Source organism: Malus domestica, chromosome 15 (assembly GCF_042453785.1).
Source record: "Malus domestica chromosome 15, GDT2T_hap1".
NCBI lineage: Eukaryota > Viridiplantae > Streptophyta > Magnoliopsida > Rosales > Rosaceae > Malus > Malus domestica.
In genome coordinates this window covers 48,616,515-48,746,720 of record NC_091675.1, presented here as the reverse complement: position 1 = coordinate 48,746,720, position 130,206 = coordinate 48,616,515, and the positions used below count along the sequence as shown (strand labels likewise).

Here is a 130,206-nt window from a genome sequence, read left to right as displayed (position 1 = left end):
TTTGGAAACTGCGACTTAAAGCCTAGATTTGGGCTTCTCTTTTTTTACCTTGGCCAGCAACCCAGCCTCTACAGAGGTTGCCCACATTCAACCCACACTTAATTTTGGGCTTGCTTTTATTTACTAGTATGCAGTCAACATTAAATCACAAATGGGCCTAGAAGAAAAAAATTGTTTTACTTCTATTGCTGACCCTTGATCGGGCTTGGTCTATTGAATTAACTTATTGACTTGTAGTCCACTTTTTATAAATTATGACCCAAAATTTTAGGGTAAATTATACTTTACCACCTCAGGTTTGAGGTCTATTGCAACCTCATACAACATCTTCAAAACATTTCATTTTCATACCTCAAGTAATATTTTATTTCAATATAATACATCTGTTACATTTTTCATCCATTGATCCATTAAAAGCTGACGTATCTGCCACATTTTTGCCACATGGCTGCCAAATTTATGCCATGTGGCAAAAAAATATTTTTTATTTAATTAAAAAAAAACCTGAAATCCTAGAACCCTACCCCAACTCCCTGCAACCCCCCCACCTCTTTTTTTTTGCATCACCACCAGCCACCCATACAACTAGCCATCCTTTCTTTTTGCATCACCATCATCAAAGTTGAAATTTACACAACCAATTTGAATCCAAATATGATTCCCAAATCTTGACACACAACATGGCATGGATTGACACATTCAACAGCAGCAGTTGACCATCCTTGCCACCCAGCCCCTGCAATAGCAAGTCCAGGTCCGAATGCCCTTCGTTCACCATCACATGTTGATGAGGACAATTTCTTCCCATGAGTTTTATCTTTCAAGATTTTCTCCATCTGGGTCTTCCGGTCATGTTATGGCGGAGGCGATTACACTTAAGACTAAAGGCACGAGCACAGAGAGCTCTTGATCTCGAACCTTCCTCAAGAGCCAGTCGAAAAAGGAAGCTAATTTAGACGCAAACTCAGCTTCTAGTCCAGGAAATTTTTAGGGTTTTTTTTTTTCGGATTGAGAGCAAAAACTGAGGAAATATGTTAGGAGATTTGGGGAAGATGAAGATTCAAAAGAAATTTAGAAAATTTGGGAATGGGGTTTAGGGATTGGGAGGGGGAGGATTGACATGGAGGTTGTATGGTAGACCTGTAAACGAGTTGGGTTTACTGGGTTTGGGTCGGGTTCAACTCGACCCGTTAATTTAACGGGTCACCCGAACCCAACCTGTTAAGCTAATAGGTCATCCGTTTCACCCGTTAACATTTGTTTTATTTAACATTTCATCTAAATTTCGTTATCCTGTACTGCAATAGTGCAGTACTGCAGTATTGTGCACACCGTCGAGTTGAAACTTCCAATGCACTTTAATAAATGGTGGTTGTTTCTATGTCCAAAGTTACCAACTTACCTAAGTCATTGTCAGTGTCAATGTTTGGTCTCCGATCATAGGAAATTTTGGTACACACCCATTCAAATCATCTACTTTTGAATTAAAGTACACTACGTAATCTAGATGATAAGTACGTTAGCATATTTATAATCGTAAAAAGTTAAACATTTTGACTCTCCACAATTACAAATGGGATAACCAAATAAAATGTTTTAAGAGCAAGTTTGGAAAGTAAGAACGATTTTATCAACTAACTATACTCTTGTACGATAAATCTAGAACATGCTTTATAAAACAAAACCATCAAATTTCGAACTAATCCGGCGGCCGAGAACGACGCCGTGAAATGGATGCCCACGTCCACAAAACACACAGCTAGACATGCAGCATAAGACATGACTGTTATGCTTCAACATGCAACAGTTTAGTAATGTCAAGTCTATGGATTGTCTTATTGAGACTTAAACCCATGTGGCATCTTTGTAACTTGTCATTAATTAGTAATTTTTCAAAATTTGAATTACCTTTTCGTACATCATGTGAATGATATAAACTGATGACACATAATAATGGTTGAAGTCATTCTTGACCTTGGCTATTGTTGACTTCAAGTAGAGTTTGCTGGGGTTGTAAGTATGATTCCCATCATTGAACTTTGGTCTTCCATTCACTTAGTCAGCCATTTATTTTCTCTATTTGAACTTCTATGAGTTCATTGTTGATCCTTCAGTTTCAGCCTTTTGCATAACAGAAGTGGAGCACAACCTTTGCCTTTGAATGGTCCGTCAAAACATCATTTCTCAGTGACTCATCCATGCTTGGCAGCTTTAATGTAAATAGCCTACAGCATGCCAACTATTATGCGACATTGATGACTTGAAACTTGGCTCCAACAATAGTTGAAGATGACTATTTGAGTGCAATGCAAGGTAAGAAATTAAGCAAAGTTCCAGGCACTAAGTTCCAAATCGGAAGTTTGATTTCAAGTTCTGACCGATTGCATTATTTCTCCTTGTCTTGCAAGCAAGCAAGGGCAAAGGAAAAGACAAGGAAAAAACATGATATGAGATACTTTTGCTCTCGACCTTGATGATAGGAGATCTTTTGCTCTTGAAGAAAAACAATAGAAGGATTTGATGTTGATGTAAAACTTCTCGTTCAAAAATATTTTCTTCCTGAGAAAATGAGTTTGGCATTTTGAGGGACTTGTTTGAAGATGTACTTTCAAAGAGGGGGAAAGCTGAGTATTTTGAGAGGCTTTGTTGAAGATGCATTCTTGGCAAGGAAGAAGAGTTAGACATTTTTGGAGCTCTGCTTTATCATGAAGGAAGGAGGTCGACATATAGAGGGATTTCCCAATAACAAGTAGTGGTGTTGTTGGGACCATCTCCTTCACGCTTGTCGACAATAGTAGTGTAATTGGAACAGTAAAATTCACGCGTTCCAACTTTGCCAGAGATATTTTGATAGAGTTGTTCTTAATATCTAGAAAGCTGAGATTTCGTCTGAGAAGTGCCAATGAACTTTATTCAGGAAAATCCAGCTTTTGAAATTTGGAGAGCGGTGTCTCTTTATTTTTGAACAAATGGATGTGTTGCTCCTCCTTTTATAGAGGTAGGAAAGTTTCCCACTTTATCTGATCTCTTTTTCATTCATCATTTCTAAAAATGGCTTGCCCATCTGACCCTTGTTTTTGTTTAAATGTTGTGGAAGATGTAGACGTGCCTCTTTAGGATAATATATGGCGCTCATCCTTCTTATCCTATAATGGTCCTCTTACGGTTGGAGACTTTGTGATGAAGAATGATATTACTACTACAGTAGCTAAGAACCTTCTCACACCTAAAAACAAAAGAATATTTTGAAAAAGGTCTGATGAATTGGTTGTTCAAGACTTTTTGGCTTTCAGTATTCAGTGTGCGTTCTGTATCCAACATGGGTCAACGTCTACTTGCTCGACTTGCCAAGTTGAATCACTAATGGTTGAGGTGGCAAGCCTTTGACAAGAAATTAGAGGGCTCAAGCACGAGAATAGAGAGTTACACATTTACAAATAATTACTCGATGAGGATGAAGAGAAAGCTTGACCAGCTGCAAGAATTCGAAAGTCGAATTCAAAGTGACCTTTAGATGTTTGTGGCTTTATTTCGAATCCATTGCCTCCACCATCTAGAGTTCTACTGAGTACCAAGGTTTCAAATGATCAACCTCTGGTGCCTTTTCCTTATAGAGTTTCGCCAAGTACTGAGGCTTCACATGATCAATCTCTAGTGTATCCCCCTTCTAGGGTTTTGCCAAGTACTGAGGCTTCACATAAGCAACCTTTGTGAAAGCTTTTTTTTTTTATTGTTGTAGTTGTAATTCATGTGTATGCACGCGTATGTATAGAAAAACTTCATCTCTTCGGGTTTTAGACATTTATGAAACTTATGGTTCAGTTTGTTAGATATAGGAAACTATGGAAACTTTTGGTTCCATTAATATGAATCAATGAAGAAACGATGGAAACTTCTGGTTCCATGAATATGATTCAATGAGCTTTTAAACAAAGACTTTTTTCTAATATCATATGCTTCACATGAATTCTCGGGCATTATAAATTCATGAAACCGCTTGTATAAAATGTTGATGGTAACGAAATGGAGCTTTGATAAGTTCACCATTTTCTTATTCCTAAAAGGAAAAAATTCAGGCATGACGGAACTTGCAATAATTAACTCATACCATATAAACACATGTCCCAACAAAAGTGTTAGAACTTCAAGTTCTTAACTTTATTTATATTTTGAACTTCAAGTCAAAACATTACGCATATGTACTTGAAATTTATTCTCGAGATCGAAATCAGTAGACCTTTCAAATTCATATTTTTTGAAATTCATGCCCGTACTTAATGGATTAAGGAACTTATGCTCCACATTTACATGAATCAAGGAACTTCTAGCCCTCATTTAATAGTATGTGGATTGAGGTGCTTATGGCCATCACTTTAATTTAGTTGAGGATCAAGGAACTTCAGAGCCGATCTTATTATGTGATGGAACTTCAGGTCTAATCATTTAATATGATGAAACTTCAGGTCCAATCATTTTATATGATTAGGATCAAGAAACTTTAGGTTCTAATTTGATCAAGGAACTTTGAGTCCTGCATATACTCATCATAACAAAAGGTAGTACAATAAGTAAATTAAAGTATAGGGTGGTAATTCCAGCCACGACAAATAAATTGCTTTAAATAAGTAATTATTGTGACAAGGGCTTTAAGTTAGAACCATTCATATAAATATCAAAACTTAAAGATAATAATTGTTATTATAAGAAGGACGACAGTGCCATGCCATTCACTTATATAGTAATGAATGAGGGCGATTATTCCACACCAATCACATTAATAACAAGATTAATAATGATAAGGAAAAAGTATATATTAACTTACTATACTTCCATTTCTTCCTCTCATGTCAACACTTTAGTATGTCCAATTTTTCTTTTCTTTTTCCTCATATTCATGGCACCATGATTTCCACCTTTTGAATTTTGAATAAATGAGAGCTGGTGAGATTTTTGTACAAGCCTTAAGCCACTAACTTTTGTGCAGACTTGCTCCACCTAACTTTGAATCAATTATTTTCTTTTCACATGCCATTCATTGCCAATAATAATAGTTATATAATCAGATGTATGTTTACTTTAAGAAAATTAGTCATACATGAGTATGAAGATAAAGTAAAATGATCTTCTTATCAGTGAGATTCTAGCCGACAGAGGTGAGAGATAGGTAGTGCTTCACTAGGTTTATGACGTTGTGCTGTCCACTGACATGAGAGCTTTTCGTGTTAATAACGTGTTGTAAAATTGAGGATATGTGTGCAGTGGAACATGAAGTAAATAAGACACAATATTTACGAGGTTCGGCAAGTGTGTCTACGTGCTCGAGGCAACAATAGTACTTTCTTTCATTATCTGAAATAATAGGAGTACAATAATAACTCTCACTATTTTCTCTCTCTGGCCCAGCTCACTGGTAATTTCTTTCAATCTCTCTTCTTTCCTCTTCTTTTCTCTCTTTCTTTGATGTTGAATTTTCTGTTTACAATGAACGAATGAACCTCCTTTTATAGAGTTTTTCATCCGACAGAATAATGTAGCAACACTATTCACTTTACAAAATTTCTTCAAATAAATAGTACATAAATAGTAATCCATTTGATTTTTCTTCAGATGAATAGTAAAGAACTATTCATATGGGCCATCAACATATTACATTACAACATAACAGAAGTTGGTAAAAAACGAGTGAAGGGGGATGGGGAAGTGAGAAAGGAATGTGGGGCCCACAATTTTTTAGGTATCCCACTACGATTTTTAATTCTTTATGTGCAAGTAAATGCAGTAAAGTCATGATTTGAACACATTTTATTTCTTTTTTATTCTCATTATTGATAAGGAAACGAGTCATGAACCCTGAGTTGTGGAGTAATCAAGGCCCAAATTATGGTAGATTTTTGGGTGAAAAATGTCATTGTAGCAAAAGCTAGTATGATGGCATGGGCAAAGCCACATACGCTCTGTCAGATCCCGGACCCAGTCCGCATATTAAGATATTATTTGCTTTGGGCCACGCCCTCACGGATTTATTCTTGGGCTTCCACCCAAAACGCGTCTCACTATAGGGAGGTGGTCATGTACATATAAGGCACATCACCTCTTCTCCTCTGGGCGATGTGGGATCTTACATGCTCACAGTGGTCAATCGACCCTTGTGGGCTTCTTGTGTGTTTTTCATTAGTTTATGTTATATTTCATAAAAATTTATTAATTATGCATAATATGCTTGACCATCTCCAACTCTTGAGTTAAAACCTAAAATTTTTTACCCAAAAAATTTAAGTTTTAACCCAGAAATAGTTTTTTTGCTCCAACCCTTCTGGTTAAATTTTTAGCACGAGATTACTAGAGAATGAATTTAGGATAATTTTTTTCTTAAAGTAACTTTTTTTAAAAAATAAAAATTATGTAGACTATTCTAATTTTATGAACATTTTAACCTAAACATATTTAGATTATGATAAATATTGAAAAATCACTAAAGCGACACTATAAAACTCGTGGAACACTACGAAAGAATATGAAGCACATGAACAATTTTTTTTTCAATTATTTTAGCCGTTGGATTTAAATTTGGGCCATTAGATTTTTTTTTTAACTTTTGGATTTGATTATATTAGATCTTAGCCTTTGGATTCAATGAATTTATAAATATAAAACTAAAAAAAATACACATATATGGTGGGCTAACCTACTAACTTGGGTGAAATCAAGGCCTCAATTTGCCCCATAAATGTGTTTTGAGTTAAAACTCATATTTAGCCCAAGGGTTGAAGTAAGGTGGGATGCGTTTAGAACCTAAATTTGAGCTTTACTCTAAGGATTGGAGTAGGTCCTATGACACTAAAAATTTCTAAACCCTATTTTATATTCAGATTGTTCCTAGTTTGCCCACTGTTTTTGACGTGTCCAAGACAACAAGGCTCCCTCTTTTTAATTCTTCTTTTGAATCAAATGAATGATATAATTAAATAATCACTTAACTCTAACTTTGCAAATTTCTTTGGATAAAATACAAGGAATTAGCTTATATCATCTTTCTGTTTTCTGTTTATATTTTCTTTAGTGGGGTGAGATTGTTTAATGTTGAAGGATTTATATTTTTATACGAGTTTTTATTATTATAGTCTATCCTTATACTTATTTAAGATTCATCCTCTTTGAAATAATTTCCTGCTCTGTCACTGTGTTTATTTACAATGAATTTAGCTATGGTGTTGCTACCAAATAGCTACTTACAAACAAATATTTCAACAATTTTTTAATAAGATTGTGATATAGTGATGGTGGCCCATATCACTTTTTAATAAAATGATCGCATTTCCTTTTTAGCCTCACACACACATGTTTATTTTAGACTGATATTTTTGTTTAATTTATTCAATTTAATGACAAAAATAATAAGAAGCGTGTAAGAGACTATAAGAAATGTGTGAAAATCATCTCCCTTCTGTGAGTTTTTAATTACTATAACGAATCTAAAATTTGCAAAAGAAAAGAAATTTGACTTATCCCCAAACCAAACCGGCCCAAATTAGATTGGTTTGATTTCTTTAATGACTTTTGTTAAAATTAAATTGAATAAACTTTTAATTGTTCTTTGGATTTATTTTTTTCTTTATTTTTTCTTTCAAACAAATGATATTATCCTCACTAAAGGATGGGGAAGTGGGCTAAAACCTCACAATGAACTATCAATAATGTGTTTTAAATTTGACTTTAACTAGTCTCGAACCTAAAACCTCTCGCTTACAAGTAAAGAAAAATATCATTAGACTGTAATCCTAAGTGTCTTACTATTCCTTCAAGTGTCATTGTTTGGATCAAAACTTGAACTTTGGGCTCAAGGAAGGAGCTGGCCCGAAAGAAGGCCCAAAGGGAAAAATAGCCAGAGCCCAGTCAAAGCCCAGAAGGCAGGGAAAGGTCTTTTCTGACTTGGTGCAGCTCATGAAGACCACTTGCTTACCTACCCAAAGGCCAAGTGGTGTAGACTGATCAGCTACACAGCCCATAAAGCACTTTATGGTGGCATTACATGTAAAATAGCTGATGAGTCATCACCCTCAAACCGCATTCGGGCAAAGCTGCTGCTACAGAAGCCCAAGCCGAGTTGTCTATATAAGAAGAAAGGAAATCTAGGAATAAGGACACTCAAACAAACAAACAAATGCAAGCACAAACTCTACTCAAAGTCAGATTTGCCTTCAAAACAAAGCTGTAGTCAGCCTTCATCCCTCTCGGGACAAACCTTCATCCCTCGCGGGATAACTCTCCCTTCAAACCTTTGTAATAGCTCTGCTACCCTGTTCAACCTTGCTGTAGTATCGATTCATCTTTTGTAATCTCTCTCTATCCCTCTAAAGCCTTCAGACCCTTGACAAAACTACAAAGATAGGAACCTACAAGACGAGCAGCCTTACTCGATAAGGTTTAACCTTGCCCGACCTTCTTTGCTTTGTTTTTGTCTTTTCAATATGTTGTATACATCCAGTTATATGGAAGTTATTTCTAGCAATATGACTATTAAAAGGCTTTCTCAATACTTGAATCCGATTTGAATATATCTTAAGTGTTCAAACCAGATCCAAGTCCTAAGCCCTCGGGCATGTAAATCTAATCAGTGAAAAGTCCTTGGCCTCAAGGCATAAAAAAGAACTTTATGTGGACCTAACCCATCCACGACAGTCCTTGATAAACGAGAAGTCCGAAGTTACTTGGGGCGCAAGTAATCGACCTACCCTCTAGTTTTATTTCTATTATATTATGATTACCATAGAACGCTTGAGCATGGAATGGATTCTGATGGAAAGCCTCAAGGCCTACACCTAAGGCCCCACAAAGGCATCCATTTGGATTCATTCCGTTCTGCGGTCTAGAGAGTTTAAGTATAAGAATGAACTCTGATAGGAAGCCTCAAGGCCTACACCTAAGGCCCCACAAAGGCACCTATTTGGGTTCATTCTACTTCTTAGGCTCGGGTAATCAGAGGTATAATAGTTAGAAAACTCCGGCAATCATGAGAACAAATATGATGTGTTCGGGCACTGGTTTAGTTATTTATGGGAAGCCTCAAGGCCTACACCTAAGGCCCCACGAAGGCACCTGTTATAACTAACACGGTTTCTCGAATACATACATACATACAACTAAAACTCGACATCCATTTCACATCTGCCATGCTGAAGATGGCAGTGGCACGCCTGAGCACCTAAAAGTTAACCTTGATTGTGAGCCTCAAGGCCTACACCTAAGACCCTACAAAGGCACCTCTCAAAGTTAACTATGTCCTTCTCTTTCAGCCTTGCCCGACAAGCCTTGCCCGAAGAGTCTTGCCCGACGAGACTTGCCCGACAAAGCCCGACAGCGAAGCAGAAGCCCGACAGCAGCCCTCAACCGGCGCCAACCTCCAGGGGAGCTGTGTGCTCGTCGGCCAGGAAACATCCCCGACGGAAATTCCTGACGCGAACAGTCATTCTTTGAATTGAATTAGAACAAAAGAGACAACGTGAAGTGTGTTACTATTCCTTCTAGAGTCTTTCTACTCTCCATTTATTTAATATTCCCTCACCATGACCTCTCCTGCATCCTTATCAGTCGGAAGGCAAGTAGAGATAGCCCACAACCAAGGGCGCAATTCCGTTGAGAATACTTAAGGCCGTCACATGCACAAGCTGAAACTTATCCCTCACTGAGACTCTCCCTTCTCTCTATATTCTTACTGAATTGCATTTTCATCATAACTTAAAACCGTGTACCCATTTAATCGTAACCGTTTACCCATTTAACCATAACCATTTACCTGTTTTTAAACCCGTTTATCCTTTTTTTTTTACCAATTTACCCATTTTTCACCCATCTACATGTTTTTTTTTTTTTTAACAACTTGAAAATTACAAAAGAAAGTTTTGTCATAATTTTCGTTATCTGACAATTAAATACCGTTATAGGTACATTTTAGAATGCATTTCCCTATTTTAATCATTTAAGTCCTCATACAATTCCAATAATTGAAATAATAGTTTATGAACAATATTTTTCTGCTATAGCCAAGCAAATTTTTAATTATAATCCATATGATGGTTGACGACTTGATGTTTACATTTTATCTTCTGTACAAGAGTTGTTAGGAGAGATGTGGTTGAGAGTGTCAAGCAAAGTGAATAGTGTTGCTACATTATTCTGTCGGATGAAAAATTTTATAAAAGGAGGTTCATTCGTTCATTGTAAATAGAAAATTCAACATCAAAGAAAGAGAGAAGAGAAGAGGAAATAAGAGAGATCGAAAGAAATTACCAGTGAGCTGGGCCAGAGAGAGAAAATAGTGAGAGTTATCATTGTACTCCTATTATTTCAGATAATGAAAGAAAATACTATTGCTGCCTCGAGCACGTAGACACACGTGCCGAACCTCGTAAATATTGTATCTTATTTACTTTATGTTTCACCGCACACATATCTTCAATTTTACAACACATTATTAACACGAAAAACTCTCATGTTAGTGGAAAACACAACACCACAAACCCAGTGAATCACTACCTACTTCTCACATCTGTCTACTAGAATCTCATCGATAAGAAGATCCTTTTACTTTATCTTCATACTTCTGTATGACTAATTTTCTTAAAGTAAACATACATCTGATTATATAACTATTATTATTGGCAATGAATGGCATGTGAAAAGAAAATAATTGATTCAAAGTTAGGTGGCTTAAGGCTTGTACAAAAATCTCACCAGGGTCAGATAGGCAAGCCATTTTTAGAAATGATGAATGAAAAAGAGATCATATAAAGTGGGCAACTTTCCGAACATGCTTTTAGATACAATTGATGCCTTAATAAAAGAAGGAGCAACACAGCCATTTGTTCAAAAATAAAGAGACACCACTATCCGGATTTCAAAAGCTGGATTTTCCTAAATAAAGTTCATTGACACTTCTCAGACGAAATCTTAGCTTTCTGGATATCAAGAAAAACTTTGTCAAAATATCTCTGGTAAAGTTGGAACACGTGAATTTTACTGTTCCAACTACACTACTGTTGCCGACAAGCGTGAATGAGATGGTCCCAATAACAACACTACTTGTTATTGGGAAATCCCTCTATATGTCGACCTCTTTCCTTCATGATAAGGCAGAGCTCCAAAAATGTCTAACTCTTCTTCCTTGCCAAGAATGCATCTTCAACAAAGCCTCTCAAAATACTCAGTTTTCCCCTTCTTTGAAAGCACATCTTCAAACAAGTCTCTCAAAATGCCAAACTCATTTTCTCAGCAAGAAAATATTTTTGAACGAGAAGTTTTACATCAACATCAAATCCTTCTGTTGTTTTTCTTTAAGAGCAAAAGATTTCATATCATCAAGGTCGAGAGCAAAAGTATCTCATATCATGTTTTTTCCTTGTCTTTTCCTTTGCCCTTGCTCTTGCCTACAAGACAAGGAGAAATAATGCAATCAGTCAGAACTTGAAATCAAACTTCTGATTTGGAACTGATTGCCTGGAACTTTGCTTGATTTCTTACCTTGATTGCCCTCAAATAGTCATCTTCAACTATTGTTGGAGCCAGGTTTCAAGTCATCAATGTCGCATAACAGTTGGCACGATGTAGGCTCTTTACATTGAAGCTGCCAAGCATGGATGAGTCACTGAGAAATGATGTTTTAACGGACCATTCAAAGGCAAGGGTTGCGCTCCACTTCTGTTATGCAGAAGGTTGAAATTGAAGGATCAACAATGAACTTATAGAAGTTCAAATAGAGAAAATGAGTGGCTGACTAAGTGAATGAAAGACCAAAGTTCAATGATGGGAATCATACTCACAATCCCAGCAAACTTTACTTGAAGTCTACACTAGCCAAGGGCAAGAATGACTTCAACCATTATTCTATGTCATCAGTTTATATCATTCACATGATGTACGAAAAGGTAATTCAAATTTTGAAAAATTACTAATTAATGACAAGTTACAAAGATGCCACATGGGTTTAAGTCTCAATTAGACAATCCATAGACTTGGCATTACTAAACTATTGCATGTCGAAGCATGACAGTCAGGTCTTATGCTGTACGGCTATGTGTTTTGTGGACGTGGGCGTCCGTTTCACACCGTCGTTCTCGGCCGCCGGATTTGTTCGAAATTCGATGGTTTTGTTTTATAAAGCACGTTCTAGATTTATCGTACAAAAGTATAGTTAGTTGATAAAATTGTTCTTACTTTCCAAACTTGCTCTTAAAATATTTTATTTGGTTATCCCATCTGTAATTGTGAAGTGTCAAAATGTTTTACTTTTTACGATTATAAATATGCTAACGTACTTATCATCTAGATTACGTAGTGTACTTTAATTCAAAAGTAGATTATTTGAATGGGTGTGTACCAAAATTTTCTATGATCGGAGACCAAACATTGACGCTGACAATGACTTAGGTAAGTTGGTAACTTCGGACATAGAAACAACCACCATTTATGAAAGTGAAGTGGAAGTTTCAACTCTGAACTCAACTTTGAAGACGGTCGATCTTTGTCTCCATTACTTGCCAGTAGGTAATATTCTCCATCCATCCAATAAGCATATTCTATCAGCATATCATCACCTAAGAATCTCTTCACTTCTCCATTAAAATAAAAACTAAAATAAAAAATTCATAGAAATCTTTTCAGCTCACCGTTGTTTCAACCATTAGATTGTCTGCCGCTTGAAGTTGCAACAAAGAATAATTCATGGGTGGTGTAATTCACTATTTTTTTTATCTCTCACACCTTGTCTGTTAATTTATGTCTTTAGTCTTCTTCAATAATATTCGATCTGACAATCAAAAATTAAGAGAAATGTGTGAAAGATAAAGAGAGGTGTGGATAAAATCACTCTAATTCATTGGTTTTCAATCAATAATTTTCTGAAAGATGATAAGTGACAAATCTCCATATACATAAATTTCCATGATTCTATGCTCGCATAGGATAAAGAATTGTTCCAAGCATATAATTGTACCTCTATATCTTATTCTCATCTTACATTTCTTTATTAACACAGTTCTCCTCTAAATCGAGTTAAATATATGCTTTGATATCATACCTTTTCGGTTCGATTGGTTCTGTTCAATTTGGACTCTTAACTCATTTGATTTTTTGATTGGTGTTGCCCCATCATTACTTGAGGCTTAAGCCTAAGAGTGCATGACGACATTGGTGCATATAGAAACTTTGAAAGTGTGAGTGAGGCTAAGAGTGACAATGAGGTTAAAATTTTAGTACTTGTTCGTTGCTAGAATTTCCGTTGGGGATGTTTCCTAGCAGACGAGCACACAGCTCCCTGAGAGGTTGGCACTAGTTGATGCTTTCTGTTGGGCTTCTGCTCACTGGGGGGCTTGTTGAGCAAATCTTGTCGGGCAAGGCTGAAAGAGAAGGACAGGGTTAACTTTGAAAGGTGTCTTTGTAGGGCCTTAGGTGTAGGCCTTGAGGCTCACAATCAAGATTAACTATTAGGTGTTCAGGCGTGCCACTACCATCTTTAGCATGGCAGATGTAAAACAGATGTTGAGTTTTAATTGTTTATATACCCGAGAGGCTGTTTTAGTTATGAAAGGTGCCTTTGTGGGGCCTTAGGTGTAGGCCTTGAGGCTCTCAATCAATAACTAACCCAGTACTTGAACATATAACGTTTGTTTCGTTGATTGCAGAAGTGTTATGACTATTATACTTCTAATTACCTGAGCCCGAAGAGCAGAATGAATCTAAATAGGTGCCTTTGTAGGGCCTTAGGTGTAGGCCTTGAGGCTTCCCATTAGAATTACTTTTATACTCAAACGTTCTACGATAATCATAATATAACAGAAATAAAACTAGGAAATAGGTCGATTACTTGTGCCCCAAGTAACTTCAGACTTCTTGTTATCAAAGGCTGTCGTGGATGGGTTAAGTCCACATAAGGTTCTTTTTTAATGCCTTGAGACCAAGGACTTTTGAATGATTAATCTTACATGCCCGAGGGTTTAGAACTTAGATCTGATTTAAATTGTGACTACATATTCCAATTGGATTCAAGCATTAAGGAGTCTTTTAATCATCAACTTGCTAGAACTAACTTGGATACAAATAGAAGTATACAACATTTTACTAGACTTATGAATGAAAAGACAAAAACAAAGAGGGTCGGGCAAGACTGGTCGTCTTGCAACTTCCTATCTTTGTGATTTATAGATGGGCTTGAGAGCTTAGAAAAAGGGATATGGAGATGAGTTTACAGAAGGAAATTGATACTACAGCAAGATTTAGATAAGGTAGCAGAGCTTTTACAAAGGCTTTTGGTGGAGGTTGATCCTGAATACAGCTTTGTTGAAAGTAAATCTGGCTTGAGCAGAGTTTGTGCTTGTATTTGTTTGTTTGTTTAAGTGTCCTCACCTCTGATTTCTCTTTCTTCTTTTATAGACAGTTTGGCTTGGCCTCCTGTAGCTTTAATCTTGCCCGAATACAGCTTGAAGGGCAATGACTCATCAGCTTTTTACTTGTACTGCCACTGTAAAGTGCTTTTGGGCTAATTAGTTGGCTGGTCTACACCACTTGGTCTCTAGGTAAGTGAACAAGTGGTTCAAATGATCTGTACCTAGTCGGGAAAAGCCTTTTTCTGCCTTCTGAGCTTTGGCTGGGCTTCGGGCTCCTTTCCTCCTAGTCCTCTTTTTTGGCCACCTCCCTTTTGAGTAGGGGTGGGCGCGGTGCGGTTTGGTGCGGTTTCGAGTGAAACCACAATCGAAACCAAAACATTTTGCGGTGCGGTGCGGTGCGGTTTTGAAGCCAAAACCGAAATGAAACCAAACCGTTTGGTTCGGTGCGGTGCGGTTTCAAACGGTTTCGGTTTGGTTTTTGAGAAAAAAAATGTACAATTTAAAATATACACCTATTTATGCATAAGACGGTCTTATTTTCCTCGTATATTAATTAATGAATATGTAGTAAAATTGCAGCAAAACTGCAGCAAAAAAGAGTCAAAACTGGAAAAAAAATGCAGCAAAACTGCATAAAAATCTGCACCAAAACAGCTAAAGTTCAAACTAAAGTTCATATATGGCATTAGTAGCAAGTGTGAGGCACCACTGGATACTGGTGTCTTATATATGGAACCAAAATCCACATATATTCCAATGGACGCTGCAGGACTCTGAATACTCAACACAAAAAGAACCAAAATTAATCAACAAGACTGAGCGGTAAAATGAGAAGGCTGTACAAGAAAAGAAAAGTTTAGCTACACTGCATAACATACCCTTGAAGTTTCTGAAGCTATTTTGACACCATTAGAAAGAGTTGTAATTTGAGTTTTGCTTGGTTCAACATAATCAGGTACTGGAGGAGGGAGGTTAACACCTGGGAGCTGGGTTTCCAACGGAGGAAGAGCAAACCATTTTGGGTGTCGCGGTTCGATTTCGGTTTCGGTGCGGTTTTGAAAACCCAAAACCGAAACCAAACCGTTTTGGGTGCCGCGGTTCGGTTTTGAAACCGAAACCGTTTCAAAACCGTAAAACCAAACCGTTTGGTGCGGTTTGATTCGATTCGTGTTTCGGTTTCGGTTTTCGGTTCCAAGTGCCCACCCCTACTTTTGAGCCCAAAGTTCAAGTTTTAACCCAAACAGTACCCCCTTCAATTAATATTCAGGTTGGAATTTCAGGCGCCAATATTGATTGAATAGTCGCATGCCTGTATACCTCCTCTTTCTCTTGGGATTTGAACTCTTTCTAAAGATAATTATCACTTTCTTGCGATCTTTCCATTAACCCACTAATCCTCTACATACTTAGCACGAAATCCCCTTTCCTTAAAAATTTCTACCTTCCCAGACGTCTTACTTCTCTTAAACTTTCAGACTATTCTTTGTTCTTTGCCCGATATCTTCTACTCTTGTCATCTGCTTTATCGTTCCTCTCCCAAACTTTATTAAATGGCTTCAGGATCCAGCCAGGTCCAACTATAATACGAATCCGACGAAGGCATAGCCACCTTACGCCGCTTACCCAACGGATTGCATTGCCCACGGGCATGTTTGTATTCTGAACTTTTCTTTGAAGGGCATGGGGCACAATCGTTGGGTCCTGCATGGATTTCTCACGTCCTTGCAATGATAGAGAACAATATGCTCAGGGGTAACTGGTTTTCCCCAAATCCTTTCTTGGCTGAGTCGGCATTTCTTCAGTTAAATGGTCATCATATCGTCGAGGCTTTCCTCTAATGAACGATCCGGCTTGGGCTCAGTGGATTGATGAACTAGAGCCAACTTTTAAGAAGAAATGGATGAATAATGGTATCTACGAACCAATAATGCTCTAAAAAACTACCATTATTCCTAAGCCCAAACTGCTTGCTACTTCTCTTCTTTTCTGGAATTCGGGCACAAATACCTTTGACTTTCGCATGGGTCCCATGTCTCCAACTATTATAGACATGGCCTAAATCTTCGAGCTAAGACCATCGGGCAGGATAGTAGATGTTACTCAAGACTGGGTTCCCCCTTCAATTGTTGAAAACTCAGGTTCCTCCGCCTCTTTCCTTTCACTGGAATATTATTCTGCAACTTTCAAGAGTTACGGAACTTCTTTCAAGGGGTTCATCCCTTTCGTAAAGGAGAATTTTGGAGCAGATTCTTCTCATGTTGATAAGGATCAAGAACACATGTACTTCATTTTATACTGGCTTAACAAGCATGTATTCCCCAATAAGTCTAAAGGGGTGAAGGTTGAATGGATTCCCTTAGTAGAAGCTCTCCACAACTTTGATGATGTTGCTACAGGTCCATTCCTTCTTTCTCATCTCTACCACCTTCTTTTTGAAATGACTCAAGGCGAGCCATTTGAAACCAATCTGAATAGACCCATATGGATGATCCAAACATGGCTTCAATGGTATTTCCCAGAGTTTCGAGCTGCTAACTTAGAGTTCTCAGAAGGTGTGGCTCCTACCCGAATCTTAGCTGAAACTGCTCCTACAGATCACTTCACCTTTGCCTGCTTCTTCTTCTTCAAAGTTTGTAGAACCCGATCATACTTGGAATGAGGTGCGTCAGTTTTGAGGAGATATCTTTGGTTCTCTGATCAAGCTTTTCCAGACACTCCCGGGGAAGATGCCACTTCTTTTTGCGAAGAGAAATTCATTAGTTGTATTCAACCAAGAGACATAGCCTGGGGAGTTCGGGGCAACCGATATGGTCGAGGGTTGGAAGTCTATCACCTTAAATTTTGCAGCAGGCAATTAGGCTTTATGCAAGCCATTCCCATTCCGTTCTTTGATTCTGCCCACTGTGGTACTTCCTTTTGATTACCATCCCCTGCAGAGGTGACCTTCCGAGCTGCCCGACGTAGTCTTGAAGTTATGAATCAGGCCACCCGAAAATCCATAGTTCTTAATTTTGAATGTACTCCACTCTTTTCTGCCTAGTGAGAAGACAAATGGACTAAGAAATATGGAGGAGATTTGCGGGAAACTCATGACCGACTCTTCAGTCAACTTTCCCTCAAGTCATACCCCAGTTCGGGCGAACTTGAAAACTAGAAGGAAATGATCCAGCAGAAGAACCGATTACTTTTGATAGGTATTTCTCTTCTTAACTTGACTCTGTCCCTCCCTTTTCTGAAGTCCTCTAAATCTTACTTTGCTTGATCCTGCAGCCCAAGTAGATGTTGAAACGGTGCCCATTAAGTCCAATGATGACTCAGCTAATGCGTCAGTTCTTCATAGAGCCGTAGTAGAGGCTAAAAGACGAGAAGCTGGAGAATGCGAAGATGTTTCGGAATCTTTTGGAGATTCAGAGGCTGAAGAAACTCCTGATGCGAACATTAAAACACCTAAACGAAGGAAAACAGTTGTGATTGAGACCTCAGAATCTGAACCTGCATCCCCACCCAAACCTAAACGACCAATTCCCACCAGAAAGAGTAAAAGAGCAAGAACCATCCAGACTTCTAAGCCTTCAGTCCCGTCTGCTCTAATTTCTGAGGCAGGCAAAAAGAAGCAAAAGTCTTCAAGTAAGTTTCCTGTTCTCCTTTATCAAACTGCCATCCTTCTTCCTTATCTAATTGTTCTTGTCTTCTTTGAAATCAGGACCTCAAGCATCCAAAAAACCAACTATTGCTTTAAGGGAGGATCCACTAGGAGCTGAAATGTATCAAAAGGCTGAGGATTTGCGAAATATCACCCTCAAAGAGCTTGAGGTATTTTGCTTGTATTTTATCTGCATAATCTTCCTTAAACTCTGAATATGATTGCTTGATCTAGGCCGCAAGGGAGGAAAAGATCCTTCCGACTAAGGCCTCTTTGTCATCTGCCCGAGAAACAAGCATCTCTCTTCCTCGGGTTAATCCTTCAGAGGTGCATTCCCTCCATCTTGAATCTTGGATAACTTTATAGTTTTTGGAACAAATGCCTGATCCTTTCTCTTATTCTTTCTTCATCCAGGTCGGGGTATCTGCCCCTTTGCCTAGTTAAGGATTACCTTCAAAATCTTCAATTTCTGCTTCTGCCCTAGAGGCAACTCCATGTTCTCAATTTGATCCATTCACAGGAGTCATGTTGCACTTTGTGGATGAGGGCAGTAATTCGGTGTGTACTTGTCCTGTCATTGAATTTATGTACATTGTGTCCATATTAACTTCTGTTTATATTTTCTTCAGCCTTCTCCAATATATGGACCACAACAACCGTTAGTGGTAACACGTGACGAACTCGCAGTCCCTGATATTCCTGTAACCTCAGGGGCAGCTATTTTGCAGGTGCTTGCTTGCCCAATAGTTACCACTGATGAGCTTCATTCTTCTCCTCAGGGTCGAACTCGGGTATGAAAATATTTTCTTTCTAGTTTCTTCTTATATCCTGCTTTATTAACAATTGCTGCAATCCCTGGATGCCTCTTAGGGCATTGGTGAAGTTTCGGGCACAACTTTTTCTTCCCTTGTTAGTGATAGTGGTTCTCCTTCTCAAACAAGAGTAGATATTCTTCCCTTTTAAAGCCCCAGAGCTTAGTCAGGCATATTTCTTCTTCCCAAAACTTCTCTTTACTTCAAACTACATTTCTTGCCTTAATTTGGTCTTCTCTGGTTCTTACAGCAAGCCCTAAGATAAGCTTCGGGCAAAGCTCCCCCGGCCTCCTTCAACTTTTGGAGGTACATGGATTACCCTTCCTGGGCCTGAGAAGATCGGGAATACCGAAATTGCCCTATCAGTGGTTACTACTCCATTAGAAGAAACTGGAGTGCGAACCCCTCCCGCTTCTTCTACATTTTCAATGACTGCCAACTTGCCTGAACTTTTTGAAGAATTCAGGCAACTTGAGACAAGGCTGAAATCTTCAAAGCATTCTTTAGCACATTCCAGCTTTCAAGAGCAACACCGAGCTTTCCAAGAATGGGCTAGGAAAGACTTCTCATCTTCATTCAGCCTCAAGGCTCTTCGTGACCTAGAAAAGGTTACGATTGAGCTTTTCAAAGCCGATAAGCTATCCAAAGCCCAACATGATTCCTTTCTCTCTTACTTTGAGAATTTACAGGCTCTTAGCAACATCAGAGAGCTGATAGACAAGCCAATCATGTAAAATGCTTTAAGGAGAAGGAATCAAGTACTTCTGCACAGGTCGAGCAATTGATGGATGAGGGCTTGCTGACAAAAGAAATGATTGGAGTGGTAACTTCTGAAATCCAGAAGCTGGAGGAACAACTTGTTGCTCTTAAAGCTGAGCAAGCAACTCTTCTTGGCACCCTCAAACATCAAATCGAAGAAGTGAAGAAGTCAAACTCGGAGCCAGAGTACACTAGGTCTCAACTTGCAAATAGCAATACTGTTATGGCCGAACCTAGTAGAATTTTTGTAATTATGCAGACTTATCATTCCCAAATAATCACTCTGAGTAAAGATGTACAATTGTTAGACTAGGATTACTTGTAACCCTTCTTTTAACAGAATGAACATGTGTTTTGCCTCTGTTTGTTTTGCTTATGGCTCTTGTCTGAATTGACTTCGGGCAATTCCCTTCTCTTGTCTAAATTGCGTATGGCTCTAGTCTTCTTTGTAGATTTCCTGTCAAGGTACACAGTCTACTTACTTCCCCCTTAGTTTCCAAAGAGATTCTTTCCATGCTCTTCAACACTTGTATCATAGTAGCATGCAATTCTTTATTAGTTCATTTTCCTTTAGTTCTTCCAGATGAAGTTGGGCTTTCCAGGACCACCTGTCCTGATGGAGAAGAAGGATTTCCTAGTTGATCTGTCATCTTTAACATAGGTTGAGACGATTCGTATTTTGTCCTCTTTTTTGACATACGAGATTAAAACATAGATCCTACCGGTCGTGCCAAAACTATGTTCGTGGCTAGAATTTCCATTAAGGATGTTTCCTAGCAGACGAGCACACAGTTCCCCGAGAGGTTGGCGCATGTTGATGATTTATGTCGGGCTTCTGCTCACTGGCAGGCTTGTCAGGCAAATCTTGTCGGGTAAGGCTTGTCGGACAAGGCTGAAAGAAAGGATAGGGTTAACTTTGAAAGGTGTCTTTGTAGGGCCTTAGGTGTAGGCCTTGAGGCTCACAGTCAAGATTAACTTTTAGGTGTTCAGGCGTGCCACTGCCCTCTTTAGCATGGCAAATGTAAAACAAATGTTGAGTTTTAATTATATATATACCCGAGAGGCTATTTTAGTTATGAAATGTGCCTTTATGGGGCCTTAGGTGTAGGCCTTGAGGCTCTCAATCAATAACTAACCCAATACTCGAACATATAATGTTTGTTTCATTGATTGCGGAAGTGTTATGACTATTATACTTCTAATTACCCGAGCCTGAAGAGCATAATGAATCCAAATAGGTGCCTTTGTAGGGCCTTAGGTGTAGGCCTTGAGGCTTCCCATCAGAATTACTTCTATACTCAAACGTTCTATGATAATCATAATATAACAGAAATAAAACTAGGAAATAGGTCGATTACTTGCGCCCCAAGTAACTTCGGACTTCTTGTTATCAAAGACTGTCGTGGATGGGTTAAGTCTACATAAGGTTCTTTTTTATGCCTTGAGACCAAGGACTTTTGAATGATCAATCTTACATGCTCGAAGGTTTAGAACTTAGATCTGATTTAAACTGTGACTACATATTCCAATCGGATTCAAGCACTGAGGAGTCTTTTAATCATCAACTTGCTAGAAATAACTTGGATACAAATGGAAGTATACAACATATTACTAGACTTATGAATGAAAAGACAAAAACAAAGAGGGTCGAGCAAGGTTTCACTTTGTCGGGCAAGGCTGGTCGTCTTGCAACTTCCTATCTTTGTGATTTATAGAGGGGTTTGAGAACTTGAAAAGAGGGATGGGGAGATGAGTTTACAGAAGGAAATCGATACTACAACAAGATTTAGACAAGGTAGCAGAGCTTTTACAAAGGCTTTTGGTGAGGGTTGATCCCGAAAGGGATGAAGGCTTGGGCTGACTACAGCTTCGTTGAAGGCAAATCTGGCTTGAACAGAGTTTGTGCTTGTATTTGTTTGTTTGTTTGTTTGAGTGTCCTCATCTCTGATTTCTCTTTCTTCTTTTATAGACAGTTTGGCTTGGCCTCCTGTAGCTTTAATCTTGCCTGAATGCAGCTTGAAAGGCAATGACTTATCAGCTTTTTACTTGTACTGCCACTGTAAAGTGCTTTTGGGCTGATTAGCTGGCTGGTCTACACCACTTGGTTTCTAGGTAGGTGAACAAGTGGTTCAAATGATTTGCACCTAGTCGGGAAAAACCTTTTTCTGCCTTCTGGGCTTTGGCTGGGCTTCGAGCTCCTTTCCTCCTGGTCCTCTTTTTGGGCTAACTCCCTTTTGAGCCCAAAGTTTAAGTTTTAACCCAAACAGTACTAGAAAAAAATTAGTTTAATCATCAATATACGGTTGGCATCACATAATTCATTAAGTTTCATACTTAAATTTACAAAATCAATAACTAAACCAACACAAGCGAAAACAACTTTTGATATCTCATCAGTCATCGCAAATCATTCTCTCATTCTCAATATTTTGCTTCACTATTTACTTCTTCGTTTAGAGAAAGTGAATATACATTTTGTTGCTAAAAAAATTGTAATTAATAGTTGAATTTAAAAAGAAAATATGGATTCTTTAGCAAACAACAAAAAGGCATCCTAAATTATGAGACACACATGTGTGTTGACCTGGCATTTCAAATCCGACCCGACCTGACCTATTAAAATAAGTATTCAGGTGAGTGTTTAACAGGTCGGGTGGTTAACGGGTCAACCCGTTAAGCACTTGTTGAATAACGGGTCATTTCGGATGAACCCGTGAAACTCGTTATTTGGAGTTTTGTGTAATTTCAATGGTCAATAATGAAACCCTCCCTCTGTCTCGCATTGCACTATTGTAGTACAAGCACACCGTCTCTGAGAAGTTATCCCTCATCTTCTTCCTCATAAATTACCATTCTCTCCAGCGTCTTCTTCCACTTCAGTGTGCCCTCATCTTCTTCCTTCGAGTCCTTCGCGTGGCTCATCTTCTTCCTTCGAGTCCTTCGCGTGGCTCATCTTCTTCCACTCCAGCATCTTCTTCAACTCGACGACGTGCGCAATACTGCACTATTACAGTAGATGATAACAAAATTGCTTCTGGTTCTGCTTGCAATACAGGATACTCGACGACTTCTTTTTCTACTCCAGCATGTCCTCTTCTTTTTCTACTCCGGCGTCTTCTTCAACTCAACGGTGTGCATAATACTGTAGTACTGCACTATTGCAGTACAGGATAATGAAATTTGGATGAAATGTTAAAAAAAAAATGTTAACAGGTGAAACGGATGACCCGTTACTTTAACGGGTTGGATTCGGGTAACCTGTTAACTTAACGGGTTGAGTTCGGGTGACCCGTTTACAGGTCTACCATACAACCTTTATGTCAATCCTCCCCCTCCCAATCCCTAAACCTCATTCCCAAATTTTCTAAATTTCTTTTGATTCTTCATCTTCCCCAAATCTCCTAATATATTTCCTCAGTTTTTGCTCTCCATTCGGAAAAAAAAATAAATAAACCCCAGAACATTTCTTGGACCGGAAGCTGAGTTTGCGTTTAAATTAGCTTCCTTTTTCAACTTGCTCATGAGGAAGGGTCAAGATCAAGGGCTCTATGTGCTCGTGCCCTCAGTCTTAAGTGTAGCCGTCTCCGCCGTAACATGATCAGAAGACCCAGATGAAGAAAATCTGGAAAGAAGAAACTCGCGGGAAGGAATCGTCCTCATCAACGCGTGGTGGTGAATGAAGGGCATTCGGACCTGGACTTGTTACTGCAGGGACTGGGTGGTAAGGATGGTCAGCCACTGGTGTCGAAGGCGTCAATCCATGCCATGTCGTCGGTCAAGATTTGGGAATCATATTTAGATTCAAATTGGTTGTGTAAATTTCAACTTTGATGATGGTGATGTAAAAAGAAGGGATGGTTGGCTGTATGGGTGGCTAGTGGTGATGTAGAAAGAAGATGGGTGGGGGAGGAGTTGTGAGAAGGTAGGGGTGGGGTTCTAGGATTTTAGGTTTTTTTTTTAAATTTTTTTGCCACGTGGCATAAATTTGGCAACAACATGGCACAAATGTGGCAGACACGTCAGCTCTTAACGGATCAATGGATGGAAAATGTAACGGATGTATTATATTGAAATAAAATAGTACTTAAGATATGAAAATGAAATGTTTTGAAGGTATTGTATGAGGTTGCAATAAACCTCAAACCTGAGGTGGTAAAGTGTAATTTATCCTAAAAATTTGGGTCGTAATTTATAAAAAGTGGACTACAGGTCAATAAGTTAATTCAATAGACCAAGCCCGATCATGGGTCAGCAATAGAAGTAAAATAATTTTTTTTTCTTCTAGGCCCATTTGTGATTTAATGTTTGACTGCATACTAGTAAATAAAGCAGGGCCAAAATTAGGTGCGGGTTGAACGTGGGCAACCTTTACAGAGGCAAGGTTGCTAGCCAAGGTAAAAAAAGAGAAGCCCAAATCTAGGCTTTAAGTCGCAGTTTCCAAAACCAGAAAATCTGAACTTAATCTGGCTCGGTAGGTTTCGGATTTTGTTTAAGGACCTAGAAAATCTTCTGCGACTCGCCGACTTCTCCTTACCAAGCAGAGCAAACACTCTGCCATCTTTCAAATTGAAATTCCTATCCTTCACCCTTTGCACGTTGAATTTCACATCAACAACATCTCCCTATAACCTAGGAGCTTTGTTCGGATTCAAGCTTTTTTACTGTATTTGGACGATTCCTCCGACGCCCGCCATCAAGGTTAGTCTGAACAATTCCTAACTTATTGACCTATTGCATGTCAAAATCTGCTTCAAATTTGTGATTTAATATAATTGGGCTTTAGAAATACTTTCATGATTTTGTCTAATCCAATTTAACAATTAGAAATTTTGCATTTACGAGATGTGCTCCTGGTGACTGCAATTTCATCTGCTCCAAACAAATAGATTCTTTTTAATCTGAATTTAAAAAATTATATTCGAATTTGCTTTACTATGATTCAGTTGGAATTAGGGGTTGTGTTTTAGTGTTTCCTAGATGGCATGAGTTGTATATAAAGAAAAGAGTGATTTTTTGTAAGAGTTCATCATGATCATATACACGAGTATGATATTATCAAGTAAGATGTCGAGTCCTCTTGCATTCATGTAATTACATTTATGAGCTGCTTTTCTGGGTTTTTGTTAATTTGTTTGCTTGTCTGGTGTATACAAGAAAAGCTAATGACACTGCCATGAACATTATCAATTTATACATGAAAAATGTAACACTTGGGCCAAACTAGCCATTTATTTTGAGCACGTCACATTAGGGGTGGACAAACGGGTATAGGAACCACAGGTTGGGTGGGTAATCAAGGTTCGTGGTGGTTCCTAATTTTGTAAAAACAGAAACGGGGTGGGGTGGGACAGGGCGGGCCTTTGAAATTTTCGGTTCAGGCCGGTTCCTAAAGTACAGGAACCGCGGGTACCTGGACCGGCCAGTTTGTAATTAGAATGGACGGACGAAATTGAAGATATCGTATCTCCATCCAATCTTAATCGTTGGTTTTAGGTTTCCTCGTCCTATACCTATCGAATTCGACTTTGTCATTCTCACTCTATCACTCGAGTCTCTCGCCGTCTCGAGTGCGTCCTCCCCTTCCCTCCACCACCCCGACATCACGACGGCCATAACGACCACCATCTTCTCGATTTGTCACCTCTTTCTCACCTCCTTCTCGCCGTCTCGATTTGACATCCCAGACTTTCAGAACCCAATCACCACAGCACCCATCTTCTAGATTTGTCACCTCTCTCTCGCCGTCTCGAGTGCGTTGTCCCCTCCCCTTCACCACCCTGACATCACGACGGCCTTGGTGACCACCACGATGGCCCAACAACTTCGACGACATCCCAAACTTATAGAACCCAGTCACCCTACCTCCCATTTTCTCGATTTGTCACCTCTCTCTCAGTCTCACAAGTAAAAACCAACCTCTGCGTATATAATTGATCTGCATTTCGAGTTCTCTGCTTTATTTCGGGTGTTAAATCCCTAAATATTATATGGATTGAGTTTGATTTAGTTGTTTTTCGACATTTTGTTGTAATCTGAATCACTTGTTGTGTTTATTAACTTTATTGTGCTAACTAATTACTATATTAGGTCAATTTTATGTGATTAGTGCTAGCATTTTGAGGACCTGAATCTGATACTCAGTCTCACAGGTAAAAACCAAACCCCCATTTTCTTCTCTGCTTTATCAAATTTTGTTTTAAAATCAATTGAATTAAATCTGTATTTGTTCATGCGAAATGTGGATATGTGGAATTCTTGTTAGAAATGTAAGTTGTTACCATTGTTATTCAACTTCTTGTTAGAAATGTAAGATATTACCATTGTTATTCAACTTCTTGTTAGAAATGTCTTTGTATTAGTTTCATGTGTCTAGGGTGGAGAGTGCAAGAAGTTTAAAGTGCCAACTGTGCTATTTCTTTTTGTCCTTTTTTTCTGGTAGTTTACGAGTCTTGGTTGATGATGCCTTGGGGCATGAACAGTCTTATTTCATAGACAAGTTTGCAATTTAGTGAAAAATGTAAAACCATTTTTTGGTTTTTCATGCCCATGTACATAAAAGTCTTCATCGTTCAGTTTAATAGTTTTGTAATAGAATTTTTTTCCCCCAAAGTTTTGTAACAGTTTACCTCTCTAAACCCAGGTTTTCATGAATGCTACTGTAATTTGTCTGTGCTGTGAAACAACTCTTGTAATTTAAAGAAAAATGTCTTTGCCGCTGTGCACTGCAGTGCAGCTTTGAAAAATGTTATTTCTGAAAGAAAAAAAAAGTTGGACCTGTAGACTCGGCCCGGCCCGTGCCCACCTCTACGTCACATTAGCAAAATAATAAAACATATGACAACGGGTTTTTCCAAGTCAATTTTTGTTGGCATGTTGTTGTTCATGTAAGTGTCAATTTGATTCATGCAAGTGGTTTTGGCATTTTATGACCAAGAAGAAGAAGAATAGTATGTATGCTATAATATTATGAATCTGAGAACTGAGACATGTGAATTGTATGGATACGAGGCATGTGAATTGTATGGAGGTTAGACCCAGCAGTTTCTAACACGACACGAAAATAAACGATTTCGGGTCAACACGATAACTAATCGGGTCATTATCGGGTAACCCGTTAAGAACCCGTTATTAACGGGTTCTTAACGGGTATATATGCGGGTAACACGTGGGTTCGTTTCGACCTGTTAAGAAAAAAAATTATTTTGATAATTTTAAAGTTTAATTACTAAAATATTTATATAAATCTTTTAGTATATATACAATATATACAATAGCCATATTAATATATACAACAACCATATTAATATATACAATATATTTTATATAACAATATACAATATATACAATAGCCATATTACTAAAAGAGATCAAGTTTATACAACAGTCATATTAATATATACAATATATTCTATATTAAATATATAGTTTTGTATTATTATTCTATATAAGTTTTAAAAAAAAATTATTCATTATTTATTTTTATTATGAGAATTTCTTATTATCATTACTAGGATAAATTTTACTTAACATGTTGTTGTCCAAAATTAAAATAAACTAGTATAGTAAGTATTTGTATGGGCAAGTACTAAGAAGACATACATACAAGTATGAAAAATGTGAAAGAATATATAAACACTTGTGATTCATCATTATTTCTTCACGAGTAGATAATGGTTACACTTACATTATTGTTTAGATTTTTAAAATCCTCCAAACCCTCATGAATAATGTTTTTTATTTGAGGGAAAAATTAATAAAATTAATAATAATTATTGTAGAATTGTAAAAAATGTAAAAAAAAATATACAATCACTCGTAATGACAAACTTTACAACTTTCATGAAAGGTTCCACTTCGAAATGCAACACTATAATCCATAAACCTTAAATTTATATTTAACCGTTGATTGTCATTTACACTTTATTCTTGTTATTGAATTTCATTTTTAAAATTTTCTTTTTTGAAAACATGATCATCTGGCGAATGTAAGAAGGTGAACGATTCAGATCTTTGATATCACGTTTCGATATTTACGGTTAACTAAAATATGAGTCGATGTCATATAATTTGTAGAAACTTTATAAACATCAAGCAATATTTTCACTAACCATAAAACTCTAAACATAATATCAACTATCCAAACTGTTCATCTTCTTGCATCCTCTAATAGATCATGTTTTCAAAAAAGAAAATCTTAAAAAATAAAATTTGATGAGAAAAACGAAGCGTAAATGTAAACAACAATCAACGGTTAAATTTTGATCTATGATTTATATGATTATAGTGGCAAATTTTGAAGTTAAGCTCTTCACGAAAGCTGTAAAGCTTGTCATTACGAGCGTTTATATATATTTTTTATATTTTTTATACTTCTACATTAATTAAATAACTATTAAAGACTTTACTTAAATAACAGCCGTCAGATAAATGAGAATAAATCTTTACCGTTTGATTCTATTTCATTTATATTATTGAAACTGTTTTGGACAAAAAAGCCCCTTATATTTTCCATTATTTTCCAATTTTTCCATCTGATTTGATCAGAAGCCAGCGCCCCAGCCCTAAATTCTAATCCCTTCCTTTCTTTCTCTCTCCGCACTCCCGTATCCTCTCTGCTCTGTTCTTCCTAGCCTCTCTCTCCCGCCGTCTGTTCTTCCAAATAGCTCTAATTCGACGACCACGATCTTCTTGTCCTCCATTCGTACAACCACTTCTGTGTAAGTATTTCTCCCTCTTCAACCTTGCTCTCTCTCTTCACTCTTTCTACGCTGATAATATACGTACTTGGGTATTTTTATATCACTATATATACACACTTTCTGTGTTCTTTTCATTTGTTTAATGTTGTATCTTCATAAATCTTATGTTTTTGTTTCTTCTTTTTCGTTCGAAATTACGAATTTTCATTACTTGAACAAAAATCCATGTTTTGTTTTTAAAATCTGACAATCTTTGATTAGTTCCAACATGCAGTGATTTAAGTTTGGATTATTTGACTTGTTAACTGATATGGGAATTCTGGATTTTAGCTACTGATATCAAAGCAGTATTTGAGTTTACTTTTTCTGATATGGCAATGTTTTTGTTTACTTTTTCTGATATGGGGATTCTCCAATTCTGGATTATTTGACTTGTCAACTGATATGTCAATTTTTTTGTTTACTTTTTCTGTTGAAATCTGCTCAAGGGGTATTTGAGTTTCTGCATTTCGTTTGCTGAGTGTGTTTACTGCTTGTTAAGTACATGAGTTTGATAGCTTTTAAAGCTGTAAATTTCAAAAATTACTTGATGAGTATTTTTTGCTAGTGTTCTCTACAGCTAACTTTGATCTTGTATATATGCGTGTGCTGGTATACCTTATAAGAGTTTGTTAGATTTTGGTGCTACATTTTTGAACTGCTTAGGGCCTTTGTCTCGCTATTAACTTTGCCATCTTCGACTGCCTGCAAAATTTTCACAACAGAAAGTTATGCATAAATGAGTGGCATAAATTTAATTATTACAAATGCATAAGGAGCTAGCCTCTGCTTTCAAATAATAAATTTGGCATTCAGTAGTTTGAACTACAAAGATAGTGACAAGTTTTTGGATCGATATTACTATGCTTGTGAATTGGTTGGATGATGATTTTGGGCATGTAATGCCAAGGAATTTCATTACAAGAATATTTCTGGATGTTCTTTTTTGTTTCACCTATGCTTCACTTTTGTTCTGAAAGAAAGAAGATCAAAAAGGGAAATTGCATGACAGTGTTTTTCAAGCTGTTTTTGATTCATGGAAATGAAAAAATGTAACTGAAAGCCAGCAGCTGCACAGAGCACTATATCCAGGACCAGGAGCCCCCATTTTTAAACATATATATATATATATAATCTAATTAGTGCATACCCAAATTATTTCGTGTGGTGTTAGTGAGCTAATGTTGAATAATTGTGTGTCTAGAGATTCTAACCGAAACTCGGTAATTTCGTGATTTGTGATTAGAATTAGAAGCTGAAGCTCCGACAATGAAGAGTAAAAAGGGAAGCAAGGCACGTGCAAAATACATGGTTAAAGACAATGGCATGGTTGAAACTGGTAATGTTCTTGTACATGACACAGAACTAGGAACTCCATCTGAGATATTTGAGCATTTGGTTTGTGGATATATGTACCCTAATCCATCTAGTTTTTGGAGAGGCTGCAAATGATGTCTTTGTTAACGGTGTTTTGAATGAATGAACCAAACGTAAAAGTCTAAACTCAAATTATTAATTCATGTTTCTTGTTTAGTTTTGTGAAATTTATACCATCACATATATCTGAATGTTTAAGTAAGCTTCGGAGATATGCGTAATTGGGTGGCGTAAAAAATCCCGACTTTTTCATTGGAACCGCTCTTTTTTAAGCAGCTGAACAAGTGTTTCTTTTTCCCGTGTATCGGTTAATGTAGTGTTATTAATGGGTTATTTGATTGAATGTTTAGTTCGTAGGATGATCAACTCTGAATGATTTCAAAGTTGATTTTGTTTTGTGTGATGATTATCAGCTACTATGGAAGCACTTCTCGAGTAATTATCTGTTCAAGAGATTCTAACTCAAACTTTGTATGATTTCTCACTGATGTTCGTGATTTGAAATTAGAACCAGAAGATCTGCCAATCAAGTCTAAAAAGGGCAGTAAGAAGCGTGCTGCTGCACCGGATTCGAATCCTCCAACTGTCAAAGACATCCTTGAAATTGGTAAGACTTTCCTATGATTGAGACAAAACAAGAAGCACACTTTGAGATTTGGAAATACTGTTTCTTCCCTCAACCGTATCCCGTTCAAGATGGGGATAAAACAAAGTAGAAATACGAAAGGATACTCCTATTTATGTACTATTGAAATTCAAATTACAATAGCATAATTATTTGATTACATGCTTTCATAGTTGTTTCAAATTATTTAATTTAGTTAGAAAACAGTGGTTTGTGAGTAAAATACAAGTCTTGAGCATTTGGTATGTTGATACGTGTACCCTAATTGATCTAGGTCATGGGGAGGCTGCAGATGGAGTTCTTGTTGATGATGACTTGAATGAACCAACCATGGGAGAAAAACTTGGAAGTTTAAATTTATTAGACAATGATAGACCAGAGAGCCATGATAAAGAAGAATCTTCTCTCGATCCAAAGCCTCCAACTGCAGACTCGGTTCATATTTTGCTCAAGCAAGCACTACATGCCGATGACCGTGCTCTTTTATTAGATTGCTTATACACCCAAGATGAGAAGGTAGTAGCTCTCGTAGTTCATATTGGTTATATAATACTTATGCATGAAGATAAGTGTTAATGTGGATGATACAACTGGTGGTTTAGGTCATTGCAAAGTCCATCTCACAGTTGAATCCATCTGGTCTTTTGAAGCTCTTACAATCTCTCATTTCTATCATTCAATCGAGGTAAGATATCTAGAGGTATGCTTTATGTGCCCGGATGCTCTCTTGGTATACCTAATGGATTTGTATGCTTTATTTTTACTCCAGGGGTGCAATTTTGGCATGTGCACTTCCATGGCTTAGAAGTTTACTTCTTCAACACGCAAGTGGTATAGTATCCCAAGAATCTTCTTTGAGTGCCTTGAACTCCTTATATCAGGTAATAAACGATTAATATAAGATGATATCCTGTATCCCAAAGTAAAAGTTTCGTTCAACAAAGAGCCATCTAGAAGTTTAGAATTACTCCATAGAATATAAAATTTAAACCTGCAGGAGCAACATGTTCATGATCTACTTGTATCACTAGTTAGTTTTTGGAATTTTCATTTCCTCATTTGTTTAAGAGATAGTTGCAAGTATGGAGTGTTTTATCTCTGTCATAAGAAATCCTGGTAGTTCTTTTCCTTTCATTGAATTTTTTTATTGACTATGCAGCTCATTGAGTCCAGAGTTTCAACTTTTCAGTCGGCTCTTCAGCTATCGAGTGTCTTAGACGTGCATTATCCAGGGGTAAGGGTGCCGTTGTTAGTGAAATTTATGGCAAGTGAAATATTCTTCAATACCTAGTTAATGCAAGCTTTTTGAATAGGTAATTGATGATGTTGACGAGAATGAGACAATCACTCCATTTATTTATGAGTCCGATACGAGTGATGGAGAGGGATCTGAGGAAGCCATGGAAACCGATCAAGAGAATGAAGAGGAAGAGGAATCTGATGGCGCCCTTGATGGTGTTAGTGATTTTGATGGAATTGAGGACATGAGTGAGTGAGGAAAGTTTTGAGATTTGTTTTGGTTGTATTGTATTCATAGGAGGCTGATATTCCCCCGAACAGAACTTATTAGTAATTGTACGAACCCCATGAGCATTCCATTCGAATGAAATTTTGTTACATGCCTGCCTATCTTTCCAGTTTAAAATGATTTAACTCATGATGAAAATGCAATTTAGTAGGAATATAGAGAGAGGGGAGAATCTCAGTGAGGGACAAGTCCCAGCTTGTGCAGGTGACGGCTCTAAGGATTCTCGACTGAACTGGTTGTGAGACACGTGGAAGATTGATGTGTCCCTTGGAATCACTTTTGGGCCATGCATTTGTGCATCCGGAGATGATTAACTTCGAGCAGTGCGGGCTGAAGCCATCTCTCACACCTCAAATTTGTTGGCCTCAGGATGTAATTCCTTTTGCCTCAACCGGCTGGTTGTATAGTTTTGTAACTTGAGTTGAAGAAAACACAAGGCTCCTAAATTTTAAAGAGCTCTAGGTTTATTTCCGTAAATATGTTTTGAAACAAATGAATGCACAATCTCTCTCTCTCGTGTGCGTGTGTAAAGTTAGACGCAAAGAATGAATTGCATCGCAAAAACACAAAGTGTTATAGTTCTTTCAAAGCGTTTCATGGTTATTATAACGTCGCCTTACATAGTGATCCAAAGCTCTCTTCTTTACCTCGCATTTTTCCCCTTGTACCGTACTGTCTGCACATGGTATAGCTTGCGGGAATGATTCCGGTGTCGTATAAATGACATCCACGCAGCACTTGTCATGCGGATTATAATACGTTATTAGTATGATACCATTTAACACTCCATTCGGGTACAAGTTTATCTGATACCAATCATCATCAGTTGGCTGTAAGTTTATCTGATGATCTAAACAAACCTAAATAAATTACAAATAATATTAGATAATGCTCGACACTCTCAACCACATCTCTCCCTCCTAACAACGCTTGTACAGAAGATAAAATGTATACATCAAGTCGTCAACCGGTTTATCTAATGTTATCTGAAAGTAGCAAAGCGCCTCCATTCATAAGATCGTTCCAATCAGAAGATCCCGGGGTTCTTTGCAGATTAACTCGTAAAGTCCCTAAATGACTACTTTAAGTTCAATAACTTTCATCTGTATGTTGCACAAGGTCACGAGAGAAACTAATGCAGCATGGCCCAAGTACCACCCACGGTTCCTGACATCAATTGGCTAACAAATCCTCACCTTCTAATCAAAATTAGTAGTGATGTCTATATCTGTATCCGAAGGATTTGCAAGCTCAGCCAGCGGCTCCTGTGGACACCAAAACTTCAACATAAGATATTGCACATCAAAGAGGCCACATTTTTATCTGGTTAACAGATTGACCAGGACCAAAATACATTTAGGGATATCATGTTCAATTTCGTTGGACCATAGTGTTCTTTTTTTTTATTGTTTTGCGGAATATTAATATTAGCTCAGATTGGAACATATCCATATTATCATACCTGCTCATCATTGGCTGGAGAAACAATCCCCATTGGAAAACTGTTTGTAAGATCTTCTGCAGTTTCCTGCGAATCCTGCAGCATGGACGAGGGATGGTAACTTAGTATTCAATATACGGAGACATTTATGAAAATTTCCACTGTACTCATTGGTATCTTCAAGTCTAACTAAAGAGTGCATTATGAAAATCCGAATGCTAAGAAAGTGGTTTAAATATTTGTGGTCCAAGATTACCCATGTTCGTCAACAAAAGAATTTCCAACTGGTAGTTAACTTTTAACATTACATGACAAAAAATATAGAAATAAATGTAGAAGATCTAGAACCTTAAATGCAAAACATACTTCCTCATCTGGGTTGACAGAAGCATCATTGGATCCTTCATCAACTTTTTTTGAAAGACGACCAAGAGTACCCTGCATACACCATGATTAGTAGGCATACACAGAATGAGCTTAGCAGTTCATGTAGGAGGTAATAGTAGTAGGAGAGAAAAATCGTACATGCTCATCCTGGCTTCTGGAAATTTCTCCTTCAACAATTAAGGGCTTGGCTTCAATCGACATCCCCTGCAAAGATCAGTTTTGTTACTGCAAAGACTGATCATTTGGAATACTTGGGGTAAACAGTGTAAAGAGGCTAGATTACATTTTATGAACTACCAGCCAAATTACAGCATAAAGGAGAATAAAGAAAACATTGATTAAACACTTGAAAATCAAATCTACTTCTAAAATAAAAAAATGCATATTCTCTATCTCAAATGTTGCACATACAGGTTCTATATGGTCGACAGTAAGGTTCCTTCCACTTTTGCTGAGATCTCTCAATGTTCCCTGTACAATCAATAAACTGGTGAAGAAAATGAAAGTTACTTAATGAGACAGTAACAGACATTGGTGACCATTGCAATAACGACAACAAAGTCCTGTAAAAAAATAATGATGACAATAAGGATCCATTCGAGATACATAAAGAGTGAGAGAACAAGGGTCTGTGGTCTTACGTTTATGTCAAAAATTTAATATTTTTACATTACATAAAAAGCAGAATAAACCAACCTTATTCGCCCACATAAGACCACATGCATTACATAAAGTTCTTGGGCCAGCAGGTCCACGGCGCATTGCAGGTGTATTATTTTCACTAACTCCACAATGTTGACATCTCCGTAAGCTGAAAAAACACAGCAGAAACAGGACAAAGTGTTGAACACAACAATATCAAATGGAAAACTTCAATCATAATTACACATCATTCAAATGCGGTAGAATAGAATTAGCTTGGAACTCACACAGTTTCTGGTTGAGGAGTGCCATCTTGAAGGAAACTCTGAGTCGATTCCCAACTAGAAGCACCTGAAGTTTGTTTTAACGATGCAAACTGTCCATTCTTACGAAGCATCCTAGCAAAAATTAACAAAAACAGAAAGAATCATTCATTATTAACACCATACGTGCATGGAAGATGTAAACAATGATATTACAGATTTGTGAACAAGTGCATGAATAATGAATATCCATATCTTCCCATTTGTCATGTTACTGCACACAAATTATGAATACATAACTAACATAAAAACCAGCATAATCAGATCTACACTCCTCAAGCAAAAGCACAAATTCCCCTAGAATTGAGATGAATTGCAACTAGATGCTTAAACAAAGATGTCAAGAAGAACCGAAAAATGTGTGTGTGTGTGTATTTCTCGTCGCACCAAATTGGGAGCAAAGTCACAAGTGTTAGTTAGGATTGAGAGCATATGGTCGCACCATTAATAGTTAGGCTATTATTCAGTGCATAAAATATCAATTATGTTCAGGAACCATCCCTAAGGAGACAGAACATCAAGAGAATGCTGTAATGGAAAAATACACATATCAATGATTTCAAGTAACTAAGTAAAGATCAAATGCATTCCGAATGTAAGAGCAGTTGATGCAACTGAAATATAGGCAGAAAGTATCATAATTTACTAGGCATTACCAACATAATATCATAATTTATGATTACACAATAAATGATTCTCTTTGAAACACAAATCCCCCATCCCCTACGAAAGTTTCAAATTAGTTGAACCCAAAAGCACCATAACAAGAAAAAGGAACTGAAAGAAGGAAGGGTCATCAGTTCGTCTTACCTCTGTGCAACCTCTTTACGCACAGTGTACCTAATTTTCTTGTCAAAACATCTCTCCTTCCGTTTTTCACGAAACCTGACCAGGGAAGCTATTCTTCGCGAAAGATTTGAACGCTTTGGAGTGTCACCCACACCCTAGAGATTGTGGAAGGCAACACGTGAACATAAGCACAGAAGATGCATTGGAATTGGTCTCATTAATGTCAACATATGAATTACCCTTGTATTCTGATCAGAAGACACTTCAACTGTGGGCATGCCAGTTGGTACATCACGTCCTCCCAACAGCAAGAGCACTGCTTGCACCTGTTATATGGAATCCTAAATATAAGCCTTCTTTAAAAATGGGTATAATCAAAACCAGCAAACTCATTTTATTGTAAATTTAGTAAACGGATGACTGAAACTTTAACAGGCCAACTTAGAGAGAACAGAAGTAGATACAGATTGACTTGGATTCAACTAGTCAAAGAATTATCACATTTTATCGTATATTTTCCCGTCAATAACTTTTAGCTCCATATTGATTTACAACTCATGACAGCATACTTTTGTCCCCTTCCAGTACATCTGTTTAAACACTGAGTTACAGGGGAATCCATGAGTATGATAATTTCCATATTCATTTCATACCCAAAATACCAATTTGATAAATAAAGCAGCTCAACTATTCTAAGGGTCTTCATCCTCAAGAAAAACAATAAGCGAGGAACCGAATCGTAATCAAATTTAAACTTTATCATAAACATAAAAAGTCCCATAAGCTCGTACTCCTTGCCCAACTCAATCAAAATTTCTCTCTTTCTTTTTTCAGCTTTTGGTTGGAACATTATCGCATTTAAATCTTCGCAATTACAAGAAGAAAAAAAATACAAAACTCAATTACACAAAGTTCAGCACAGCACAGTGGCGAATATTTGGGAAGAACGAAAAAATGGTTCTTGCTACAATAAAAGAATATTCAAAACCACCAAATGAGAGAGAACCTTCTCAGGTGTAACAGCAGGGAAGACATACACCTCGCCTTCAAAGGACAGAGTGAGCTCACTGGTCCTGGAAGCCATAACCACACCTCCACCTCCACCTCCACCCCCACCTCCTGCACACTTCTCAACGCTAACGGAGTTCACATGCACCTCTTCCATGTCCTCCATACCATCATCACCACCATCTTCGTAATCACCGTCATCGTCTTCTACCTGTATTGGACCCCTCCCGCGCTCCTCGATTGGTCGAGCTTGCAGAGGCTGTGGATTGACGGCCGCCATCCAATATTCCCTTCACCAAACCCTAACTCTCACCCCCACCACCTTCTCCCAATTCAAAACCCTAAACCCGTTCCCCCGGAAAACCCATCGCCTCCGTCGCAAGGAAAAACTGTAACAATTTTCTGGAACAAACCCTAACCCTAAACCCTACTACTGTAAGCTAAAAAAGCTGGAATTTCTGAGCTCGACGATGAAGAAGAAGAAGCTTCCAAAATTCAATGAGAAAAACAAAGGTAAGCTCCATAAATAGCTAAGATTTGCAAGGCCTGCCTCTCTGTTCCCTTTGAGAGTCGCAAATTGGGTAATAATTTAATTTTGCCCAAACAAAAAATATTCAAAAAAAAAAAAATTCATATTTTCCTACTTTTATATTTTCTCCTTTATAATTTTTGTTTAATCATCACTTAATATTGCGGTCTAGTGATATTTCTTTTCACTTGTAAGTAAGAGGTTTTAGGTTCGATTCTCGCCAAAGACGAGTTTGAACCATATTATGCTAGCACAATGTGAGGCTAAGCTCACCTCTCCACTTAATGTAGATAATATCGTTTATTCCAAAAATTAAAAATAAAAAAGTGTTTGGTTCATCTTTACATATTTGATTAAAATAAATAGTACAGACGTACCAAACAATGCTAATGTATATAATTAATTTTCGTTATATGACGACGTAAAATCCTCTTACGCTATATTCTTTTTCTTTTTATGATCGCTTAACAATTATTTCAGGTAAAAAAATTGTAGATAAATAAATTAAGAATTGATTATGAGCATGTTACTTATTAGTATAATCGATAATTTATGCAATACTTAATGGAATTGGATCCGCTCACTGCTGATTGGTGTGTAAAAGAAATCAGACTCGTTGGTTTTGTGTGGTAGGCCAGAAAAATTAGTTAATGGAGACTGTTAGACTAAATTTGTGTAGTCCAAATGAATTGATTTTTAGACTCCGGACACTAAGATTCGAAGTGAATCCAATTCCATACTTAATGACTAAATGATTTTCAAAATAGATGAATGTGGGATTAGTCATCTAAGTATCAAATAAATCCAAGGGCCGATTTATATATTTTTCAAATAATTATAACATTTATACGATAAAATATTGTCTTGTAACAATAGTGACTTTGCAGTATCCTTCTGTTTATATTTGGATCAGGATCCTTTTGAGCAAAGGGTGAAATACTCCTGATCAAGCCCATCGGATTATTTAAAATTTTATCCAACGGCTACAATTATTGTAATTTTAGAAAAACAATCTGTTTGTAGCAGTTAAATAAAATTTCAACGATTCAATGGGCTTAGTCAGGAGGATCTCACCCTTTGCTCAGAAAAGGATCCTGATCCTTTATATTTATCTCGGTGTAGGGTATTACCCAGTGTTGCGCGGGAGCACGTATAAGATTGCGCGGGGTTTCGTGGGCGATTTAGATTGCTTGGATGGGGATGGGGTGGGGTCCACGGTCACATGCGTGTGTTTTCTGGTGGCGGGCAGGACCCAGAGGCACTGGGTGGGTGTTGGGAATGTAATCCAACGGCCGGTGGTAGGCTGGTAGTGATTGCAGGCGTGTGATGGGAAATTATTGTAAAAGGGAGGTGATTAGGTTTGGAAAAGTAGTCCGGTGATTGGGAAAATTGGAAAGTTTGAGAGATTTCTCCATTTGTTCGGAATACGCCAGAGATTTTTTTTAATGTGCTAGAAATACAAAACGAAATATAAATATGTTATTATAGTGAACAAAATTTTTTAATTGTATAATGATATGTGATATTTTGTCCAATGATTCGTACACACTAAAAAATTGCTCAGAACTTTGAATAGCATGTCATATGTTACTATACAAATAGAAGAAATTGTTTTTTTTTTCAAGCATATCTCCACTTTTATAAGAGTAATGTTAGAGAGCATAAATCTATAGACAAAATTTACAAACTAAATCATGTGTTACTATTAGAAAATAAGCACTTTTTTTAACGGTTAAGTAATAATCCAATCATCAACTTCATGTCATTTAGTTTACAAAATTTTGTCTACAAATTTAATCTCTCTAACATTACTCCTTTTATAATAACACATGACGTATATGTAGGGGTGGAAAGAATTCCCGAAAATCTTGAACCGAACCGAACCAAAAAAAATCTCAATCCCAAACCAAAAATTTCCTAAACCAAAATTCCCGAAATTTTCGAGATGCTATCCCAAACCGATTCCGAAATTTCAGTACGGGATTCAGGATTGGTTTCTCGATGTTTCAGGAATCCCATACCGAACCGAAAATATATATTATTAATTATATATATTTATACATATATATTATATATATTATTCTTTTATAATCAATGCTAGTAGCTTCTAATTCATACTCTGCAACCTGGAATGCCCTACACCTTGCATATTTTTCATGTTTTGTTTGATATTCATTTGGATTTTATTATTGTTGCTATCATGGTTGATGATTTCAGAATGCTTGATTCTTTTATCTCTCAACATATTGCCAAAAAAGTTTAATTAATTTGAATTTTAACTCCGATAAAAACAATTAGGCATGCCAGTGTTCGATTAAATGGTAGTGTGAATGAAATGGCATTCATAGTTCATGAATGTGTTCTTGAATTATATATTTGAAAATAATTTATAATTTCATATTTTAATTTGGAATTCCCTATTTATCCCGAAATCCGAAAATATTTCGGGATTCTGGAAAATTTGGTTTGAGATTGGTCTTCAAATTCCCGTCCCGAAAAATTTCGATTTGGGATTCAGAATACTAGTTTCAGTTTGGTATCACAGACCGAACCTGCCCTAGGTATATGTCTGTGTTGTGTTCTGATACACTACAAAATCCCAGGAAAGGTTGGGACTGTTTTGTCCATTTATGATGTGCACTGGAGATGATTTAACATTTAGAGTCAAATTTAACCGATAACTTATAACTATTAGTTTAGAAATAGCCTAAACTTTGCAATTAAAGGATATTTGTCTTGAAAATTAATAAAGCCCTTCTAAAAAAGGAACAAATGTGTGTGAATTATTTGTTAATTTTGTAATTTTTTGCCCAAAAATTATATTTTCCGAAAGAGTTAATTAGATTTAAACGCTCAAAAATTGAATTTCTTTTATTAAACATCCATGCCTTTTAAAATTTTGATCAAGACGCTTTGGTATATTATATTAGGCCACATCAGTATTTCTTATTTTTAAAATTTTTAAGTTAAAATTTTACATATTGATTTCTAAATTTGTCCTTTTAATTAGTTAAGAGAATTTTTTTTTCATCCGGCCATTTTTTTATTCATGTATTTTAGGAGTTGTGGACTCTTTTTTAGGAGATAATTTTGGTTTTTTCGCTCAACATATTTATCCAATTATCTCTTTTAATTTTTGTTTTCATTCAAAACATTTTTTTATCCTAAAATTGAAATGATGGACGCTTAGATTTTTTTGTTTGTTTATTATTTAGTATACTTTTTGTTAGATAATTATTTTGTATACATTTGAATTTGTACATATTGTTGATTAGTGATAATGGTACGTTTATTGTTGGTTATCATATATTCGTTTTGTATTGATTGGTACGTTTATTTTTAATTTTTGAGTGTACATATCGTTGATTGGTATGTTTAGTTTTAGCTTTTGGTACGTTTTATTTTAACTTTCAGTACGTTTAGTTTTAGCTTCCGGTACGTTTAGTTTTGTTCTCGTTGATTGATAGATTTTTTTTCACGATTTTGTTACGATTGTTTTTGTATACATTATGGATTGCACCATTTAGTATCATATGGGTACGATTAATATTATACATATCGTTGATTGGTACATTTACTTTTGTTCTTCAACGTTGTTTACTAGTACGTTTATTTCCGGTTTTAGTAGGTTTGTTTTCATACATATATTTTTTTATTGGTACGTTTGTATCATTCTCGATGTTATTTTCTTATATGAATTACTACAAAAATTTATATATGGATTCCTACAAATATCTTAAATGGTATTTTATTTCTTCATTGAAAGGAAAAAAAAAATCAAACGGCAGGGTATTTTATTCCTTAATAAATTGTATATAATAATTTTCTTTTTGTATAATTATCTTTAGAGGGAATCAAACGACCTAGATTGTAGGAATTTGTTTCAAATTCAATATCTCTGCATTTTTTTCCTAACGTGAAGAATTTAGGCAGTAGTGGTAAGATCTGTAATTTTGGTACAAATAAAGGATATTTATGATAGATGAGACTCCAAATTTGTAGGAAAAATGTTTAATTAAATCTCTAAAACCAACAAATGTTTAGTCTATAGAGTTGAAAACTCAGGCACTTATATCAAAACGCCCCTTTCCGAAAAGTATGTGGACAAAACATAGTGGCAAGTACAATATTATCTATTTTGGATCAAATGGCCATGACTAGTGCACATCAAATAAGAGTCAAATATTACGTTTAGTGTCAAATGCATAGTCATATATGAGTATTTGAGTCAAATGCAGAATCCATGACTATAACTTTTCTAATGCTTTGGAGTAAAAAATCACATTTTTTTTATTAGGTCAAATTGGATTAATAGTTTCCGTGGTGATAAGTTAATTGAAAAATAGCTCCCATGGTGAAATATTTAGGAATTAAATCCTTGTGTTGAAGCCCGTTAAGTCTCAAGCCAAAATTAAAATTTCAGTAACCTCTTGTTTAATATGCTTATTAGAACCCCGTACGACCCTTCTTTTTATCAAATAGCCAACTACAGCATTGGGGGCAAGTGACCATTTATTAAGGGAGAAATGTGTTGAACTCTTACATGACGACGTGGGTTCAAACCCCGTTAGTGATTTTTAGCATGTCCAAGCATATACTTTAACTGATCTTCTTATGCCCTTGTTAATTTTGTTGTCACTAATCTTCTTTGATTCATTTGATTCAACAATCGAAAATTAAAAAATGTGTGTAAGGAGTGAAACTGAAGAGCAGTTTAAACAAGAGTTGAGGGTAATCTAGGAAATAAAGTTGCATTTTAGGAGATAATGATAACTATACCAAATAAAATATGGGGGCAGAAAGTAAGCTCATTGTAAAGATGGGTTCGAATAAAAAATTTCTTTTTGAGACATTTAGTTATATATTTGAATTAAACAAATTGATCGTTCATCAAAATGATGTTATTTGTTATCACAATTATCGATTTTTTAGACACACATAAATGACTAAACGATCTTCAATTTGAATAACTTTTTTTTTTTAAGATGATGATGATGATACAAAAAATGTGGCTCCGATAACTTTTGCATGATCAAATAATGTCACCTCGTCATTGAAATTTTATGTACTTGACATGTTTGTTTCCTCTCCGGAACAGTTTGTTTGAACTATTGAATAACATCCCCCTTGTAATTATGTGAATGTGGAAAGCCTAGTCTGTTAACATGTTAATCATACTACAATGAAACTACATTTTTAATAAAAATTTTGACACAATGTTCTGACACGAAACCTGAAATGTAAAAATTGAGAGTAAAATCACTACTTTTTTGACACGTCCCCGATCTCGGTATCCTCATGTACCATAGGCATATATTGACCGATACCTGAGGGTGGCAAAGCCATTTTAAACATGCATACAAATAAAATATGTAATCAGAAAGAAATATGTCAATGCGGAAACGTGTTCAAAACATACAATTAATAAAAAATAATGTGAAAGAATTATTATAAAAATGTATGAACAAAGGAGTGGGTCCAACACTGAGAAGACTCGAAAATACCTATGTGGAAGTGCCTTGACGCCGGAATCGTTGCCTCGATTCTAACTCCTGATGGGGGTATAAAACAAAAGGTGAGTGGACTAAACTTTAAAATAATAATAATACTAATAAAAAGAAAACCATTTTATTTCTGAACATACTAACCTTCTATTTTGAAAACTCATATAGTACTACATAGTACGTTTTCTGAAAACTTTAGCAAGCCAAGAAAAACATTTGTAAAACATGTACGCGTAAGCCAATGCTCAGTAATGGTAATATAGTCTCCCGAAGGCAAATCCGTAAAACATCCGTAAATCACTTCCATGATGTACTCAACTAGGGGTATCGTAGTCGCCCAAAGGCATAACCATCACCCGAAGGTGAAGCTGTACGACATTAGGTTACGCAAGTGAAGAGATGTAGTAGGTCCATCACCTGAATGTGAAGTTGTACGACTCTGGGTTACGCCAGAGAAAAGAAATATATTTATACATAATACATCGACACTAGTCGTGGCTAGTGAAGCTGTCAGACACTGGTTTCACTAGTGAAGCTGGGAGTATGTCATAAATATCCTCGACTGTGTCCTATGACCATAGACGTCTACATACTCGTGTTGTGTGTATGTGTTGTATGATAACCCGCTAGATAAGCACCCAAAATGTATATCAAAAACTCATATCAAATCACCGGAGATCAAAAGCTCAAAACTTCAATTCATAATCCATAACTAAATCATATGCGTAAATCCAATAATTCATTAACGTTTCGTAAAGCATAATTCGATAAATCATAAATAATGCATAGAACGTAAAATCATGCTTTTCTTGAATGCAAGTCTAATATTTTATAAAAACATGCAATTTAAGAAGGAGGACACTCGCAGATATTCCATTGTCAAGGAACCACTCGAATTAGAAAGACATGGTCACTTCCTACCGACGCACCTAAACACAAATAGATACCATTTAATAAAACTCCACTAAAATGATAGAATTTGGGAAAACGGGTAGCAGATTCGGATTCAGCATGTCAAAAAACCTAAGGAGGAACATTGGGTTCCTCCACGTGCTACCGCGGATGGTGGTGGAGCTCAGTACCTTCGACAGAGGCCCGTGTGCTCCACGCACCGGCCATGACAGCCCTCCACGCGCGCGTACGCTCCAACTATGGAAAACTAGGAATTGGGTTTGGATCGAGTCGGATCTAGGTTTTGGGTTATTGGGTTGGATCGGGTTATTAGATTATTCACAGTTATTAGGTTGGGCCTGGTTTTAGGTTCCTGGTCGGGTCGACCTGGTTTCAGGCCATGGGTCAACCGACTTCCACGAAGAAGAAAGCTGGAGCTTGGAGAGCTCCGTTAGAACTCATTCCTTCACCATTTTCAACATTTTAGCTATGAAAATGAAGCTTAGAATGAGAAGAAGAGGTTCATATCATTTTGAAGCTGTGTCATGGGCGTAGTTGGCCGGGAAATGACCTAGAAGGCGACGGTTATCGTCAAAATCTAGGGAAAGTTTCCCCCGAGCTGTTTTTGCGTCCAACATGCGAGTATAACTTAAAAACTAGTATAACTTAAAAACTACCCTAATCCAACCTTAGAACAAACCTAAAGGGTTTTAGGCACTTACATATATCAGAGATGGTGAGAACTCGCCGGGAAAGGCAACGAACAATGGTCTTTGCCACTGGCGGAGTTCTAGGGCCTTGGCCTGGGGTCGAGATGGCGATGATAGGAACATATTTATGCGACTTAGTTAACATGTTTTCTTGCATTTGCTTAGTTAGTTATTGCTTATAAGAGTGTTTTAAGCTATTTTCGTGTGTTTGTAGGTCCTAATAACAAAGTTGGAAAGAAAGTGCATTTTGGTGCAATTTGGAGCAATTTTGGGCCAAAATGGATTGCATGCATATGGAGCATGTGGGATGGACGTTTTTGGTGTTTTAAAAAGGGTTTCAACACATGCAAAAATCTGAATAATGAAGTTGAAGTGTGGAAGTGTGCAGATACATACACTTAAGGAATAATTTGAAAGGAAAAGAAGTGAAAGATGCCATTTGTTGGATTGCTTTACAAGATGTATTCACATTTTCAGCAACTACAAACATAATTGCAAGCTGAAATGATGCATAGCATGTGTGTAGAGGTGTAAAGTGGCCGAAAGTTGATGTTTGCAAGATGAAATGATGCAAAACATGTGTGTGAACGTTGTCTAACAGCTAGTACATGTGGAAAAGGGATGGAATACAAGGCAAATGCTTCAGAAATTGAAGAATGAAGGCACATGGACAGCTACAAAGGAGTTGAATTAGCAAAAGATGAATGATTGCCTTTTGTTAAAGGCAAGACACAATGATAAAAGAGCATGTAAACTAGCTGTTTTTGCATCATTTTGGTCTTTGTTTGTATTGTTTATTGAAGCCACTTGAGTGATTCTTTGCTTTGGAGCTTCTATAAATAGGGAGTGAAGGGAAGAACACTAGAGAGTACACTACATCAAAAACACATCAACCACCCCTCCATATTCAGAATTTTCGCCAGAAATCATTCCCTCTCTTTGCCGCAGCCTTCCTTCACCATTCTTCCATATTTTTCTGATTCTTTTTACCCTAGCCGTACCCCCCATCAATCCTAAACCCTTCCATACCATTCCCTACCCATTCTCCCATACAAATACCACCCTAGAACCTGACTTTAGACCAAGTGCCGCAGCAAGGAGGAAAGAAGACTTGTGGATGTACCTGCTGTCCAAGTTGGATCATCTAGGTGTTTTCTTTCCTTGGATTTTAATGTCTAAATTTATGTATCTTTGCTTTGTGAGTATGAGGAACTAAACCCCCCTTGGCTAGGGGGAATTTGAAACCATGTTTATGCTTGCTATATGATTTGATTACTTCTAATTGCGTTTCATAAGTTGTGAATTCAATTTACTTATCTACATGAATTAAAACTGATTTGTGTATGTTGGTTGAGAGTGCACGCTTAATTTTCATGCATAAGTTTGATGCTAGGATATAAGGGAGTTTCACCTAATCGTTATGAACTTATATTCACAAGTAGTAAAGGTTGTTGATCACAATCGTGTTAAGTAAATTCTTGGCATAAGTTTCATGCAATTCATAGTAACGAGTGCTTCGCCAATGCTTATGATTTTCATAGAACTTAATGATTCTTGCTTGTATCTCTATTATGCAATTCATGTAGGGAACTTGTGGGGAATGCTTTGGATTGTCGTATGCAATTCATCCAATTCAATAACTTAAGGAAAATCTGAGGGTTAATTAGTGCAATTCACGGTTAATCTGGGGTGTTGGGAATTCATGGTTTATCGAAAAGCAATTGGAAATCGTTTTGTATGCAAGTGTGACATGTGTGGAGAAGAACCCTTTAGCTAGCTTTCCATCCATTCACTTTTATCAAATTCGTTTTAGAATCTGTTCAATTGACAAAGTTTGTTCTTGTTTTCAATTTTCGTCAAAACTCAATCCCCATTTATTTTGAAGTGTTAGATTAGTTAGAAATCAATTTAGTTTGTGTTTTTAAGTGTCTTGAGTCAAGTCATAACCCAATTTCGTCCAATTTAGTGTTAGGTGTTCAAAACTGCCCAAAAAGTGTTTTTAAGGCAATTTTGAGTCTTTTGGTTTGTTTTGGTGTTTTATAGTTTAGTTTTGCATTCTTTGAGTCTAGTTTAGTGTTTTAAACTTTGTTTTTATGTTTTGAGTCAGTTTCAAGTGATTTGGCAATCCCTCTTAATCTCCGGCCTAGAACGATCCCTACTTACATACTTTGCTACAATTGATAAAAAGAGGGTTTAATTTGTGTGCTTATATATTTCGCATCAGGCGAGATTCAGATGGTGGCGATGGTGGTTTGTTGGCGTGACCCATGGTGGAGGGGTTGCCATCGTTGTTGATTCTACAAACTCGAAGAGAGAGTTGTAGAGATGGGGGGAGAGACACGGAGAGAGAGAGTGAATGACGATGATGAGGTTTTTAGAGAGTTCACTCGGGGAAGAAAGAAGAGAAAAGAGAGTTGGCCAGGAGACGTCAAAACAGGGGTGGGCCCTACTAGAACCCCAACCAAAGTGAGAAAGGATGAAACAAGAAAATATCTCATGAGACGTAAAATTACCATAATGCCCATATGTTTCGAATTCCGTAAAATCTTCATTTTAGCTCCAAATTCAATTCTGCATGCGCCCACGCGTTCGTAGCGACATGTACTACAAGGTTACACCAAGGAAAAAAGCCTTACACGACCTGACAAGGTGATAAACAAAAGTCAGTGATTTCGCCTCGAAGTGTATTTTCGTAAATTCACATTTTAAAATTATAAAAACCATAAAATCTGGGACGGGTTATTACAATCTACCCCTATTAAGAAAATTTCGCCCCCGAAATTTGAAATAACTTGCTATACATAAAAATACTAGAAAATGGGAAGAAAACATATATAAAGAAAAAATCAAGTTAGAGCGGTTGCATAAATGAGAATGTTATTCCGTCACAATTAGATTGCAATGATTCATTTTTCATGCCTCCAAGCTCATACCTTCTTCCTTCCTCAATAATATAGTATATTATAATACTTATATAAAAATATGAAGTTGAAAATACATTTTATTATGTAATAACATAAGGTCAAAAATATATGCGTATAATAAGATGACGACAAAAATAGATATATACTAACGTAGGATTCAAATACTTGTACTGAATTTAAAACCGAATGTGGAACTAACTCACCCAAAATTTGTAATGGCAAAAATACATATAAATATAATAATGTAATTTAAAATATTTGAACTGAAAATCAAAACTGAAAATGAAGATGGGCCTTGTTCAAGCATTCGTAACATCACGTACTCCGAGAATGAGTGTGTGTGTCTTGGGTCGAGTCCTAACCATAACTAATTACTACTGTAGTAGACTAACCGACTTGCCCACTTGCTTAGCGAACCTAACGAATAAGTCATCAATATCACAGTTTAAAGCCTGTAATGCTGATAACTCATTGTTGTCTCAGTAAGCAAGTAAGAAGTTCCCAAGGGTGCCAAAATACTATTTTGCCCTTCAGTGGGAGAATGTGCCTAAATCGTCTGATTCACGCCTCAATCACGCTCCCACACTACCCCAAAGCGCACCAATCAGAGCTGCTAGAAATGCTTCGACATCCACGTACACGCGAATAATAAAGTCCTAAAGTGAAGTAGTTAAAAGATGCGTAGAGGCGAACACATGTTGTAAAATAGTTCTTTCATGACTAATCACAATCGCCGCTTTCCTAATTGAGGGGGTACAAGATTGAAAACCTATATTAGAAGAATGATCACTCTGACCACTTCCTTCAAATAACGGTTGCCGCTTCAAACCATTCACAGAAACTAGCCATACCATCAACAGGCTCGGAACCTACAATTCTACCTTAATCAATTCCTTACTAAAAGACGGTTCAATCCTTAAGACCACTTGGAATTCTTTCTGGTAAGTATGGTATGCTTGTGGAAAGGTTATGCTCCTAATGTTCCTGTTATAATCAATATGAAATCGGGCGCACATTCAAGCCAAGTTGATCCATTGTGAATTCCTCACAGATTTAGTGATAAACCATGTCGAGAAGGCTAAAAGAACACTCAAGGAGTTTAAGGGTCGAAAAAAATCCATTAAATCTAGAGTACAAGATATCTAGATTGAATATACAACTTTGATGCTTGAGTACATACAAGTACCTAACTCGATTGGATAATAACAATTTGAAATGGTCAAACTTGAAAATTGGCTAACTTGGTTTCCTGATGATCGAGAAATAACGTCACAACAGTATTCAGGAGTTCAGCATAATGTGGAAATATAATAGATTGAAGAGCATTTAGGTACCTATGTGTTTTTCTACTGTGGTCATCAGTAACTACAATTGCACAATCGAGGTGGTACGCAATGGTGCAATCGTAGACATTGATATATTCTATCAATCTTCGCCACTAGAGCCTTAGCTCATTTCGAGTGAAGATATAACTAAGAAGTTTCCAAGGTTGACAAAGATTTGACGCGTTACCCCACAGAGAGGGTGTCATTAGATTTTCAAGCCAAGATGGTAACCATTGACTATAGGTAGTAGATAAGACGATTTACTTCATGCTGCATTAACAGACAGCTACACGTTCGGTAAAACGTCATTGTAGGATTTGAAATTGATCGATGTCATTGAAAGGTGTAAGAAAAATGGTTGAGTGAGACAACACTTCAGTTGTCAAGAACTTTGTTCACATTCAACATATTAACAAAACTGACTTTTTCCTAGCCAAAGGAAATGGAAATATGACTATGGTCAAAGAATCGTTGATAACTGTCGAAAGAATCGACATGACCAATAGTGTTTCGTAATTCACGACACTCGAGATGATGTTTGATTTCCAATTGTCACAACCTTGGATTTGGCTTCTACTATGCTCACCTCTCCCAAGAAAGGTACAAAATCTAAGCAAGGTCGACATTTGAAGAATTTGGCGTAAAGCTAGCTGTTGATGTTTAATAAACTGACCTCGTGATTGGAGTAGACAAAGATATTATTGGTAAAACAATCACTGAGAAATTTTCTGAGGGTCTACGCGAATTCATTTAGTGGGAACAAGAAGTCAGAAAGTTGATTCAGTCTACCCCATAGATACTTGCTAACTTTGCCTACAACTGGTGCTTTCTTAATTTTCTCCAACACAAACCTTCGATGTCTTGAGTAATCTCCCAATAGGTATAACTCTACCCACCATTCCAAAGGAGCACAAGTCGCAGAGTACCATCAACATTTCAGATCTTTAGCTGGTCCCAACTAGACTTCCTCCCACTAAGATTTCTCTATTTCACGTCACTTCTATGTAAATCCGACCCTGCTTGCCATTCCTAAGGAACGCATGATGCAGAGTATCAGTCTATTGTTGAAAGTTGTCCATCAATCAATTATGTCAATCTTGAGGCACAATCCCAACATGGATTTCTTATGCTTCAAATAGGATGTGACTATTCAGGCATAATAAGGATTGCACAACCATGCCGAATGACATCAATAAGCAGAAGCCGTGACATCCAGATGATATCAAGGTTGACACACTAATAGGGTAGGAGAAGATCCTAAGTATACTTTGAATAAACCATGCTCTGATACCAAACTGACACGCCCCGATGACGGTATCCTCATATACAAAAATAGGCACGTGCTGGCTGACATTCAAGGGTGACGAAGCCATTTTAAACATGCATTCAAATAAAATATGTTAGTAGAAAGAAATATGCCAATGCAGAAACATGTTCAAAGCATACAACTAATAAAAAATAGTGTGAAAGAATTATTATAAAAAGGTACGAACAAATGAGCGGGTCCTACACTGAGAAGACTCGAAGATACCTATACGGAAGTGCCCTGATGCCGGGATCGTATGCCTTGATTCTAACTCCTAAAAGGGGCACAAAACAAAGGGTGAGTGGACCAAAGTTTATAATAATAATACTAATAATAAGAAAACCATTTTCTTTCTGAACATACTAACCTCCTGTTTTGAAAACTCATATAGTAGTACATAGTAGGTTTTCTGAAAACTTTAGCATGCCAAGAAAAACATTCATAAAACATGTACGTGTAAACCAGTGCTCAGTAATGGTAATATAGTCGTCTGAAGGCAAATCCGTAAAACATTCGTAAATCACATCTATAATGTACTCAATTAGGGGTATCATATTCGCTCGAAAGTATAACCATCACTTGAAGGTGAAGCTGTACGACACTGGGTTATGCCAGTGAAGAAATGTAGTAGGTCCATCACTCAAAGGTGAAGCTGTATGATTCTGGGTTATGCTAGAGAATAGAAATATATTTATCCATAACACACCGACACTAGCCATGGCTAGTGAAGTTGCCTGACACTGGTTTCGCCAGTGAAGCTTGGAGTATGCCATAAATATCCTCAACTGTGTTCTATAGCCATATACATCTACATACTCGTGTTGTGTGTATGTGTTGTATGATAACCCACTAGATAAGTACAGAAAATGTATCTTAAAAAGCCATATCAAATCACCGGAGCTCAAAAGCTCAAAACATTAATTCATAAACCATAAATAAATCATATTCGTAAATCCGTAATATATATCATATGTGTAAATCCAATCATTCATTAACGTTTCGTAAAGTATAATTCGATAAATCATAAATAATGCATAGAACGTAAAATCATGAAATCATGTTTTTCGTGAATGCAAGCCTAATATTTTATAAAAACATGCAATTTAAGAAAGGGTCCACTCACAGATATTTCGTTGCCAAGGAACCGCTCGAATTAGAGAGGACGTCCCACCGACGCATCTCAACACATATAGAGACCATTTAATAAAAATCCACTAAAACGATAGAATTTGAGAAAACGGATAATGGATTCGGATTAGGCACGTCGAAAAACCTAAGCAGGGACCTTGGGTTCCCCTACGCGCTAAGATAGGTCACCGAAAAATTCGCCTGAAAAGTCCCGGCGCAACCGTGGTCGCCAGTGTGGACGATGATGGAGCATAGTACCTCCAGCGGAAGCATGTGTGGTCCACGCGTCAACCATGACAGCCCTGCACACGCCGACCATGGAAAATTAGGAATTGGGTCTGGACCCGGTTCGGATTTGGGTTTTGGGTTACTAGATTGGACTAAGTTATTGGATTGGGTTGTTGTTGTACTTTTATGCGCAAACGGAAGCGAATTATAACAAAGTACCGAATATCAACGTCGTAGGTGAAAGCTAAAACAAACAATCTCAAACTGACACAAGAGATTTACGTGGTTCGACATAAAGCCTACTCCACAGACGAAGCACGGCGAGGAATTTCACTAAACAAACGGAGATTACAAAAGAGTGTTTAAACTCTCACAACCCAAATCCCACAAATTACAAACTCTAAACCAAACGAGTAGAGAACCCAAACCTAACGGAGAAGATTCTCCCAAATTGCTCTCTAACTCACAAACTTACAAATTGACTCTCATCAAATTTGCCAAATGAATGAGCCACGAATTTGCCACACACTCATGACTCCAAACGGTGACCTCCACCCAAAACCAAAATAGAGAAAAGCTCTCTAAACCATGATGAGGCACACTAAATACACTAACCCTAAGGTCCTATTTATAGTGCATAGGACTTAGGTTACAATAGGAATCCTAATAGGAAATAAATCCAAATCCTAATCAAATAGGTAATTAACAAAATCTCTCCACCAAGGAAACTAACTAAGAAGTCAAAACCAAACCCAAATAGGACACCAAAACCAAATAGGTAACACAAACCTAATTTATTGCATCATCCTAATTTTGAGCCAAAAACCCAACAGTTGTGTTATTAGGTTGGGCCCGATTTTGAGTTGTGGGTCGGGTCGACCTGGTTTCAGGCTGTGGGTCGATCAGCTTCCACGAAAAAGAAAGTCGGAGCTTGGAGTGCTCTGTTCGAACTCATGCCTTCACCATTTTCAATGTTCTAGCTATGGAAATGAAGCTTAGAATCACAAAAAGAGGTTCATACCATTTTGGAGCTGTGTCGTGGTCGGAGTTGGCTGGGAAATGGCCTGGAAGACGACGGTTTTCGCCAGAATCTGGGGAAAGTTTCCCTCGAGTTGTTTTTGCGTCCAACATGCGAGTATAACGTAAAAACTACCCTAATCCAACCTTAAAACACAACCTAAAGGGTTCTAGGCACTTACCTACATCGGGGATTGCAAGAACTCGCCCAGCGGGGGGGGGGGTTTGTCGGGAAAGGCAATGAACAATGGTTTCTGCCACTGTTGGAGTTCTAGGGCCTTGGCCTGTGGTCGAGACGGCGAGATTTAGATGGTGTCGATGGTGGTTCGTTAGCATGACCCGTGGTGGAAGGGTTGCCGTTGTTGATTATGCAAACTCAAAGAAAAAGTTGCAGAGATAGGGGGAGAGACACGGAGAGAGAGAGAGAGAGAGATGAGGGGGATGTTTCGAGAAAGTTCACCCGGGGAAGAAAGAAGACAAAAGAGATGGAAGAAAAATAGAGGACTGAGAGACATCAAAATAGGGGTGCGCCCTACTGGCACCCCAACCAAAGTGAGAAAGGACCAAATGAGAAAATATCTCGCAAGACGTAAAATTACCATAATGCCCCTATGTTTTGAATTTGGTAAAATCTTTGTTTTAGCTCTAAATACAATTTCGTTTACGCCCATGCGTTCATAATGACGAGTACTACAAGGATATGCTAAGGAAAAGAGCCTTACATGACACGACAAGGTGATAAAAAAAGTCAATGATTTCACCTCGAAGAACATTTTCGTAAATTCACATTTTAAAATTATAAAAACCGTAAAATCTGGGACAAGTCGTTACACCGTAGTATCAATGATGGCTATACCAATGACTAATATATCTTAATTAAACAATTCATTCGCCGTCATGAGTCTGGAAGGGGCAATGTGTCCACTTCGTTGACTCAAGTTCAAGTCTCCCTTTCCATTATTTAATTACTTAGAATATTTCTCGAATGGAAGAAAAGTATATACAAATCTTTTCTATAGACTTTGTTGATCTATGCTCATTCCAAAATACAAAGACTCCGGTGGATTCGAGTGTCATCTCAGTCCTCTAATTTTGAGTGTGAATGATTTTAAGACTTGGATGTGTTTTTTTGCTTATTCTTATGCCTATCTCACCTTCAAATTCACCAGTATGGTGGCAAATTGTTTGGCAAGTTGGCCCTTTATGTTTTGTTAAAGTTTCTTTGGATTGAGGACCTCTTCGATGTTATCTCAAATGTCCTCTTCAATATTTGAATGAGTTCTTAATATTATAATAAAAAAACCGCTATCGTTTCGTCTCATACCAAGATTCCTATATTAAAAATGAATTTTAAGTTTTTGATATAATTATATATTTCTATACTAATCAGCTTATAGAATTTTAATTAAAAAGTAACGATATTCATTAAAACAACTTTAACTATACGTGCACAAAAGATGAATATAACCATGATTGCAAGAGTAGCAAATCTCAAATGACTAAACTAAAGAGAACAAGATCCGCACAAACAACTTAAAAACCAACGACATCAAAATCTATCATAACCATATCTGAGCCCACACAACCATAAACAACCAAAACTCTTAAATGTATCCATAACCTTAATAATGACTCTCACCACCACAAATTGAAGCCATCGCATCTAGAGAAGAACATGTAGGCTTCCCACTGGATGTCATGGGCTTCAATACTCCATTCCGAACCCTAGAGGGAAAATGTTCTTAATCACAGTTCCACGAAAGCCGAGAGATTTTTTATACAATAATATATTTACACTGGACTGGGAGAATAAATTGATATTGAACTCACCATCTTACGAAATTTCAATCTAAAACCTCTCACTTACAAGTGAAAAGAAACAACACTACACTGTAGTATTAAGTGGTTGAGAGGAGAGATGTAATATTGTCATATAAAACTAAAATAAGCCCTAAAATCCTAAATACACCATTCTGTTATAAATAGGTAAAAGTTAGATAGACAACCTTTACTAGTGACAGGAGCGAAGTAGGTGTAAAATATCACATTGTAACTATAACACAAGGGGATGACAAATAAAGGAGGGATGAATAGATACTGATGTTATTGATCTTTACTTTTTCTCTGTGTATCTTGAAAGCATACGAAGCGCTCTATTTATAGAGCAACTCCAAACAAACGTATTAACTATACATTGAAATTTACATCACACACTTTTTGACAATACAATCCTCCTTCATTTCCCAAGTCAATATCACTTTGTGTGGGCATTGAAAAATTTACCAATGTTTTCAATATCACTGTGGGCATTCATTAACCCACCAGTATTTTCAACACTCCCCCTTAGATGCCCACATATCAACATCAGTTGCCTTGTTAAAACCTTACTTGGAAAAACCCAGTGGGAAAAAACCATATCGAAGAAAAAAGAGTACAAATTTACCTGGATTGTTGATATAGTGTTAAATATGCTGATGTTGATATATGGGCATCCAAGGGAGAGTGTTCAAAATACTGGTGGGTTAATGAATGCCCACAATGATATTGAAAACATTGGTAGATTTTTCAATGCCCACACAAAGTGATATTGACTTGCGAAATGAAGGAGGATCGTATTGTCAAAAGGTGTGTGATGTAAATTTCAATGTATAGTTAATATGTTTGTTTGGAGTTGCTCTATAAATAGAGCGCTCCATATGCTTTCAAGATACGCAGAGAAAAAGGAAAGATCAATAACATCAGTATCTATTCCTCCCTCTTTTATTTGGCATCCCCTTGTGTTATAGTTTCCTCATAGAGTTTCATCTGGGAGTTAATTATGAACATCACAGACTTGTACTTAGTCATTGACTTGAAATCCTGGATCCTTAGGTGAGTCAACTCATAAAGAGCTCTTAGAAGAATCACCATTTTCTGGTGATTGTATTTGTTTCTCAATGCCTTCCAAAGAGCTAATAGATCTTCAACCATTAGGTACTCGCTCTTTAGTCCTTCATCAAGGTGGCGACGGATAAAGATCATGGCCTTTGCTCGATCTTGAGAAGATGCACTGTTCTCTTCCTTGATTGGTTCTCCAAGATTCCCTGCCTCCAAATGGATCTTGGTATCCACTACCAAGGTAAGGTAGTTTTTCCCAGTAATGTCCAGGGCAACAAAATCAAGCTTTACTAAGTTCGCCATTTTCTTTTCTGAAAGAAAACTGAGATGTGTAAGAACTTGCAATAATATGTATTCTGGAGGTATGTAGTATTAGAACTTCTAGTTCTTACAAATTTTTCATTTTGATCTTAAGGCCAAAATGATAAGCACTCGAAACTTCTGGCTCGAGATTTACATGATGAATGAGGATATCGATTGTACCGCACCATTCTCATTGAAATAATATAACATAAGATGGGTGATTATTCCGCACCACTCAAGTAGCAAGAAAATTTAAATATGCTGAGCAGTGTGGGCGATTATACCGCACCACCTAAAATTGCAATAAAATTAAACAGCATGCAAATTTAAATATGCAGGGTAGGGTGGGCAACTATACCGCTCCACCTAAAATTTGCAGTAAAATTAGATCTGCAGCCCAAGATAGGCGATGATATCGCACCATCTTGGATTGGAGTAAGATTAAATTTGCAGTTCAAGATGGGCGATTGTACCGCACCATCTTGGATTGCAGTAAAATTAACATAAATAAACACTGGGTTAATCAAGAGCTACACCAAACAAGAAATCAAAGATATATGTAACTGTTAGATTGAGAACTAAAAGCAGGCATGGTGCAAACAGTTCGTTGCGAGGCTATATCCAGCAGTTGAGGCAGAGGAAGAAGATGAACAGTAAAATCCTTAGAGGAAATTTTTTTTTTCTTTCGGCAAAGAGAAATGAGAAATGGTTAGAGAGTCGTGTTGATAACGTGTTATAAATAGGTAAAAGTTAGAGAGATGACTTTTACTAGTGATAGGAGCGAAACAGTTGTAAAATATCACACTGTAATTATAACACAAGAGGGTGACAAATAAAAGAGGGAGGAATAGATACTGATGTTATTGATCTTTCCTTTTTCTCTGTGTATTTTGAAAGCATATAGAGCGCTCTATTTATAGAGCAAATCCAAACAAACGTATTAACTATACATTGAAATTTACATCACACACCTTTTGACAATACGATCCTCCTTCATTTCCCAAGTCAATATCACTTTGTGTGGGCATTGAAAAATCTACCAATGTTTTCAATACCACTGTGGCCAATCATTAACCCACCAGTATTTTCAACACCTTCATTTTTTTAATTACTTCTCTGTCATAGGAAAAAATAGCAATACATTAGTTGGCTGATGACATTAGAGAAATGCTACGACAACTCTTTCAAAAGTGAGACTCTTTGCCAACTCATATTTTTTGCACAATATTTATAATATGGGTAAATATCAGTTTATTAACTCAAGTTTCGTGGTTTTCAACATTTGGTACATGAAGTTTTTTTTCGTCTCGGAGTCATACCTAAAGTGTTAATTTTGGATAGTCTCATACATCTGGTAGTCTGGCTGTTAAGTCTTTCGTTAACTGATGATGTGGCATCCATGTGGACAATGACTGGGCGCCACGTAGCATTAACGGGTCCATGTGGAAATTACAAATTAAAAAAAAAAAAAAAACCGAAAACCTACCCGTCTTCTACCTTCCCCCATCCCTTCTTTACTCTGCAACCCCTACCCACCCCCTCTCCCCCACCCCCCTCCCCCCTCCCCCCTCCCCCCTCCCCCTCCCTCCCTTCTCTTTTCTGCAACCCGCACCCCTTCCCTCCCTTCTCTCTTCTACAACATGCACCACCCTTCCTTCTCTCCTCCATCCTTTTCTACAATATGTCCGTCGCGACAACGCCGACAGGTCTCCCTCCTGCCACCGTGACCTCAGTTCCCCCTTCTTCTCAAGTAGTTGTTATCTGGGTTCTCTTTTCTTTCCCCAATTCTAGAAGTGGTTCTATTTGTTCCTGATCAAATATTTGAAATTCTCAACTGGGTTTGGTTTTTGATCTCCTATCTCAGTGCAGAGGGGGAAGGCAGATGCGGAGGGTGTGGTGGAGAAATCGAGAGAGTTTGAGGAAAGATTAAGGAAGGTCAAGGCGAAGCAAGCGGTGGCGAAGTTGGGGACGTCGGAAAGAGGGCCGGATCTAAGGAGGTGAGGAGTGGGCGACACTTTGATCCAGGAGAGATCTATGAAGGAAACCCTTGTGCCATTGCAAAAAATACTAGAAAAGGAACATGGGTTTTGGTTGGGGAAGAGAGAAAGGAGGGAGAGGATGGGAGTTGCAGGGTAAAGAAGGGAGGGGGGGGAGGTAGAAAACAGGTAGGTTTTAGTTTTTTTATTTTTAATTTTTAATTCTTAATTTCCACATGGACCCCTTAATGATATGTGGCATCCAATCATTGTCCACATGAATGCTACATCATCAGTTAACGGGAAACTTAACAATCAGACTAACGGATGTATGAGATTATCCCAAAATTAACACTTCAGGTATGACTTTGGAACGAAAAAAAATTTCATGTACCAAATATTGAAAACCACAAAATTTGAGGGTAGTAAACTAATATTTACCTTTATATTATTGACACATGAATTGATGTTGAACTATGAAGTGACAGAACCTATGGAGTCCCACTTTCAAAATGCCCCTTAGCATCATGTAAGCAGTTAAACATTAATATCTATGCTGAATGCATAATAATATGAAAATACTGAATGGTGAAACGGTTTAGTTACGTTTTACATCCTCTCAGCTGGTGTCAAGCACACAGTCGGTACCAAAACTCAACAAACAAAAGCAAAAATGGAGAAAAATACATGATTTCGTGTATTGATCACGGTACTATTATAACTGTACAAAAGATCGGACAAGCCGAATGAAAATTCCGGGAAAGCCTACTTGAATGATACCATAGAGACAACTTTGGCATTTTGACGAAACCTAGTTTTCGGCAACTAAAGCTGAGTTATCACCATTAGAGAAGGGAACAAGATTGTTGTGTGCATCGATGGCGGTTACGCTGTCCAAATCTTTAGTATCAGGTTCACCACCCTGTTTTTTAAATACATAAAAGAAGGGTACACAACTGAGCAGAGATAATGAGATAATCATTCTAAACGTAGCAATACCAAGTCGTTTGATATAATGTACTCAGACATGGAACACACCTGTTCAATTCGTTTGATATCATGGCTTCTCTTGGAAAGTTCCCTTAAACCCCCCTGCGAAAAGTTGATGGTAAATTGTACGATATACGAAATCTCCGCTACAAAAATACTAAGTGCACATAATTAATAAAGGCAGATTGCACATGTATTGCACAAAGAATGCCTATAGTGTATTCTCCGGAAATCTGAGTCTAATGCATTTATGGTTAGAGAAAACTTTTGAAACTTCAAATTGGGAGATAAAAACGTAAATTAAAGTTAAATTAACACCTTTGTATATTTTACGATGCATCTCATCTCCACAAATAGAGCAGGCACATCAAATGGTGTTAGAAGCATGCTCATCCACCAATCTATGCTATCACCCTTTATTCGATATCATCTCTCCCAAGCCCCAACATATATTTATTCACAACAGACATTACCAACCTATGCACTCCTATTTAACAGACAACACCTCTAAAGCCAAAGTCTTCTATAGGCTTAGTTGGAGACTCGGCGTTTTTCAGAGGTCGACCCGTCAAACATAACTTTTGTCAGTGATTCATGACAAGCACAAACAAGTCAAAGATTAAATACGATGTTAATTTTCTTCAAGCAGATGTGTGGCTGGAAGAGGGTGAATGATCCGTAAAAGAGGAATGAGACCATAACTACTATGCATTCTAATAATGTCACAAATAAGATATCTTTGCAATAAAAAAATGAAGTGATTAATTCATCGTTATAGATACTGACCCTGTTTGCCCAAAAAAGCCCACAAGCATTGCAAAGAGACCTAGGACCAGATGGGCCGCGCCGCATCATTGGTGTGGACTTTGAACTTATTCCACAATGCTTGCAGCTGGACGGGTAGAACATGCAAATCATAAAAGATTCAAGAATAGTTAGTCACAGGTAAGACACAAAAAGCACAAGAACAATAAAAACAAACATAATATGCCTTTAGAGATAGGAATTTTTTTTTTTAAAAAAAAAAAAAACTATTATAAGGGGGGGGGGGAGAGGGAAGAGTTCGAAACTATCCACCAAAATCTTAATTTCTTTCTTTTCTTTAAGAGTACAAAACTCTACAATATTGCATAGACTCACGAGGTTTCGGCATGGCAATCTTCCTGCCCTGATTCTTGGCCAGCAGACCAGTTACTATCTCCATCTGACCTTTTGGAGGAAGAAAATTGCCCCTTGTTTCGTTGCATCCTGATGTAGATATAAATGAATCAAACATTCAACAATAAAAAATAAACAAAGAAGAATGCAGCATAATGCAACAAAAGAAAGTAATAATAAGCAACAAAAGAAAAAGTAATAGAATGCAGACTCATTATATCATGCTTTCTTCCATTGATCAAATGAGTGAAAGCATATTAAAGGAGCCTGTATATCCAATACAAGAGATATAGTTTCTGTATGTTTTCTTTTTTATGGACTAATTGAGGTATTCTCGCTTTTTCTAGATTAAATTAGCTTATTGTCAAAATAATGTGCTAAATATAATTGATTCGACATAGGTATCACAAAAATCCCACCATGTCCAACCGGCATTAATTGATAGATCCCTATTTATAAGGAGAAAGCTGGCTTTGTGTAATCAAACATTTGAGATGATATTGGTTAAACATTATGTATAGATTACTCTCATATGAGTCATGAGTGCAGTAGAATGATGTAAAAAATAAAAAAACTGAACTATGCCAACTATTAAGTAGAGAATCAAGATCCCTATGTGGCATTATAAACTATACTGGAAACGAAATGTTAAACCATAAATCTGTAACCGATGTGGATTGAAAAGAAATGTAATATTATTCTTGAAACTATAGACAACTAAACTTATAAAAATGAAGCCTCACTCATAACTATACAAACCTATCACCATCAGCATAGACACAACATGTGCATTGCTATCTAACCCGCACAAAAGGTTATTTGATTTAAACTCAACCGCAAATACAAAACATCACAGCAATGAACAAGGTAACAGAAAGGAATCTCGATTTTTTCAATTTAACAGGCACATGCAATTTTTTTACTCCAATCAATTTGAGCAGAAGAACATCATATAGACTACACCACCCGATTGAACCTTTTGTTTAAAAGAAACAAACCTGAGTGCTACTTCTTGACGAACACCATATCTCACTTTTTTGTCAAAGCATCGCTCTTTTCTCTTTTGACGAAACCTAATTAATGACGCTGCTCTGTGAGGTTGACTACATCGGGGATAATCTTCCATAGCCTACATAATATGAAATACAAGACAACACACCATCAATAATAGATATACATACGATGCAAAAGTTTTACAGTCTAAGTAAGAAGATAAGATACCCTCTGATTCTGAGATGCCAACTCCGTCCCTTGAGCGCTAGGAGATAATTCATTACCTCCCAACAGTAATAACACTGCTTGAACCTTCAAAAACCATCAAAATATACAAAAAGTTAGTAACCAAAGAAACTTAATTATAACCATAATTGCATGGTGTTGTTCAATGAAGCAAAATTTTTTGCCTAATTTAATAAATATTCAAACTTTTCATATTACAGAGTTCTAGTTCCTTTCAACAACCAGCATTTTGTTGTAAACCTAACAAAACATCATCGCAAGCTCTATAAAGCCCTAAATTACCGATCAAATTCCGATAAAGTTCGTACCTTTTCAGGCGTAACGGCGTCAAAAACAAAGACCTGGCCGCGAAACGACAGCGTTAGCTGGCTGGAGCCGTCGTAAGGCGGACCGCGCAATTCGGAGCTAGCGGAGCCGCCTTGAACGTAGACGCCGTCGGAGCTAACGTCCTCAACGACGACGATGCCGCCGTCCTCGAGCGTATGGGAATCGTATTGAATGTGGGCGTTGTCGATGGAGTCTGCGGCGCCGGCATCGTCGTCGTCGCAGGCGGGGATCGGGTTTGGCATGGTCATGTCCTGAGAGTGTCCGTACATTGACATTGGAGGAGGCTCACGAATCGAATCGATGGTCATTGAAGCAGTACACAGAGGACCCGATCAATGTGTGAAACCCTAACCCTAGCCCAAAATCGAATCGCAGGCTTCAGTAAAGTGTTGGGGTTTTGGGGAAGGGAGAGAGATCAGACACCAGAGAGGCAGTGTGTGAAAGACCGGTACAACGACAAATCCCCCTGTTTGAGGTCGATAATTACGACGAATACCCTTTCGCTTTGTCTCGAGTTTCCGGGACAATCAAACGTACCGTCCCATGACATCACCTGGGCTTCTTGGGCTTCGCATGGAGAGAGCTTTTGTGGGCTAACTCTTTTCTTGATTTGTCACATCTATGCACATACAGCAGCAACAATAACAACAACAACAAAGCCTTTTCCCACTAAGTGGGGTCGGCTATATGAATCCTAGAACGTCATTGCGCTCGGTTTTGTGTCATGTCCTCCGTTAGATCCAAGTACTCAAGTCTTTTCTTAGGGTCTCTTCCAAAGTTTTCCTAGGTCTTCCTCTACCCCTTCGGCCCTGAACCTCTGTCTCGTAGTCACATTTTCGAACCGGAGCGTCAGTAGGCCTTCTTTGCACATGTCCAAACCACCGGAACCGATTTTCTCTCATATTTCCTTCAATTTTGGCTACTCCTACTTTACCTCGGATATCCTCATTCCCAATCTTATCATTTCTCGTGTGCCCATACATCCCACGAAGCATCCTCATCTCCGCTACACCCATTTTGTGTACGTGTTGATACTTCACCGCCCAACATTCTGTGCCATACAACATCGCTGGCCGTATTGCCGTCCTATAAAATTTTCCCTTGAGCTTCAGTGGCCTACGACGGTCACACAACACGCCGGATGCACTCTTACACTTCATCCATCCAGCTTGTATTCTATGGTTGAGATCTCCATCTAATTCTCCGTTCTCTTGCAAGATAGATCCTAAGTAGCGAAAACGGTCACTTTTTGTGATCTTCTCTAGATTGCTCCGGTCATTAGTGTGGATAAGTATATAAATGGATAGAGATAGGAGAGCAAATACAAGATGTACGTGTTCACCCAGATTGGCTACGTCCACGGAATAGAGGAGTTCTCATTAATTGTGAAGGGTTTACACAAGTACATAGGTTCAAGCTCTCCTTTAGTGAGTACAAGTGAATGATTTAGTACAAATGACATTAGGAAATATTGTGGGAGAATGATCTCGTAACCACGAAACTTCTAAGTACCGGAGTGTGGTATCGTCTTGACTTGCCTTATCTGTCTCATAGGTAGATGTGGCATCTTCTCTGGAAGTACTCTTCCTCCATCCAGGGGTGGTATCTGTAACTGGTGGAGATGCACAAGGTAATGTATCAATTTCACTTGAAGCTTACTTGTAGTTTCAGGCTTGGTCAAGCGCGATACAAACCATGTAGTAGGAGTCCCCCAAGTCGCCGAGCTAGGGGATCTGCTGAAAGAGGTGACAGACAAGGTAAGCAATCAGAGCTCCGACTGATTGTTCACATTCTCCCTATCTTGCAGGCAGCATGAAGGATAAAGAGAAGAAAAATGAGAAGAGATGATATGGGATACTTTTGCTTTTGAAGAAGTAACTTTCCACAGGCTTATTCTTGAACTGGGCTGGAGGGTTTTCTGGTTTCCTCCAGAGTATAAGGCCGACTGAAGAATTTGAGGGTCAAAACAAGTCCATCAAATCTAGTGTACGTTCGACCCTGCTGATATGGGATACTTTTGCTTTTGACAGAGTAGTGGATGTATCGGCACGTGTGCTGTTACGCTTGTCTCCACATGCTTCCTTGTATCCTTCTCACTTGCCCTATCTGTTCCTCAGGCAGATGCGGTATCTTCCCTGGAAGCATAAGATGTTGAAGATGAGTACTCGAGAGCAATGCCAGGTAAGTAATCAGGTAAGGGGTTCCAGGCAGTCAGTTCCTGGCTGGAAGCTTGATTCCAAGTGCTGACGGATTGCTCTCTTTCTCCTTGTCTTGCAGGTAAGAACAAGGCCAAAGGAAAAGACAGGGAAAAAGCATGATATGGGATACTCTTGCTTTTAACCCTGATGATATGAGATATTCTTGCTCTAGTATAGCTTGTTTACAGAGGTATTATCGGGGGGGGGGAAAGAAAGCTGAATATTTCGAAAGGCTTCGTTGGGAGTGCCCTCTCAGATAAGAGAAAGGGTTGAGCATTTTTGCAGGTCTGCCTGTCCGTTGGGGATGGAGGTCGACATATATAGGAGTCTCCCTAACATCAAGTAATAATGCTATTCCTTTACCCTGCTTGGTCATAGTACGGTAGTGGGAGCTGCCAGCTTCACATGTTTTAACTTTGTCAGAGCACTTTGAAAAAGTGGTCTGTGGTATCTGGAAAGCTGATGTTGCGTGTGAAGATTACAGACAAGCTTTATCCAAGGAGATCCAGCTCTTGAAGTTGGAAAAGTGGTGCCTCTTCGGATTTCGAACAAGCAATCCTGTCGGGGATCTGGCTCTCGAGATTCGGAGAACGATGCCTCTTCGATTTTTGAGAAAGCAATCCTGATGGGGGTCTAGCTCTCGAGATTCGGAGAGTGGTGTCTCTTCGATTTTTGAGAAAGTAATCATGTTGGGATTCTGGCTCTCGAGATTCGGAGGGCGGTGCCTCTTCGATTTTGGAGCAAGCAATCTTGTTGGGAATGTTTTCTCGAATGTGAGTAAAGGTTAGGCATGTTTGCTAGTCTACCTTGCCACGAAGCACAGAGGTTGACACACAGGGACTTTCCAATTATCCAGCAGTGGTACTGTTCATTTACCCTCTCTTCGATTTTTGAGAAAGTAATCATGTTGGGAGTCTGGCTCTCGAGATTTGGAGGGCGGTGCCTCTTCGATTTTGGAGCAAGCAATCTTGTTGGGAGTGTTTTCTCGAATGTGAGTAAAGGTTGGGCATGTTTGCTAGTCTACCTTGCCACGAAGCATAGAGGTTGACACACAGGGACTTTCCAATTATCCAGCAGTGTTACTGTTCCTTTACCCTCTCTTCGATTTTTGAGAAAGTAATCATGTTGGGAGTCTGGCTCTCGAGATTCGGAGGGCGGTGCCTCTTCGATTTTGGAGCAAGCAATCTTGTTGGGAGTGTTTTCTTGAATGTGAGTAAAGGTTGGGCATGTTTGCTAGTCTACCTTGCCACGAAGCACAGAGGTTGACACACCGAGACTTTCCAATTATCCAGCAGTGGTACTGTTCCTTTACCCTTGTGAGTAATAATATGGTAGCTAGACCTTCAAAATTTATGTGTCTAAACTTTGTTAGTGTTGTTTCTTTGCTATTCTTTTACCCTTCTTGGTCGGAGCGATGTAGTGGGAGCTGCAAGCTTCACGTGTCTCAACTTTGTCAGAGAACTTTGGCAAAGTTATCTGTGGTACCCATGAGCTACTGTTGCGTGTGGGAAGTGGGTGATTGAACAGTACGATTCATGTGCTTTCTACTTCGCCAGAAATCTTCGACAGAATGCCCATAATTTCCGCAAAGCTGAATGTGCGTGTGACAGGTGCTGACAAGGCTGGAAAAGTAGGTGCCTCTTCGATTTCTGAGATCGGCCCTCGTGGTCTCTGAGCAGCCCAGCTTTTGAGAAAGCAAGCCTCTTCGATTTCTGAGATCGGCCTTCGTGGTCTTTGAGCAGCCCAGCTTTTGAGAAAGCAAACGCCTCTTCGATTTCTGAGATCGACCCTCGTGGTCTCTGAGCAGCCCAGCTTTTGAGAAAGCAAACGCCTCTTCAATTTCTGAGCAAGCGCCTCTTCGATTTCTGAAGCTTCGTCGAGTGCAGATTTTTATAGAGGCTGACATTAAGTTCCAAAGCACACTTGAATATCCACCAGTAGAAGCTCCATTCTTGCACTTCTAAGATCTTGATTTGTCCGACCTCTTCTCTCTTCAACACCTTTGAAAATGTCTGGCCCCTCCGACCGTGGTTTTGACTTGAACCTTGTTGAAGAGGCAGCCCCGCCTTCTCCAGACAACATATGGCGCCCATCCTTCGTTTCCCCTACTGGTCCTCTTACCGTTGGGGATTCCGTGATGAAGAATGATATGACCGCTGCGGTAGTGGCCAGGAACCTTCTCACTCCCAAAGATAACAGACTACTTTCCAAACGGTCTGATGAGTTGGCTGTTAAGGATTCTCTGGCTCTCAGTGTTCAGTGTGCAGGTTCTGTGTCTAATATGGCCCAACGCCTATTTGCTCGAACCCGCCAAGTTGAATCATTGGCGGCTGAAGTGATGAGTCTCAAACAGGAGATTAGAGGGCTCAAGCATGAGAATAAACAGTTGCACCGGCTCGCACATGACTATGCTACAAACATGAAGAAGAAGCTTGACCAGATGAAGGAATCTGATGGTCAGGTTTTACTTGATCATCAGAGATTTGTGGGTTTGTTCCAAAGGCATTTATTGCCTTCGTCTTCTGGGACTGTACCGCGTAATGAAGCTCCAAATGATCAACCTCTGATGCCTCCTCCTTCTAGGGTTCTGTCCAGTACTAAGGCTCCGAATGATCCCCCTCCGGTGCCTTTTCTTTCTGGGGCTCTACCGACTGCTGAGACTTCTCCTAAGCAACCTTTGTGAAGGCTCCCTCTTGTTTGTTTATTTTGACTCAAGTATATGTACATATTTGTAACTTATCGGGGATATCAATAAATAAGCTTTCCTTCATTTCAACGTATTGTGTTAAATACACCAAAGCCTTCTTCGCTAAGTTCTTTGAATTTTCTTTTGTTGAAGCTTGTCTGTTGAAGCTTTGTGAGTGGAGCATGTAGGTTGAGGTAGTGATCCCTTAATTTCCCGAGTGAGGAAAACTTCTCGGTTGGAGACTTGGAAAATCCAAGTCACTGAGTGGGATCGGCTATATGAATCTTAGAACGCCATTGTGTTCTATCATGTGTCATGTCCTCCGTTAAATCCAAGTACTCTAAGTCTTTTCTTAGGGTCTCTTCCAAAGTTTTCCTAGGTCTTCCTCTACCCATTCGGCCCTGAACCTCTGTCCCATAGTCACATTTTCTAATCGGAGCGTCAGTAGGCCTTCTTTGCACATGTCCAAACCACCGTAACCGATTTTCTCTCATCTTTCCTTCAATTTCGGCTACTCCTACTTTACCCCGGATATCCTCATTCCTAATCTTATCCTTTCTCGTGTGCCCACACATCCAACGAAGCATCCTCATCTCCGCTACACCCATTTTGTGTACGTGTTGATGCTTCACCGCCCAACATTCTGTGCCATACAGCATCGCCGGCCTTATTGCCGTCCTATTAAATTTTCCCTTGAGCTTCAGTGGCATACGGCGGTCACACAACACGCCGGATGCACTCTTCCACTTCATCCATCCAGCTTGTATTCTATGGTTGAGATCTCCATCTAATTCTCCGTTCTTTTGCAAGATAGATCCTAGGTAACGAAAACGGTCGCTCTTTGGTATTTCTTGATCTTCGATCCTCACCCCTAACTCGTTTTGGCCTCCATTTGCACTGAACTTGCACTCCATATATTCTGTCTTTGATCGGCTTAGGCGAAGACCTTTAGATTCCAACACTTCTCTCCAAAGGTTAAGCTTTGCATTTACCCCTTCCTGAGTTTCATCTATCAACACTATATCGTCTGCAAAAAGCATACACCAAGGAATATCATCTTGAATATGTCCTGTTAACTCATCCATTACCAACACAAAAAGGTAAGGACTTAAGGATGAGCCTTGATGTAATCTTACAGTTATGGGAAAGCTTTCGGTTTGTCCTTCATGAGTTCTTACGGCAGTCTTTGCTCCTTCATACATATTCTGTATAGCTTGGATATATGCTACTCGTACTCCTTTCTTCTCTAAAATCCTTCAAAGAATGTCTCTTGGGACCCTATCATACGTTTTTTCCAAATTTATAAAGACCATGTGTAAATCCTTTTTCCCATCTCTTTATCTTTCCATCAATCTTCGTAAGAGATAGATTGCCTCCATGGTTGAGCGCCCTGGCATGAACCCGAATTGGTTGTCCGAAACCCGTGTCTCTTGCCTCAATCTATGCTCAATGACTCTCTCCCAGAGCTTCATTGTATGACTCATTAGCTTAATACCCCTATAGTTCATGCAATTTTGTACATCGCCCTTATTCTTGTAGATAGGCACCAAAGTGCTCGTTCGCCACTCATTTAGCATCTTCTTCGTTTTCAAAATCCTATTGAAAAGGTCAGTGAGCCATGTTATACCTGTCTCTCCCAAAACTTTCCACACTTCGATTGGTATATCGTCTGGGCCTACTGCTTTTCTATGCTTCATCTTCTTCAAAGCTACAACCACTTCTGCCTTCCGGATTCTACGATAAAAAAAGTAGTTTCTACACTCTTCTGAGTTACTCAACTCCCCTAAAGAAGCACTCATTTCATGTCCTTCATTGAAAAGATTATGAAAATAACCTTTCCATCTGTCTTTAACCGCGTTCTCTGTAGCAAGAACCTTTCCATCCTCATCCTTGATGCACCTCACTTGGTTTAGGTCCCTTGTCTTCTTTTCCCCTGCTCTAGCTAGTTTATAGATATCCAACTCTCCTTCTTTGGTATCTAGTCGCTTATACATATCGTCATAAGCCTCTAACTTAGCTTCTCTCACAGCTTTCTTCGCCTCTTGCTTCGCTTTTCTATACCTTTCACCATTTTCATCGGTCCTATCCTTGTATAAGGCTTTACAACATTCCTTCTTAGCCTTCACCTTTGTTTGTACCTCCTCATTCCACCACCAAGATTCCTTTTGGTGTGGGGCAAAGCCCTTGAACTCTCCTAATACCTCTTTTGCTACTTTTCGGATACAACTAGCCATGGAATCCCACATTTGGTTAGCTTCCCCCTCTCTATCCCACACACACTGGGTGATTACTTTCTCTTTGAAAATGGCTTGTTTTTCTTCTTTTAGATTCCACCATCTAGTCCTTGGGCATTTCCAAGTCTTGTTCTTTTTTCTCACTCTTTTGATATGTACATCCATCACCAACAAGCGATGTTGATTAGCCACGCTCTCTCCTGGTATAACTTTGCAATCTTTACAAGTTATACGATCCCCTTTCCTCATTAGAAGAAAATCTATTTGTGTTTTTGACGACTCACTCTTGTAGGTGATCACATGTTCTTCTCTCTTCTTAAAGAAGGTGTTGGCTAATAAGAGATCATATGCCATTGCAAAATCCAAGATAGCTTCCCCATCTTCGTTTCTCTCCCCAAAACCATGGCCACCATGAAAACCTCCATAGTTGCCTGTCTCCCTGCCCACGTGTCCATTTAAATCTCCTCCTATAAATAACTTCTCCGTCTGAGCAATTCCTTGCACCAAGTCTCCAAGGTCTTCCCAAAATTTCTCCTTCGAACTCGTATCCAACCCTACTTGAGGTGCGTACGCACTAATCACATTGATAAGTTCTTGTCCTATTACAATCTTGATTGCCATGATTCTATCTCCTACCCTCTTGACATCTACAACATCTTATGTCAAGGTCTTGTCCACGATGATGCCAACACCGTTTCTCGTTCTATTTGTGCCCGAATACCATAGTTTAAACCCTGAGTTTTCTAGATCCTTTGCCTTACGACCAACCCACTTAGTTTCTTGTAGGCACATAATATTTATCCTTCTCCTCACCATAACTTCTACTACTTCCATAGATTTTCCCGTCAAGGTTCCTATATTCCACGTTCCTAAACGCATTTTGCTCTCTTGAACTCTACCCTTCTGTCCTAGCTTCTTCACCCTTCCTCGTCTAATAGGATCAAAGTACTTCTTTTGTGTGTCCCGTGTAAAGTTGATAGGAGCATATGCTCCCAAACAACTTTGAGTGGAGTCGTTCGAAAAGAAGTTTCTATAGCCCCCTTACTCATGTAACACTGCATCCGGGTGCCGATGGAGATACAGCGACCCTTGCTCACTTATCACCATGCTCGGGCCACACAGCGCGCCACTTACGGGTGACGCCCTAGCTTTAGCGCGATTTCGTTCTGGATTCATTTTCATAAGGATTCGACGTAATCATGGAGTGCCGGCTGTCGACTACCTGACGCCCTCCCCCTCCTCCTTTATCCGGGCTTGGGACCGGCAATGTAAGATAAACTTACACGGCGGAGTTATCTATGCACATACAGCAAAATGAATAAAAGTTGCATTCCTCTTACGTACAAATAATGTATATTCGCAATAAAAAATTTATAATTAGAACCGTTATGTTTTTAAATCTTTATTTGAAGATCACCTGTACAAATAAAAAATAATAATAATTTGAATCGAAAATCGTTTGGTCATCCAAATGTATCAACTAAATAGACGCAATGTGATGGTTGAAGGTGACTCCAACATGGTTATAGATGTGATTCTCAACCGTTGCAAGATCCCATAGAGGCTCATAACTATTTTTTAGAACATCAAATGGCTGACGACCTCTTTTTATTTTATTTAGTAGCAACGTATTTATATAAAAGCCAATTTTTTCGTAGATGTTATTTCGTCTATTGGTCACAATGTTGACAATATTTGTATTTGGGAGAGGGTGGTTCCTAGTGTGGCTCGCCAAGTGTTTATTTAACTGTATGAGTTCCAGGGGTTTCCAAGGATTCTCCTTAACTTAATAAATTTATATCCTTGCAAAAAAAACAAAATAATTATTATTATTATTTGGTAACTACACCATTAATTTATTTGATATATAACTAAACGATCTCCGATTCGAATGATTTTTATAGAGATGATCCTCAAATGAAGATTAAGAAACTGGACGGTTCCAATTGTGTAATTTCAATAGTACAAATACGTTATTTGTAAGTGAGGAATAAACCCATTCCCAAGGAAGAACGTCGTATTATTCGAATAAAATTTTAAAATATATCACAACTAATATCTCTTTTATTTTCTCTTCTCACCTAATATCATTCTTCACACGCTACTGTAACACACGAAATTTCCTACAAGGAATAGCAGAAGAACACGTCCTTCATAGCACACCTCTCCTTGGAAAGATTTTTCAGTGTGACTGTCACACGAGGTGGTACACCACGTGTTTTCATATAAATGGTGGGATATGTGTGTTAAAAGGTTAATAACTTAGAAATTAAAAATTTTCACCACTTACATAGAAACCCGTGATGTATCATCTATGTTCCCGTCACAACTAAAAATTACCCCTCCTTGACCATCTGGCCAACAAAAAGCCTAATGAGTACTGCTCATTCCATTAGTGCACTGGTCACACCACTCGGAGCAATCACATGCTCAGGGATCACATCGAGGAGATACTCGATCAAGGGCATTGCCAGGAGTTTGTCAAGAACAAAGCCATGAAAGAGGAGCCCGTTGAAAAGAAGAACCAAGGTAAGTCCGATTGGTATGAGCTCACTGATGAAGAAAAAGATTGGCGCATAGTGAAGAAGCCTACCCTCAGCATTAATTATATTTATGAAGGACAAGAGGCGCTTGAAGGAAAATAGTGCAACTGTCGTTGCTACTCTCCTCCACCATATGCCCAGACTCGGGTGGTCCACGGATGTTCTCACAGCTACTTATTCGGATTTTTGAGTGGTCCCGAGATCACCCAGGTCCCTTAATAGATCCTCCCATGGGTCGACGGATCCTTGACATGCAGGTTGGAACTCTATATAGGTTTTTTTTTTCTTTTTCCCGACTGTGAAACGACCAAGGGCTTAATGCTAGGAAAGGGGATCGGGGTGGAAATAGCGAGACGGGTCATTTACTCGTGACTCGATGGTTGAGTTTGTAAAGTTGGCAGTGGTGGATGCCTTGGGTGAATCGTTAAGGACTAGGGCTAAGGAAATGAAGTCGGATGGTGGATGACTTTATATGTTTTCTCGAGGAGCATACAAAATTTACACTTAAAGTCAAAGCACATAAATTTTGTACCTGTGCGTGCAACTACAAAGATCGGAGCAGCGAGTGACACCTCTATTTGCCAATGTGTTGGTAAGCACACTCGGATTAGAACATCATTGGGTACAGAGAGAGGGTATTCACGGGCGAAACAACCACAAATTGGAAAACCAGATCTGCTGAGAGCGAATGGAAAAACCGTAACTACTTGAGAGAATTTATGCAAACTAAATGCGCTACACAGAAAGGAGAATAAGGGTTTCCATTGCTTTAGAAGAAATAAAAGGCATTGCAGCCCGTCTATACAAGGTTCGGAGAATTAACGCTAGCTACCTGGAAGAGGAAAAATCGGAGTTGGCCTGCCACTGGTTAATACACAATATTTGAAATCTAACCTACCAACAACATTATTGTACAGGTTATGTGCTGATGCCCCACAAGACGGAGATGAAGGACGATAAGTTTGTAAGAAGCCAGTATTTTACCATTTTGAAACGTTGCAGAAAAATTCACCTCACAAAGTTCTCGAGCTCTGTGTGTTTTACATTAATATAACTGGAGCTTGAACATGCTTAAAAACTGTTCAAGCAATTCTTGCCCAACTGCATGTAATCCCCTTCACTGTCTTGACACACCAAAGCGTCAAGGAGACAAAACCGAAAAAGAAACGAGTCTGAGGCCCTAGCATGTGATGGGCGTGGCTCAATATTTTGAGATCATTTGCAGACGCCTGTATTGAAGGATGACAATATGATCAAATTCTAATGGCAACACAAACAAATACCGCTATAATTTCAACTGTCATAATGGACACTCCAACCACAATTGTTGTGAGAATCTAACAAACACGCACACTTAATATCATAGAGGTAATAAACAATTGGTTCATGAATACATATCCTGTCACATTTCATAACTTAGGATGTTGACGAATTCAAGTCTTATCATCAGAGAAAGAACATCCAATATCAGTTGAGGGTCAAATCATTGTTCCAAAGGATATTTCCTGAAACACTCACACTGAATAAGGTAATCCTTAACTAAAGAGTTATACATTATTGATGTTTTATGTGCAAGGGCATTATATGCAACAGACTGTTCAACACGTTATTAGAACTTCCATCAACCTATGAAGGAATGGAGAATTGTCACCATATGCCAAGATATGTTTGGTTGTTTTGGTTCATGTCCAAATAAAGATTAATGTGCATCTTACTTACTGGATAAAAAAATAACGTGTTAAACCAGTACAATGAACAGTGAATATAAGACCTATAGAAGAAAAATCAATCACAATTATTACGTTTATATTGCCCAACTAACGGCAATATAAAGTAACTGAAATACAAAAAGTGAACTTGCAGGAAAATGGCTACGGTGCATACCTCGATTCACCTCCCAAATCCTTGCTCACCATTAAAACTAAACGGCTTCCATCACAAATGGTCAATTTATCCTGTTGAAGAAGGTTTGGATTTTGAATTTCGAGGAAGGCCTTTGCGAAGTTGAGTATTTTCCATAGAATATACGAGAATGGTTCCATCTTTTGTTCCAGCTAAGAAGCATTCTTCTGGGGTCACTGTTAGAGATGTTATAATCTTTCCAACACCATCATATTTCTTTATGACCTCGAGTGAATTCATAGAGCGTACAACTATTTGCCCTTGGTCACCGGCACAAACCAAAAATTCACCACACCCACTCAGCTCAACACAGTTGAGGCGTCCATTGGATTCAGAAGAAGCAAGATGTTTACCATTAATTGAATAAAGATGCAAACTCAGATCATCATCAGCATAAAACACAATCCGTCCATGTTGAGAAGCGACGAGCTTTGACAATGCACATCCAGATGGATGGCGCAAGGATCTTACATATCTTCCACTCTGCAGGGTATGAAAAACACAAGTTCCGTCTTTTGATCCACTGATCACAATGTCAAGCTCCACGCTGATATACAAGCATGTAATTATATCATCGTGTCCACAGAGAATACGAAAAGGAGTTTCAACAATGACATAATCTTTGCGTGGTAGTTCTGTCTGTGTATTACGAGGTCTCTTTTCTTGGGTTCTACCTCGGAAGACTTTCCACACCATGATTGTAGTGTCATAACTTCCAGTTGCAAGGAAGCTTCCATCAAATGTCACTGCAACATTATAATTGTTACATCTTAGAAAACAATCTTTGAAACCACTAAGAATTGTTCCAGAATACAAGCCAAAAACAAAACCTCACCCAGAACAGGAGGAAGAATCAGTGGAGTTTTTATTCATTAAATATTAATGCATTGGAATGTTAGCACCCAATTGGTTACCAAAGTTCATCGTCCAGAAAAAAGACATGCATGCCATCATATAGAATTTAAAGATTTTTCCTCAGCATTTCTTTCTTGACTAATGTGTTCTAATCAAGTAAAAATTCAGAATTTACAATGTAAAATGCTACCGTGACTAAGTAATAGTAACTTTCGCCTAAAAAAAAGTAATAGTACCTTCTTTCTTGACTAATGTGTTCTAATCAAGTAAAAATTCAGAATTTACAATGTAAAATGCTTCCATGACTAAGTAATAGTAACTTTCGCCTAAAAAAAAAAGTAATAGTACCTTGCACGATGAAACTGAAACAACTATATCTATTTTTTTAATAGATTACTCTGTGATCATCATGATAACAATCCATATAGCATAAAATCGGCACCAAAAAGAAAAGAAAAACCCAATATTGCACCACCCTTTCTTGAATAATTGAGGGCAATGATCATGATTTTGAAAGCAGACAAATCTCCTAACTTTTATTCAGGGAGTAAAGTTTCCCTATGCAGGGAATCATGTCCCACGATGATTTATCTTTATGATCAATCTAACCATGTATAAACAGGTAAAAGAAGGCTATCAAATCACAACATTAGGACACAAGCCTAGACTCACTCGCTTAAAGAACCAACCACAACATATTAAGACTACATGAGTATTGGGTGCTAGAAAAGGTAACATAACCCAGACATCAAAGTAAGGAAACCAAATGGCCCTCGGACAAGAAATCGTTTCACTTTGCATATGCTGTATTTCATTAAATTTAATTTAAATAGGCCGAAAAAATTTGTCTTGACCCTTCACATGCATGTTCCATAAAGGAAACAGTAATTTCTGCTTCTAGTTAAACATACCTGCAACACAACTAACCACATCCTTATGCTGTCTGATGCTTTGTACCATTCTGCCATCATTTAAGGATATAACCTGAAAGCTATTTTCCCAATTGCCACATGAGATCAAAAAATTCTCAGATGGTGTTTGCATGGTTGCAAAGCATTGAGCTCCAAGTTCAACATTTTCAGCTGAAGGACTCCCAAATTTACGAGGAGAGAGAATATCAGAACCAACGCCAAATGAAGGATCCTGTACATGTTAATTTAGTAAGCATATTAAGTACTTAACATAAAAACTCAAATCAAACTGAACAATAAACAACAGAACAAAAGCCCAACCTGGGAGCTAGAGAAGGTAAAATTTCCACCAGATTGCAGTGAGGTTGTCAACCACATCTTAACTGACAAGGTGAGACCCTGGCTTACAAGAACAACATTGGAGTCCTTGGTCCGAACATATAAAGCAGCCGACCGTGTATGACTTGTACTACAAACAATGGAAGTCAAGTTAATAGAACCAGGTGCAAAGCGCAAAGGATGTGCAATTGGAATAGGTGGCCCTCTTCTTGGGTGTTTTTTACGGAAAATCTGAATTGGTGTCTGGCCAAAATTTGCAATTTGGTCTTCAATAGCTGACCTTTGCAAATCATCTTCCATGGTCTCCAGATCAACAGCACCTTCATACGTTAAGTAATAAAAAATATTTGCAGCCTGCATTTCAAATTTCCAATAATATTTTCAGTGATCAGTATATTTGTAATGAAGTTGTATTAACCAATAGAGAATGTTCAGGACACGAAAAATTGTTTGAATTATCACATAGGTACCTCCACAGCTGGTTTTCCACGCTGCTTGTAACCAAATACCAAATCTATCCAATGGTGTAGATTAGAGCTAACATATTCGCTTTCAAGGGCTTCTCTGTTCTTGTTAATAAATTCTTCAGGTGAGCCCTGAATAAATAATCGGATCAGTATAAAAAAAAAAGTAAATAATTCATCAGATGAGCCCTGAATAAATAATTGGATCAGGTAGCAAGAAAAGAAAACAATGTAAATGAAACGGTGTAGATCTCACGTCATAGAAAAGATGGAAGATGAATAAAAGAAAATGAGCGCTTCAAGCCTCAGATGTCTTATTCCAAAAGAAATGTTTCTAAAGTTATTTGTGTAAAGCAGAAATCCTTTACACTGGCTTCCAAAAGAATGAGTGACACCCCTATTATACGTGGTTGAAGTTTAATGCATTCTATTATGGTGCAGTCTCAGTGATGGCAAACTTTTTATACCCAAACAAAGAAAAAATTGGCAAGGTCATGTGTAAGAAACATGCAGACAAAAGGTTTGTGTCTTGTGCATTTGTACGCCAACGGTGAGTGTAACTATCAAGTCTCACGGCAAGTATCATGACTGATCCATTTGGGTAAACAAATCCACTATTCCCCTTATTATTGTGTTAATTTTTTACTTCTCACATAATCTCGGTGTTCTCCTAAATGTAGTCGATTCCTACCTGCAAAGACACATCAGTTAGCTAGAGTGCACTTTGGGTCTATGAAGTAGACCATAATCAACTTGGTCGGTATATTCTTTACATCCCTCAATTTGTAATCAAAGCAATGTGGTTCCAGACCCTGTTGATTTTGGTAGATTTTCTATAGATATGCACACTGATTTCCTACAAAACTGTCAAAGCTTTGCCATTGAATGAGACTAACTTTTGCCCAACCTACACTTCTATTCCCAGAAGGGACACAGGGTTCAATTTCCACCCAAATTAAATAGGATGTAGAATGGTTTGGGTGGATTCCCTTATCACTCCTCAATATGCATGAGCTATTAACCGTCCAAAATTTTGAATTGCTACAAACTTACTATCACCGTAATATCTTTCCAGAGGCACCCTTTGAATTAAAGCAAGGTTGATGGATCTTGTGCAACTGTACAAATTCACTACGTTTATTTCAACTATCATTCTAAGTTCTTCTTTTTATTAAAAAAAAAAAAAAAAGTTTATTTTTTGCTATGCCCCCTAGAACTCATCAACCCCCCCCCCCCCAAAACAAAACCCCCCAAAAAAATATATATATATAACCACCATACACCCTGAAACTCAATATTCACTCCACTCTGCCTGAATTTTGTCAAATCCGTTAAAATTGGGTTAAATGTGCTGATATGGAAGGGTAATTTAGTAAACTTATCTATGTGGCATTAAGAAAACCATTTTTCCTAGCCACATGCCAAGAGGTGGGAAATGGTACGCATTTGAAAGGATTAGGTGGGTTTATGGATTCATTAAGAAGAAGATATTACATACCTTGGCCCAGGGTGGGAGACAAACATCTGCAATAGGTTCACCATCTTGCTTCACACCAAAATGATAAGCATTTGAATTGACAAGAAACTCTGGCATGTAAAAGAACTCCGGTATTAACTCCTTCACATCACTTGTATTAGTAAGGCAGTTCTGATATGTTCCCTCAATGCTTTGAAAGAGACGGTCAGCATGGTCAAATTTACCACCCTGATAAAAAGAAACAGGTAAAATTCATGGACCATTAAACAGGATTCAGTACAGTAAGAAAGTAGACAAATGATACGAGATAACATTAGCTCCACAAAAAAAAAAAAAAAAAAAAAAAAAAGATACTACACTTAAGCACCAACTCTATAACCTTAAATATAGAAATAGGAAATAAGATTAAAAAAAATTCATAAAGCTAGATTTTCAGAAAATACTGACTAGAATAAAAATTTCTAATAAACAGTGATTTTTTTTTTTTTTGAGAAGAAATGATAACAATTTATTAAAACAATAACATGAATTACAAAATAGTGGATAAAAATTCCACCATCTAGCAAAACTAGCTAAATTAGCCCGTGGTTTTTGAAAACCCTATATAATGTGTTGAAAATTATAGTCCTATGTCCAATTGTGGTGTCTCGTGATGATATTCTTCATCAGAACCTCTATATCTTCGGTAAAATCTCACATCAAAACGAATCCTCTAAGAAATATTAATAAAAAAAGCTGACACCTGAAAAACTTACTAGCACCAATGTTTTAAAAGGCGAGGTGTAAGGGCCCAAGGCGTTTCATGGGTAGTCTCGAGGCATGAGGCGATAGCCTCATGGTACCTAAGATTATTATAATACTTTATAGTCTAAGCGGGTCGGGTTTGCCTGAGTTCCGACCCGACCCGTCTATAACTTCCATTTCCGGCCATCTGAGATGGCGAAATTTTGTGCCGTTCGAAGGAACTCCTCACCACTGGATCCCTGTACATAGCGAATTGAGGCTGAGAAGGTTTTAAAACCTTGCACCAACCTTATGCTGCCTAGTCTGGCTGGGCAGAGGTTTATTTTATAGCCTCGCCCAAAAAAACCGCCTAGGCCAGTATCAAAACTAGTTTTGAAAACACTGCTACGCACACATCACAGATCACACTCAAGAAAGATATAAAATTAGAAGTAATGAGATATGAATTCCAAGATTAGGCAGAAACTCATACTTTGAAATTTTTAAATGAGAATAACCCTCCACTTATAGATAAACTATCGCGCTTCATGCATGTGAAACCCATTTGATATCCAAAAGATGAAAACAGAAAATGAAAAAGGAAAATGGTGATGGAAGGATAAAATAACCATGAAAGCAATACAGTGATGTGGTTTGTTGGGTAATGTAAAGTAGGGTAGTGGGGCAGTTTATGTAGTGTGTAGTCTATATTTTATTAGAACAATTATGTCAGAAGATGAAATTGTTCACAAAAGATATAGGCTCTATAGGAATCACTTTATTTTAGTTGAAAACAAGACAAATAACATATCATAAGATACTTAAGGTATGTGATACTGTCCATAAGAGTACCTGTAAATTTCGATGGAGAGAAGTAAATGGCTCTAATCTCAGAAGGTAATAAAGCACAATCCCCATGCTTGAGTAATGAGACCCATAGTAAAAACTGCAAATGTTAAAAATACAAGTGAGACAACGAAAGAAAGAGCACTTGGGACCTAAAAAATCATTTAGTCTTGACCTGGCTTTGGAAATTACCTAGGTATATCAGGATCAGTGAAGCTACGATACCTATCTTCAAATACCTGTATGGGGAAGCATAACTTTTGTTAAAGACAGATGCACAAATATGTGAATTGATTATGTTTGTCAAATAACTTATAACATACAAACCAACCTCAAATCGCTTTATATCAAGTGCTCCAACTGGTTTTGAAAGATCCCGAAAAGTGGAAGACTTGTTAAAATCAAGAACCTCAGAGGAGTAATCAGCCAAGACCCAAGGAAAAACAGGGTATTGGGTCAAATCATTATATGATCTTCCAGCCAGTGTATTGAGAATCATTAGATATTCAAAATTTGTCATATCCCTCCTCCTCCAGCTCTCTCGAGCAGTTTCTGCCATCTCCAGTGCTACACGTCTATCAACAAATGAAATAGCTCCATTTTTGTCCCGACTACTTCCTTTTGGAAACAAATATTCATTTCGGGTAGCAACTATCAAGGTTCCAGTATCTTTTGCATCCTTCAGGGATGCAAAATTCAAAAACACTGGTGCAGATGAATCACTGAAGAAAATCTCTATTGCAGAATATCGAAGCAAATAACGAGTCCAACAGACAGCTTTTATCTGTGATCAAGAATAAAGAAATAAAGATGACTACGATACGCAAGAGATAATAAAAGCAAAAGCTAAATGCAAATTTCTCCAACCTTGCCAATATTCCATCTCCTGTGGCGCTTCATATTTTTTAACTGTTTTCTATTAAGAACATTTTCATTCGTTGCATCAAATTTATCAACTGTGGCTCCCTTCTCAGCATCCAAACCAAGATATAGAGGCTGTTTCAGAGACTTTTGCTTTTGATCAGGTTTGGTCAAATCATGATTACTTGAAGCATGGAAATTTCTGAAAACAGATGATCCTCCACTACCTTCAACCAAAAATTCACCAAAGAAATGCAAAACATCTTTCATCACTGCCAAATGTCCACCTAATTTTCTTTTTGGGGTTACAAGCACACAAGGAACCGACGTAAGAACCTGAAACAGAAATCCCGACGTTAGAAGTTTAATTTCATTTTTATAGCACAAATTCATCTCTCCCTCATACCTCACTAGTTTCTGTCTCAAGTGAAGAGGATGAAGAATCTTTTCTTTCCTGCATCCAATCACCGCTGTCTTTGGATAATTCCGAGCACTGGCTGTCTGAAGTATCTTTAGGGAGGGTGGGTTTCTGCCCTCCAAGTTCATTATCAATTTCATTGGATTCTGAGCTCCCATCATCAGTTATCTTCCATACCCCCTTCAGCAAAAACCGCTTCATTTGCTCAGGAATGTGCCCCACAAAACCACATTTACTTTCATTAACAGGAGGTGCAATGTCATTGCTGGGCACAGATGATGAAGGATGACACAGCTTTTCATCAAAATGATAATTCTGTCTCAGCTTTTGCCTACGTCGCCAAGCATCTTCTATCTTGTCAAGTTTCCAATGCCTCACAGCACTATTTGGAAAAGGATTAGCAGACCATGGACCTCTCTCATCAATCAAAGCACGAAACATGTGTATCCATTTTTCCTGAAAAATTATGTTAGTAATGACAAGCACTCATAATATGCATCACAAGTCGGAAAAGAAAACAACAGTAATAATGAACAAAAGAAATTGCATGTTCCTTGTTTATTATTCATTTTGAAAAGATATGTTCAATAACAGAAAAGAATGGGCCACATACAGCAACATTTTGTTGCTCCTCCTCATGAGCGAGCTGGAATGCAGCTCTTCTGCTGTCATCTAAAGCAAGAATGGAGGCCAAGCTACTCTGTATCTCATCTTCAAAAGCTTTCCTGGTATTAGATTCTGAAGAGGAATTTTCATCCATCCTAAGTTGGAGCTCACACAACTGCCTTTGACGATCTGTATCTAATGACTTTGTATATTTTGCCTCATCACCTACCTGAAAAATAAAACTAAACAGTAAAACAGTAGATGACATAGGATTACAACAAATATTTTGCCTCTTATTATTTTATTTTATCTTATACCTCAAATTAAATAATAAACCATGTTTAATTACAAATGGTACAGTTATTCCGCATTTTACTTATTTATTTTGGTAATATCACGTTTTATTCTCATTTCTTTATCTGTCAAGTAGAACAATTAAAATATATCTAACCTTACTAGTTAATACTACCTCTGTAACTAGGATTCATTTTATAAATTTGTGTTCTATGAAAGGAAAACCATAGGGGGCCCGTTGAAAAACATGAAACAGGCATGGGCACGTTCAGCCCTAGGTCTAGGTCAATCGTGCATGGCACCACATGGACACCTAATTTATGAGCGACGTTTCAGCATAACTTGACCATATTTTATACATTAACGCTGTATATCAGAACTATAACATTTAAATTAGTGTGAGTGTGGGGACAGAAGATAATATATATAACATCGCTAAAATAACTTGCAAGACGCACTGCTGCTAGCACTCGATCCCTCTGAATTAAATTCTGAATAGATCCTGTTTCTTTTACACTGTTTCCCGAGTCCAAGGAGTCCTCTCTCCCCATCATGCTAGTAGCCAGCATTGATTTGCCAAAGTTGACAGTTTCTCGAATCAAGTGTGATATCACATGAAAACGAGCACCATCATCCAACATTCCAAACTGCGACCTAACCACAAGCAAAGCCCTGGCCACAATGTTAAGTTAAATTTTTGTGAATAACACTATAAACAAAGAAACCACAGTTCCCCCCCACCCCAAAAAAAAATTTTGAACAAATTGTTTTTTCTTATTATCAGTGAACTTGGTTAGAAACCTCAAAGGCGAAAAGTGGTTACCAAATGAACAGTTGCAATCTGCTTTTGCTTTGCTCATCATCAGCTGCCAAGAGACATGGCAAAAGCGAAATGACCTGTTGGACGCAACGCGATGATCTTTCCAGAGAAGATCTGCATAGATATAGGATGACAAGTCTAAAAATAATTCTTGGGCACCTTTCCCCTCGCAAGAGCATTGCCTTATCAACATTTTTGTTAGGTTTGCCACCTAGAGCACTGCCTATCCCTCCTGATACAACAACTGCAGCTACCTCCGCAGCAGGAATATTCAGAGATTCTACTAAGCCACGTGCTCTTTGGCCCAAAGATGGACCTGCAGATGGTGATGGCTTGGGGGACGTCTTGCTTGGTCCCTTACCATTCATCTCACTTATGATAATCCACAAATTGTCATACAGATTCCACCACTGGTCATTTACTATGTCATCTGCATTACTGATTGGCTGCTTGTAACTACCAGGGATCCTAAAAAAATAACTCAATCAGACCATGAATTGTATTCATCATAAATCATAACACATCGTGAAAAGGAATGATAGTGACAATGGTAGAAGTCCTCGAATCCAACACAGTCTTGGTCCAAAAGAAAATACAAATAAACAAAGGAAACTGCACAAGAACTTCAAAATTGAAACGAGAAACCTCCTAGGCTGCTAAATCCAACCAAGAGTTATCGCCGAAGAATTTCATAAACTAAGAGAATTCTTCCTTTGATGTAGCCAACATAGACCACAAACATCAGAGTTTAACCACCACAGTTTTGTGAATCTTTGTCCTCTCCCAGTGATTGGAGATTTGGGCAAGTTGCCCTTTTGAGGAGACTCACAAATATCTTGTGCAGATGAACAATGCATCAAGTCAAGAACAGAATTAAATCATGCTTCTGAATCTAACTACTCATGTATGGCCAGGGAATTATACGCAATCTATTCGCCTAGAGTTAAAAATATCCAAACAAAATAATGCACAAGTATTTTCCTGGCTTATTAATTTAAAAAGCATGGAGAAAATTAAACCCTTGTTTCGGAGTCTAATAAAATTTTATAAAGTGTCTCCGCTTTTTCAAATCTAAGTACATATATAGGAAAATGATAAATACACGCTTTTTCTCCTTCCACACACCCCTCTTTAATCTTTTCTATTGTTTCTATTTGATTTATTCAATATAATGGCCAGAAATAAAGAGGTGTGTGAGAGGCTAAAAAGGGTATGCAAAAATCAGCTCCCCAGATTTATTATATGAGGATACAGTATAATATGGGTCATCTGTACGAGGACAAACAAAAACATAAGGACATGAGGTAGAGGAATTGTGGGATAGAGTTCTATTTGGGTGTTATGGTGTTTCGATTGAGTATAGGGATGTGAATTTTTTTTTTTTCCTTCATCTTTTTATGCTGTCTTAAACTGAATAGAGCGAAAAGCCAGTCAGAGATGAGTTTGGCAGTCTTAATGTAATTTGTAAGCTCACATCCTGTCACATTGAATAAAATGCATCTCTCTTCAATAAAAAATGGTTAATAGACAGATCATCAGATTACCTAAGTAGTGGTGTAGCATAACTGCATACAAACTATTTTTTATTTTGATAAGAAACACAAGTTCTATTTGGTGAACACAGAAGGAATTACAAGAAGCATGGACAAGTAGTGTTTACATTTATATGTTTAATTGTACAAAATTGGCCGATTAGCATAGTTATAGGCTTTTTTCATAGGAGTTGACTGCTAGCCTTTCTTTTCTTTCCTTGTAATCAACTATGTACCATTTAATCCTCCTTAGAGAGAAGAATAATAGATCACGTTATTCTCTTTACCAGTAGGGAAATCTACAAGTACGCCATGAAACACCTAAAACACCAGCAGAAACATAAAAACCCAAACAGAAAACCTAAGGGGTTGTTCGGTATCCCTCTTGGATCCAATTTTTTGTTTTTGAAATGAATGAGTATTAAGTAATTTACCCACATTCATCATTTTTTAACATGAAATAGAATCCAAGAAGGAAACCAAACAGGCCCTAAGGGTTTAGGGTCACAATATTCTATTTACCTCTAGAGAATTCTACAAGTAGGCCATGTAACACCTAAAACAGCAGCAGAAACATCTAAACCCAAATAGAAAACCTAAACTGACAGACAGAGCACCATCCCAGAATGCCCTCAGTACTAGACTCCCTCCAGTGCAGACTGGCATAACTACATACAACTATTATGACAACATTAACACTATTCATCTGGCAAAATTAAATTTAAGCAGATTCATCTAGATAGGTTAAATCCACACAGACAGCATTAGCGACTGACATCATAATGGACATCAGTTTCAGAAATAAAAGTTGCAACTCCAGAAGCTAGTACCTGGATGTTTGGCTATCAATTTCTCCTTCTAGCACTTCATATAAGGCAGAGCCATAATCTTTATGGCGTTCTAGCTCCAGCGAATCCAGGGAAAAGTCAGAGTTACTAGCCGGAAACTACAAGAAAGTCAAATTTTAATTTTTAATTGATAGTCTCACCTCGGCAACTAAAATGAAATAAACAGATAATTACAAGCCATTTCATAGCATTGAAAACCAATTAAGCAATGCTTTTGTGTGTGCATATAGAAGCAGAGGGTTAACAATTCATTACTGAAAGAAAATTGGAACCATCAACTGCATTGGCTGACTGTCACCAGAGTTTGTCCGACAAACCCATCGGAATTATTGGTTTAGTAGACATAACAGAAAACTGGTGAAATAAGTGAGCATGTGATGTGAAAGTTTAGAACTGTGATGTGATTGTCAAGAGATAAGAAGAACTGGTCATATTTTGAATTTCAAGTCATCTATCCACAGCCGAGGAAAGATGGAGAGCATCTTCATAAATCAGAATAGGAAGACTGAAGTTAGAGAAATGCAATTGGAGTGTCACATAATCATGGAGTATCCACTAATTGAAGCAGTTGATTTAGCAAACCGAATACAATGCAGATCTGTTTATGTACTTTTGTAAAATGATAAATTATTGTATCCATTTTTCTTTTTTATTTCTATTTAAGCTTGGGTGGTGTGGTTGAGCATGGAAGTAGCTAGGATATTATGATCTCAATTCCAAGTAAGCTGATTACCGGAAGTTTTTGGTCTATTTCAGAGATAAGCATCTCATCGACCAGTCTTAGAAGGTATAACGTGTTGTCCCGGCATGGTTGCGAGATGAAGACATTCTCTTCAGAAGACAATTCCACAAGTTTACTGATCAAATCCTTATATATATCTCGAAGCAAGTATCGAAATGAAATGCCCCCCTGCCAGAAATAGTAAAAAAAAAAAATTTTAAAAAAACTTGAGATCATATAGTCTATAATTAATAAGAGATGTAGAATAACACAGTGGATTTTAACATACATGTTCACACTGCATTAGTAGGAAAGTCACTGTATCTTCTAACTGCTGCCACCCACCTTTGACAGAATGTACATAGTAACAAAGAACAACACCAAACAGATTCCTCACCATATCTTGCTCATTTTTCTCATTGTCATCTTGGTCTTGGGGATTAACCTTGTAGTTTTTGAATACACCAAGCTTTACACAAGCTGTTAACCAGGCATTCCAGCCAAATTCCTATTCAAAACATTTCAGTTAGGAGAATTTAATAAAATAAGAGAAAGTGCACTATAAAACACATGTAGCGCTAAATACCATAAAAGCTTCAACATTTGAAGGATCAGAATCAAGAAGATCAAGTAAGTCTCTGACAATTTTCAGTCTTGAACCTGCATCCTCACAGCCAGACAGGAATCTGAAAATAAGAACCAAAATTTGCGGAAGGAGAAAATGAGTGCTATTTGCTTTGTTTCTCTGCCTTTCAACCTGGTGGTGTTTCTGTAACACCTGTAAATCCGAAATCAATTCTCAAGTAAGTTTGCCCAGTATCCTGTTTGAAAAATCAAAACAAGAATGCAACAATAATTGCACAGCTACAATGACAGGATGAACTGCAAATTTTTTATTTTTTGCTTCCTAATTTTCTAAAACTGTGTTTCAAGTACCTGTTTGGGGCTAGCACCACCAAGAAGAGCATCAAACAACGAAGCACACAAGTTATCTGTTTGTGGAAACCTGAATAACCTATCAGACATGGCTGAGAAAATTGGTTGCATCTTCATACTAATTTTTTTTTGGCCATCTGAAAGAAACCGAGATCTTCCAACTGCAAGATTAAAAAATCTTGCTCCCTTCTTCTCAGATGGAAGACCAACCAAAAGTCTCCCAAGGAGTTGCAAGCTGAGCAATCTAATAGGTTCATATTCCCTATGGCAAAAAATGAAAAACAAAATCAGAAGACAAAATATAACAGCATAGGTTGTGTTTCTTATCGATCTTTACTTTTAACGACATATAAGTGACTGTATTCTGAAACAATGGTCTAGAAAAGAAAAAGATTTTTCCGCCTCAGTTACTTATAGTAATTTACAATCATATAAGAGTAGACTTATTCGAGGAGAAACCAATAAGTAATTTGGGCAAAAACTCACCATTAATCATTGAGAAACATATTTAGATATATATATTTTTGCAATCGAGCAATTATATCTGGAAGCAACATCGTCACTCTTTGTTGAGCAATAAGCATGTGGTATTTGGTGTTAGGAGGGGTTCTTTGGGTGGAGAGAAATTGGAGAAGCATTGAAGTTATGGAGGGTGTGGAGGTACTTTGCGATAAAATCAGATTTCGGCCTTCTTTTGGGTATCTGTATTTTCAGAACAGCTCTATCCTTTTTCTGCTAAATTAGTTTACTAGAAGCCAGCTCTACGGTAGTTCACTGCATTGTGTTGTGATACGGTCAGAATCTAAAATGTTCCATCTCTGGTGGTTAGCTTCAAATTTGTGCTTTCAGGTGGACTACTTGTTCTCAACATTGTATTCATTTCAAGACTTTAAAGATTTCTCTTTTCTATGAAAGAAAATGCCAATTATGGAAGGGTGGTGCAATTCACTAGATCAATCCTAGTTTTCCCTATTACTCTCTAGACAGACCAGTAATTATATAGCTATTCACCGTAACATACAGAAAAAACAATATATATATATATATACACATAAAGCTTTATCAGTATTGTTGCCAATCCTCTAAATCCTTAAAGTCATCACTAATCTTTTGAGCCAATTTAGTTTAAGTACCAGACTACTTTAACAGTAAAAATAATTGCCTTTTTAAGTAATAATTGAGTTCTTATGGTGCATTTGGATGGACTTTAAAGTTCCATGGAACTTAGGCTAAATTTGTAAGCAGTGTTCTACAAAAACTAGATAGACAGACTTGAAAACGACCAGATGCATTACAATTAAGAACTTTCAAATGATTCCTTGAAAGGTGTCATTTGAAAGTCCTTTGTTTAGTGCCTTCGTAGTTCATTTGTAATGTTTTAATACTAGCTTTGTAGTGCTTGGGTAGTTCATTGGTAGTGTTCTAGTGCATTTTTGATAATTCAGTCTAAAGTTCCTTGTTACTTTGAAAGTCCCTCGTCCAAACAGAGAGTAAGAGAACACTTGAAAATAAGGTCTTACCCACATATTCTAGTGTGAAGATTTAATTTATACATCATTGAATTCATAATATTCAATGCATACCTCTGAAGAAGATTAACAAACATGTGACAACCACCGATCAGGTTGACCTGCTCCAGGAAAGCTGCAAGCAGTGGTTTTTGAGAAAGCGCTCGAACAAGCATATGTAAAACATCCTCAATACAGGTTGAATCCTGACTTGTTTCGAAAAAAGCTATTAAAGCTCTTATATCTGCGGCTGCAATTTTCTGCCTGCATATTACCCAGGACATTTTTAAGATTTCACTTAAAACATTAAATGAACAAGACATGATAGTCTGTTACGTTAAATTTGCTTGTTGGAAAGGAAAAAACATAATCATAGCTATATGTTTCGAAACAACAAAATCCTTCTAATGAAGTGAAGAGCCATACCTGAGGCTCATTTCACCAAGGCTCAACAAAACAAGACGAATTTTTCGTATCTCATCATTACTGGGTCTCTCCCCAAGAACTTGTTTTGTGATGGGATGAAGAAGAGGCGTGTTTCCAACAGAAAATCGAGATTTTGGATTATCCCAATAAAATTGGCGTATTATATCTATAACACGGGGGAGCCGGCAAAGGCTTTTAAGTAACCTTGGGTCATTATCAAACTGCTGGATGAGAAACATGTATAACTCACGCTGCACCTTATAAGCCGTATACAACCAGATGAGAGGGTTAAGAAATATGCTAGATATAGCCTCTTTAGTAAGCAGCTCCGCCAAGCCTAAAGGTAAAAAAAGGAGAAAATAAATAAATCTGGGCAAATGAATGATTCAGAAACTTCTGCACAATTTACATGGGATAAAAAAAAACTACAGATATAAGTATTAGCCAGTTATATGAGAATTGAGAAACAGTTAATGATATATACCGCAGTTTGCAACGACATAAAATAGATGTTTTAAGGCTGAAAGTGTTTCCAAATTAAGCTGCTGAGGAGGAACTGATTGCAACAAGAACCCTAGTATTGAGAATCCAGAGAGAAGATGCATCTGTTGTTGATTAGCTAAGTTCTCATCCAGAACAGAAGCTATGAGCTCAATAACTTCAGCAGTCACCCGTTCTCTCGTGATAATAGGCAATGTATGCTCCAATTTCCCACTTTCTTCACTTTCATATTTTTCAGACTGGGCAATAAGAGGAAAAAACACTGATACACCTCCAACACAGTAAATTATCTGTTGCAATAATCGTCTGGAGCATTGCTGCGTGCCAACCATCACAGTTGCTTCAAATGAGTTCTTATCTGATACATGGTCCAGCATTGGTGAAACATTAAAGAGTTTCCTGCCATCACATGCCTGAAAGAAGAGACCAACTGCTTAGAGTACTCCTTTTTCCTTATAGGATAACTAATGGATTAGGGTTACTTCATAAACAGACACGAAAGATTATACAGAACTAGTTTTCTAATAAGACTATAAGAGAGAACCTGTGCATTAAGTCCAAAAAGAATTTTTGATGCAAGACCATCTTTGGCATCAAGGATCCCATTAAGCACTGGGTTATCCTTAGATGAGGCGGCTTCACTGTCAAGAAACGAATACATGTAGCTTGGTCCAAGAGAATATATGCCCTGAACTTGCTCAGAAGAAATGGTATCATTAAATACATAAACAGGACCAATCTGACCGAGGAAAGGATGTGAATCTTTTACAGATTCCAGAGCCAAATCGTCGTCATGCAGGCGTATATCAAATTTTGCGCCAATTCTACAACTTGTTAATAATTCATTAACTTTGGCATATCTGAAACACAAAAGTATGAAAGTAAGGGATAATATTTGTAACTAGACAAAAGATAAAACAAATCCACATGTGAAGGAAGAACGGAGGTAGCCTCCAACCTGCATCTTTCAGAAGAAACGAGATCACCATCCACGTAACACCTCAATAAGCTACCCCCAGAAAATGCTCTTCCAATGCTATGAGTTATACATAGAAAATGCCATTTCTTTCTAACAATATTAACCTGTAACTGGACCGATTGTCGCTTCAGATTTATTGACTGGAATCATGAAAGACATCATTAGTGGCATGACACTGGTGGTAAGCTTTAGGATATGACAAATGAAAATGACTAAAATAGCAACAAGATTGAACACATCCACATTTAGAATATGAGTCAAGCACGAGAACATAGTCCCCAACAATATATTTACCTCATAAACAAGCTTGTCCTTTGCAAGTGCAGCCATACACCCTCGTCCATTTTCTGCAAGAAAATTGAAAAGACCCATTTTTCCACTTCTGGGGAAATTCTCCACACGAAGCCAACATGAAAAAGAAAATCCTTTATTCAGAGGCCACTGCACAGGCGTTTTTATTATGATCCCCTACAAGCAAACAAGAGAGAGAGAGAGAGAGAGAGAGAGAGAGAGAGAGAGAGAGAGAGAGAGAGAGTGAGAGAGAGGATCAGACACAAGATACAACAGATAAAATAATTTATGGCATTTCAAATAGTACAAAACAATTAACAATATAAAACAGAGCAGGAAAAATTGTACATATGTAGGGTCTAGTGTTTAGAGTTTAGAGTTTATAGAGTATGAGGGAGGCTACAATTGAGAGGGAGTTATCTTTAAACGTTATCAATATACATAAAGCTAGCATCCAAAACCAAGAGTAAGTAAATAAAACCATGTTTTCAGTCAAGAAAAGAACTCTCATTAACAACAGTAGAATTTACAAAAAGTGGATAAGAAATCCACCAACTACTAAAGTACTAAACCAGACCTCTCAAATAGGACTAATATACAAAAATCAAAACTTGAATCCAAACTCATATTGCAGCTGTTAACACAACCATCATTACAGAAGAATAAGAATAATCCCTGAATTCATTTGGAACTGATGCCCAAAGAGCTGCCCGGTATCTAACTGTATCCCATAGTTCATTTATGCCCACTCCCTTGTAATCCTAAAAAATTCTTCTATTACTCTCCAACCAAATGTTCCAAAAAACTGCCAACACCAAACAACCCCACAAAGCCTCAAACTTGAAATAAAAACTGTTATTTCAAACCATGATATGTATTCAGTTGACATACCAACCAAAAGAAGGAGAACACATTAGACTAGACAAAATTATGGGGATGGTGGCGACCTAAAACCTACTTTTAACTTTTAAGAATATGCATAATAGTACAGTTAGGCTACTTTTAATTACTTTGAACCTCTGAACACATTAGAATTTAGAATAGACAAAATTAAGGGGATGGTGGTGACCTACAACCTACTCTTAACTTTTAAGAATATGCGCAATAAGGCTACTTTTAATTACTTGGAATTTTTTAGCAGGATTTTATTAGTATGTTAGCATCGGTCCCAAGTTTTCAAACATTTCAAAAGATCAAACTGAACTACTAGTCCGAACTTGGAAGTACCACCTCATTTTCATTCTACTCCCTTTGGGTTGTGTATTGATTATAATTTTAGGTGGTTGCTCTTGATGGACTCCTTGTCCATCTTGTTTTCCACTTCATTCAATAAACTTCTTGTTTCTTGTAACAACATTTAAAAAAAAATAAAAATAAAAATAAAGAGGAAGAAAAACAAAGGAGCTTCCGAAGAGAGAGTGGGACTTACAGAATCATTCCCAGTGAAGTCAAAGAAGGCAGTAGGACCCTTTTCATTTAGCATTGACAAAACACTGGACAACAATAGTGAGCAATACTTTTGCTGATTCCCAACTTTCTCACTTCGGAGAAGGGCAAAGATTTTGCGAATGTCTTTTCCAGATGTGCTATGTCCACCAACAACCTGAATTAGTTGGGCAATTTTCAAGATGACACTATCATTGTCTTCTTGTGAAAACCAATCAAGAAGAAAATTAAGCATTCCCGCTCTGACGCAGGAAGCCTGATTGGAAATGGAATCCCTCAGTAGTTGTTGGAACACATCCAGCCCGTTATGCTGCAACGAGTCACTGCTCTGCCCAATCATAAAATAGAAAGCAATGATATAGAAAGATATAGACTTTGGGAAATTTGGACAGATAGAGAACAAAAATAGAAATGATCACCAACCTCCCGCAAAACACGCAGATAAAGTATAATCACGTCTTCATTCTGCACAGAGAGAAGTGAAAAAGAAAATATAATCACAAGAAGCAGGACCCAGGAATTTAATTCCATAGCCATAGTTGGTGTAAGTATAAAACTCATAAACAACAAATAAATCTGTGGGCATTATGGAAAAGAAAAGTCCTGAAAGGGGATGTTAAAAACTTTCTGGATAAGGTTTGCTTTAGGTAGACACCTTTATTTTAGGGCCTGATTTCATATCAAACTTTCCATCAACAAGCATATCAAGCAAAGCATTCAAAAGTCCTTCACTTGAGCGTGACTGACAAAACTCCAACAGTAAGCTTTGCAATGTCTGGTATCCCTTGCCTGCAAGAACTCTAAATGTAGCCTGCAAAAATATATCACCCAGTCGACATTAGCAACTAGAAACCTAGAATTATGAACAAGAAAAGGAAATTGTAGTACCCAAATATCAAATGCATATGCTTACATAATAATGCTGGCATATTTGAGAGTCAAGCAACCTAGGAAAGACAAATGTATAAAAAGAATTCTTTCTTAATGGGTAACAAATCTTTTGTTGAATCTAATAAAAATCAACATGTACAACATAGAAATTAGCCAAAAGTTGAGATTCAAGACAATTCTCTTTAATTAACATATTTGATGATCCCTTTTACCACTGCAGGATCCCAGAAGTTCAAAGATCATGATGTTCCCCTAAAGGAACCCCAAAAATTCAAAGGCCACTCACCATTTTTACAGCCCACACCTGTGTGTGTGTGACAATGTTTGATAGACAGGGTTCCTTATTGAAGATGTTGGGGGTGTGGGACAGCGTTCTTGGTCATCCTTGTAGGTTCCAAGGAGGATTGGACTCTCTGTGTGTGTGTGTGAAACTGTTAGAGAGACAGGGCTCCTTATTAAAGATGATGGGGTTGTGGGACAGGATTCTTGGTCATCCTTGTAGGCTCCAAGGCGGATTGGACTTTTCATGCTATTTATTTGGACTAGAATGCTGTCGTTTTGTAATTCTTCTTTCAGTGTTGTTCTCTTTGTGATCAGCAGGAAATCAAAAAAGTTTACGTGTTCATAATGCATATTCAATTGATGTTCTATTCTCCATGGTACTGCCACATCCACAAAGTCAAATAAAAAATGCAATGCACAGTGAATGCATCTGGATGACATCATGAAACTAAATTCAACATCTTCTTTGAACCAACAAGACATAAATCAAGCATTCAAGCTTCTATACGACCAAACAAGGAGAGACAGTAACCATGAGAGATAAAGGATTACCTTCTTTTGTGGAAACAAACTTTTTCAAAGAATACAAAAGGAACACTAAATACAAGAAAAAGAAGGAAAAGATGTCCATCTAGGTTTAAAAATTCAAATACCTTTGATGTATCATTGCTTGCAAGCAGACAGGTAAGAGTTTGAAGAACATTCAGAACCAAGTTTTCTCCACTGCCCTCCTCAAGGTTACCATTTAGTAAAGAGACAACGTGCAAAAAGCACTCTCCATCACGAAATAAAGTCTGATAGTACTGTGTAAAACAAATACTGATGAGATGTTGAAACTTAAAACAAAATGACTACTGAAGATGAAAACAAAGTCAAGGCATTGGATTATACCACAGGATCAATCTTGAGCATATCTCTCATTCCAACAAGTAAATAGATTGACAGTTCTGCAAAGCTTTTCTCTCGTTCCTTTATTTGAGTGAACGTTTCCAAGTATTTAGAAAATAACTGTAATTTTGCTCTTTGATCCTCTTCAGATGATGGTACAGTCTAAAAAGTAATATATCAAAATTCAATATAGAATTAAAGTTAATCAGCTTATAAACACTAACAGTCAAGACATACATATCAAATGAACACAAGATATAAAGGAATACCTTCATCAGCTCAAATATATGCCTAAGCACATTGTCCCTGAAACCTTCTTCCCAGAACAAATCAAATAAATAACCAATACATTCGGCGCTATGCAGAACCAAACTTCTAGCATCTTCTGCTGTTAAGAAAAATTCCATATAGAGCTCCATGGATGTCTCCATGCATTTAAGCCATCTTTGCATTGTCTGATGTGATTTGGATCCCTGATGACTAGGCACCACTTCATCAATATTTTTTTCAAGAGAAGGGCTTATATTGCCAAACCTTCTTGACTCTTGGGCTTGAATGCAAGCAACTTTAAGCACACGAGGAAATGCATTAACTGCCTTAAAAGAAGCAACAGTTTTCTCAGCTGAAAGCTGTAACACGCGACGCAGACTCTTGGCAAGAACACTAGCAACTTCAGGATTGCAAGCAGAGTGTTCAAGGGCATCTAACAAAGCAGATAATTCAGGCTGCCATACAGAAAAGAGGCAAGAAGTAAGGAAAGATGCAGAAACTATGAAGCAGGTGTTGATTTGAAGTACTGCAATTTTTTTTGTTATCAAAGTACAAGATTTTATTTCAAAATAAGAGCTGTAAGGGGACATGTAATCCACCATGAACAGAAAACAAAACAAAACAAAAATACGTAAGGCTTCATTTATAAAAGAACTAAGATTGATCAAGATAATGCAACCTTCCAATCTAATAAAATGGTCGATAGAGGTATATTCCTAAAAATAGGAGATACAGAAGCCCATAGTGCTGCCCAGTACTACAACTACTCTGAGGACATTGACAAGTTGTTTTCCCCTTGCACATATATTTCATGTTTGAGGACATGCACAGAGAGATGCGTAGGCTGAAACTCTGGGAAAGGTATTTATCAGGGCTTATATTGTCCCTAAGGTTTGTCACCTAACAGCTTAACAACAGCAATACCAAGACAGGAAGATATTCCTTAATACCTTTAAACAATGTGTTATTTTACTAAGCACAATAAATCAGCAGTACTAATATGCTCTAATGTTTTAGCTGACCAGATACATAAACCAACAGATTGTGAGTTTGGTGAAGAGTAAATGTCTGAGAAAAACCAACCAAGTTATGAGCACTTCCACTAGAAGTTGCAGCAAACTCCACAAATGAAATCACTTCCATTTGGAGAATTTCAATCCCACAAACTTTTGCTTGACTGTTGATGCCACTAGAAGCGGAGGGCAGTTCAAGGCTCCTTAAGGACTCATAATATGTGCAACACTCTCCAGAAAGGTCATCAGACGCTGGTCCAAAGTAGAAAAAATTCTCAGAAAATATGAGTTCCCAGATTCCCTCTTCCCGAAATACTTTCAGTGACACAGGAGATGAAACAAGAAAATTCCTAAATGCATTTAAAACACAATGCTGCAGAGTATTGACAAAGACCCTACAGATAATGCAAAAGGCAACGAGTAAGATCCATAAGAAAGGGAGAGAAATTGAACAAGTACATTAACACAGAAGTAACAACACCTAATAAATAATTGGAAGTGGCTTGGCACAATACTTCCTAAATAAATTCACCTTAAGTGGCTTGGCAGTTCATTTTGATTTGAACAGGCCTTAATGCAGGGGAACACAGTATGAAGAACCCTCATAATCCATTTGATTGAAAGTTCACCATACAATGAAGAGACTGCCACAGTAGTTCGACCAGTGGATGTTTCGAGATCATGAGATTTAAAATCTTCTGAAGCAGGAAGAAAAGAACAAAATACTCTGCTCAGCTTAACAGCATAATCACTCCAAAGTTGAGAGAAAGAACCATTGGCAGGAAGTGCAACAGAAGCCTCTGCTATATGGTTTTTCACATTATTCTCACTTCCGAAGTCAATCATAGGCGTTTGGAAATCAGGCTGACCAGGCATATTCTTGGTCTGCTGTTTGTACTCTTGAAACATGAAAGCAGGCGAACAAAAGCTATTTGCAAATTTGTGAACCCTCCCATTTTCACAAAGAAATTGCAAGTTGCTGATATTCCCAAAGCTGCATACTTGTCAAGGGAATCAATAGTGTTCTTTGCCGTTAATGAGGATACAATTGCAAATTTGCAGAACGGATACGGTCATGTCTACTATTTGATAAACAAAAGAAGGAATAATGAAAGGCAAAGCTACAGAAGATCTTTGTTGCACAGAAAATGATCGAATAGGAACAGTACTTCATTTATGTGTTTATTGGATTTATGATTGTACCCATTCAATTCAACTATATATGCATCCATGCAACAAATATGCATTGAAGGTCTTCATGATATTCAATGGATATAAGCATAAATCCAATAAAAACATATGGTACACAGTAAGACAACTTCATTTATTGGGAGAAAAAGAATCACAACATCAAATTCCTAATTAAACAAAAGTACAAAATTTCACAAGTTAACTAACGAAGGACACAAAGGATACACAGCCTCTTTGAGAACTTCCAGAGAAAGAACATGAAGCTGGAAAATTTTTAGCAAGGGGTTCTCAAATCTGCAAAAAAATAGTGAGCACATATCAGAGAGATGGAGTGTATAACACAAAGAGCCATAGAGTTCCCTTCTAACAGAAAATATCCATCCACATAATTTTCTGAGTCACTCAGACTCATGTCACAAAAATTGCTATGAAGTTCACAACATAGTAAATCAATTTCAAATCAGCAAAAACTTACTTTGCTGGTTAAATTACATCTTAAAATACAAAACAAAAACATATACACAGATACCACCCTTTACAGGACCTTTTCTTTATGACGTTGATAAGCTGTTCAGCGAATACTTTACCAGAAAAAGATAAGAAATTTAATCTCAAGCAAATTCTAGTAGTAAAGTAATACATACTCTTGATCTGACAGAGCCACATTCCCTTAACCCCAGACACCAACAAAAGATATGTTCTAAAATGACCCAAAACAAACAAAAGCTCACCTTGACCTGCATAATCTATCTTGAAGGAGATCAAACAGATACAGAAATCCTTTCAGAGAAATTTTAATTTTGAATCTACATTCTACGCAAACTTAAGAAGGCCGTAAATAAAATGAAATGTTGCTCACCATTCATTAGCATTTCAAGAAAATTTTGCAATTTTGCATATATGATTGCACAAGATAAACGAACCTCAGGATGCAAGTCATACACAAGGAGTTGGTATTACCTTTTCTCAACGGCAGAAGCAGAACTTTTCAATATTAGCACATTACTTGATGGTATTCCAAGACCATCCAACAGAACTTCAAGTCCTCCAATGCTCTTAAAATGATTTTGACCACGAGGATTCTGAGCTAATGTCAAATAAAGAATTCTCAAAGACAAATACAGAAGTGATGTATCCGTCCACTGTTCTTTCATGCTTAACCTTTTGATTACACGCAGCAGCTCTGGGACAAGAACAATCTCCATCAATGAAAATGTAGATGCAAATAGAGTACAGGGATCACAAAAGGCACTACGGATATCATACAGATACCAAAAAGAATTTGGGGCCTTCATAGAACTCAAATATATCCAACAGCAAAAAATGAAGGGTTGGAGGCGGAAAATAGCAGGATCTCAAGGCAGCAGGGACTGGCATGGGGTAGTGTAGGATGTCTTCATGTATTATGTGCACTGAACCCTATGAAAACGTAAATACCAAGAGCACATGCTAAGGACAGCAAAGGAATTCATACAACTATAGAAAAAAAAAATATTTCTTTTCCCTTTTTTGGCTTTGCTCAACATTATGAGATTTTCCAAAATCATATTAAATTAACTTGAACAATTTTTAATTCAACAAGTTACAGAAAGAAGAGAAAGGTAATTTCATAAAAAGGAAAAAAAGAGGCTGCCAGAAAAGAAATGAAATAGATTGCACGGAGATAGTCAAGCACAAAAAATAAAATAAAGACACAGACACTTGAGATACAAGCATGTAGAGCACTAAGTGTCCTGTACAGATGACAAAATGAAAATAATATCTCCAAAATAGTGGAACTAAGACCAACTACACAGTCAAGGTATAACATACATACACAGATGAAAACAAGAAAACAATCTTGTGGAAGTGATGGAACTGTGACAAAATAATAAGTTTTGTTATTTCCGTATAACTGTGGATTAGCAATGCAGAAGTGATTGGGCATCTAAGAAATTTACAACTGTAAGCACGGACAGATACATCATGGAAATTAACAAGGCACACAAAACAAAATCTTTACAACAAATGGCAAGGACATGCACATGCAGTCATGAACGCATTTAGCACTTTTGACGTGTGTAAATCATAACCATACAAAAACATTTTTTACCAAGTGGTACAGGTCATCAAGATAAGATTAAATTCTCTCTAGGAAAAGTTGACGTAAGAGTAGTGAGTAATGAAATTTTTTTACAAAATAATTAAATCACATATGGAAGATGTCCAGACTCCAGACTGTACCATATTGTTTCTAAGAGTGTAGCACAAGTTTTCAGTGTGTATTACCAAGTCGAGATGTGATGTACTATAAGTTACAAATAAAAATTTCCACCCTATTATCATCCAAAAGAAAAGATAAGAGAACAAGTAAAAACAAAATTGCCTACCTTACCTACTAACCAATTAAGTCCACCAGCTTCCATCACCGACACAACTGCCCTCTGCTGCCATCGTAACCTTATTTCACTGGAAGGAACCTTTGAACTACCAGAAGAGTCAACTGGAGATGCACCACCCCTTGAAACAAAGCCTATAGTATTACTGTACAACTGACCTTTCTCATATACATTTGAATTTAAATCAATGAAACTACATATTATTGACACCACATATACAAGTATTTGTTGCAATAGTCCAGTCCTCTCCATAGTTGAATTAGAAGACTTTTCATCAGCTGAAAGTGCACCGCTTATTGTTTTAAGCTGGACAACAGCCCCTGAAATCACAAAAATACTTGCAAAATTAGCAATGTTTTGCAAGAAAAAGATCAATTAAGGCTTAAAAAGAAATCAACAAATTTGGTGGATAGGGTCCTAATAACATATTTTACAGCATCACACACATTAAATCCAAACAAAATATTTGTACAATCCAAAGAAAAACAAACCGAATTATAAATCTAATCCAACTTTATGTCATTTGAATCAATTATTTTCAATCATTTAGGTGTGTTGGGGTTTGAAATCAAATAAATCAAATGGTTAAAACAATTAAAAGAACATATATTTTTATCAGCAACAAAAATCTTCAATCAATTGAGGGGCGTTTAGGTTTTAAATAAGTTAACAATTGCAACAATTCAAATTATAAAAACACCGTTCCGAATGTGTCATCACAAAGAGAAATTACACTAGGAGAGTAAACTACTAATACCTTTCATTAATGCCGTTAGCTTTTGAATCCCACCGTAGTATCCAAAAACTCTGCAATTATGCAATGAACGAGTAACAATCATAAGAGCATCCAGGAGTGGCATTCCTTCCGAAATGATATTTAAGGTTGCGGAATGGCCAGAGAAATCTGCTGACGATCGCACTGTACTGTTGTTTACTGGATTAACCATGGGAGAAACAAAGTAACCAAAATTAAATGTAAGAAAACCCATATTGAAAGAACAAAGATCATAACTAAATAATAGGGGGAGGAACAAAGGGGCCATAAGGAAATAATTAACCAAATATCAAGAGCTAAAATATCAATGTATTACACCATGACCACAATCCTGAAAAGAGTTTACCAAATGTCTTCCAAAAGAGAAAAGAGAAAGAACAAGATACAATTTAGATGGCAATGATGAAGTCCAATGAATAATGTGCAGTTACAAATTTGTCCCAAAAGACTTAATATTTACTCATGCACTCCTACCATGCTGATTAGCACAAGTAAAATCAACTTTGTTAATAAAATATACTACAAAAGAATGATTTACTTCTTTTTCTGATTATTTAATAAAAAACAAAAGCAAAGATCCTTCCTTTAGATCAATTTCTGTAAGTTACTGAGTATGCCTGGCAGTTGATTAACTGCAAGATCCTACCTAAACTCAAACTCACACAATGACAATAATAAACTAACATCGAAACACAATAACTAACTGCCTGCATTTTGGCTGGAAAGAAGATTGGAAGCTATAAAGCCAATTCCCATTCTTACTCAACTCAAGTAGAGAATGTTTATCTTCATGTACAAGGTAAAATATATAAATAAAATAAAATAATAAATTTTCCAATATCCGGCTGCTAACATTTTCAATTGGACTTTGTAGTGGTATCAATCATACTGCCAAAGATATCCCATAAAAATAAAGAAATTATGTTTTGCAAAAAATTTTAAACCGCACACCAAAGTAAATTGGCAATTGCTAAAAAGCAAACATGAATTTCAACTTACAATCGGCAACCATAGAAGATATATGTGTAATCTCTTCAGTCAACACTAAAATGACTTCTGCAGGATGTCCAGCAAAGCAGCCAATAACTACATCATCTGAATGTGATGAATATTCTGTAGACTGAACGGTAGTTGAAGCAGCCTCTGACATTTGGCCTGTATTTACTGGTTGCCAATTCTTGCATACAGCCAGAAACTGCTTAAGAAAAACATGAAACAGCCTCCTCTTTTCCACCTATATATTGAGTGAACAAATAATCACAAAGTTAAAGCATACTACAACTATAGCTCACAAGGAACAAGAAAATCTATTATTGTCATTCTCTGCTATTATTGTATTATTCCTAACCAGTTGAGTAACAGTTTTCCAAAAAATAAATCAATAAATAAATAAACCTGTTTAAATTAAATTTCTTGAAGGCTATCAAATTTCATGAAGGTTAGGTTATAACTCTTTTTTTTCTAATCATGTAAAATATGTATTATCATTGTTAGAGAAACTATACATAGCTGGACAAGAAAATGAGCATAGCTCCTCTAAGGACCAGTAAGTCCCTCTTTTGTTTGGCAAGACAGAAAATCCCTTGCCAATCTTGAACATAGTGCATGAGGAAAAGTTTATAAATAACTCGACAAAATGTAATTCTCAAGTCTCAACACACAACCCTTGTTTTTGGCACAGTTCATTTTATTAAATCAGAAAAAAATAATAATAATTTACAAGTAGCCTTTGTGAAGAACATTGAAGAATCTTCGGAGAAAGAATTTGATAAATTGATAAACTTCCAAACATACCTTGTCAACAGCTTTTTCATATCTATCCCAAAGTATGTTTAGGACCGCCTCATCTCCAACTTCACTGCAAAATAAGGGGCCAAGTCATCAAACTATCCATCCTAAAATGGTTAATAAATTCTCTTAAAATTCTGCATATACCCATGTAGATAGTATAACAAAAGAAATTACTAACAGCAGAAGAAAATGGAATAAAAGGACAGCACAAGGCTAACCAAATTAGGCATCATAATATAACAAATCTTGCATTCTCCCGTTTGCAGTTACAACAATTGCCCACACTGTGTAATCTCACTATGGTTGAACTGCATATATCTGGCCTTAAAGTTGGGGCTGAAACTAACATGTCTAAAAGTGTGTTGGTGGGTACTAATGTAGAGATATTAGCGTCCATGGCTAGTATTTGGGTTGTTGGTCAGGACCAGGAGAGTGGCCTTTGAGTTATTTGGGACTTTCTCTAGGGGCAGTCTGTATGCTTTATCTTCCTGGACCCCTGTGTTGACACAGTGAGGATAGAATTAGATGGGTGGAGAGAGAATGTCTTCATGTGGAGGGGTTCCCTGATTCGCTTAGTGAATCTTGAATCTTGAATAGCATTCCCACTTATGTCCATTGTGGAATAAAGTAGCTTAAACTTTGGAAAAATCAACAGATAACTTTTGGGAGAGGAATGGAGAGGGGAAACTGACCGTTTGGTTAGATGTGTTCAATGCATAAACCAAAGGATGGTCATGGGTTTGGCTTTAGAGAATTTGGTGAAACAAAATAGTGTGTTGTTGGGAAATGGCTGTGGAGATTCCCTCTTGAGCATTATCCTTGTGGAATTCAGTCATCAGGATTGTGCACATACTACAGAGTCCAACTGGGATTCTTGTATTCTAGAGAGAATATTGTTCCAAAGTTCTTGAAAATACATTTTTAAGGGTTTCTGTTCCTTTTCTTATGCATTGATAATTGTTTAGATCCTATGTTGCTGTGCATAGTTTCCCTGCCCAAAATTCTAGAGATATATCTCTAGAAATATATATATCTACAGATTTGATAAAGAAATGATTGTAGATAATGCTAGTCAGGTTTGATATGCCAGAGGACAACTTGTCCTATGACTCTATACATAGCCTTTGCGTCATGCATTACTATGAAAAAGGAGGTGCCAAGGAACACCAAAAGGCAGTAAAATCCTATTGAAGGCTTTCTATTATTAATCTCCTCTTCCTAACAGATTTATTTAATAAGAAGAAAAAAAACTTTCAATGAGGAAAGGAAAGAGTACAAGGTGTTCAATGGCCCAAACCTGACAAGCACTCACTAAAGAATTTAAAAAAGCCATCAAAACACTACACAAAAATCACAGACTACTACAACAATACTCTAAAACACTACAGCTCTTCAATCAGACAGTATTATAGAAAAGAAAGTGCCCTAAATTCTGGAGAGCCCATGGAGCAGCCGAAAATTGGACTCTCTCCCACAAATAATCCTCCCTAGTTCTTTCCACCCACCAAAAGCTCTAAAGAATTCACTCTCCGTATATTAGTGTGATAAACATATTTCTTCAAATGTTCAATTTCCAACTTTAGCCCTCACATGGACTCTATAATTTTTACAATACCATGACACATCCTAATACCTATCTCAGGTGTGCCCCCTTTACCAACTGAGTGAAGGCCTAGAGGATACTTTTTTATGGGAAACAAAATTTTGCCGATAAAAATCATAAAACACGATGCACACACTCGGTTAACAAAAGGTCCACCAACATTTTGATACAACTCTCACAAAAGCAGACCCAAATTTCATCAATGACATCATAATACAAAACTCTTAAAAGTACCCTAGAGCAGCTCCCCCATCTGATTAAATTATACAAAACTAAACATCCCTAAATACCTCGAGGCTAGCTTTAGGTTCAATTTTTTTTTTTTTGGAGAGAGAGGAGGATAAAATACTTCAACCATTTTAGTCTTTTTCTTCTAAAGACCCAGACACTGAACTAGCTAAAATTAACTAAGATCGTTCCATAATCCATATATACCTGAATTTATGCAATGATAATCAAACATACCAGTCCTTTCATTAAAATTGTTTAACTTTACCTTACTCAATCTAATATAGCATCCCCAAATAAGAAAACACAGAATCACAATTTACAATAACTAACATGCCAGAGTAAAACAACAAGTAGTGTAACAGTGAATCATAAGTACCTAAAGCGGATCTTCGAGCCAGGAGGAGAGAACTTCTGAGCTTGGGTCCCTGAAGAAGAATCTCCATCGTGGCCACCAGAAGTCCTTCGAATAAGGTCAGCAACACCCTTGACAATATTCATGCTTCCCCACAGCCAGGTTTTTAATATTAAGTCAACACTTCATAATGCAAATCATAAAACACCACTAAGTTAAAAAGAATTCTCATACACTCAGAATCATACTAAACTACAGCCTAATCCACGAATTTCTGAAACCAGTCGAAAAAGACTAGAAATTTGGTTACCTCAGATAATTTTTACACAATAAATACACTGGTTAGAGTTGACTTGGTCTGTTAAACTTCCTATAGCACACATATTCAATAAAATCTTCTAAAACCTCCAGCTCATTTTTCCATTCCTTTTCCTCAACTTCTTGGCAAACCAAAACAAAACACTATCTGAGTTTCCGACGAGTAATCATATGAATAAACTAACGCTCACATACACAAAAAGCATAAATTTACATCAAATAAGCTGCTAATACACAATAAAATCCACATTATTTAGCAAAACATTGAAACATCTGATAAAACTAAATGCGGAAGAAAATTGATAGCTCTGAGGAAAAAAATTAACAAAAAAATAGAAATAATTGATCAACGACGAACACTCGAACTCCATGTTTGAATTCTTTGATCAATTTCATGAATTACAGATAGGAAATGATGAGAACCTGATCGGATCGCGAGGGCCAAAAGAACGGTTAGGATAGGGTTTGCGATTGGAGATCTGAAGCCTGAAATTCTTGGGAGCTCTCTTTCTCTTCTTCAATGGCGTCAGTGTAGAATCAACGACAGAAAATGCGTAGGCGGAAAGCAAAAGAAGGAAGAAAGAAGGAAAGAATAAACCCCCAAAGACTCGTTAAATTTCAAGATTGCCCCTACTGGTGTGCTGGTTGAAGATCAAAGCGGATGATGGATTTTTATCTGACCGCCAAAGTGCGGTAAAGGTAACAGATTTACCGGGGTTTTCATTTTTTACTACCATTGAGACGTCGTCGTTTCTCTTCGGTGAAACCTAGGCCATACCCATTCGGAATTTTAGGGGTTTTTCGTTTTAAGTTATGTGGAACATCATTTAATACAATTTTCATTTGATGCTCAGATATAATTTATGTGAATATATGTATTTAATAAGAAAACACAACTATCTATTTAATATTCTTCCTGTATATCCACTATAAAGCCTACCTCATTACGAGGGGGGCACCAACCACCTCAATAACTCTTTTACTCGATGGACAACGCTTATCCTCTTTCAATCAACTAAATGTACCTTTGCGACAATGACGTTCTTCTTCTCTAAGATCATATCTGGATTGAACTTCTTCTGCTTTGCCTCAAACTCAACACTTGCAATGAACAAAGCACAACTCCACTTAGAGAATGGCGACGGATCAAAGCCCAATGACTAAAAAAAACCTCATCAGCAACTATAGCCGAAAGGTTTTTTTTTTCTTTTTTTCGACAAAAAAAATAGCATTTCATAAATTATCCAAACCCGAGCAATCTTAGTTATTAGTGGGGGTTTGGTCCATTAGCTGGTATTTTAGCTATGCATCACAATCACTATCTGACCGTTGAGATGGTGATTATATTAAATACATGTGAGTATTGTAGGAAAAAAAATTCAATGTGCCAGAAACACGACCCAGAACATAAGTGTCATAATACACTTAGTTGTAATTTTTTTTATCAAATTTTCAACCAATTGTATTATTATACTTGGTATACCGGACCGTATTCCTAGCACACTAAAAAATCTCTCATATTGTAGCCATATTCGCTTTTTTAAGACAGTTTTTAAAATAATAGAAAATAAAAGAGATACAATATAAAACAAACTATGAGTTTTAATATAAAAAGAATAGCTTCATGTATGCCACCACTATCATCACCATCGTCGCCGCCTTCACCACCACTATGGCCATAATCACAACCACCACGTCTGTGAAATCTCATCTTCGGATTTCACTATTTAAAATTATGTATTTCATATTTCATATTTATATTTGTAGTTTCGACGCTTTCATATTTGCGGCATGTATATATATATATACATATTCGATAAGTAAAAGGACAAAATTGTCATAATTATATTAAACGGGATTTTTCGCAAACGTATTTGATTCTTTCATGATTTCCAAGTTTCTTTATATATTCGGATGGTATGTCTCGATACGGACGCATAAGCGCAAGCGAAATGTAATTTGAAGTTATAACGAAGAAGTTATAGGCAAGCAAAGATAGAGGTGAAATGGTCCTTTAATCATTATCTGGATGACTCCAGATTTGCTAGAGCCTTGATCTATGGTGCCACGTGTGTGGTGGTGATGGGAAGAAAATGAGAGAAAGTAGGGAAGGGAGGGGGGCTGTCCAATCAGAAAAGAGAAAAGGATGGGAAGGGAGAAGAACTAAATCTCAAAACCCTTGACCCGATGACCCGGTTCGATGTGGAGTATAAAAATGGGGATCCCTTCCCTTAAAAGGCTTCCTATATATATATTTATACATACTTCAACGATCTGAACCGTTTATTTTGTAAGTCTCGATTCATAGATCATCCTTACAAAAATTCAATTCAATCCGAAACCATTTGCCTATTTAATTATCAAGATAAAATTTTATTGTTTCTTATATAAAAAAAAGTATTCGTTAATTTCTTTGAACCCAATTAGATATCTTAAACATTTTCGATTTGGCTAATATTTTGCAAGGATGGTCTATGAGGTGCAACTTGAAAAATAGACGGTTCGGATCGTTAAAGTTCGATGTAGCGTGGACCCCACAACTAATTCCCATTTTTAAAAAAAATTGGGGATCCCTTCCCTTAAAGATGTCCTCTATATATATATATGTGTGTATATATATATATATGTGTATATATATATATATATATGAGGTGTGCTATCCACACACCCCTTATTAATTTATGTCCATTGATCTTCTTCAATTCATCTGATCCGATGGCCGAAAACTAAAAAAATGTGGAAGAAGTAAAAATGAGTATGTGGATATCATATCCCTACATATATATATGTATATATGTATGTATGTATGTATATGTATCTATATGTATGTATGTATGTATGTGTTTAGAGCTTGCAAAGAATTTGGTAATTAAAGTGGGTTGTTGTCAGTTTCTTAATAAGAAGGAAAACTAAAAAATGAGACAAAAGGAGATGGAGGGCACGCAAGTTACAATCGTTCAAGAAGATTCTTTGATCTTCCTGGTTTTTTCGCTGTACAGCTCCCCAAAGGACCAAAAAGAAGGAAAAAAAAAATCATGGCTCTTCTTTTGGCTATCAAAAAGAAAATATTTCATAAATTGAGCTCTAGATATCCGATTTACAATTGGTTTTCGCCTTTACGATCACAATTTCGAGCTCTACAAGATTTCAGAGCTCATACGCTGATTCAAAATTTTTTATTATTTGGGAATTTCATATTATTAAGTTTGAAAATCATGTTGAAGTGATTGCATGGTTGAATTGACTGTTTGGAAGCCTCAAGGCTGGTTGAAGAGTATTGAAGAAGATTGAGGTAAATTTTAAGTTGATGATTTTGGTTTTTGGGATTCAATTGTGCATTGGGTGTTAGATGAAATTTGGTATATAGCTAAAGCTATGAATACATATTGGATTTGGTTACATGGGACTTACGTGCACTGTGTTAATTGGAATTGATAAGTATTAGTATGTGTTGGTGTTGTGGAGTGTATAATGACATGTTTTATTTCGGATTAGGCACTTCCATTGCTTAAGCGAATTCAAATTGTGAAAGTGAACACTTGTGAAAAGAGTTGTTACGCGAAACTGGAATACCAGGTAGGAGGGACTCACATCCTGGTTAGTGGTTTTCGGTTTGTATTTATTATATATGTAAATACTTATGCATGCAACCTCTGGATTGGATTTTGTTTGTTAGAATTGCATGTTACGAAAAAGAGTTTTGATTTTTTTCTAGCATGCAATTTCTATATTGTACTAACGACCTGAGAGTGAGAAGGTTGTGTGACAACCTTGGGCTTCAATCCCCTAAACCTTCGGAGGGTCCTATACAAACAGACTCGTACCACTAAACAGACTCGTACCATTTACCGTAAGGGGAGTATTTGTGTCTATGTGATATAGGTTGTAAGTGGACACTTTCGCTACCCTACCTTCTGTTATTATTATTCAAGATTTTTTTTTTAGGTATGGATAGTTGATCATGTGTTCGGTTGCTAAGACAAGAAGAATTTAGGGATTCCGATATAGTTAAGTTGAATGAGCATGAAAAAAAAATTTAACTCAAGCCAAATGATTTTGTTGTGCAAATTGTTTTCCTTATACGTGGTACAAAGGTATATCTAATTTCAAACCTAGCTGGGATGCCTCTCGAGGGGGTGCAGATGATTGATGTGATGCTCACCCCAACATTTTTCAAGTGATGTGCGAGATTTAATTGAAGAGTTGAACTAAGGTGTGCGGTTGTTAGCTTGTCAACCTCAAACTTTCAAGTTAGAAAATCAGCTTTTGAAATGTAAATACTGATTTTCTTCTTTCAGTGAAAAATGGCATGTGAAGCCTCTTTTGCTTATGTATATATTTGTTCAAAACTCGTGACTCATTTACTGTTGTAAATTGAATTTCTGGGATTTCTTCTATAAAAAGGTTGCTTGTGAAATAGTCTTGAATGTTATGACTTTCCTTAATATTTATTTTATTAAAAGATAAATATTAATATTAAAGATGTGAAATCCCGTCTCCAGATTTTACGTATTTCATATTTACTTGAATTCATTTTATTTTCTTTAATTCTAGATTCGTTACCTAGTTACAAAGTTTGAATTTTCGTAATAAATTATTTAGATTTGTTACCTAGTTACCCTTATAACAGTCAATGCAGTTTTCAATTTCATTAAGTTCTATTTGTGGCAACACACCATCTTTCATTAATCTCAACATCCTGTCTTTTGAGATGTGCCCGAGCCATCTATGCCAAAGCATTGAAGAGTTTTCATTAGTAAGCAATCTCTTTGAAGCAATATGATCAACATTTAGACATTCTTGAAAGTAGGTGCACCGAATTTGTCATAATTCACCATTGAGAAAAGCATAACCAAGCAATTTGTCAAACTGGTTTTGAAAGAAAAAAAATAAATTTGGTCTTTATTTACCAATATAAGAAAAACCATCATTCGCAAATTGAGTTATTGAAATTAAATTCTTTCTCATTGAAGTTACATAGAGTACAATATTTAAAACTAAAATATAACCAGTAGACAACTTTAACATGACAGTGCCAACAGATTCAACAACCACTCTACTGCCATTGCCAACATAAACACTGTAATGTTCTTATTTGTCTCCTTCAGGCTTTGAAATCTCTCCAAAGAGTTTGTAATATGGACAGAACATCAAGTATCAAACCACCAAGAGTTGTGAGAAACAAATACCATATTGGGCTCTATAGTGACAAAAACATTGATGATTTTGTTACCTTTCTTTATGAGCCAAAATTTAAATCCGAGACAATCATTTCTTAAGTGCTTAGTGGATTGACATTGATGACATTTCTTGAAGTTGAACTTATTAATTTTGAGACCAGTATTGAATGATCCTTCATTTTTTACATAAAGCATTTAAAGGTTTGAAAGCTTGCTTGAAATGAAAAGTGGAACCTGGTTTTATTATAGATGGTTTATTTCCCCTGTAGTTAGGATTCTTGTGGCTTGCAGTCATCTTTCCTTTGCCATTCACATGCTATACAAGGTTGATAGCTTCTGTCTTGACCTGCTTTAATCTTTCTTTCTTCTTTTTGGCAGCATATGGCACTCAATTCATTGATGGTTCAAGTTTCCTTCTGTGTGTTATAGTTCACTTTAATTTGTACATAGTCACTTAACAGTGGAACTAAGAACTGATTAATGATACCTGTTTGTACCATACTAAGGGCCTCCATATTTAGACCTCGTATAAATACTCGGAGGACTCAAGTGTAATTATGTAATAAATGAAAGGGCAAATATGTAATAGGTGAGGAGCCCTTATTCTATAAAAGGACTCATCACTCTCCTCATTAAGGAGGCTAAGATTGAAGGCAAGGCTTAGGCCACAGAAAATGGGCTAGAGAGAAAATAGGCTAGAGAGCACACTGCTTCTAGCCTTCTTATATATTCACCATTCAGAGTGAGCTAATATCAACATCAGTGTGGATGTAGCCCAAACATTAGGGTGAACCACAATACATCTTGTGTTCTTTACTTTCTTGCAGATTCACGGTCGAATTTACGTTGTCCCAAGACCTCTTCGGTTTTGTGCATCAACATTTGGTGCCGTCTGTGGGAAACGATACGAAAAGTTGTGTCGGTTCTCTTTCATTTTTTCACCTCCACTGTGAATCTGCAAAATCACAAAAAAAAAAACCACCAACTAGTCTCATCTCTCTCCTCTCACTGACCCATGCTGAAGTCACCTCTCTGCTTTCCCTCTCGTCCGTTCTCTCTGCTCTCTCTGCAACACTGAGAGCACCACCTCAGGCAAACCAAAAAACCCATCTCCAAAAATACCTAAATTCTCTGAAAGTTTCAAACTTTATGCTTCCCGGGAGCTTTTGAGATTGTTTCAGAAATACCCAAATCGTTTTCTTTTTAGAAGCTTTGACCCACCTGCAAATCTCTGATCCCGCTGCACAAGTCTTTCTGCTCGCCGTGCCTCCACAAGCTTCTGCTCGCCACCAGAAACTTGTTCTCCTCGGTTGTCGAATCTCTCCTTATTGTTTGCGCTTCGGCAGTTCTATCGTTTTCCCTGTTCATCATCGATGTGGATCCGGCATCGGCTTTCGTAGTCACTCCGCCGAGGAAGTTGCAGTTCGATGAGCTCGCCATGGTTCAGCTCTTTCAGGAGAACACTCCCTCTGTTGTTTACATCACCAATCTTGCAGCCAGGCATGATGTGTTTACTCTGGACGTGTTTGAGGTACCGCAAGGGTCTGGGTCAGGCTTAGTATGGGATACAGATGGCCACATTGTCACCAATTACCACGTGATTCGTGGTGCTTCCGATCTCAGCTTATTTACCGATATGGTGGGTGAAGGGGTTTCGGTTATGTCTTTAAGGGGTGGAGATTGATGATATTATTATGGAGCAATAACTCGTCCTGGTTGTTTTCTAGAAAGCAGTAAATGGGGTGGAGATTGATGATATTATTATGGAGCAACAGCTCGTCCGGTCATTTTCCAGAAAGCAGTAAATGGGGTGGAGATTGATCCTAGTGCTCAAACTGATTATGTTGAACCCGGTTCAAAGGTAGAGCTGCCTTTATGGCTTGCTTATGAGTTACACCTCAAACAAGTAGTAAAGATGAAGGCTCCTGCTTGTTTCAATCACAGAACAAAGTTGGAACTTGGGGCTGATGGTGCAACTGGCTCCCTATGATGGTGGTCCTCAACGACTACTTTACTTTTTTTTATTTAATATGCTCCACTATTCCACTATCCCACGGGATAACATGATTAAAGATAAGAAGATGCCCACCAAGGTTCCCCGTCTCCACTTTCTGTTGGACCAGAAGATACCCATCAACATGCTGAAAAAGATGAAATTTTCATCATGAAGGGGAATGTAGTCCCCCAACGACTGCTTTATTTATTTATTTTTTAATGATGTAATTTACTTTTCTTATCTTTCGGAGACATCTGTATAACCCAATCAGAGGGTAATCATAAAAATAAAAATAAAATAAAATAAATGGCAAGCCCAAAGTAATGGGTTGGAATGTTATGTGGAGGGCGAAGGACCATCATTAGAGAGCATCGCCGCCAGCTGAGCAACCGCCTCGCCGCCAGCATCAACTCTAGCCCATCACTTATGTATTGAGAAGCGAGCCATTATTCTATAAAAGGGACTCCCTCACCATCATTAGAGAGCATCGCCGCCTACTAAGCAATCGCCTCGCTGCGAGTATCAACTCTAGCCCATCATTTATGTATTGAAGAGTGAGCCCTTATTCTATAAAAGGAACTCCCTCACCTTCAAAGCCACAAGCCGAGCCAACTAAGGCAACATAAGCCACAAGCCAAGCAGCCTCGCAATATGTGCTACTTCTAGTTGAGCATCATTTCACATTGAGCACCGCCCCATATCGAGTATCAATTCTAAACGACATCTAGTTACTTCGGCCCACACATGGACTGAATTTCAAATCTCCAGCTAAAAAACTCTCTTGACTGAAGACTTGGAGGACTACTGTTTGTACCATACTTAGGGTCTCCGTATTTAGACCTCGTATAAATACTCGGGGGACTCAAGTGTAATTATGTAATAAATGAAGGGGCAAATATGTAATAAGTGAAGAGCCCTTATTCTATAAAATGACTTCTCGCTCTCCTCATTAAGGAGGCCAAGATTGAGGGCAAGGCTTAGGCCACAAAAAATGGGCTAGAGAGAAAACAGGCTAGAGAGCACACTGTCTCTAGTCTTCTTGTATATTCACCATTCAGAGTGAGCTAATATCAACATCAGTGTGGATGTAGCCCAAACATTGGGGTGAACCACGATACATCTTGTGTTCTTTATTTTCTTGCAGATTCACGGTCGGATTTACGTTGTCCCAAGACCCCTCCGGTTTTGTGCATCAACAATACCAATGTTCATGGCATTAAGCTTGTTTGAAAGATTAACAACATTAAGCAAATGCTCCCTTACACTTCCAACTCCATCATGTTTGGATTAATTAAATCAGAAAGGTAGGCTCCAATTTTAGCTTTGTCAAACCTCTTGTACTTCTCTTCAATCTTTGTAATGTATCTTTGCAAGATCACAGATAGAATGCCTCCCCTTATGTGATCTTCCATGGCATTTTGCATGATGAGAACAGACATTTGATTAGCCATTTCCCATTTTGCAAAATTGTCTCTTTACCGTGGTGTACTTTCATTTGTCAATGTTGATGACTGAGGCAACTTAAAGGCAATAACAACCTCCTGCATTGCCAAGTGCATTTCAATCTTTTGTTTCCAAGCCTTTAAGTTAGTTCTATTCAGTATAGAAACAGAAAACGTCAACAGTAAGTTTTCCTGATTGTATTGAATGAATAATTCAGTTACACAGGTATCAATATATATAGCCTTAGCTGCCTTAGGCTAATTACAAAAGTACCCTCAACTACCTAAACTAATAACAGTTACTAACAAAAACAATTACATTTAGCTTTAACAACTATTTAACAGTAACTATATTGGATGACTTATCATTCTCCCTAATACACCCCCTCAAGCTAAAGGAGGAATCAGATAGGATTCCGATTGGAAGCTTGGAACACAAATAAGAGAATCTGCTTTTAGACAAGGATTTGGTGTGAAGATCAGCCACTTGGTCATCACTGCGAACATAGCTGACTTTGATAAGCTTGGCAAGAACCAACTCCCTGATGTAGTGGTAATCAATCTCAACATGCTTAGTTCGAGCATGAAAAATAGGATTAGATGCCAAAGAGATTGCTGAAATATTATCACACCATAGATGAGGCAGTTTAGGTAGAGAGAACTTAAGATCTTTGAGGATTTTGCAGACCCAAGTTAGTTCTGCAGCAGTATGTGCTAAGGAACGATACTCAGCTTCGGTAGAGGAACGAGCAACAGTGCTTTGTTTCTTTGCACTCCAACTGATGAGATTAGAACCAAGAAATACACAATATCCACTAGTAGACCGCCTATCAAATGTGCAGCCAGCCCAGTCAGCATCAGAGAATGCTGAAAGATTAATGGGACCTTTGGTGAACCATAAACCATGAGAGATGGATCCTTTAAGAAACCTGAGAACCCGTTTGGCTGCTTGAAGGTGTTGTTCTCTGGGAGCATGCATAAATTGGCATATCTGATTAACAGCAAATGCAAGATCTGGGCGAGTCCAAGTGAGATATTGTAAACCACCAACTATAGCGCGGTATTCAGTAGGATTGGATAAGAGAGGTCCGCTATGATCCAACTTTTGAGAGCCAAGAGGAGTGCAACACGGTTTTGCACCCTCCATATTCGATTTCTTGAGAAGATCAAGTAAGTACTTGGTCTGATGTAAAAAGATTCCTTTTGTGGATCTGTGGACTTCCAACCCCAAGAAATAGTGTAAAGGACCAAGATCCTTCACTGGAAACTGAGTACTAAGCTGTTGGATAAACTGTTGGCAAAGCTGAGAGTTGGGTCCGGTGACTAGGATGTCATCCACATAAACTAGGACAATGACCAACTGAGGTCCATTAAGAACAAACAAAGAAGCATCAGATTGAGATTGATGAAAGCCAAGTGTTCGAAGAGCTTGAAACAGTTTTTCAAACCAAGCTCGAGGGGCTTGTTTGAGGCCATATAAGGATTTCTTCAACTTGCAGACAAAGTGTGGAGAGGTAGGAACAATAAAACCAGGAGGTTGTTGCATATAAACATCCTCCTTTAAATCACCATGAAGAAACGCATTGCTTATGTCTAATTGGTTTAAAAACCAATTATCTTGGACAGCAAGTGTAAGAAGAATTCGAATTGTGACAAGCTTAGCAACAGGACTGAAGGTTTCTTGGAAATCAACTCCTTCTTGCTGGTGAAATCCCTTTGCCACCAAACGGGCTTTGTATCTGTCAATGGTTCCATCAGGATTTTTCTTGATCCGAAACACCCATTTACAACCAACAACATTCTGAGAAGGATGAGATGGAACAAGAGACCAAGTGCCTGTGTTTATTAAGGCATTATATTCATCCTGCATTGCTGCTCTCCAGTGAGAATGCTTTGAGGCTTGCAAGTAAGTACTAGGAACAAAATCAAGATCAACCGGAAGTGGGTGTTTGGTTGCTGCATAAGCTCTAGACATGTGAAGACCAGCCTTAGATCTGGTAATCATAGGATGTGTATTCCGAGAAATAGGTGGTGGCCTTGACTGTAGTGGTGCAAGAGAGGAGTCATTGAGAGAGACAAAACTGGAGGAACTGAGAGAATGATCCACGGACTGAGTACAGGAAGAAGGCTCTGTGGAAGATGGGATCTGAGTAATAGGTTGAGGTACAGAAGGACACTGTCGTTCTGAAGAGTTATTGGCTGGAGGAGAAGGAGAGACATGTTTGTTGAAATGAAGATCCAAGGATGGTGAAAAATCAGAAGATGAAGTTTCTGAAGTGAAACTGTTGAGTGGCAGTGATTTAAAGGGATAAGTTGTTTCATCAAAGACAACATGTCTTGATATGTAGATCCGAGTGGTGAGAGGATCAAGGCATCTATAGCCTTTATGTTGAAGACTATAGCCCAAAAACACACAACTTTTGCTCTTAGCATCCAATTTGTTGGGAGTGTAAGGTTTAAGCCATGGATAATATTGACAACCAAAGACTTTCAGTTTAGAGTAATCTGGAGGTTGAGTGAAGAGAAGTTCCCAAGGTGACTTTGTAAGACCAGAAATAGGAAGTCTGTTAATAAGGTAAATTGCAGTGGAGAAAGCTTCAACCCAAAAAATCTGAGGAACATGAGAAGCAACAAGTAATGTGCGAGCTGTCTCAACAAGATGTCTGTGCTTTCTCTCTGCACAGCCATTTTGTTCAGGCGTATGAGGACAACTGAACTGATGTAATATACCATGTGCACGAAGAAATGAAGCAAGAGAATGACTAGTAAATTCACCCCCTGAATCTGAACGCAGAATCTTGATTTTATTTCCACTGAAGTTTTCTACATAGGTTTTGAAAGTAACAAACGTAGAAAATACATCGGATTTAGACTTCAATGGAAAAAACCAACTGTATTTGCTAAAATCATCAACAAACAGTAGGTAATACTTGAAGCCACTATTAGATGTAACAGTAGGTCCCCACAGATCACAATGCAGAAGCTGGAGACTCTGAGTTGTTGATGAAGAAGACATTTCAAAATGAAGCTTGTGATTTTTAGCAAGCGCACAATCTGAGCAGAAAAAATCAACAGTCTTCTGGCCTTGCAGTGGAAGATTATTAGTGGATATAACTCTTCTAAAAATTGAGGAGGAAGGATGGCCGAGGCGCTTGTGCCATACAGGGACAGGTGCTTGAATGCTGAGAAAAGCTGAAGGTGAAGTGGGAGAACTGGTGGAACTGGGAAGAGGATAGAAACCATCCTTAACAGGGCCTTGCAAAAGCATCTTCCCCGAAATGCGATCCTTGACAGTGGATCCATAAGGGTCAAGAGTCAATGAACAGTTATTATCCTTAAGAAACTGATAAGCAGATAAGAGATTATGTTTTATGAAAGGAACATGTAAAACATTTCTCAGCTTAAAGGAAGTATAAGGAGTGTGCAGAGATGAAGAACCAATATGATGAATAGATAGTCCTTTACCATCTCCAATGTATACTTTGTCTTCTCCAGTGTAAGGAGTAGGAGAAGAGATGTTAGCTACATCATTAGTGATGTGAGAAGTAGCTCCAGAGTCAATCAACCAAGGCTGAGAGGGTTTTGCTGAATGATGCACACACATAGCAGCAAGTTTGGCTGGAGGAATTCTACCACAGATATCCAGATTCATACGATCAAAACAATCAAGTGCCTCATGACTGGTAGATCCACAAATCTGACAAGGGACTTTAAAATTGGAAGGACCTTGATAATTGTGAAAGCCTTGATAATTGCGATTGCCACGATTGTTGATGAAATTACCCCTATTATTGTTATGAAAGGTGCGATTGCTGCGATTTGAGGAGAAATTACCTCTAAATGTCTTACCACGATTTGAGTTAAATCGAGAAGCAGGATGAAATGATTGATTTTTAGCAGCAAAGGAAGATGGAGTAGGAAGCAGGGGAGGCTGAGATTGCACTGAGAATGCTTGAAAGGGCTCAGAGGATGAAAGAACAGCCTTGCGACGGGTCATAGACAACTCTTTGGTGAGTAAGAGACCATGGAGTTCATCAAAGGATGTAGAAGAGAGCCGCAGCATGATGGAGTCAATAAAGGACTCGAATTCATCAGGTAATCCATGTAGAGTGGCAGCAATTAGGTCACGATCAGACACTGAAGCACCAGCAGCTTGCAAGGAATCAGCAATTTCCTTGATTTGTTGAAGATACGCAGAAATGGACTGAGAACCTTTCTGAATTGATTGAAGTCTGGACCTCAATTGCTCTGATACCATATAGAAACAGAAAACTTCAACAGTAAGTTTTCCTGATTGTATTGAATGAATAATTCAGTTACACAGGTGTCAATATATATAGCCTTAGCTGCCTTAGGCTAATTACAAAAGTACCCTCAACTACCTAAACTAATCACAGTTACTAACAAAAACAATTACATTTAGCTTTAACAACTATTTAACAGTAACTATATTGGATGACTTATCATTCTCCCTAATATTCAGTTTCTCAATATTGATTAAACTCAACATATTGAAGTCTGCATAATATAGACATAATGATTTGTGAATTCATATTAAATGACAAGAAGTCATACTAATAGAATCAGTAACACTTTTAGGCAAGAAACTGTCTATACTCGAAAGCTATGAATCACAAATTTGCGTAAGTATTTACAAACTACAATAATCAATGTACATTGAATGCCTTCGGGAAAGAATTTCACATGAACTATCATTTTTCGTAACGGACTACACTTATGTTTACTACACAGGACATTACTATGGTTCTATAGGGAACCTGGTCTTATCGTTTTATGTGCAGAAACCCTTAATCTTAATATTTGTGTGACAATACCAGCATTAAAGAATGTAAAATCACTTTGGTGATATATTCGCCTAATTTTGTACAATCATATTAAGTAAGATGCAAAATTTGCAGTAAACATCAGTAAATACATACATATATATATATATATAGTACTGTAGTACAGCAAGTACAGTGGTATATGTATTAACACATGGATGAATTTTACAAGCAACCAAAAGTTACAATTATGGACTAAGTACAATACAGTTTATGAAATGTTAAGCACCGCAAAACCGTTGCATTTTTACATGAAATACATAAACTGATATTTGTAACAGAGGAAGCAATGGGTAGAAGTATAACAAATACAATAATATCATACGCAAACAAGGCAGTTATCATAATAGAGTTCATTGCAGAAGTTGTGGGCTCTGATACCACATGATACACTTGATTAAATACGAGATCGAAATCATCACTGCAATATGAACTACAAACTGTAATAAATGCATGCATACGAACCCTAGTTACTACTAAACCATATCGTTTTTGCAGTAAGGATACACTTACTTGAAGATGAAGCCATGATGATTGAGATGGGATTAGGACCTTCCTTCTTGGAAACGAATTGGAACTCTTGCTCTCGACAGGACGAGATCCTTGTAATTACCCGAGAGAGGGGATCAAAACCCTAATTATAGGAATGCAGCTGCTCCACCTATCATGGTGGCAGATGCCATCAGTTTTTAATCATTTGTAACCGTCTCCTATACTAATTGTACAAGTACTTATAGTTTTTCAATTTGTATTATACATGTAATTTATATATATAAGGCACATTATATTCATATCTCCCCTTATGTATGCTATTCCATATCTTTATCAAATGATTTGATTCACTTCTCACATAAAAGTTCTAACATATAGTATATGGACCAGTTAACCAGTAAGTATGTCTTTAATTATAAAACTGTTAAGTAAACGAACAAGTTTATATCAAGAATGAGATATGCATGAAGTATTGATATAGTGAGATTTCTCTTCCTATATAAAAAAATCTTAAATTCGAATATCCTCTCCCACTTTATTAAAAGATAAAAATAAACTAACGAGAAAAAAAAGACATTGTAAGCTAGTTATATCTTCTTATTTTTTTGCTTATCACCCCACTTATATGATGTTTATATAGTAATGCATAGAATCACATATCATGCATTGTCTCGTGACCCGTATATCGAACACATTGCCTGCTCAAATGAAGCACTTTAAACTTCATTAATTAATACAACAAATAAATAAGAAACTCATTCAATTAACAGGACTCATCAGATCTTCATGCATTATACATAATAAAATACAAAGTGGTTGGTTTAGGACCAATCTTATCCATAACTCCGACCAGTCATATGGCTGCCCTAAGCTGTAAGGAAAGAAGAAAAGCAAACTAATGTACACTCTAGGAAACCATAATTTCAAAACCCTAATCGAAGCAAACGTTAGTTTAGGGAAAAATACAAAAGAAAGTTGATGATAAAGTGAAAGGGCATCACGCATGCCAAGTGAGGAAGAGGATCAAAAGATTACCCACCCTAAACGCATTAACTTCCAAAACAACCACCCCAAACGGTATCAACTTGTCAAGCCCCCAACTACCCCTCACATGCCTTCGTATCCCAAAATCCCCAAACAAAAATATAAGGGCGATAAGATTTAACTTTTTCAAATTGCTTCCATGTTTTGAGATCTTATCAATTTATGTCTTTCATCGTTAATTTTAACCGTGTAGTTCTTATTAAATTAAAAACATTGTAAGTTGCAGTTGATGATTTCTTGCACCACATTAGACATAAACTAGTCATCAGGCTGGAGCTTTGATATCTCCTCTACTAATGCTTCGTATTCCAAACCAACAATCCATCACATTTTGATTCTAATGGTATTAATGTGACTTCTATACAACCCATAAATGGTCTCACATCTGCCATATCATTAATTTAATGAAGAATTAAACAGTTAAATTGATAGAAGACGTAAATTAATGGATCATTTTGGTTTCGAGTTCTTGTCAACTTAATTGTTAGAATGAAAACTTGTTTGTTTAAATAATTTAATCAAAGTCATTAACATCATTTAAGAGATTTAGCTCCTGTAAATTATGAAATTAACTCAAAATATAATAAAACAAGGGCTATTTCGTCCATTTACTTAACCATGCAGGTTTGTAAGGTGATATCCCCTACTCTTTCTGGACAGTGGACGCTACAAACACATTTAATCAGAAAATTTTAACGAAAAACTTCCGGTACTGTTTATTTTAATAAAAAATCATATTTTTACACTAAAAAGTCAATTTTAGTACTATTCACTTTACTCTTTATTTTGTCTTTATCGTTAAAATTCAAAATTTTTATGTCGTTTTCATTAATTTTCCTATTTAGTCACGCAAAACATATTACACCCACAATTCGGACCCACGCTAACTTAGGCTTGGTAGGCGGCGAGCGGGCTGGCGTATAGGCCGGCGTGTCGCGATGGCCTATACTTGTAATTTGACGTGGAGAAATATTAGACAGGGTGCGCATGCAACACCTGTGTGCTTTTTAGGATATGCCTCGCTCCTCAGTGAATAAGTCATGGTTATTATTTGTGCAATTTCCCCACTACTTAGCTGTCTCATTTGCTTAAAATACTAACCCAACTCTTCAACACCCTCTCTCTCTCTCTCTCTCTCTCTCTCTAAAATCACCGTCGCTATTCCTCTTCCAAATCTTTCTCATCAAAATTCAAAAAACATAGCTTTGGAAAAACTCAGATCAATTCAGAAGTATAAGCTAATTCTTCATCAGCTGAATGCGCCTTGGTTTGAAGAAAACCAGAGCGATTTGCAGAAATTGTACGGTCAGTAGGGTTGTTGTTTTTGTTTATATATATATATATATTGTGATCGTTCTTCTTCTTATTCTCGGTGTATTCTGAGAGATTGAGAAACGACGCCGGCCTGACACAGTGTACGGAGGAGGAAGTCAGCGTTGCGCACGTGACCAGTTGGACTTTTGGGTGTTAGTTTTAATTATTATTTGGTTTGGTTGGGGTGTCGGGAGGTTGGTGAAGAATGCCTCACAAAACGACTTACTTCTTCCCGAGGCAATTCCCAGATCTAAGGTTTGATTCGTCGTCCAAACAGCTGTTGCAAGAAGATCATCACGATCACGAGAAAGGAAGCAAAGACAGCGACACTGCCACCACCTCCACCACCACCACCACCACAACCGCGACTAGAGATAGAGATGATCACCAACAAAAGGTGCCCAAAACCGCCACCAGCAACTTGTACAAATCCTCAGCCACTACCACTTCTCTGTCTTCCGATTTTCAGTACTTCACGGGCCACGTCCTCGAAAGGAAGCCACCGCAGTTGGCCACCTTTTGCGACTGGTTCCGTCATGACAAGAAGGGGACTAGTACTCGACCCAAGCCATCGAGTACTACTGGTCACGTGAGGGGCCCAAGGAGGTTGTCATCCTCCTCATCATCCTCATGCCACCTTGTTGATGAGGATAGCGAGCTGTTGCTCCCGTGTCTGCCTCGTCATTATCATGTTGATCACTATCACGATCATCATGTGTCCGAGGCTGGCCCACCGCAGATGGCGCCGGAGTCCACCACGATGGCTATGCTCAAGGACCGGAGTGTTGACCGGAGCTTTGACCGGCAGGTGTCGCTGCCGAGGGTTTCGAGCGGGAGTAGCTATGCGGGGAGCTTGTTTTCAGGAACGACGACGTTGGATGGGAACTTCTCTGGGGATGTTAAGGACTCGTCCGTGACAACGAGGCATTTGGAAGTGGAGGAAGAGGAGGAGGTGGGGGAGGAGAGTGCTAAAGTGAGCTTGTCGCAGAGGTCTAAGGAGAGTTATTATTTGCAGCTTCTTTTGGCCAAGAGGCTTAGTTCTCAGGCTACTCTGGGTGCTGAAACATTGCTCTTGCACGAGACTCGTACTGAACTTGAGGTTACGGATGCTGAGACGGTGTCGTACCGGCTCTGGGTAAGTTTACTCTCTCTCTCTCTCTCTCTATTTGTCCTTTTTTCCTGACGAATAATGTGTGTTAATTTTGTATGAAATGTCAGTATTGATATCCTATTTGTATATTTTAGTTCTTGGATAAAATGGTTCTGTTACTAATAGGTCCAAGATTTTTGTGGTCCATTCCAACATCAGCCTTTGTTTGCTCCACTGATAGAGACTACATGTTTGTATCACTATCGCCACAAAATTTAGTTAGGTATATGTACCAATTTGTTGCACTTATAAAATTCGTACGTATACTCGTGTATATATATGTAGAGAAATTAATGCATCACTTGCCAGATTTTTGTTGTCAAAGTGCAAAAACTTATTTACTTATGTTGCTAGACTCACTGTTCGAGAACTATATAGCATGATCAATGATCAATGATCTAGATTCACAGTTAGACAATAAAGCATTATTTGTGTAGGGGGAGGTGTCACAATGAGACAATATGGTTTACTACTCATTTCATATTTTTCTTTATCTTTGTGTCATATATGCCACTAAGATCTTGGTGGATTGGTACGCATGTAGTTGTTTGAACTTAAAGCTAAAGGTCAGAAGTTTGACTGAAAATATTTTCTAAATTTCAATCGTCTGTAAGGAATTTGATACATTTCTAACCTTGTAGCTCGTCGTTAATGAGTAATGAATTCCGTGCAAATTTTCCAGGTCAGTGGCTGCTTGTCTTACAATGACAAGATATCAGATGGTTTCTACAACATTTTGGGGATGAATCCATATCTTTGGGTGCTGTGCAATGATGTGGAAGAGGGTAAACGTATACCGTCCTTGATGTCACTTAAAGAAGTTAAACCTGGTGAGACATCAATGGAGGTACTTCTTGTCGATAAAAATGGTGACTCTCGCCTGAAGGAGCTTCAAGATAAAGCACATCAACTATCGTGCTCTTCAGAGAATACTTTAATATTGGTGGAGAAACTTGGCAAGCTTGTTGCAGTCTATATGGGGTGGGTTTCAATTTCCCCCCTTTTTAACTTGAAACATGTTTGGTTCATTAATTATAATGTTTCTGAGTCGCTTAAACTTGAAGGGGTAATTATCCCGCGGAGCAAGGAGATCTACACACGCGTTGGCAAGTGGTTAGCAAGAGATTGAGGGATTTTCATAAGTGTATTGTGCTCCCAATTGGCATCCTATCAATGGGGCTTTGCCGGCATCGTGCCATTCTTTTCAAGGTGACAACTTGTACCTCATAGTTTTGCCTATTTCTGTTTATAGTCCGCACCTTATTCGTTCTGATGGCCGTAAAAGGAATTACGAGTGTTATCTGAAAGCTAGTGCCGATTGGTTGCATCTATATATTTTGTGCCGATTAGTTTATATCTTATGTATTAAGGTTTCTGAAGGCACACTTTTTTTGTTGGTCATGCTGAAGACACGCTCTTAGTAGTAAAATTTAGGACTCGTAAGCTTTGATTGTACAACAAATGTTTCAACATACATGAATCTGTGAACAGGGTTTCACATGAGAATGCAACTGAATTAGAAGCATCAAGGGACACACAATTATATAGAGCTATGAGTTTTCGACATGTGATCATTCAGTGAGGTATACGTATTTGTAGCTTTTTGTGGTGTACTGACACAGTTCTTGCCGATGTAATTGTTATGGGGTTTGTGGGGAAAGACCATGCATATTCCTATCCTTTTGGGGATACACCTACTTAAATGCTTTGCAAATAAACACAATTGAGAATTTCATTACCTCTTGATTCATTACCTACTCTTTGAGCATATAGTGTACAAATTACAAATCATAATATTCGATCTTTTGGTAATGTTATCTTGGAACCTGCAGGGTTGCTTTTGTCGTTTCAAGCAGAATGAATGGATACAGAAAGAAAACTCACATATGTGTTTTCATTTGTGCTTGTGTGTTGTGGGCTGGTCACTCATTCTTATTAACTCAATTCTATATTTCCAACGTGCAGAAATTGGCAGACCACATAGGTTTGCCTTGTCGCATAGCTCGTGGTTGTAAGTATTGTGTAGCAGATCATCGGTCCTCTTGTCTTGTCAAAATTGAAGATGACAGGAAGCTTTTGAGGTTAGAAACTTTTAAGTGTGTGTGAAGAATTGTTGCTGGCAGATTTATTTATTTATTTTTTAACATTTTTTTATAACATGGTTCAGCATATAAATTCATTCTGAAATGTAGATATTGACTATTAGTTCATTTTTTATGTTTTGGTAGCATTTGTTTCCCGAATGATATTTAACCATAACGTTATTTCTAGAGTTTTTGTTCATTTGATCCATGCGCGTCAATCTTTTTCTTTCATCTATACGCTCTGCAGCATTAAATCTTTGCTGAATTATTGGTCAATTCTCTGTTGTTTCTCAGTCTCACTGTTTTCTTAACTTTTGGTGTTGAAGACTTTAGCCATGGCTCATAACTAATTTGACTGTTGTCAGATAAGTTCCCTTTCTCCCCTGTCATACCCCGGTTGTTCTTATGGTGGAAATATGCATTTGATTCTGAGTACCATGTCATGCATGGTCAAAAAGAACGTTTTTCGTTTCAACTGTTCGTTTAATTCAGAATTTTACGTATATATTTTATCTTTATTTGATGGTTATATATGTTTCTTAACAGGGAATATGTGGTTGATCTAGTTGGGGAACCAGGAAACCTTCACGGTCCAGACTCTTCGATAAATGGAGGAACTCTTTCTTCTATACCTTCACCATTTCAAAATTCTCACCTAAAAGAATCCCAACAACCTTACAAGGATAGTGGATTATTTTGCCAATTCACAAACTCAAAGCACTCATATGCTCCTCCCGAAGATCCCTTTTATGCAGGTAAACCTTGAAGATGCATGTTCCATTATTTTGGAGTACTTGAAATTGAAGGCAGTCTGAATGAACTACAGGATGGAGGCATCGTTGTAGTTACAATGATTATTTTGTCTAATTTTAAAACTAACAACTGTTAGATTTTTGTTTTTCTTTTGTTTTGTGCATTGATACAGAGAAGAAAACGTTTGTTATGCTGCCTGATTGTACATTTGATGATTTACATAACGCATGTGGTACCATTTTTATCCTTTCTTGATAGGTTCTTCAATCCTTAAAGATCAATCTCTTACAGTCGGTGGGAAGGGAGGTCACGTCATCAAGGAAACCAATTTGCTTCCGGGTGATCAAACTAGACTTGGGTGGGAATCTTCTCTGATGCCTTTGGGGTTGAAGGGAAACACTCCACATTGCCTTGAGGGCGATTCTTCGGAAGCTCTTGATATTACTGCAACCGGTGCTGTCGCATCATTAGAGGAATGTGCTAGACTTCGCGAAGAAAATGCTGTTATACAACAAGCTTACAGAAAAGATATTGTTGTATCAAGAAGTCAGTTTATAAGTAACAGTGTCGACCAATGTAAAGTAACTTTGTACAACCAATCAGATCTAGAGGGGGTTCATAGTGAACTTGTGAAACAAGGTAGAATTTCTGCTGTGACTATTCCAAGGTACGTGAATCTTGAACCATCTCTCGCAATGGACTGGCTTGAGATCGCGTGGGACGAGTTGAATATCAAAGAGCGTGTTGGTGCTGGTATTTATCCTTCCCTTTATTGAACTAGATGCATGTTTATTTGTTTTTATTTTCTCAATCACTACTCTTCGCTTCTACATGAATTCATATTCTGCTCCTTTCCAGGCTCATTTGGGACGGTGCATCGTGCAGAATGGAATGGATCGGTAAGTACTTTGTTTATTGTGATTGGGCCACGATTATTTGTTTTCGGGAGGAAGAGTGGTTCGGTTATGACGTGAATACTTTTGATATGCTGTATCTGTTTGGTCTGATCACGAGAACAAACTTAATGAGTGGTGCATATTGCTTAATATCATATAGCTGCAGAGTTTGGCCTCTGTGCCAGTTCTTTTACTCATTCCCATCTTCGGGATAGGTCTAGTAACTACTTGTGTTTCCGAAAAAGAACTTACTCCATTGGCCAATTTAATTAGATGATCAAGGGCAATTTAACTTTTTGCTTTATTTGTTCCTTCTTCTCATGTCTTCGGTTGGACATTGAACATCTATCTTGTAATATATCAACGTAGTTTGCTGTTGCATCTAATTCTTTCTTCCTTTGTTTTCGTTTTCCACTAAAATTTAATTTTGGTGCAATCCAGGATGTTGCCGTCAAGGTTCTAACTGTTCAGGATTTCCATGATGATCAATTGAAAGAGTTTTTACGTGAGGTAGGTTTCCTTTGTATTTGCATCAGAAACTTGTATATCATTAGATTGAAGCCTTTTAGCTGAAGTTGATTTTCACATTGTATTCAGGTTGCAATTATGAAACGTGTTCGTCATCCAAACGTAGTTCTTTTCATGGGTGCGGTTACAAAGCGTCCTCATCTGTCCATAGTGACTGAATATCTGCCAAGGTAATTTCTTGCCAACTTTTTTTATTGACAGTTAATTCTTATGTGTATAAATACCAACTTTTTTTATTGACAGTTAATTCTCATGTGTATAAATACCGGAGTTATTATTATGTCTAAACCCGTTGCTATCATGGTATTGGTGACGCAGGGGTAGTCTTTATCGCCTCATTCACAGGCCAGCTTCCGGGGAACTTCTGGATCAGAGGAGGCGGTTGCGATTGGCATTGGATGTGGTTTGTGCAATTTAGCATCATCATTTCCCTTCTTACATGCTAACTATGTTTTCTGTTAGTTAACTCTATAAGTTATCTTCCCTGCAGGCCAAGGGGATCAATTACCTCCATTGTCTTAACCCTCCTATTGTCCATTGGGATCTTAAGTCTCCAAATTTGTTGGTTGATAAAAATTGGACAGCAAAGGTATATTTAGATAAAGAAAGAGATTTGCATGGTGCTTTGAGTTCTCCGGTTGGGTGTTTGTGGACTTGATTTGTTTCATTTATTCCTAGGTATGCGATTTTGGGTTGTCCAGATTTAAGGCGAACACTTTCATATCATCCAAGTCCGTTGCTGGAACAGTAAGTCTCTCTCTCTCTCTCTCTCTCTCTCTCTCTCTCTCTCTCTCTCTGTGCGCATATACATGAGTCTGTCAGCGTGCACAAATTCATTTTTTGTGGACTTAATCTGTATTACTGCGGCTGTCGAATTCATTGTTTCTGAGAAATAGGATTGAGATGAAAGCCTAGGTCAATGTTTGTTTAGTGTTTTTGTCTCACAAATTAGTTTTAGTTGTTTCTGCTACATTAGGGTATACATATGCTATGAATGCTGTGTGCAAGCTGAGTTACCATGAACTCTTTAATCCGCTATGTAAAGTCGAGCATTTCCATCAATACTTTTGCAGGTTGAAGTATTACTTTGCAGTGCATCAATCATCATGTAACTCACTAAATTTAATTTTCAGCCTGAGTGGATGGCTCCAGAATTCCTTCGCGGAGAGCCCTCAAATGAGAAGTCCGATGTTTACAGTTTCGGAGTGATCCTATGGGAACTTGTAACCATGGAACAACCTTGGAATGGTCTTAGCCCCGCCCAGGTACATGTCGTGATCGACATCTACTTTCTTTCAGCCTTGTCCTGCACGTTACACGTTATGACTTCATTCTCTATTTTCTTTGCTTTCCCTTTTATTAACTATGGTAAATGATGTCGTTCAATCTCTCAGGTAGTCGGAGCAGTCGCTTTCCAGAACAGAAGGCTTGCTATCCCTGTTAATACTCCTCCAATGTTGGCTTCGCTTATGGAATCCTGCTGGGCTGAGTAAGTCTACCCGAGATCTTCCCAGTTGTCATAATATACATTACGTTTAACCTGATCGAAGTAGATCAACACAACTTTACTATAACTTGTGTTGGTTCTCGTCTACTTTCCCCCCTTCAAATGTGTATACCGAGTGCCAAGAGACCAATCTATCTTCCACATGTAGCGTGGAAGATAAACTGCGACTTACGGGCAACTTAGATCTCGTTGTGTACTTATGTAAACATGCAAAACCGATCTTTGGGATGCCCAATTAGCAGCACCTGTGGAGTCCTGTTTGTTTATATGTCTATATGTTTAGTTCGTGACGTTTGTTTATTTTGTTTGCAGTGATCCGGCCCAGCGCCCTTCTTTTGGTAGCATAGTTGAGTCACTAAAGAGGCTGCTGAAGTCTCCTCTGCAATCGGTTCCGGTGGCTGGAACATCGCCTTCTGCCCGGACCTGAGTTAAAGAGTCGACGGTTATACTTTGGTAGTCGAATTTCTGCAACTGTCGAAGCTTCTTTGGTTCCTGGCAAGTCTATAGACGCGTTTCTTGCCTAACCCAATGGCCGTCGCGTAATACGTATGGTTTAGCAATGTACCAAATATCGAAGAGGATCAAACCGTGCTATTCAAATATTTTTGGTCTTTTCAGATCGATGAACGTTTGATTTTCTCTTTTAACATGGACTGTATAGATTTTAAAATCGGAAGTTTTATTCACAATTAAATATAAACTTTTTAAATATATAACTAATGATTAAATCAAAAAAATTGACGGTTCGCAAAGTCAGGGACGGATGGAAATAAGAATCACTCCAGTCTGGAAATATACATGTGAAGATTTTTGGATGTCCTTCCGAATATTTGGTACGAATTTCTTTTGTGCTTGCTAAATGTTTGATGTAGTGCATGCTAGGCATATTTGACGTACTGCGTCGATAATATTCGACAAATTTTCTATACCGTTTTTGACGTATGCTAATATTGGTTGACACGTGCATAACAAGCCCACCAAATGAATAAACTGATTTTTTTTTTCTATGCACTTTGCGCTCTGTTCCTATGTAAACTTGTATTTAACATTGAGACCCTCTTAAAGTTCAAATATTGGATCTGCCATGCAAACGGAGCTACATATTAGTCTTTAATCACATGCTAATCAAATTCATTTGATGAATAGTCATCCGTACGTGGGAAAGTTGAAGAAAAGTGATTCGTGCGTGGGAAAGTTGAGGCAAGCAAGCGAGGCAAACACCAATGAGAAGAGGAGGCTTCATTAAAATATCCCAAAAGCCAGTCACAGAGTCCAGTCGGTCAAAATAGTCGATCCTCCCTCCTTAGTCTTCCCCTTCCCAATTTTCCCATCTCCCTCCCAATCCTCCCTCAACCCGATTCCCAAACATCCACTCATGGATTTCCTTCAATCCCAACTCCGATACATCAATTCCCAAACAGAAGAATCCGCACCGATCGACCGGTCCCGAATCGCCAAGGACATTCTCCTCCAAGCCGGCCTAATCCTCGTCGTCGTCGTCGCCTTCCTCTCCATCCACAACATCCCCCAAAAGCTCATCGCCAACCTCCGCTACCGCTTCCGCAACAAACCCGCAGCCCAAGCCAAGCGCCACTTCGTCCTTGGCGCCCAGCTCCTTGGTCAGTCCCGATCCGCCAACTCCCGCTCCTCCACCGCCTCTCTCTCCCAGCAGGCCCTCGACGAGGCGGAGAAGGCCATCGCCCTCGACCCCAAGGACGCCGCCGCCCACATCCTCAAAGCCCTCGCCCTCGACGCCCAGGGATACAAGACCTCAGCCCTCGACGCCATCGACGTCGCGCTGTCCCCTCTCTGCCGGAAGAGCCTGACCGAAGAGGATCGCGGGGATGCGCTCGTCAAGAGGGCGGAGATCAAGCTGTCGATGAACCGGAAAGCCCGGGTTGACTCGGTGATCGAGGATTTGACTCGGGCCGTGGAGCTGAGTCCGGAAAATGTGAAGGCGTTTTGTACGTTGGGAGAGTGCTACGAGGGGAAGAAGATGGCGGAGGAGGCCAGGAAGGCTTACGAGGCGGCGCTGAAGGTCCAGCCCAGATTGAAAGCCGCCATGGACGCTCTGGAGCGACTCGGTTCGGCTTAAGGCGAAGCTGGGCTCGGGTTGAGTTCGGATTCCGGTTTTTTATATTTCTGTTTTGTAGTTTCAAATTTGTGGTATTTCGTTTATGATTATCTGGGGATTTTGTAGCTACTTTTACTAAACACGGTGGTGCATATGAAGGATTATAAATTATGAGTGTAAATGACCTTGATTTACATGTTTTTTTTTAGGAAATTATTTCAACACGAACGTGTTAATTTTTGAACTTATTTTTAGCTACGGTTCTGAAACTCAACTTTGAAAATAAGAGTGTAAAAATCATTTTTCTTATCAAATTTTCAATTCATTAGAGTTTGTGAAATTCTTTTGTTTTTTTGTTTTGTATTTGTTTTGAACAGTGTGAAATTCTTTTGTTTCACTAATCTAAAAGTAAAATGGAGTATAAAACCAAATTGAATGGTTCAATCAATATATGACATTTGGTAGTTGGTGGCGGGGAGTAATGATGATGGGTGGTGCAGGCGGTGCTGGTGGTGAGGTGGTGGCCACAACGATGGTAGGTGGGGGTGATGGTGGTAGTGGTGGTAAGGTGGGCATGTAAGAGTGAAATTGGTGCCATTTTGCGTCGATTGATAGAAGCTAAGAGGAAGGACTTGAGGAATTCAACAGAGAATTATAACCTGCACTATGAGTGCTAAAACGGCGATAACTTTGTCCACGTAGCTTGGAATTGAATTGCGCAAAATTCTACAGAAATCTGACATCCGTATCTTCGTGATGGAGTACGACACGAAATCCACGTAGCTCGGATTTGTAAGTGCTTGTTATTAAGCTACTTTATGTTCCAGATTTGAAACCGTTCTGTTTTCTGAAAAATTTCGGAAAAATAGTAACATTGTAGCTCTACGTCTCAGCTGTCTAGGTTTATATGAAACTCCACTTTTCCCACAGCCATGCAGTTATGACAGGAACATAGCTTCAGTTGTCTTCGTTCGAAAAATTGAAGGATTTTGAAATTTGGACACAACGATCTTCATGGTCTTAGCCTTCGTCTCCATTTGTCTTTGTGTTTGAATGAAGTTCATAGGAGAAGTCGACTTTCGTTAACAGTCATCCAGGTGCACATAATGGGTTTAAGGCACGACTACATTGTCCCCAGAGCTTTGCGAACTCTAGCTCCAGTCGAAGTGCAAGTGTTAGTGAACACCGATTGAGTTGCATGAAAAGCTTATTGTAGACTTTAGACGAGTAATCTATGAGTCGAACTTGCAATGAGGTATTGGTCCGCATAGAACCAAACCCGCTTTGCTCATTGGCTTGGAAGTATGATCATTGTTCTGTTTTGGAATTGGTGCTTGTGCTTTTTCTAGGGTGACTTGCCCCCAATAAATTTCTATAGAAGATTCATCTTGTCCCTATATTTGTTTTATACCCATTTTATACCGTGGTTGTCCATATTTAGGGACTCCACTGAAGATACTTTAATAATATTGGAATGGAGTCAAGCTAAAGCATCTTAAGATCATCTCCAAAAGAGATTTCAAATTTTAAACACAAAATTTAAATTTGAAGGCTTATGTGACACATTGATGTTTAATCTTTTTGTAAATTTTGTTCTCCGACTAATATGTCAAATTTAAACTATTATTAATTACATTATTTACTTTTCATAATTGTAATTAGTATTTTAAAACAAATGACAAAACAAAAATTATAAAAAAAAAATTATTATCCACTAGAAATAGATTTGAAGCTTTTGTCAAATTTAACAACAACCCCTCTGCTGCCATTACATGTCATGCCACATAGGAATTGACATTTCGGTTGGAAAACACTAGTGCTTGTCTTTTTTTACCGTTATTGATGTTGTGGATATTTTGACATCTCCTTTAAAGATGCTCTTAATCAGATAGTTCAAAAGTTTAACAAAAAGTCAAAATCCTGTGGAAGTTTAGTTAAAAAAATTGCAAGATAGGAGGTGGGGATTCTAATTTCTCTTAAATTTAAAGTGAAGTAGATTTTAGTGAAATATAAAATACAAAACGATGCCTTAGAATGACAACTATTTATATCGAATTTAAAGTCGAGAATTGTTGCCTTCAAATTCAAAGGTTTTTTTTTTTTTTTTTTTTTTTTGTGGCAAGGAATTTCTAACTTATGTGATCATGAATCCAAGGAAATTGGCGCATATAAATTTAAAATTTAGACTTTTTTTTTCTTTTAAGGCCCCTTTCGTATTTTTTTTCTTTTACAAAAAAACTGCTTCACTTTAAAATTAAGCAATAATAAAGGATGTGGAAAAAATAAATATCATGCTTATTTTAAAAACAAAGGCCGCCAGACAACAACTTTTAAAAGCAACATGTAGGTTACTTTTAAAAGTTGGTTTTTAATAAAAAGCAAAGTTGAGCCCTTAATGAGTATCTCAATTCCAGTAAAACCCTCGTTAGTTTTTAAAAATGACATTGTTTAACCTTCTACACTCATTTTTTCTCTTAGAGAACAAAATCACTGCCAGCACTTAACACTACAAACACTAACTTTACACCACCATTGTTGTTGCCACCACCGCCACCACCACCATCACGATCGCCACTACCGCCATTGCCACCACCACTGCCCCCATCACCACCATAACAACAGCCGCAACCACAAACACTAACTTTACACCACCATTGTTGTTGCCACCACCG

At 37.7% G+C, this 130,206-nt stretch overlaps 7 protein-coding genes and 1 long non-coding RNA gene across 14 annotated transcripts; 3 read left to right on the top strand and 5 right to left on the bottom strand.

Moving 5' to 3' along the window:
* The first annotated feature begins 28,121 nt into the window (after nt 1–28,121).
* On the top strand, nt 28,122–31,955 carry LOC103402008 (uncharacterized). 2 transcript variants are annotated; one of them, XM_070814749.1, is made up of 8 exons: nt 28,122–28,307; nt 29,577–29,669; nt 30,216–30,314; nt 30,607–30,848; nt 30,935–31,017; nt 31,102–31,213; nt 31,492–31,566; nt 31,646–31,955. In XM_070814749.1, exons 2-8 carry the CDS (start codon nt 29,600–29,602, stop codon nt 31,826–31,828), a joined length of 864 nt encoding a protein of 287 aa, XP_070670850.1. In that variant the 5' UTR covers nt 28,122–28,307; nt 29,577–29,599; the 3' UTR covers nt 31,829–31,955. The 2 variants fall into 2 exon arrangements, with proteins under 2 accessions (XP_070670850.1, XP_070670851.1); XM_070814750.1 differs by having other exon boundaries at nt 28,186–28,307; nt 30,222–30,314.
* A 649-nt stretch (nt 31,956–32,604) lies between these two features.
* Nucleotides 32,605–37,066, bottom strand: LOC103402007 (GATA transcription factor 24-like). 2 transcript variants are annotated; one of them, XM_029093693.2, is made up of 10 exons: nt 36,449–37,066; nt 35,682–35,768; nt 35,464–35,597; nt 34,618–34,728; nt 34,385–34,499; nt 34,100–34,159; nt 33,827–33,892; nt 33,668–33,739; nt 33,323–33,397; nt 32,605–33,125 (listed from the first exon to the last, which is right to left on the bottom strand). In XM_029093693.2, exons 1-10 carry the CDS (start codon nt 36,728–36,730, stop codon nt 33,060–33,062), a joined length of 1,068 nt encoding a protein of 355 aa, XP_028949526.1. In that variant the 5' UTR covers nt 36,731–37,066; the 3' UTR covers nt 32,605–33,059. The 2 variants fall into 2 exon arrangements, with proteins under 2 accessions (XP_028949526.1, XP_028949525.1); XM_029093692.2 differs by having other exon boundaries at nt 33,650–33,739; nt 36,449–37,061.
* A 17,706-nt stretch (nt 37,067–54,772) lies between these two features.
* Nucleotides 54,773–55,192, bottom strand: LOC139191980 (uncharacterized). Its single transcript, XM_070813019.1, has one exon. The coding sequence runs from the start codon at nt 55,190–55,192 to the stop codon at nt 54,773–54,775; it is 420 nt and encodes a 139-aa protein (XP_070669120.1).
* A 2,513-nt stretch (nt 55,193–57,705) lies between these two features.
* LOC103431705 (GATA transcription factor 25) lies at nt 57,706–61,492 on the bottom strand. The gene is made up of 7 exons (XM_029094545.2): nt 60,864–61,492; nt 60,538–60,621; nt 60,315–60,445; nt 59,299–59,406; nt 58,945–59,050; nt 58,207–58,260; nt 57,706–58,090 (listed from the first exon to the last, which is right to left on the bottom strand). Exons 1-7 carry the CDS (start codon nt 61,188–61,190, stop codon nt 57,980–57,982), a joined length of 921 nt encoding a protein of 306 aa, XP_028950378.1. The 5' UTR covers nt 61,191–61,492; the 3' UTR covers nt 57,706–57,979.
* Nucleotides 61,493–71,285: 9,793 nt separating this feature from the next.
* On the bottom strand, nt 71,286–102,806 carry LOC103402005 (BEACH domain-containing protein B). 4 transcript variants are annotated; one of them, XM_008340743.4, is made up of 41 exons: nt 102,654–102,806; nt 101,937–102,095; nt 99,730–99,793; nt 98,935–99,169; nt 97,918–98,094; nt 97,157–97,480; nt 95,743–95,965; nt 95,008–95,076; nt 94,124–94,585; nt 93,662–93,986; nt 92,578–93,033; nt 92,312–92,470; nt 92,074–92,223; nt 90,903–91,058; nt 90,671–90,712; nt 90,231–90,575; nt 88,805–88,978; nt 88,490–88,650; nt 88,076–88,391; nt 87,515–87,944; nt 87,031–87,367; nt 86,680–86,868; nt 85,097–85,358; nt 84,747–84,938; nt 84,450–84,668; nt 84,173–84,349; nt 83,422–83,537; nt 81,063–81,527; nt 80,698–80,911; nt 79,953–80,174; nt 79,328–79,795; nt 78,928–79,257; nt 78,392–78,844; nt 78,253–78,299; nt 78,067–78,160; nt 76,513–76,719; nt 75,021–75,146; nt 74,533–74,904; nt 74,212–74,443; nt 72,428–73,191; nt 71,286–71,772 (listed from the first exon to the last, which is right to left on the bottom strand). In XM_008340743.4, the coding sequence occupies exons 2-40, from the start codon at nt 102,056–102,058 to the stop codon at nt 72,494–72,496; spliced, it is 9,810 nt and encodes a 3,269-aa protein (XP_008338965.3). In that variant the 5' UTR covers nt 102,059–102,095; nt 102,654–102,806; the 3' UTR covers nt 71,286–71,772; nt 72,428–72,493. The 4 variants fall into 4 exon arrangements, with proteins under 4 accessions (XP_008338965.3, XP_070669386.1, XP_070669387.1 ...); XM_070813285.1 differs by having other exon boundaries at nt 101,937–102,059; nt 102,654–102,784; XM_070813286.1 differs by lacking the exons at nt 97,918–98,094; nt 98,935–99,169; nt 99,730–99,793; nt 101,937–102,095; nt 102,654–102,806 and having other exon boundaries at nt 97,152–97,293.
* Nucleotides 102,807–110,604: 7,798 nt separating this feature from the next.
* Nucleotides 110,605–116,394, bottom strand: LOC139192022 (uncharacterized). The gene is made up of 2 exons (XR_011575783.1): nt 116,206–116,394; nt 110,605–110,947 (listed from the first exon to the last, which is right to left on the bottom strand). It is a non-coding gene; the product is annotated as an uncharacterized lncRNA (long non-coding RNA).
* A 1,714-nt stretch (nt 116,395–118,108) lies between these two features.
* LOC103402058 (serine/threonine-protein kinase CTR1-like) lies at nt 118,109–127,715 on the top strand. 2 transcript variants are annotated; one of them, XM_070813576.1, is made up of 17 exons: nt 118,327–118,533; nt 118,643–119,677; nt 120,375–120,673; nt 120,757–120,901; nt 121,658–121,773; nt 122,323–122,531; nt 122,788–123,282; nt 123,388–123,428; nt 123,867–123,935; nt 124,023–124,123; nt 124,272–124,356; nt 124,444–124,542; nt 124,632–124,700; nt 125,087–125,218; nt 125,348–125,442; nt 125,773–126,293; nt 126,607–127,715. In XM_070813576.1, the coding sequence occupies exons 2-16, from the start codon at nt 118,748–118,750 to the stop codon at nt 125,885–125,887; spliced, it is 3,000 nt and encodes a 999-aa protein (XP_070669677.1). In that variant the 5' UTR covers nt 118,327–118,533; nt 118,643–118,747; the 3' UTR covers nt 125,888–126,293; nt 126,607–127,715. The 2 variants fall into 2 exon arrangements, with proteins under 2 accessions (XP_070669676.1, XP_070669677.1); XM_070813575.1 differs by having other exon boundaries at nt 118,109–119,677.
* LOC103402004 (uncharacterized) lies at nt 126,836–127,555 on the top strand. Its single transcript, XM_008340742.3, has one exon. It carries the CDS (start codon nt 126,836–126,838, stop codon nt 127,553–127,555), a length of 720 nt encoding a protein of 239 aa, XP_008338964.1.
* Nucleotides 127,716–130,206: the final 2,491 nt, after the last annotated feature.

What these genes read in the sequence shown, in the direction of transcription:
- LOC103402008 (XM_070814749.1), top strand. Translation starts at nt 29,600, where the DNA reads ATGAAGAGTAAAAAGGGAAGCAAGGCACGTGCAAAATACATGGTTAAA. An exon ending in CCTTGAACTCCTTATATCAG is followed by an intron (nt 31,214 to 31,491) that starts GTAATAAACGAT and finishes TTGACTATGCAG; the next exon opens with CTCATTGAGTCCAGAGTTTC. An exon ending in TAGACGTGCATTATCCAGGG is followed by an intron (nt 31,567 to 31,645) that starts GTAAGGGTGCCG and finishes CTTTTTGAATAG; the next exon opens with GTAATTGATGATGTTGACGA.
- LOC103402007 (XM_029093692.2), bottom strand. Translation starts at nt 36,730, where the DNA reads ATGGCGGCCGTCAATCCACAGCCTCTGCAAGCTCGACCAATCGAGGAG. An exon ending in CTGCTGTTACACCTGAGAAG is followed by an intron (nt 35,769 to 36,448) that starts GTTCTCTCTCAT and finishes TCCATATAACAG; the next exon opens with GTGCAAGCAGTGCTCTTGCT. An exon ending in CTGTCGACCATATAGAACCT is followed by an intron (nt 33,893 to 34,099) that starts GTATGTGCAACA and finishes TGATCTTTGCAG; the next exon opens with GGGATGTCGATTGAAGCCAA.
- LOC139191980 (XM_070813019.1), bottom strand. Translation starts at nt 55,192, where the DNA reads ATGGCGAACTTAGTAAAGCTTGATTTTGTTGCCCTGGACATTACTGGG.
- LOC103431705 (XM_029094545.2), bottom strand. Translation starts at nt 61,190, where the DNA reads ATGACCATCGATTCGATTCGTGAGCCTCCTCCAATGTCAATGTACGGA. An exon ending in CGTCAAGAAGTAGCACTCAG is followed by an intron (nt 59,407 to 60,314) that starts GTTTGTTTCTTT and finishes TATCTACATCAG; the next exon opens with GATGCAACGAAACAAGGGGC. An exon ending in GGCTTTTTTGGGCAAACAGG is followed by an intron (nt 58,261 to 58,944) that starts GTCAGTATCTAT and finishes AACTTTTCGCAG; the next exon opens with GGGGGTTTAAGGGAACTTTC.
- LOC103402005 (XM_008340743.4), bottom strand. Translation starts at nt 102,058, where the DNA reads ATGAATATTGTCAAGGGTGTTGCTGACCTTATTCGAAGGACTTCTGGT. An exon ending in ATGAAAAAGCTGTTGACAAG is followed by an intron (nt 99,170 to 99,729) that starts GTATGTTTGGAA and finishes CTCAATATATAG; the next exon opens with GTGGAAAAGAGGAGGCTGTT. An exon ending in TTGATATAAAGCGATTTGAG is followed by an intron (nt 78,300 to 78,391) that starts GTTGGTTTGTAT and finishes TTCCCCATACAG; the next exon opens with GTATTTGAAGATAGGTATCG.
- LOC103402058 (XM_070813575.1), top strand. Translation starts at nt 118,748, where the DNA reads ATGCCTCACAAAACGACTTACTTCTTCCCGAGGCAATTCCCAGATCTA. An exon ending in CAAAGAGCGTGTTGGTGCTG is followed by an intron (nt 123,283 to 123,387) that starts GTATTTATCCTT and finishes GCTCCTTTCCAG; the next exon opens with GCTCATTTGGGACGGTGCAT. An exon ending in GTGACTGAATATCTGCCAAG is followed by an intron (nt 124,124 to 124,271) that starts GTAATTTCTTGC and finishes TTGGTGACGCAG; the next exon opens with GGGTAGTCTTTATCGCCTCA.
- LOC103402004 (XM_008340742.3), top strand. Translation starts at nt 126,836, where the DNA reads ATGGATTTCCTTCAATCCCAACTCCGATACATCAATTCCCAAACAGAA.